The 144,179-nt window shown below is 35.4% G+C and overlaps 10 protein-coding genes and 1 long non-coding RNA gene across 20 annotated transcripts; 3 read left to right on the top strand and 8 right to left on the bottom strand.

The window, feature by feature from the left end:
• The first annotated feature begins 15,295 nt into the window (after positions 1-15,295).
• Positions 15,296-41,512, top strand: LOC132293702 (protein DETOXIFICATION 24-like). 3 transcript variants are annotated; one of them, XR_009477897.1, is made up of 10 exons: positions 15,296-15,413; positions 17,646-17,865; positions 18,166-18,707; positions 19,439-19,525; positions 19,615-19,671; positions 19,823-20,061; positions 20,147-20,265; positions 20,795-20,881; positions 21,019-22,056; positions 22,196-22,429. XR_009477897.1 is itself a non-coding variant. In XM_059791284.1 (9 exons), the coding sequence occupies exons 1-9, from the start codon at positions 15,403-15,405 to the stop codon at positions 41,240-41,242; spliced, it is 1,443 nt and encodes a 480-aa protein (XP_059647267.1). In that variant the 5' UTR covers positions 15,298-15,402; the 3' UTR covers positions 41,243-41,512. The 3 variants fall into 3 exon arrangements, 2 of the variants coding, with proteins under 2 accessions (XP_059647267.1, XP_059647266.1); XM_059791284.1 differs by lacking the exons at positions 21,019-22,056; positions 22,196-22,429 and adding an exon at positions 41,162-41,512 and having other exon boundaries at positions 15,298-15,413; XM_059791283.1 differs by lacking the exons at positions 15,296-15,413; positions 17,646-17,865; positions 18,166-18,707; ... (5 more) ...; positions 21,019-22,056; positions 22,196-22,429 and adding exons at positions 34,891-36,592; positions 37,791-38,026; positions 38,322-38,863; ... (4 more) ...; positions 40,938-41,024; positions 41,162-41,468.
• LOC132293701 (uncharacterized) lies at positions 26,666-28,707 on the bottom strand. Its single transcript, XR_009477896.1, has 2 exons — positions 28,091-28,707; positions 26,666-27,015 (listed from the first exon to the last, which is right to left on the bottom strand). It is a non-coding gene; the product is annotated as an uncharacterized LOC132293701 (long non-coding RNA).
• A 484-nt stretch (positions 41,513-41,996) lies between the features above and the next one.
• Positions 41,997-58,878, bottom strand: LOC132293703 (uncharacterized). 3 transcript variants are annotated; one of them, XM_059791285.1, is made up of 10 exons: positions 58,753-58,878; positions 55,106-55,268; positions 54,886-54,982; positions 54,139-54,251; positions 53,882-53,950; positions 51,663-51,778; positions 51,526-51,580; positions 48,299-48,419; positions 42,517-42,659; positions 41,997-42,390 (listed from the first exon to the last, which is right to left on the bottom strand). In XM_059791285.1, exons 2-10 carry the CDS (start codon positions 55,244-55,246, stop codon positions 42,289-42,291), a joined length of 957 nt encoding a protein of 318 aa, XP_059647268.1. In that variant the 5' UTR covers positions 55,247-55,268; positions 58,753-58,878; the 3' UTR covers positions 41,997-42,288. The 3 variants fall into 3 exon arrangements, with proteins under 3 accessions (XP_059647268.1, XP_059647270.1, XP_059647269.1); XM_059791287.1 differs by having other exon boundaries at positions 55,106-55,226; positions 58,753-58,864; XM_059791286.1 differs by having other exon boundaries at positions 58,631-58,755.
• Positions 58,879-60,537: 1,659 nt separating this feature from the next.
• On the bottom strand, positions 60,538-83,080 carry LOC132293704 (uncharacterized). The gene is made up of 8 exons (XM_059791288.1): positions 82,844-83,080; positions 78,097-78,210; positions 75,085-75,332; positions 71,024-71,179; positions 70,744-70,900; positions 66,763-66,902; positions 66,631-66,666; positions 60,538-61,830 (listed from the first exon to the last, which is right to left on the bottom strand). The coding sequence occupies exons 2-8, from the start codon at positions 78,173-78,175 to the stop codon at positions 60,958-60,960; spliced, it is 1,689 nt and encodes a 562-aa protein (XP_059647271.1). The 5' UTR covers positions 78,176-78,210; positions 82,844-83,080; the 3' UTR covers positions 60,538-60,957.
• A 2,442-nt stretch (positions 83,081-85,522) lies between these two features.
• Positions 85,523-94,179, bottom strand: LOC132293705 (F-box/kelch-repeat protein At4g39590-like). The gene is made up of 5 exons (XM_059791289.1): positions 94,018-94,179; positions 92,812-92,910; positions 92,456-92,701; positions 91,485-92,320; positions 85,523-86,190 (listed from the first exon to the last, which is right to left on the bottom strand). Exons 3-4 carry the CDS (start codon positions 92,535-92,537, stop codon positions 91,671-91,673), a joined length of 732 nt encoding a protein of 243 aa, XP_059647272.1. The 5' UTR covers positions 92,538-92,701; positions 92,812-92,910; positions 94,018-94,179; the 3' UTR covers positions 85,523-86,190; positions 91,485-91,670.
• A 1,210-nt stretch (positions 94,180-95,389) lies between these two features.
• LOC132293707 (uncharacterized) lies at positions 95,390-101,886 on the bottom strand. Of its 2 annotated transcripts, XM_059791291.1 has the most exons (4): positions 101,710-101,886; positions 98,948-101,588; positions 98,178-98,845; positions 95,390-97,023 (listed from the first exon to the last, which is right to left on the bottom strand). In XM_059791291.1, the coding sequence occupies exons 2-4, from the start codon at positions 101,376-101,378 to the stop codon at positions 95,701-95,703; spliced, it is 4,422 nt and encodes a 1,473-aa protein (XP_059647274.1). In that variant the 5' UTR covers positions 101,379-101,588; positions 101,710-101,886; the 3' UTR covers positions 95,390-95,700. The 2 variants fall into 2 exon arrangements, with proteins under 2 accessions (XP_059647274.1, XP_059647273.1); XM_059791290.1 differs by having other exon boundaries at positions 98,178-101,588.
• A 1,143-nt stretch (positions 101,887-103,029) lies between these two features.
• Positions 103,030-111,145, bottom strand: LOC132293708 (uncharacterized). Of its 3 annotated transcripts, XM_059791294.1 has the most exons (7): positions 110,932-111,145; positions 108,893-109,061; positions 107,881-108,016; positions 106,426-106,602; positions 104,573-104,671; positions 104,172-104,414; positions 103,030-103,548 (listed from the first exon to the last, which is right to left on the bottom strand). In XM_059791294.1, the coding sequence occupies exons 3-7, from the start codon at positions 107,947-107,949 to the stop codon at positions 103,138-103,140; spliced, it is 999 nt and encodes a 332-aa protein (XP_059647277.1). In that variant the 5' UTR covers positions 107,950-108,016; positions 108,893-109,061; positions 110,932-111,145; the 3' UTR covers positions 103,030-103,137. The 3 variants fall into 3 exon arrangements, with proteins under 3 accessions (XP_059647277.1, XP_059647275.1, XP_059647278.1); XM_059791292.1 differs by lacking the exon at positions 108,893-109,061; XM_059791295.1 differs by lacking the exons at positions 107,881-108,016; positions 108,893-109,061.
• A 5,054-nt stretch (positions 111,146-116,199) lies between these two features.
• Positions 116,200-119,505, bottom strand: LOC132295660 (protein FAR1-RELATED SEQUENCE 5-like). Its single transcript, XM_059793963.1, has 7 exons — positions 118,818-119,505; positions 117,961-118,700; positions 117,279-117,356; positions 117,075-117,206; positions 116,930-117,004; positions 116,520-116,577; positions 116,200-116,372 (listed from the first exon to the last, which is right to left on the bottom strand). Exons 1-7 carry the CDS (start codon positions 119,503-119,505, stop codon positions 116,200-116,202), a joined length of 1,944 nt encoding a protein of 647 aa, XP_059649946.1.
• A 2,399-nt stretch (positions 119,506-121,904) lies between these two features.
• LOC132293709 (heavy metal-associated isoprenylated plant protein 45) lies at positions 121,905-124,754 on the bottom strand. Its single transcript, XM_059791296.1, has 3 exons — positions 124,483-124,754; positions 124,232-124,307; positions 121,905-123,166 (listed from the first exon to the last, which is right to left on the bottom strand). The coding sequence occupies exons 1-3, from the start codon at positions 124,534-124,536 to the stop codon at positions 122,844-122,846; spliced, it is 453 nt and encodes a 150-aa protein (XP_059647279.1). The 5' UTR covers positions 124,537-124,754; the 3' UTR covers positions 121,905-122,843.
• A 6,134-nt stretch (positions 124,755-130,888) lies between these two features.
• LOC132293711 (apyrase 2-like) lies at positions 130,889-137,353 on the top strand. The gene is made up of 9 exons (XM_059791300.1): positions 130,889-131,619; positions 132,968-133,096; positions 133,202-133,258; positions 133,355-133,447; positions 135,293-135,498; positions 135,794-135,885; positions 136,286-136,503; positions 136,585-136,774; positions 136,865-137,353. The coding sequence occupies exons 1-9, from the start codon at positions 131,305-131,307 to the stop codon at positions 136,978-136,980; spliced, it is 1,416 nt and encodes a 471-aa protein (XP_059647283.1). The 5' UTR covers positions 130,889-131,304; the 3' UTR covers positions 136,981-137,353.
• A 123-nt stretch (positions 137,354-137,476) lies between these two features.
• LOC132293710 (pentatricopeptide repeat-containing protein At5g15010, mitochondrial-like) lies at positions 137,477-143,796 on the top strand. 3 transcript variants are annotated; one of them, XM_059791297.1, is made up of 2 exons: positions 137,477-140,293; positions 143,391-143,796. In XM_059791297.1, exon 1 carries the CDS (start codon positions 138,408-138,410, stop codon positions 140,190-140,192), a length of 1,785 nt encoding a protein of 594 aa, XP_059647280.1. In that variant the 5' UTR covers positions 137,477-138,407; the 3' UTR covers positions 140,193-140,293; positions 143,391-143,796. The 3 variants fall into 3 exon arrangements, with proteins under 3 accessions (XP_059647280.1, XP_059647281.1, XP_059647282.1); XM_059791298.1 differs by having other exon boundaries at positions 143,412-143,796; XM_059791299.1 differs by having other exon boundaries at positions 143,468-143,796.
• Positions 143,797-144,179: the final 383 nt, after the last annotated feature.

Below are 144,179 nucleotides of genomic sequence, written 5' to 3' on the forward strand. Positions count from 1 at the left end.
GATCTTTATTTTGAGAACTAATTTGCGTAGGTAAAGGAGTGCTGCGAAGAGGATGGATGTCTTCTTCCTCAGTCTATGTGCTAACATTGTCCTGGTAAACTGGGTTAGCAACTTCTTTGTTTTTGACACCAATGAGGTTTGGATACCTTGTAGGCATTCCTGAAAATGATTTTCGAGAAGGGGCTTTTGAATAGTTTGAGGAAGTAGCATGAGAAAAAGAGGATCTAGAACTTTCTATTTCTTGGATAGAAGGTCTAGATCTTTCTATTTCTTGGATAGTAAGTCTATTGGGCCTGTTAGAATTAAATCTAACCTTTACTGTGCCATCAGAAAATTGAGATATTTGTTCCAACCTTTTATGCTCGATCTTTGAAGGAGGAACTGCATGCTCAAGAGTCCACTCTGTCGGGAAGGTGACTTCATTCCAAGTGATGGTCCTCGGAACATAAGTTTGTGAATTTTCGTCATTAGCATGAAGAAAAAGGGTTTCTCCTTTGGGAGACTCACGAAGAGCATGGGGGCTAACTTGGGTTGTATAGACTTTGTAGTGGATTCTATAGACAACATTGAAGGGTATGGCTCCATCCATCATTTTGTAACCACTACTTGAAACATTGAGGGTTAAAGTATGGAGGATTATTGGATCATCAAGAGCTACTGAATAATTTGGAAAACAATTGGAGTATTGTGGGCCATTAAAAAGACTAGTTTGGCAAACTCTTAACAAAGAGGTTTCAAAATCGAGATGCCTACAATCCCTTAGAGTAAGCATGATAGCAGTGTTAAGTCCGCTTGATGTAAGAGGTTTAACTGCAACTTGGACAAGCCCTATATGTAGGAAAATAGTACTTCTTTTTGTATTCTACTATGGCTCTTTTTTGCAAAAGTTGGATAACTTCAAAAGGGTTTTGAGAGAAATAGTTTGTTCAACAGTTTTGATGGAGTATCCTATTTTGAGATTGAAAGTCGAAGATTTGTAAATATCCCTAATGGGAACCTTGGGTATATTCCAAGTATCCCACTGATCATTCTGACCACTATCAATATGATGTTCTTCTTGGTTAACTATCACTCTCCCTCCAAGAGGAGCTGACGATGTCGAAGACATGCTATGGTTGAAAAAACTCATTAAACGACAAGCCATTCTTAACTCTGTCAAAACAACTCCTGAAGGAACAATTATCAAAACAGAAAAAGGTGCAGATATAGAAGATGCAGTTGCTACTCTCATTTTCTCTATCACCAAACATTTCCTCAGTAACCTCTCAATTGTTAAAGACAAGACCTCAGAAATTCTAGCCAACCTTCGATGTCGCAAACTTCAGGATTTCAGATGGTACAAGGATGTCTTCCTCTCAAAGGTCCTCACCAGGACTGATTGTAACCAAGCCTTTTGGAAAGAAAAGTTCATTGTTGGACTCCCTAATCTTTTTGCTGAGAGAATTCGCAAGCATTTCAGATCAAAACACAATGGCCATATTCCTTATGACTCCCTCACCTATGGTGACATCATTAGTACCATCACAGCTGAAGGAATTGCTCTTTGCACTGATTTCAAACTCCAACAGCAAATCAAGCATGAGATTGCCACTAGCCGAAAAGAATTAGAAACTTTCTGCCAACAATTCGGTTTCAAAAACCTAACCCCTCCTTCCAAACAAAAAAGTCACACCCGCTACCGCAAGCCTTTTCCCAAGAGATACCAAAACAGGTCACGGTATAACAAGAGTAAACCCTCATTTGCAGATAAATATCTCTCCTCTGAGAAAAATAGACAGAAAAATGCCCCTCCTCCAAAACATTTTCAAAAGAAACCTGACACCTCAAAAGCAGATATAAAATGCTTCAAGTGTGGCAAGATGGGTCACTACAAACGCGATTGTAGAGCTAAACAGAAGATCAATGAGCTCGATCTCCCTGAAACCGTTAGGAGCCAACTGATGCAAATTCTTTTAAACTCTTCAGATGAAGAATCCGAACATGATATCAATGGTATTCAAGAAGATGACTATCATGCTGATACAGATTATGATTCTGATTCTTCTAACCCATCTATGGATGACCAACCTATCAAAACCAAATGCATCTGTATGATTACTAAGGACCAAGAATTCATGTTGGAACTCATTGACAAAATAGAAGATCTTGATCAACGCAAGGAATGCTTGATTAAATTCACCAACAGCATTGGCCAAAGAAATGACAAAGCTCTCGTTGTTATACCAAATACTTACAAACTTACTGATATCTTTGAAAGATTTGGTACACAACCCCAGATGCCAATTACAATTCAAGATCTCCATAAAAAAATCAAACAAACCAAGTAAGAGATTTCACTTCTAAAGCAAGAAGGTAAGGCTTTGAAAGATTCCACTGCTCATGATATTCTTACCCTCAGAAGCCAAATCCTTTTTCAACAATCCCAGATAGATGCCTTACTACCTAAGTCCTCTGCAAAACTTGAACAACAAGTTTATGAAAATCCCACCAAGGACAATGAGACTTACATCAACCTTCTGACCCAGATAACATTTCAGAAATGGCATGTTAATCTAAAAACTGTCATCAACAAAGACTATACCATTCATACAGTGGCTCTCATTGACTCCGATGCTGATCTCAATTGTATCAATGAAGGACTTGTCTCTACGAAATACTTTGAGAAAACCAAATAACGGCTTCAAGGTACTAATGGTTCACGACTCACTGTTCCGTACAAGTTAACCAAAGCCCATGTTTGTAATCAGGGTCTTTGTATTAAAACACCTTTCATCCTTGTCAAAGACCTCAATAACCCTGTCATTTTAGGAACTCCATTTATTTTTCTTCTTTACCCATTCAAAGTTGATAGCCAAGGCATTTCGACAAGTCTAGTTGGACAAGAAATTTGCTTTCCTTTTGCTCATCCTATAGACACCAAGGATCTCAATTCCATTAAGGATTCCTATGTTACTCAAGCCCCTGCTGTTAACAGGATTGAAAGCAAAACAAAGCATTTAGACTTTCTCAAATAAGAACTAATCTTCAAACAGATTAATGAACGACTTAGTCAAAAAAGTCTCCAAGACTCTATTCAAAGGTTCAAATTAAGACTTGAAAGTCAGGTTTGCTCTGATCTCCCAAACGCTTTTTGGCAGAAAAGACAACACATTGTTGAATTACCTTATGAAAAATCTTTCAATGAAAAGGATATCCCTACCAAAGCCCATCCTAGCCAAATGAGTCAAGAACTTCTTGATTACTGTATGAAGGAAGTACAGGAATTATTAAACAAATCCCTCATCCGAAAAAGCCGTTCCCCGTGGAGCTGTGTTGCTTTTTATGTCCAAAAGAATGCTGAAATAGAAAGAGGTGTTCCCAGATTAGTTATCAATTACAAGCCCCTCAATGAAGTTCTTCAATGGATCAGGTATCCCCTGCCCAATAAAAGGACCTAATCCAACGTCTCATTCATGCAACCGTTTTTTCAAAGCTTGATCTCAAGTCAGGATTTTGGCAAATCCAAATTACTGAAAAAGATAGATACAAAACAGCATTCACGGTTCCTTTTGGCCATTACGAATGGAATGTGATGCCTTTCGGATTAAAAAATGCCCCTTCAGAATTCCAAAAAATTATGAATGATATTTTTATTCATCTTACGAATTTTTCAATTGTTTATATTGATGATATACTAATATTTTCCTCTTCTATAGATGCTTATTGGAAACATCTCAATGTTTTTGCTCAAACCATTAAGCATAATGGATTAGTCCTTTCTTTATCAAAGTTAACTTTGTTTCAGACCAAGATTAGGTTCTTAGGTTTCCAGATCCACCAAGGAACTGTCATCCCAATCAACAGATCCATCCAATTTGCTGATAAATTCCCTGATGAAATTAAAGACAAAACCCAGTTTCAAAGATTTTTAGGGTGCCTAAATTATCTCTCTGAGTTTTTCAAGGATCTTTCCCTTCTTTGTGCTCCACTACGCCAAAGATTAAAAAAGTCCCTTCCCCCATGGTCCGATGAGCATACAAAAATAGTCAGAATCCTTAAAAGCAAAGCAAAAAACCTTCATTGCCTATCTATTGCTAATCCAGAAGCCTTCAAAATTGTGGAAACTAATGCATCTGAATTAGGATATGGAGGTATCCTAAAACAAAAAACAGGTGACAAGGAACAACTAGTTCAGTTCGCCTCTGGCACATGGAACCAAGCACAACAAAATTACTCTACAGTCAAAAAGGAAATTTTATCTATAGTTTTATGCATTTCAAAATTTGAAAGTGACTTACTAAATCAAAAAATTTTAGTTCGTGTTGATTGCCAATCTGCAAAAACTGTTTTAAAGAAAGATGTTCATAACATAGCCTCAAAACAAATTTTTGCCAGATGGCAAGCTATTCTTTCTGTATTTGACTTTGATATTGAATATATAAAAGGAGAAAATAATTATCTTCCTAATTTTCTCACTAGGGAATTTTTGCAGGGAAAAGTAGGAGCTTAAAGGCGGTTACTATGCCTCCCAAGACAGGTAGAGGAGCCTCAGTTGCAAGCACAAAACCCCACAAAACAAAAGATGCATATGCACAATCATCCTCTTCTCAGAACCCTTCCAAAAAAACCTGGTATGATAAAGTCAAGGAAGATGAAGAAGCTATGTGTGCTAGTCCATCTCCATTAATTACAAACCAGTTTTCAGCCCTAACCACAATTCCCCAACATGTCATAGACATGTCCCCAATCCAGTATGACCCCATCCAAGCATACTTACAATCCCAACAACCAGTTTTTCCTCCCCTTCAAAAAACTTATGCTGCAATTTCTTCAGCATCAGATAAACAAATTTCCTTAAGATCTGTTTCACAGCAAGTGGTGGTCAACAATCCCACTCTTAAAAAATCTCGTTATTTTCAAAAACCAAATTCATCAACCATTTGTGTGGTTGAAAAAGAACTTTTTAACCAAAACCCAGTTTTACTTTCTCAAAATCATTTTGTCAAAGGTTTTCATTATCCAACATCAGATTTTCGGAAAACACAAAATATTTATGAGTTTATTTTAGTGGACACTGATCCATCAAAATTTGAACTCATTCAAAACCAGGTGATGAGTCTTTCATTTCTCACACCATATGTACCATTCAAAAAGTCCTTACTCCGGCAACCTGGGGTAAAAACATCAATGCTCCGAGGCAATTTTCTCAGCCTCGCAACCCTCAAACTTTCAATTACTGGGAGTATCAGGATGCCTGGTACAATACCTTTTATTTTCAAAATCAGGATTATAGTCATTCCTGACTTATCCTTTTCCAAAAGAATTTCAATCTAAATGTCCCCAGATGGTTCATTGACTAGTGGCATATGTTTGGTCCCTGCCAAGAAATCATCCCTGAAACGGTGTCCAAGGGATTTTCAATTTTCAATGAAAAATTCCAAGCTCCTCCTGAGCTTTCCGAATTTCCTAAATCATTCTTATTTTTTGCAAATTTCGTATTGTCATGGATAGTTCTATGGCAATTCCAAATTCTCAAAACCCCTTCTAATTTTCCTCTTCTAGGAAGGATTTTCAAAGTCAAATGGTGGGACCAATTCTCTATCAATGGTGTTACTCCAGAAGCAATTTCTGAATGGTTGTCAAAGCACCCTGCAATATCATGTTCTGGCTTAGGAGAGTCTTCGGCTTTCTTCCTATCCAAAAGCCAGGCCCAAACAAAGCTTTCTTCAGCAAAATCCCAAGATGAGTATGAAGCCTTCCTCATGGAAGCTTTAGCCCAAGTCAATCCCATAGCCTTCTCAAAATTAGGCTCCAACAGAAGTGAAGGCTCAGGTTCTTTCCATGGTTCCCAAACAGATCTGGCCCAACCCAATAAAGATGACTGTTTTGGTATTTTTACCCAACAGCTCTAGTAAACAATATTCTAAAAAATCATCATTTCATTTCAAAAAAGCTGCCGACCTTGGTCATTCAATGCCGCTGCATAGCGACAAAAAAAAAAAAAAAAAAAAAGGCAAAAACTACAATTTAAAGTTTTATTCAACAGTTCTCAATTTTCAGGCTTTTAGCACCTTTCGGTGTTCATGACAGACAAGCTTTTCAAAAAAAAGGAATCCAAGGCAAGTCAGTGGCCATCACCTCAATTCAGGCTTTGCACATGACCTCCAGCATCATTCAGAAGACATCACCTCAAATCTGCCTTTCAGGCTTTACATATGGCCTCCTACTGCATCCTTATCTCCAAGGAATCCAAAACTCCCTAAGGCTCCTTCGAGGCCCTATAAATAACAGCTCCTCAAGACATTGGAGGCAGGCTCATTTTTTCAAGTTTAGATTTTAGTTTCCATTTCAAAAGTTCTCAGTTCAAATTGTAATTTTTAAGTTTGAGTTTTTAGTTTTACTTCATCCAAGGAGCTCGGCTCAGAACAAAAGTGTTGTATTCAAAGATCAAAGTTGTAAGTTCCATGTTTTAATCAAAAGTTCTTCAAACTTATTCATGTTCTGTTGTTTAATGTTAACTTGGATAGTTTAAAGTTTTATCCAACAATCCTCGTGTGCGTTTTGCATGTTGCCTTCAAATATAATATATATATATATATATATATATATATAGTCACACTAAAGGACTCTCACTGGACTACAGGCCGGTCTCAATCTGAATAAAGGCAACATGCAAAACGCACACCAGGGTACACCTCCAACTATCATCGCCAGCTATGCATCCCAATGCATATACGCTCCCTAACCGTCAATCTTAAGACTCAAGCTCATATCGAGGTACCATAACAATATATTTAAAATCCATCCAGAATCTATAGTAATGCTGCTCAACGATGCGTTACCTTGACACTACAAATCAATAGGATTTAACTTTTAGTTAATCCATTCCTTAATCGTAGAGTAGGTAGGACTTAGCGTTTTTAAGCTAATTCGCCCTAGTATGCCACCATCCCATACCGGTGCATACAATCCATCCATCCAGTTGTTGATAATACAGACCATGCATGTAAATATCAACTAATCCATAAATCCAACAATTGAGAATAAAAATATTAAATTTAAACATCAATTGTTCCATAATGAGCATACCAATGATATGTATCTTAATATGCTGATTGTACACTACACAACCAAAAATCCAGCAATTGACAATGCAATAGTATGTAAATATCAATTTAACCTTAGAATCCATATAATTGAGAGAACAAGAATAAATGTCTACATCAATTAATTCCATAGCAAGCATATTAAACATTGGCCAATTATCATGCTCATATTACCAGTCCAACAATTGATGCGATAAATGCTAAAATTTAAACATCAATTATTCTTTCACAAGCATAGTAAAAATATAGAGATTTTAACAATGCTTATTTTATGCCACTAATACATGATTAGAATTTGATAATCATTCACAGAAAATGGCTAAACCAAGGTTCAGTAATATAAAATCCTCCGCACCCAAACACTAGACCACTTTATTTAAAAATTGTCTACCGGTCAAGCTATAAACATCTATTGATTTACTATGTATTAAACTGCCATCAAATGTTTTAATATTGCTTTAGACATTACTGGACACCCCTAAAATACCTTCTACCTGCATCCGAAAACTCCAAAATCCAACCCTCGTAACCAAATATCTCACTGGAAAACAAAAAAAAATAATAATAATAAACGGAAGAAAAATGATGGAGCCGGGTCAAAAAAATATGGAGCCGCCTCCAATAAAATTTGGAGACCCCTCTAACTCCCTTGGAGCCTCTTCCAATAAAATTTAGAGTCCCCTCTAACTCCCTTGGAGCCTCCTCTAATAAAATTTGGAGCCCCCTTTAACTCCCTTGGAGCCCAGTTAACTCGTTTTCCTTCACCGGTTTCATCTCCGGCGATTCCCCTCACTTCCGTCCTCCATAGTCAAGGTTCCTACCAATTTAAAATTAAGTTCCAGTGTTCCAGAGAATTTAAAAATCATTCATCAATAATCAACTTCAATTAACACAAGAAAAACGCAAGGAAGAATTAAAACAAGCAATTTACAGTTCATAAAAACATACTGCTTAGAACAATTTAAACATACGAACCAGTTTAATTTTAACGTTCCTCTACCCCTAGAATTAAGTTAGGCATGTAAAGAACATGAGTCAAAGAGAGAGAGTTAGGAATAGAACTTGCCTGTAAAACTTTGGTTCAAAATCTTAAAGCCGTCTTCCTAAGGTTTCAGGCAATCCTTACTGAAATCCTCCTCTGTTCTCCCTCTGCCTCCATAGTTGTGAGTAAGGTTCTAAAACCCTTGCCAGAACCTTGTACGTATATTTATAGGCCAAACTAATTCTAGGTTCAATTAAACCCTAAACTGACCTACTCGGCCCATAGAACAACCTATGTTATATACACGTCGGCTACATATACTTGAGTTTTCTTGTAAAGCTATAACCGTAACCGAATTTATTACAAGTTAAACTTATAATTAGTTTTCTTGTAAAGCTATAACCATAACCTAATTTAATACAAGTTAAACTTATAATTATTACCTTAATTTAATCCCATTAAAACCTTTAATCAAACCAATTTACACATAAAAAGGAAAATACTAAATTACTAAATTAAACCAAATAAAGAAAAATAATCAATATAAAAATTAAATACACAATTCAATTAAAGAAACAAGAAATCAATTAATGCAATATTTAAATTCATAATTAACAATTAAATCACACATAAATCAACTAAATAATGGAAACAATTAAACACTTAAACAAATAACCAAATAGTCACACAAAAATGTAATAAAACAATAATTAAAATGCCGAGACTATCCTTTTTAAAATTATGGGTATTACAGTGGCCCCGCAATCTTTGAGAACCCCCCGAATGAACCTACGATAATATCCTGCCAATCCGAGAAAACTCCGGATCTCGGTAGGTGAAGTAGGTTGTCCCTACTCTACCATTGCTGATACCTTGGCTGGATCTACCGATATTCCCCTTTCTGACACCATGTGACCCAGAAACTTCACTTCCCCCTGCCAAAATTCACACTACTTAAACTTGGCAAATAACTGGTGTTCACGAAGCGTCTGCAACACTGTGCAAAGATGTCTGGTATGATTGTCGTCCAACGTAGAATAAATCAAAATATCATCAATAAAGACGATGACAAATTGATCTAAGTAAGCCCTGAATAAACTGTTCATTAAATCCATGAAGACTTCTGGAGCGTTAGTCAACCCGAACGGCATGACACGAAACTTATAAGAACCATATCTAATGAGAAACGTTGTCCTCAGAACATCTTGCTCCCGAACCCGAAGTTGATGATATCCAGAACGCAGATCAATCTTAGAGAAGTATATAGCTCCCTTCAATTGATCAAAAAGATTATCAATTCTGGGCAAAGGATACTTATTATAAATAATAACCTTGTTCAATTTCCTATAATCTATACATAGGCGAAGTGAACCATCCTTCTTCTTCACAAACAGAACTGGTGCTCCCTAGGGTGAAGTACTCTTATGACTAAAACTCTGGCTGAGTAATTGCTGAATCTGATCCTCCAGCTCTCACATCTCCACTGGTGTCATCCTGTATGGTGCCCTAACACTAAGCGTAGTGCCTGGAGCCAAGTTAATCACAAAGTCTATCTCGCGACTATATGGCAACCCTGGAATCTCCTGAAAAACATTGGAAAAGTCCTATACAATTGATATACTATCCAATGACACAGAAATCTCCTCCTCTGTTTCCTCTTCCATAGAAAATAAAGAAGTGCTAGTATCCCCGTTAGAACGTGGCATAGTGACAATGTACATATCCTGACTAGGTATAGTGGACAAAATAGACCTATCAAAACAATTAACTTGGGCATGACAGTGAGATAACCAATCCATCCCAAATAGCACAGCAAAAGTGTGCATGTCTAGGACCACTAGATTAATTAGAAATCTAAGTCTACCATTATCTAATATCACAGGCCCATCACTCTTATGTAAAATGGCAGTATCACCTAAAGGTGTAGATATACCCTGAGGTCTATTGCATACCTGTGCCACCAACTTAACCATAAAAACCCAAAATTCCTGAATACTCTGTAGAGCAAAACACGTAAAGTAATACAAAATGCTCCGAAATCTACTCACGTTTAAATTATCGCTTTACCTTGGGAATTCTTCCCTCGAAATCAACTCACCATATTGATTTACACAAGCACTTTTATAAATTCCCTGGTAATCATCCCGTCTTAACACAACGTCCTTACAAGCAAATATTTGTTTGCTTGTCCAAAACCCAATCATTCCACTGTGATAATCATTTATTATCATGACGATCACATTCCAAAATAGTTTGATAAAATCATTAATGTAACTATCACTAAAATGCTCTCATGAAACATAAGAGAAAAACCAAAACCACCAGTTCACTTTATTAAGAACTTCTTTAAACCATATATTTCCAAAGGAATAATAGTCGCATATTCTTTTTAAAAAAATAATACTAGTGTACTTGATTTAACAAGTACTACATTTCTAATGATATCACCATCACTACTAGTAATAAAAAACACTCTTAAAAGAGCCATCCTCCTTGTGATTCGGTACCCTCCTACTTAGATGGCCCGATATCTCCTCGTTTAGGACACTGCCTAGAAGTGTGACCAGCCTCTCCACAAGAATAACAAGTACCCCTAAAAGTACTAAACAACCTATTTCGCTTGTTAGACTGTGGCTGATCCCATCTTACCTGTGGTCCCCTATTCTGCTGTCTCTGAGCTAACCCAGGACATTGGTTGGATGTATGCCTAAAATCTCCACAGGCAAAACATTGACCTTGAAACACATTCCGCACCATTGGTACTGCTTCGAGTGTCTGCTGAACGTATGGCTAATTCTAAAATGCAGTTGCTACGCCTGCTACTACAGCCTGAGCTATGATGTAAACTAACTGAGGAGAATACTCTAGATTCCTGCCCTGATTATAGGCCCGATCCTGAGACTCCTAAGTATGTTGAAATTCTTCATGCTTTATGTGCAACTGACCATCTTCCTCATGCTCCTCCTGAAACCTAGGCAATTGTTGTTCTTCCTCCATTTGCTGACGCCACAGGAAATCCTGCTGCCTATGTGCCGCTTCTATTTGTTGCCTATTGTTTCATCTGGTTCTAGCGTTAACCATTCTGTTAACACCGAAAGACAGACATCAGCATGATTTAAACGGACCGTACAAGAATACAACGAATCCTAAACTTAAACTCTAATCAAGAGAATACGCTACGCGGAAGTCTTAATATGAAATACCTTAGAGACACTAAACCTGGAGTGCTCTGATACCAACTGTGATACCCATCGATTCTAGAGTCACGAATGATCAAGTCCGAGCACATATCCAAGAGATATCAAACAATTAATATGTAATTGAACATGGAATATAAAAATAAATTAATAAATAAAATAATAAAAGCTAAAAAGAGTTCTAAATATTAAAATCCTCCAAATGATAAAGATTAATATAATCCAACATTTCCAAAACCTCTAAGAGTACAACTCGGGAATCCATCTAGTGGACCCCTAAATAAAATCCCAATTGAAAATAAACAAATGAAGATAAAATCCAAAACTAAAACATGGAATGAAATCCTACGTCGTCGGTAGAGTGAATGACCGTCTCTGCTCAGCCCAAACAAGCCTTAAGACTAGAACCGTCTGATACCTGAAAAATGAAAGTGGGTCAGGCTCACAAACAAGTTCTATTCTAACTACAATCCAAACAGAGACTCGATACGTAGATACATCCTAGATATCTCAACAATAGCTATCTAGTTCATACATATATATATCCACACTAAGAAACAATCACTGGACTACAAAGGGGGTCTCAACCTGAATAAAAGGCAACATGCAAAACCTACCAGAGGTGGATATGAGTACCTAGACCTAACAGGGTACACCTTAACTTATCATAGCCAGCTACGCATCCAATGCATATATGCGCCCTAACAATCGACTCTGAGACTCAAGCTCATATTGCGGTACCATAAATATATATATAAATCATTCCTAATCCAGAAATATAAAATAAACATCCAGTATGTCATTTAACTTTTTTAGTTGACAAAACATGAACCTATGTAGAATTTAACTGTTTTAGTTAATCCATTTCGTATGTATGAATAGGTAGGAATTAGCGTTTTGATCTAATCCATCCCTAATGTGCCACCGTCCTATACCATTACATATAGTGCATATAATCCATGTAATTGACAGAATTTAATATAATAATTCAGCAATTAAAGTCCAGCACATAAATCCATGTAATTGACAAAACATAATTTAATAGTTCAGCAATTAGTAACCAAAACAATAATCCATGTAATTAAAGAACAGAGTTTATTATTTTAGCAATTAGAATCCAGAGTACGCATAGATCAAGTCTGATAAATAAATGACCCTACTATGCATCCAAAACAAGATTTTTAATCATGTTACAGTCCATTAAATTGCTAAATTGAAATTAAGCAATTAAATCCCTCCCATCCGTTAACAGCATGCAAAGTTGTTTACTTTCTTACTGTTCATTCCATTAGCATAATGGTGTAAATTATGCAATATGAAATTTTAGAATTCCATGAAATTACATTTAGAACCCTCAATACACTTCCCAAAACAATCCAGAATACCAAACTCGTCCAAACAGTGCCCAGAAAAGTCCAGATTGCATGTATATAAGATAGCCTGCTCTCAAAAGTTGAGAGCCGGCTCTAACCAAGCATGGAGCCGGCTTTAGAGGGGTGGGAGCCGGTTCTCTAACCCCTAGAGTCGGCTCTGCACTTGAGGGAGCCGGCTCCCTTTTCCATGGAGCCAACTCTCTCCCTCTATGATAGCCCTGAACCTTTTGCCTTCGTCTGCTTCGTCTCCGGCCGCTCCCAACCCTTCTGTTCCTTAATATTATTGAACTTAAGAGTCTAAATTACATCCAATATCATCCGAGTCCTTTATTTAAAACGGTTTGCATTAAAAAGAACAACAAAAACAATTACCGATTCAACATGCTTTAAGAGCAAACAATGAAATTCAAGTTCGGCGATTACTATTCCAGATCAAATTAAAACCATATAGATGATTAATTTAACACATACTAAGCATGCAAGATCCATTTAATATCTGATTAAAATCCTAAAGATCATCTAGGCATGCATAGAACACAAGTTAAGGGGAGAGAGACAAAATAAAACTTGCCTGTGAGATTTTGAATCAAAACATCGTCGCTGTCTTTCTAAGTTTTCCGACGACGTCCGTTCACTATCAACCTTTCCTTCTCCTAGGTTTGTCCTTTAATCCTCAGCCAAAACCCTAACTGAAATCTTTCTGTTTTTCCTTACAATTCTCTCTCTATATCTCTGTACGTGAATAGGGTTCTACAACCCCTTTACAGACTTATAACAGTATATTTATAGGCAAATATAAAACCTAAGTCCACAACGTGATTTTATAAAAGGATAAAACCCTAATCTATACACTACGTTAAATGCATTTAAATAAATCAAATAAATTAAATAAAACTATTTACCAATTAATCAAACAATACAATTAAATACACAATTAAATCAAATAAATTAAATAAAACAATTTATCAATTAATCAAACAATACAATTAACTACATAATTAAACAATTAAATCAAATAAAGAATAAAATAATTAAACAATTAAGCAAATAATCAAACAAAATGCAATAAAACAATAATTAAAATGCCTAGACTACCCTTTTAAAATTAGGGGTATTACATTTGCCCTTCTCCAAATTATATATATATATATATATATATATATATATAGTTGGTTGTGCACTATTTTAAAACCTTATATTCTGTAATTGCCCCTAACAATATTCTCCATATATATATATATATACATATATTAGTATATATTTATCTCTCGTCCCAATATCGTCCCATTTTCGTATCTTTCTTCCTCTCTTTCTTATATACCTTCCTAATCTGGCTGTAGAGGACTTGTACATTGTTGAACTTATGTATGTATTTATTTGTGAGCAAAGTAGAATTCGCCTGTCTATTTTTATCAACAATAGGGCATTTATAATGTGGTTTCAACTTCCTAAACACGAATGCCTTGGTAACTTTATTAAGGGAAACATGAATCCTCTAACCACTTTTGTTAGCACATACAACTGTCACCCTTTTTCTTTCATTCTTTTTGAATCTAAAGTCTTTCTTTAAGGCATGGTCCCTTATAGTCATCTGCACAAGTGAACTTCATTCCAACCATCAAGGGTTTAATACCCAAATCTCTCTGAACAATAAATTCATCCCTGAACTTATTACTTTGAACACAATCTTCATCAGATGAGTTGTGCACACTCCACAACTCATCACTTAGTACATAAACCGAACCCCAGACTAGTCCTATAAAGCACCCCAAGCATCAATACCTTTGTTGCCTTTAATATCACCGTTATGATCAATATTTGCAAATTGAAATTCAGCAGTTACATCTCCAACTTCAAAATCAGAATCTTCAAAAACTATTGTCCATATAGTGCATAAACAAATGACACATTTATGGTATTATTATATTCATTGATCTATCACTTCAGTTACACCACCATAAGATATGAATTAATTAAACTCTTGTTAAACTAATGAATGACCAACAGGCTAGTGGCCTAGTAGTACCAGGCTCATATTTCCCAAAAAAAAGGTTAGGGATTCGAGTCTTAGTAAAAATATTTGTATGTGACTACCAATTAGGAAAAAAAAAAAAATGAATGCACATTAATCTTTAGACTAATGAATGCAAAAAATAAAAAATAAAAATTACAATAATGAATAAAATTCTAGAAATACTAGTTACATTAATGAATGTACAAAAAAAATTAGAATAATGAATAAATTTTGAATCTCATTATTTATGAAAAACATGTCGTGGCAACACGAATCTTGACTTTACAAGGCCACTAAAAAAAAATTACAGGTTATTTACAATAGCATGGGCACATGATTCAAGAATTTAAAGTTGCATGAATAGAAAATTGAAGAAACTGTTTGGATACGGTGTTTTGTTTTTTTCAAAAAAATCCTCACCTATCAAACTAACCACAACAAACATGGTTATAGACTTACAATGGTCGTTACGTGCGTAGAGGTTTTCAACTCTCTCTCGTGTTAGGTGGTCAGATCAAAAAAAAAATGCTCTCACCTGTCAAACCAACCACAACAACATGGTTATAAACTTAGAATGGTCGTTACGTGCGTGCAGGTGGTCAAGTCTGTCTCTTGTGTGTGTATATAGGTGGTCAGATCTCTCTCTCATCATAGCGATCAAGTGCAGTTTCCTATGTGTGTGTGTTTGGAGTTATAAGTCTGCAGTAATTACACAACCCTTCAAGGGTAAATTTTTCTAAAAGGAACTCCAATGTCTATCAAGTAAATTTCTCTCTCTCCTTCATGTTTATGGATTCTTCAATGTTCCTGTTTTCTGATGGATTTGAACAGTATTAGTCAGCCCAAATTTAAAGTAGTCGCATTAATAATTTTAAATTGCAGGTCGCATAATTGATTTACAATCATTGTTTTTTTGATTTAAGCGCACAGAACGACACAAAACAAACTGATTCAGTTCTTTTAGGTCTAAATTCTAGTACTTTATGCATAGCTAAAGTTTATATATAATCTTTAGTTGTTGGTCCAATAGATAGAGTATGTGGTTTCATGTTAAACAGAGGAGTCACATTTCAATTTTACTGGAATTTTGGATATATGGCCTCCACATGCAGCTTCAAATGGTGGTCTAAAACCAGAATTAACTTAATATCAAAGAGCACTCTTGCTGTCATAATACTCATTTTTCATGCACAAGAAGGGTATGAATTTTGACCCCTAATTATACCACCAATGCTTAGTAAATATATCTCTCTTTTACTGAGACAAATAAAACTAGAGTAATGCTAAGCCACTGTGAATTAACAGCCGCTCTTCTCATTGGTCCTAATATTTATAATTAATGCATTTATCAGTTGTATGTTTTCTATTTTTATGAAACACTAAAAATAAATATTTTTTGACAATATTACCCATTTAGTCTCTCTCCTCACTTAAACCATATCAAAAGTGTCATTAATACATTACATGTTTCCTACTTTTAATAGGACATTTAACACAAAACTACCTTATTTCTTTTATTTGCCTCTACTTTTCACCCCTTTGTCGGTGTGTTTGCATACACACATATATATATACACACACATATAATAATGGATCCTTTTATTTTCTTTTAGTTATTGTTTAACAGTGATAGTTGAGGGATAATATATATATATATATATATTTTCTTATTGAGAGATAAGAATTCATTCTCTATATAAGAGATAAAGATGATTTAATTAGTAAAGGATAAAATTACATGATAGCAATTGATACATACATACATACATACATACATATATATATATATATATATATATATATATAATTAAATTTTATAGAGAATGAATTCTTATCTCTCAATAAGAAAAATAAAAAATAAAAAATTTTATCCCTCAACTATCACTGTTAAACAATAACTAAAAGAAAAAAAGAAAAAAAGAAAAAAAAAAACGAGTCAATTATTATATATGTGGGTGTATATATATGTGTGTGTAAACACACGAACGAAGGGGTGGGAAGTCTTGGAAGTAGAGACAAATCAAATAAATAAGGTAGTTTTGTATTAAAATTAATTATTTAATGTCCTATTAAAAGTAGAAAACATGTAATGTTTTAACGACATCTTTGATATGGTTTAAGTGAGGAGAGAGACTAAAAGGGTAGTATTGTCAAAAAAGACATATTTTTAGGGTTTCATAAAAATAGGAAACATACCATTAATAAAGACATTAATTACAAATATTAGGACTAATGAGAAGAGCGACTGTCCTTAGCATTGCTCATAAAACTATTAGCAGTCACAATAGACATTAAGGCTTCCAAATCTCTATCTCATATGCAATTAACTCAAACACTACAAATTTGGCCTATACTATAGTTTTTTTTGCTTAATATATACCCCCTCCGTCCTATATTAATTGTACACCTTTTTCATTTTTAACTGTCCCAATTGAAAAGCCAATGTACAATTTTTTGCTTAAACATTACCAATATAACCTTCTTGCATTGAACTTATAAAAACAACATTGTGAACCCTATGTAATTCAATCACTACCAATATAAAGAAAAAGAAATACTAAAAAGATACTGTCATAAAAAGTTTGATTCTCAAAAAGGGACAATTAAAATGGGACGGAGGGAGTATAAAAGAACAATCCACGTATGTAGTTTTGTTCCAATAAACTTATTCCATGCATTGTAAATACTTATCTATTGTTTCTACCATAATATTGCTTGGTCGAGTATAAGAACAACCACTTTATGCAAAATAATGCCATATCTTTGTTCTATCTCCATTTCCCCCCTCCCAGCATCCCATCCCACGATGGCAAGACATGCACTTAATTAATGCATTAATTTCCTAACAAAGATTTTCCCAATTTTTGTTCCAATAAAGATTTTCATAAATTTTGGTTAGTATCCATGAATGGGTAGTAGAAAAAGTCTGGCCAAATTCCTGTCTTTATCCTAATTTTCTTTTCTTATCTTCCTATCTGGGATTATGCATAACAGGATGGAAGAGGGGCACTTGGTATCAGAAACCTTGAAAGTCAGAGTTTGGGTGGAATCAAAGAAAATGTGGAGAGTTGCATTTCCTTCTATACTAACAAGAGTGAGCGCATATGGGATTTTGGTAGTGACACAGGCATTTATGGGACATATTGGTGAAACACAGCTTGCTGCATATGCGCTTATACAAATAATTGGAATCCGGTTTGCAAACGGAATATTGGTAAGCTCTTATCATTTCTTTCCCATATGTAGCACCTGTAAGTTATATGGTGAAAGGTCTGGTTATGCTCTAAATTGCGGCCTATATTCATCCCAGTATTATTACTACCTTTAAACTATATAATTGCCTGATAAGTCTCATGTTTGTAAGGGTGAATAACTTGGAACTATACAAGAGAAACAACACACAAGTAGTATGTGTCCGGTTATATATAGGTCTATTATCAAGACCTGTTAGAGTGGAAAACACATAATTTGTTCATACAATTACCTTGTTTAACATTTTCTTTGTTCGCTATAGTTTGGCATGTCAAGTGCAACAGAGACTTTGTGTGGGCAAGCATTTGGGGCAGGGCAATACCACATGCTGGGTATCTACCTGCAAAGATCCTGGATTATTGGTCTCACTGCAGCCACAATTTTGGTTCCCTTCTTTGTCTTTGCGGGACCTATTTTCCGGCTTCTTGGCCAGGACGAAGATATAGTAGAAGACATAGGGAACATTTCTTTATGGTTCATTCCCATTCTCTACTACTTTGTGTTTAGCTCAACCATCCAACAGTACTTACAAGGACAGCTCAAGAACACGATTGTTGGGTGGCTTAGCGCTGCTTCATTCGTAATTCATGTCTTTCTGTCCTGGCTCTTTGTGATCAAATGGAACTGGGGTGTCCCTGGTGCAATGAGTGCCATGAACATATCATGTTGGTTGATGGTTGTTGGACTGTTTGTATACATTTTCGGAGGTTGGTGTTCGGAGACTTGGAGAGGATTCGCTAAAGCTGCCTTTATGGACCTCTTACCTGTAATAAAGCTATCAATATCATCTGGAGTGATGATTTGGTTAGTGAATTTCTCCTTGGTCAACAAAAGTTTGTGTATATTTATTTGCTAAGCTGTAATATCTGGCATGTCTTTTGAGTTGGTAACCCATTCTTTTTAGTTGGTGCATGTAGCGAATTAAATCAACCTCCCACTGGATTAAAATGTGTTTTGAATGGAAGAACGATGATTATAATTTTTTCCCCCTTCCTGGTGGCTTATAACTCACACACCCGTTGTGCCTTTAAGGAACTTGAATCCTCAACCTTCCACTTTGGAAGGTAAGGAGATACCCCTGGGCTACACGGTTGGTGGTAAGAGTAATGAATACTTGATAGGACTGTTTTGTATATTTGATAAGAGACTACTTGAATTCACTGTCTAGTTTGTAGTTGTTTGGAGTAAGCATTGCAGGATTTTAATCAGCTGTAAGCAAAGAAACAATCAAGAGGCAAAAGTCTTGTAAGATTAATAATTACTTTGCATCAAGATTGATCGGAAACTGTTTAAGAAAAGAAACAATCTAGTGATCCAAGTCTTCTAATATTAATAATAATTACTTTCTATAAAGATTGATCAGAAAATATTTCCATGTCAAAACTTTTGTCTAGTGCACTGCTATAATTAGTTGGGAATATCCAGAGAACTCATCAGTTCAAAACCATTTTGATTCCTGCTGGAACTAATATAAATTCTCTCACTTTTAAAAGTTTCTTCAGTGACTCTATGATTCTTGTTATTTCCATTGGCAGCTTGGAGTTTTGGTACAACGCTATTTTGATCTTAGTCGCGTCATATATGACAAATGCAACGATAGCCATATCCGCCTTCTCCATATGGTATATTCATTTGAACTCACTTGTTTTGTTTCTTTTAGGCACTCAACATTGCCAAACAATTTGTTTTAATTTTGCATGACATTTTGCAGCCTAAATATTATTGCATGGGAATTAATGATATCCATAGGCTTCCTAATTGCTGCAAGGTATTGCCTTCGTTTCTGAAAACTCTGCCTCTTCTTTCTCTAATAGTAGAACCACTTATTGCAGTTAAAAAAAAAAAGAGTGTATATATATATATATATATATATATATATATTGTATATATGTATTCCTTTAATGTTTTCATTTGTACAGTGTGCGGGTTTCAAATGAATTGGGAAGAGGAAATGCAGAAGCTGCAAGATTTTCTGTCAAAGTCATCTCAATTACTTCACTTTGCATTGGATTGTTCTTTGCAGTTTTATGTTTAATTTTTGGTCACAGTATGTCCTACTTGTTTACAAGTAACGAAGAAGTTGCAGAATCTGTGTCAAGCCTCTCTGTTCTACTTGCTTTGTCAATCTTGCTCAATAGTCTTCAGCCAGTATTCTCAGGCAAGGATTTTGTTTCTTATAGAAATGATTTAAGTAATTTCAAATCTCGACCACAACTTTAAACTTTTTTATTTTTTTTAAGCAGGAGTATCTGTAGGTGCTGGTTGGCAAAGTGTGGTTGCTTTCGTTACTATTGGTTGCTACTATATCATTGGAATCCCACTAGGACTTTTGCTTGGTTATGTTGCTCATTTGCAAATTACGGTAAGAAGCCACACACACACACACACACACCTTACTTTGTATTCCATTGCAAATTTTTTTTTTTTTTGGTTAGTCGCAATGTAATGCTCTTTGTGTTTGACGACTGAGGTGCTAGGAGAAGAAGATTGGAGACAAACCTAACCCCTTTGGTGTAATTTTTCAATCATATCCGCGAGACTTTAAAATACTTAATGTGCTAGGATGCTCGAATATAAGATAAATGATTTATCACATATTCATGAAAGATAAAACGCATTATCTAGGGGATATGGACTTATTAGTCAGTCACATGCAAGAGGAAAAGATTAGAGGTGTGATTGCTCTAAGTTCCGAACTTGCATATTCACGCTTGTTAATCCAAACTTTTACTGATGCTTACCCTTGTTTTAGCATATTCTTGATGATATGATCATATGATTTTTCGTTTTGCCTGAATTTCATGACAATATTACGTGAGTACTAAAATTTTGACCTTGGATCTGTATTCTGCATTCGATTCGTTGTGTAAATTATATCTTTTGTTTCGTAGGGGATATGGATCGGAATGATATGTGGAGTGGCAACGCAAACACTTGTGCTATTCTACATTATTTGGAGAACTAACTGGGATGATCAGGTAAATAATGAAGAAAAAGGATATATATTGTAAAGTTAATATTTTAATTTCTAAATCGCTTCACTAAGATCTTAGTTTTCTGTGGTTTTGATAAAATGTGAATGCATTTCAGTTTTGTGATAATCTTTTTCTTACAGGTGAATAATGCAACAAATCGTCTCAATAAGTGGTTATTGAAACCCTCAGAGGACACCAATGAAAGCCCAACTCATGCTTGATGGGATGGGACCAATATCATATCATTTATTATTATTATTATTTATTTTTGACCTTGTTAGTGTATTCTATTTTTTCTTTTTGGTAAAGATTGTTAGTGAATTCATTGAAACATATTGAATTCTATTTTGACCTCGGTGGATTCATTGAAACAAAGTGAATTCTAACGAAGATCATCTACGCATGCTTTCAGGGACCAATACCATATCATTTTTTCAAAAATAAAATTTATAGCAGTATCATTTGGTGTTTAATTAATAGGTCATCGAGCGGCATGCGCTCAGCACTTGTTCCTTCATCATTCTTCAGCAACTGATGATGATCTAATTATTCTTTCTGGAGTTTGGCCTAAACATTGGATCTTTTGTTGGGTGTTTGGCTTAACCCCTAAATCTACTTGTTGCGTCTAGGGTTTTGGAGAGTGTGAAGTTTGCAAAGTTCGTCTAGGATTTTGTACAGTTCAGTTTGCAAAAAGGAGTGATAGCAACTGGGCTACACGGTTGGTGGTAAGAGTAATGAATACTTGATAGGACTGTTTTGTATATTTGATAAGAGACTACTTGAATTCACTGTCTAGTTTGTAATTGTTTGGAGTAAGCATTGCAGGATTTTAATCAGCTGTAAGCAAAGAAACAATCAAGAGGCCAAAGTCTTGTAAGATTAATAATTACTTTGCATCAAGATTGATCAGAAACTGTTTAAGAAAAGAAACAATCTAGTGATCCAAGTCTTCTAATATTAATAATAATTAGATCATCACTAGTCGCGTCATATATGACAAATGCAACGATAGCCATATCCGCCTTCTCCATATGGTATATTCATTTGAACTCATTTGTTTTATTTCTTTTAGGCACTCAACATTGGCAAACAATTTGTTTTAATTTTGCATGACATTTTGCAGCCTAAATATTTGCATGGGACTTAATGATATCCATAGTCTTCCTAGTTGCTGCAAGGTATTGCCTTCGTTTCTGGAAACTCTGCCTCTTCTTTCTCTAATAGTAGAACCACTTATTGCGGTTAAAAAAAAAAAGTGTGTAGATATATATATATATATTGTATATATGTATTCCTTTAATGTTTTCATTTGTACAGTGTGCGCGTTGCAAATGAAATGGGAAGAGGAAATGCAGAAGCTGCAAGATTTTCGGTCAAAGTCATCTCAATTAATTCACTTTGCATTGGATTGTTCTTTGCAGTTTTATGTTTAATTTTTGGTCACAGTATTTCCAACTTGTTTACAAGTAACGAAGAGGTTGCAGAATCTGTGTCAAGCCTCTCTGTTCTACTTGCTTTCTCAATCTTGCTCAATAGTCTTCAGCCGGTATTCTCAGGCAAGAATTTTGTTTCTTATAGAAATGATTAAGTAATTTCAAAACTCGACCACATCTTTAAACTTTTTTATTTTTTTCAAGCAGGAGTGTCTGTAGGTGCTGGTTGCCAAAGTGTGGTTGCTTTCGTTACTATTGGTTGCTACTATATCATTGGAGTTCCACTAGGACTTTTGCTTGGTTATGTTGCTCATTTGCAAATTACGGTAAGAAGCACCGCACACACACAGTGACGAACCCAGAAAATTTGGTGATGGGGGGGGGGCCAATTTTTAATTTGTGGGTACAAAATTATACGATGGGTTCATTTTTGTAATTTTAATAGGGTTTTTCTTCATAAATTTTTAAAAAATTTATGTATAAAATGAAAAAAAAAATCAGTGGGACAAATTATAATTATAGTGGGGGCATCTTCATAAATTATCAAAATTTGAAGTATAAAATGCTAAAAAAAAGAATCCAGTGGGGGCGAATTGTAATTTTAGGGGGGCATTTTCATAAATTTTAAAAACATTAGTGTATAAAATGAAAATATTAAAAATTCAGGGGGGGCATCTGCCCCCCCTAGTCCCCTGCTGGGTCCGTCCCTGCACACACACACCTTACTTTGTATTCCATTGCAAATTTTTTTTTTTTTTTTTTTTTTTTTTTTTTTTTTGGTTAGTCGCAATGTAATGCTCTTTGTGTTTTGACGACTGAGGTGCTAGGAGAAGAAGATTTGAGACAAACCTAACCCCTTCAGCGTAACTTTTCAATCATATCTGCAAGACTTTAAAATACTTAATGTGCTAGGATGCTCGAATATAAGATAAATGATTTATCACGTTTTCATGAAAGATAAAACGCATTATCTATGGGATATGGACTTATTAGTGTGTCACATGCAAGAGGAGAAGATTAGAGGTGTGATTGCTCTAAGTTCCGAACTAGCATATTCACGCTTGTTAATCCAAGCTTTTACCGATACTTACCCTAGTTTTAGCATATTCTTGATGATATATATGATCATATGATTTTACGTTTTGCCTGAATTTCATGACAATTTTACGTGAGTATTGAAACTTTGACCATGGATCTGTATTCTGCATTTGATTCATTGTGTTAATTATATCTTTTGTTTCGTAGGGGATATGGACCGGAATAATATGTGGAGTGGCAATGCAAACACTTGTGCTATCCTACATTATCTGGAGAACTAATTGGGATAACCAGGTAAATAATGAAGAAAAAATATATATATTGTAAAGTTAATATTTTAATTTCTAAATCGGTTAACCAAGATCTTAGTTTTACGTGGTTTTGATAAAATGTGAATGCATTTCAGTTTTGTGATAATCTTTTTCTTACAGGTGGCAAATCATCTCAATAGGTGGTCATTGAAACCCTAAGAGGAAACCAATGAAAGCCCAACTCATGCTTGATGGGATGGGATCACTATCATATTATTATTTTTATTTATTTTTGACCTTGTCAGTGTATTCAATTTTTTTTGTTTGGATAATTTCATTGACACTTCTTGAGGTTTGGCCAAATATCAGTTTCAAACATGTTTCAAAAATAACTATCACTCACATTATAAACGTTTGCTCCGTTTTTCACTCACACTACAAAAATTAGTTGACAGGTGTGTCAGACCACTTTTTACATGTAAAAAGACATCTTACCATTTGACTTTGGTTTGTCCCACTAAATTGTTTCTTTAATAATTAAAATTACATGTTTACCCTCATTTGACTTTAGTTTGACTATTCAAATGACATGTTTACCCTTCCTTTTTCATATACAAGAATAAATAAAGTAGGTGATCAATATTATACAGTTTGGTATCGAGGGCTATTATACGCCATACAAGTGTTCGGTTCTATATTTTTTTAAGGAAATTAATGAAATTTTAAGTAATAAATTTTTTTTTTGTAAGGAAATTAATGAAATTTAAAAAGAGGAAAAGAAAAATAAGAAAAATTTTAAAAACTAAAATAGAAAAATAAAATATGAAAAATCACCCATTCATATATTTTTTTAAGTAAATTAATGAAATTTTAAGTAAGAAAATTTTATTTTTTTAAGGAAATTAATGAAATTTAAAAAGAGAGAGAGAAAAATAAGAAAAATTTTAAAAACTAAAATAGAAAAATAAAATAAGAAAAATCACCCATTAATATATTTTTTTAAGGAATTAATGAAATTTTAAGTAAGAAAATTTTCATTATAAGAACAAAATAAACAAATTTTCCTAATATTATTGTTTCTTTTACATATACAAGAATAAATAAAGTAGGTGATCAACATCATACAGTTTGGTATTGAGGGCTATTATATGTCATACAAGTGTTCGGTTCTATATTTTTTTAAGAAAATTAATGAAATTTTAAGTAAGAATTTTTTTTTTTTTTTAAGGAAATTAATAAAATTTAAAAAGAGGAAGAGAAAAATAAGAAAAATTTTAAAAACTAAAATAGAAAAATAAAATATGAAAAATCACCCATTTATATATTTTTTTAAGGAAATTAATGAAATTATAAGTAAGAAAATTTAATTTTTTTGAGGAAATTAATGAAATTTAAAAAGAGAGAGAGAAAAATAAGAAAAATTTTAAAAACTAAAATAGAAAAATAAAGTAAGAAAAATCACCCATTAATATATTTTTTTAAGGAAATTAAAGAAATTTTAAGTAGGAAAATTTTCATTATAAGAACAAAATAAACAAATTTTCCTAATATTATTGTTTCTTTTACATATTTAACTTGGGTGTTATTTTTAAATCGGAGTGTATAATTGAAAGGGTTTTCATTACTTATTCTTTTGATGCAGTGAATAAGATCCACTTATGGGCCTATTCACAACATCAAAAGAATAAAAATCTCATCAAAAGGCATGTTTAATTCCTTACATGCATATATAATTACTTATATAAATTCATTATATAACATTTTTTTATTTTTTTCACTGAACAGTGGTAACGAATGGAACGAACCAAAGGCAACTTGTGTGGGACAAACCCAACCACTAACTGGTTCAGTATATCCCGGTGGTTCAGTAACCGCGGCGGAGGTGGTGAAGAATGTGATGAGGAATATGGTGATGCCGGCCAAATTGCTGGACGTGACAACACTTTTGGAGCTACGAAAAGATGAGCCATTGGTGTATTGCTGGTGTCCCGGATACTTGGAATCAACTCTTATATGCAATGTTCATATATTAATGGTTCTGTACGCAAAGAAGATAAATTTAATTATCAGCTATAAATAAATAAATAAATAAATAAATTAATTAATTAATTTGTAGCATGTAAACTTTAATGGCTGAGAAAATACAAGTGTCACATTGGTAAAGGTGAAGCTATTGAGATTTATTAGTTGTTGACATTCTTAGCTCGAGATGTGGTAATTATTTGACTTTATTTTCTGTGTATATGGTTAATGGGGAAAATTTATGATATGTCATATATTTTTTTTTCATTATCAGTAGTACATCCCTTCGTATAGAGATAAGAGGAGAGAGAAATAGTGTGCAGGGGGATAGAAGTTATTTAAATTATTTAATATTTTGGAATAAATGTGATTAAAAAATATTTAATATTTTGGAATAAATGTGATTAAAAATTTAGGAAAAAGTGAAAATATCGAAAGATATTTAAAACTGATATTTGACCAAATTTTGAGGAATGTCAGTAAAATTATTTCCTTTTTTTTTTTTTTTTTTTTTTTTTTAAGTAAAGATTGTTAGTGAATTCGTTGAAACATATTGAATTCTATTTTGATCATCTATGCATGCTTTCAGGGACCAATACCATATCATTTTTTTCAAAAATAAAATTTATAGCAGTATCGATCACTTGGAGTTTAATTAATAGGTCATCGAGAGGCATGCGCTCAACACGTGTTCCTTCAGCCTATTTATTTTTCTACTTGCTGACCTCACTATTTATCATCCTTTTTGGCGCGAGCAATCCCTTGCAAAAATTGCATATCATTTTTGTGCGAGTAATAACACTTGTGTCACGCCCCGAATTCCACAACTCAGGTCGCGAATAAAAAAAAATAATAATAATAGATAATTAAATAAATAATTAATTAATTATATTCACTTGAGTAAATAAATAATTAATTAGAGAAAATCGGTGTCATTTACCACGTAAATAATAATAATAATAATAATAATAATAGTTTCATAAAATAAATAATAACATGATTAATTAACCATTTATATTTGACTATCCAAATGAACCCACATGTACACAACTTAAACAATAATTGTTCAATCCCACTATATAAGTCATGGCCACCATAGCCTCATTACAATCCGAGAAATAATGTTAAGGGGTTACATGAGTAAAGATATGAAAGGACATTTCATAAGAACTCTAAAAGATAGATGGGTGAGTTCCTACGTCATTTCTCTCCTCCAAAAAAATATTACAAACATGTTATCAAATATAATATCCAAAATACACCATGTGTCAAAATACAAGTCGAAAAGTAAGTTACACAATGGATGTCACAATTATCACAAGTAGCTCAAAAATGTTGTCAAGATCCCAATCAAGATAGGGATGAGGAATCTCCTCTTGGGCAATGCCCTTTCCTGAAAAATATAAGAATCAACGAGGTAAGTAACGAATTGCTCCGTAGGAATGTCTCATGAATATAAATTAGGTTTCTCAAAATTCTACAAATATTGCATGGTCATACAATACAAGGAACATACTCCCTAACGTCTAATCTTAAGGGGAACCTAAATAGGATCATCATAGTCTAGTATAAATAATATTAATTCATTCATCAAGACAAACATAAATAATATAGTGTAATGTACATAAATTTACAAGTTGCAATTACACATAAATGCCAACTTGAAAATAAAAGTTGAAATAAATTAATGAGATAACTCGGAACACACCCACACTCCCGGTCACATAACCATGTTATGCGCTTAAATAAAAATAGTCGTTTTTGGATTACTAGTCCGCCGGAATCTAACCGATTGGCCAATATAAAATGAGAAAACTCATGTTTCACCCGCGAGGGCCGAGCCCTCGCATTCTCAAAGTAATAACCCCCGAGTATCTCCCAAAATCAACAAACAAGTCTACAAAATAATCCATATTCCATGATATGCCCAAATTGCACTTCACATGGGCACATAAATTATACTAATCACACAATCCATGTCCTATGATCCAAATCACTATAATGGCATACTCTTTGATACAATGTCAACAAATTGGGTATTTTAAAGTCATTTAAATTTATGTTATCATTATATCAAATTTCAAGTGAGTAAAAGTTTAACATCATCATAGATATATACATCTCCAAAATTAACCTTCACAAAATAACAAATACATGATAATTTCATGAATAAACACAACATATAAGGCACTTTAATTACAAGAAATTGTACACATTAAGATTTAAGACTTTAATTAACATCCATAATATCAACAATGGAACAAATAACATATTACACATGAAAATTGATATAAAAACTCAATAAAACATTATGTACATGCAATTAAATCATTATATAAGGTCTCTAATTAAACCCACACACACAAGTGTATGCATAATTAAACCCACACACACAAGTGTATGCATAACTCACACAATGGTCATAAAATTCCAAGAACTCCTAGGTTATCAGCATAATACACCCCTACCTCAAGTTAGGAGCAAACCCTAGCTACTCCAAAAGAAAAATGTGCTCCAAATCCAAAATTGATTTAGGGGTTTTGTTCCTCTCGTAGTCCTCGTCAACTTCCCTTCTATGCAGGCTCAAAATCTCAAAGGTTGGAGGTGAAATGGTGGAGAAATGGAAGTAAAATGAAAAATAAAAGAATGGGAGAGAAAAGAGAGAGTGTCGGTGGAGTGAGAGAAATGAGAGGATTTTTGGTCTATCTTACACTTTATCTCTCTATACACACACATATACATGTCACACACATTCTCATCCACACATATTTCACCCACTAGTCAACCTAGGCAACATAACAAAATGCAATTAAAAAAAAATATAAAAAGAAAATAAAAATAAAAATAAACTTGGTCATCACAACTTGGGCCTATTAACCTAATTAATTGCTACCATCAAATATCTTAAACGTAAATCCTTGTGAGTGAGGAAGCTATATACCACCAGAAAAAGAAATTTGGTGAAAATTTTGTTTTCCTAGATGGACAAAATTCAAAATGCTATTGAAAAAGTGAATGAAAACCATCAATTACAAAGCTCAAAATGAACAATGAATAGTAAGTGTTCAAGGAATAAAACTTGAAACCTCACCGAGCATCATATTACAGTCAAATCAAAATAACAAAGAATGAAATATCGACAAATGAGAAGCTTAATTTGGCAGGACACTTTCAACCCAAAACTAGTTTTAAAGAAAATGTTTTAGCGACGAACAACATACCACTAATTGAGAATAAATCTGAATCAGAATTGGTTTGCCACTTGATTGCAAGTGCGAAATTGCGAGTATCAGGTTTACAGGTATTTGACAGCCATTTTAGGTCCTGGTTCAACTTACTTTTTAGGGCTCAAGCTTTATTATTACAGCAGCTATACGTAATTTTTATATAAAATAAATTTACAATGTGATATAGCAGATTGTTTTTTTTGGCAAGTAATGTGATATAGCATATGTTTTTTATTGTACAAATACAAAAAAGAAAATTAAATTTTGAGAGAAGCTGAAGCCATGTCATCTTTTCAACAGGTATGCTGGTAAATCTTTCACACTGAAAATATCTTCAAGTTCAAGTTCACGCTCTAACTGTTTTCTTGTAGACTTCAAAACGTCCTGAGAAACAACACAAAATTTTGATTTATAACCAACAAGATCAGTAACAAAGCTTCTTATAATTTCCAATTACTAATTTACGTAAAAAAAATCAATAAGACAAACATGGTCATTGGACATTTCTTACATTAAATTCCATATACGAAGCACGCTTCGCAAGCCATTGAGCATCCATCATTTGAAAGGCAACACAGAAAAGATTGTCGAGTGCCATTTCATCTTCACTCAGTAATTTTAAGAATTGGATTCCAGCTAAAGAAGTTGGCTTCCCCGCAAGAATAATATTACCCCATTATTTCAGTTGGACAATGCCGTTAAAACCAAAACAACAATCTCTCTCTCTCTCTCTCTCTCTCTATATATATATAATACGAATATTCTGAATGTCACTCTTTGATAATTTATCAGCTAAAAATACTTGCCATCATGGTTTAAACAATCAAATACAGGAGTCGCGAGTTAGCTGGCTATGAGGCATGTGAACTTCTGAAGAGGAGCTGTGCCTGTTGGGCATATTGTGGATGTGTAAAATTAAAATAAAAAATAAATAAATTCTTAGTTTTGGACACACACAATACTTCTGAGACACTTGTCAAAATGTGACTCATAAACCTAATACATTAGATAAGACTTTATTTTAGACTCTGTTTATTTCCACCTAATAATGTTTACCGGAAAATACTTCCCTATTTTCTAAGTTTTGATTGTATAAAATAAAGGGTAAATTTTTTCCACGTAAACCGTTTTACACCTTTTTAATAAAAATGACTTCCCGATTTAAAGTTAGTAAACCAATCGAATCTTAGGGCGATCACTCCTTTTTGCAAACTGAACTCTACAAAATCCTAGACGAACTTTGCAAACTTCACACTCCAAAACCCTAGACGCAACAAGTAGATTTAGGGGTTAAGCCAAACACCCAACAACAGATCCAAGGTTTAAGCCAAACACCAGAAAGAATAATTAGATCATTGCAATGTAAAGATCAAGTTGTTTGAGCTTAGAAGTGGGAAGAGATATGGTCTGTTTTAGATCCAGTATTGGTGATTGTTTTGACAGAGAATCATTGGCATTTGAAAATAAATTGAAGAGCGAGAGAAAGGGTAAAATTGGGTTGGGGGGACCATTCTTCAGCAACTGATGATAAAACTAAAGAAGAGAGAGGGTAATGGTTAGAGAGAGAATGGATTAATCAGGGGCGGAACTTCTGAAATATACAAATATACATAGGAGGGGTTGATGCATGTAGCGAGTTGGGGTGCAAGTTGGGCCGGGGTTCAGCACCCAACATTTTCTGGCTCTAGTTGGTTATTTCAATGTTCCAGTTTGGGCTAGGGTTGGCTTTTCTCAATCCGAGACCATTCTTCAGCAGCTGATGATAAAACTAAAGAAGAGCGGGTAATCGTTAGCGAGAGAGAGTGAATTTATGAGCGGCGTAACTTATCAAATATACATATGGCTACCATCAGCTCTCATATATCTATCTCTTTGCAAAGCCCCAAACGCTACCTTCGAAACGGAGCTTCGAGCAGGCAGGCCCGACACCGCCACACTCCTCACCATGGTCTACATCCTCGCCATCAACGCCATCATTCTCTCTGACTCAGTCTCTGGTAGATCGAGCATCAGTTCTAATTTGGGTCTTCATCGGAAAATAAAATACACATGTAAATTGAAGCAAAAATTTTCATAATATGTATGTAAAGACAATTAAGAGTGATTAAATTGATAGTTCTAATATCCAGATGAACATGATCCATCACATAACAATCTCAAGAAATCATCTGCTTGATGAGAAACTAGAGAAATTCAAGCTCTCGTTGTCAAACTGCGTCCTCGCAACTTTTATTCACCGTCAAGAGAGGCATAGCTCATATCCAATCCCTATGGAATGACATGGATTGGTTATTCAAGGTGAATGTGTATACACAGCAAGTGGTGGCAATGGTGATATGCATGTATGTATGTATGCATGTATATGAACTTGATGTAATACATATTATGTGAATATATATGATAATTTTGAAAATCATATGCATGTTTGTAAGTTTATAAATTTACAATTTACAAATTAATATGAAAAATTAAATTAACGGTTTAGAATTTCAAATGGGTAAATTCTAGATAACACCCTCATAGTTTTGCTTTTGTGCGCTTACACCCCTCTAGTTTATTTTGTACAAGTCCAAACTAGATTAAACAAGGGGTAAGTGCAGAAAATATCCTAGTATACTTTTCGTAGCACTTTTACTCCCTATTTGAAAAAGTGTATAATAAACACTCATAATCTTTTGATATTGTGCAAAATTACCATTCTGTTACAAATCTGACATAAATTCATGTTATAAAAGCCATTTTGCCCTTTTATTCTTCCCAAAATGCCCATGCAATAATCCTCTGCCAGTCTCCACCGCTGATCCAAACATGTGAGTGAATAATGTTAACTTATTCTTTATTATTGCTTCGATAAATCAAAATTCAAACAATATAAAGAATGTATCAATCCCACTACCGAGGTTCTTTCTCTTCTCTCACTCAACGTGAACGGCCGTTCCTCCTCCTTACGCTTTATAGAAATGGGTTTGGTTTGGGGGTCGTACATCAGCACTCCCGGATTGGTCCGATTGCAGACATGTTGGATGAGGACTGACCCTCTTGGTTTGAATCTTGCGTCTTCAATTCGTGCTTATTCAACATTGCGAGAGAAACCCATATATATTGAGAGAGTTTGGCCCTACTATTACTACCAGAACATGAATACTTGGGATGAGGAAGACTATCCCACACCTCCTATCTAATTAAAGATGAGTTATTTTTTGAAAAAACTTCCTCAGTTTCCCTAATCAGTGATTAGACTAGTCATCCATCTTTGATAGGAACCCTGGCATCATATAGTATGCAATTTACTTGATTTATGCATATGTCTGACCTTCAACCAGAGAGAGATAAGCAAGGGCAATCATTGCCGCTCGAACTATAGTACTTATCCTAGAGCAGCATCCTAAACCTATGCGCTTTAATGTGAATTAGATTATGAACTATTATTGCTTGTTCAGGTGACAATAAACCATGCTCCATCAGCCGAGGATGGTAGGGTTGTGGTGATTATTGACTAATTTTTGGGTTGTGGCATTAATTGATTCTAGTGTTGGATTGTGGAGAGAAGGTGGGGGTAGTTGTTGAAGATGAATTATAGAGACAAATGATAGAATCATTAAAAAAAACAAAAAATAAATTTCACAGTGGGTCTTTGTGGTTGGGTGAGGATGCTAATTAGTTGTGGCAGACTCCCACCCAAGTCAAAGACAAGAAGAAAGGCAAAGAAAAACCAGGTCTTGTGTGAGGGGAGCAGGAAGAGGAGGTGGAAGCAGAGTCGAAGAGATAAGAAAGGAAAAACAGTGTCCTTTCTAGTCTTTTTACAAAAAAAATTAATTTTTATATTTTATAATATTATTCAATAAGGGTAATTTGGTTAATTTAGATTTTAAATGTGTCAAGGCTTAATTGCACCAAATTGAAACTGGATGGGTGTTTTTTGCATGTGAGGAGTATGATATGCACTGTAAGCATACTTCAGGTATATTTTCTGCACTTGACCTATTAAACAATGTTGTAACTAACCTCCTCCGGTCAAACTTCTGGCAGAGAATGGCCATTAGTTGCACATGACTATTTTAAAATTTTAAATTCCAAAAATGCCCTTTTTATATTCCATAATTGCCATTCTCCAAATTATATATATATATATATATATATATATATATATATAGGTTATGCACTATTTTAAAACCTTATATTCCGTAATTGCCCCTAACAATATTCTCCATATATATATATACATATATTAATATATATGGATATACATGGCCCTGATCTATCTTTCATCCCAATATCGTCCCATTTTCGTATCTTTCTTCCTCTCTTTCTTATATACCTTCCTGATCTGGCTGTAGAGGACTTGTACATTGTTGAACTTATGTATGTATTTATTGGCGAGCAAAGTAGAATTCGTCTGTCTATTTTTATCAACTATAGGGCATTTATAATGTGGTTTCAACTTCCAAAACACGAATGTCTTGGTAACTTTATTAAGGGAAGCATGAATCCTCCAACCACTTTTATTAACACATACAACTGTCACCATTTTTCTTTCATTCTTTTTGAATCTAAAGTCATTCTTTAAGGCATCGTCCTTTAAAGTAACTCTAAGGTCATCTGCACAAGTGAACTTTATTACAACCATCAAGGGTTTAATATGCAAATCTCTAAACCTATTGCTTTGAACACAATCTTCATCAGATGAGCTGTGCAGACTCCACAACTTATCACTTGGTGCATAAACAGAACCCAGACTAGTCCTCTAAAGCACCCCAAGCATCAATACCTCTGTTGCCTTCAATATCACTGTCATTATCAGTATCTGCAAATTGAAATTCAGCAGTTACATCTCCAACTTCAAAATCAGAATCTTCAAAAACTATTGTCCATGTACTGCATAAACAAATGACACATTTATGATATTATTATATTCATTGATCTATCACTTCAGTTACACCACCATAAGATATGAATTAATTAAACTCCAGTTGTTAAACTAATGAATGACCAACAGGCTAGTGGCCTAGCGGTACCAAGCTCCTACTTCCTAAAGGAAGGTTAGGGGTTCCAGGTGCTCAAATCGGGGTTCGGACCCCTTTTTCCAAAGAACTCAGAAGAGAAGTTTAGCTTTAGTAGTTTAGGAAATGATACAACCCTTCCTTCATGAGACTAAAGAATTTACAGTGCTTCACTGAATAAGACGGGAAGTAATGGGTTCAACGCCTTGCTTGTATGCTGTAAGTTTCGTTATCAGTAGAAGCATGTGTGTGTGAGTACATTAGAGAGAGAGAGAGAAATAAAAATAAAAAATAAAAAATAAAAAATAAAACCTAATGAATGCACATTAATCATTAGACTAATGAATGCACAAAAAAAATAATAATAAAATAAAATTTACAATAATGAATAAAATATATTCTAGAAATACTAGTTACATTAATGAATGTACAAAAAAATTTTGAATAATGAATAAATTTTGAATCTCATTATTTATACTTTGCCTTAAAGAAAAAATATTTAAGACATTTAGAAATGAAAAAAACAGAGGCATTTTTTTTACTTATTGAAAGAAAACCCTGATTGTGTTAATATTTAGCACATAAATAACCAACAAAATTAAAGTTTTAAAAAACCATAATCATGTTAAAAAACAGTAAATCGAATATAAAACTTAATTAAAAACCACTTAATCTACATTAATCACAAAAACCAATTTATTGGGTTAAAACTGATTGTTTATAGGGTAAAATGAATTAAATCCCCCTAAACTATCAACAAAATGCACAAAACCCTCCTAAATTAAGTAATGCTCCTAAACTATGTAAAAGGTACAATTTAAAGACAAAATTAAAACTTCCAATTATTGGGATTGCCGAAAATGTTAGATTACCATATTGTCCTTTAATAAAATGACATTATTTGATTGTTTGAGTAAATGTTGTTGCTGATGTGTCAAGTGCAATCTCAACAGCCAATACCATTGCACCACCGCATCACCTTATCACAATTTCACCCAGCCTTTAGGGTAAACACCTCCTTATTTTAGCGCTGATCACCACCTCTGCTTCCTACCCCAAACAACTCAGATCACCACCTCCATCGGCCATGGCTACCACCTCCTCTCTTTTTTCTTTTAACTTGTTGAAACACTAGCCCTAGCTTATTCCATCGCTACATAGCAACTGTAAGGTCGAAATCTACTCCTCTAATCCTGACTCTCATCCACCTACAGTGCGAAGCGACTTGGGCTCTCTGGCAACATTTGCGTATAGGTGTGTGTGTGTATATACATATTTGGAGGTGAGAATATTATCCCCTGAACTCCATTAAATTCAGTGAGCAAACACCAAACACCACCCAAAAATCCGGCCACCAATCACCACTGTTGCTTGTTTAGCTAGTTTTCAGCCATTAAATCCGGCCAACAAACACACCCAAAAAAAAAAAAAAACATATATTTAAGAATCAAAATTAAAGCATGGAGACAAACCAAAAGAATATTTAATTGTGAGTACTTTAGTTGTCTGGGGAGAAGATTTTGGATGTCGAGTCCACAGAGGATATATACTGTTCTCTTCCCACCACCGTCTCTGCCGCCATCCCGCCCCACCACCACCATCTCTGCCGCCATCTCACCCTACCACCACCATCTTTAGCTTTGTTATAATTTGTAATGCGTTCCAATAACGACTCTGCCGGATTGCCAACTGGAGCAAGAGAGAGAAATAGACGATGACGATGGTTAGATTTCACGACCAAGAGAGAGAAGATTGGGTTCCAGAAACCGAATCGCATTAGTGGTTTTGTAACACATGGCTTTCTGTGTATGACTCAGATTTGTGATTGGGTTTGCAGAAGTCAGGTCTGTGATTGTTGACAGAGTTGCAAAGAATGAGATCAGAGAGATGCACTTTGGTAGAGATGAAAGCCAATGAGAGTTAGGGTTTGTTAATAAAATTGGGGTTTGATTGATTTAATTCTAAAATTTTAATAGGGGCAATATTGTCATTTTAAAATTATAGTGCATGTTTCACCGGAAAAAATCAATCTGAATAGTGACGAACAGTGACATAGTGTGTTTTTTTCCAAAAATAAAATAGTTTAGGGAGTTTATTGTAAAAAAAATAAAAATTCAGGAAGATTTTTTTGATAAAGAGTAAAGATGAGGGAGTTTATTGCACTTTACCCTTGTTTAAAGCAAAAGCCCAAATTTTTCATGGTGTTTCAAGGGTCCACAGAGCATAAATAAAAGAAGTTGTCCACTCCATTGTTAAAGAAACGAAACCGTTTATGAAAAACATGTTGTGGCAACAAGAATCTTGACTTTACAGGGCCACTAAAAAAAAATTACAGGTTATTTACAATAGCATAGGCACATGATTCAAGAATTGAAAGTTGCATGAATAGAAAATTGAAGAAACTGTTTGGATACGGTGTTTGTTTTTTTAAAAAAAAAAAATCCTCACCTATCAAACTAACCACAACGACATGGTTTTAGACTTTGAAAGGTCGTTACGTGCGTTCAGGTGGTCAACTCTCTCTCTTGTGTGTGTATATAGGTGGTCAATTCTCTCTCTTGTGTGTGTGTATATAGGTGGTCAACTCTCTCTCTTGTGTGTGTGTATAGGTGGTCAGATCTCTCTCTCATCATAGTGATCAAGTGCAGTTTCCTATATGTGTGTGTTTGTAGATATAAGTCCGCAGTAATTACACAACCCTTCAAGGCTCAATTTTTCTAAAAGGAACTCCAATGTCTATCAAGTAAGTTTCTCTCTCTCCTTCATGTTTATGGAGTCTTCAATGTTCCTGTTTTCTGATGGATTTGAACAGTATTTGTAAGCCCTAATTTAAAGTAGTTGCATTAATAATTTTAAATTGCACGTGCATTATTGATTTATAATCATTGCTTTGTTGATTTAAGCGCACAGAACGACACAAAACAAACTGATTCATTTCTTTTAGGTCTAAATTCTAGTACTTCATGCATAGCTAAAGTTTATATATAATCTTTAGTTGTTAGTCCAGTAGATAGAGTATGTGGTTTCATGTTAAACAGAGGAATCACATTTCAATTTTACTGGAATTTTGGATATATGGCCTCCACACATGCAGCTTCAAATGGTGGTCTAAAACCACTATTAACTTAATGTCAAAGAGCACTCTTGCTGTCATAATACTCATTTTTCATGCACAAGAAGGGTATGAATTTTGACCCTTAATTATACCACCAATGCTTAGTAAATATCTCTCTTTTACTGATACAAATAAAACTATTAGCAGTCACAACAGATTTGGCCTAGACTACGCAATTAACTCATACACTACAAATTTGGCCTATAGTATAGTTTTTTTTGCTTAATATATACCCCCTCCCTCCTATATTAATTGTACACCTTTTCATTTTTAACTGTCCCAATCGAAAAGCAATATAACCTTCTTGCATTGAACTTATAAAAACAACATTGTGAACCCACTATGTAATCCAATCACTGCCAATACAAAAAAAAAAAAAAAAAAAAAAAAAAAAAAAAAAAAAAAAAAAAAGAGGACTATCATAAAAAGTTTGTTTCTCAAAAAGGGACAATTAAAATGGGACGGAGGAAGTATAAAAGAACAATCCACGTATGCAGTTTTGTTCCAATAAACTTATTCCATGCATTGTAAATACATATCTATTGTTTCTACCATAACATTGCTTGGTCGAGTATAAGAACAACCACTTTATGCAAAATAATGCCATATCTTTGTTCTATCTCCATTTCCCCCCTCCCAGCATCCCATCCCACGACGGCAATACATGCACTCAATTAAAGCATTAATTTCCTTACAAAGATTTTCCCAATTTTTGTTCCAATAAAGATTTTCATAAATTTTGGTTAGCATCCATGAATGGGTAGTAGAAAAAGTCTGGCCAAATTCCTTTCTTTATCCTAATTTTCTTTTCTTATCTTCCTATCAGGGATTATGCATAACAGGATGGAAGAGGGGCTCTTGGTATCAGAAACCTTGAAAGTCAGAGTATGGGTGGAATCAAAGAAAATCTGGAGAGTTGCATTTCCTTCTATACTAACAAGAGTGAGCGCATATGGGATTTTGGTGGTGACACAGGCATTTATGGGACATATTGGTGAAACACAGCTTGCTGCATATGCGCTTATACAAATAATTGGAATCCGGTTTGCAAACGGAATATTGGTAAGCTCTTAATCATTTCTTTCCCATATGTAGCACATGTAAGTTATATGGTGAAAGGTCCGGTTATGCTCTAAATTGCGGCCTATATTCATCCCAGTATTATTACTACCTTTAAACTATATAATTGCCTTATAAGTCTCATGTTTGTAAGGGTGAATAACTTGGAATTATACAAGAGAAACAACACACAAGTAGTATGTGTTCTGTTATAGCTATTATCAAGACCTGTTTGAGGGGAAAACACATAATTTGTTCATATAATTACCTTGTTTAAAATTTTATTTGTTTGCTATAGTTTGGCATGTCAAGTGCAACAGAGACTTTGTGTGGGCAAGCATTTGGGGCAGGGCAATACCACATGCTGGGTATCTACCTGCAAAGGTCCTGGATTATTGATCTCACTGCAGCCACACTTTTGGTCCCCTTCTTTGTCTTTTCGGGGCCTATTTTCCGGCTTCTTGGCCAGGACGAAGATATAGCAGAAGACATAGAGAACATTTCTTTATGGTTCATTCCCATTCTCTACTACTTCGTGTTTAGCTTAACCATCCAAAAGTACTTACAAGGACAGCTCAAGAACAGGATTGTTGGGTGGCTTGGCGCTGCTTCATTCGTAATTCATGTCTTTCTGTCCTGGCTCTTTGTGATCAAATGGAACTGGGGTGTCCCTGGTGCAATGAGTGCCATGAACATATCATGTTGGTTAATGGTTGTTGGAGAGTTTGCATACGTTTTCGGAGGTTGGTGTTCGGAGACTTGGAGAGGATTCACTAAAGCTGCCTTTATAGACCTCTTACCTGTAATAAAGCTATCAATATCCTCTGGAGTGATGATTTGGTTAGTGAATTTCTCCTTGGTCAACAAAAGTTTGTGTTTATTTATTTGCTAAGCTGTAATATCTGGCATGTCTAACCCATTCTTTTTAGTTGGTGCATGTAGCGAATTAAATCAACCTCCCACTGGATTAAAATGTGTTTTGAATAGAAGAATGATGACTATAATTTTTTTCTCCTTCCTGGTGGCTTATAACTCACACACCCATTGTGCCTTTAAGGAACTTGAATCCTCAACCTTTCGCTTTGGAAGGTGAGGAGATACCCCTGGGCTACACGGTTGGTGGTAAGAGTAATGAATACTTGATAGGACTGTTTTGTATATTTGATAAGAGACTACTTGAATTCACCGTCTAGTTTCTAATTGTTTGGAGTAAGCATTGCAGGATTTTAATCAGCTGTAAGCAAAGAAACAATCAAGAGGCCAAAGTCTTGTAAGACTAATAATTACTTTGCATCAAGATTGATCAGAAACTGTTTAACAAATGAAACAATCTAGTGATCCAAGTCTTCTAATATTAATAATAATTACTTTCTATAAAGATTGATCAGAAAATATTTCCATGTCAAAACTTTTGTCTAGTGCACTGCTATAATTAGTTGGGAATATCCAGAGAACTCATCAGTTCAAAACCATTTTGATTCCTGCTGGAACTAATATAAATTCTCTCACTTTTAAAAGTTTTTTCAGTGACTCTATGATTCTTGTTATTTCCATTGGCAGCTTGGAGTTTTGGTACAACGGTGTTTTGATCTTAGTCGCGTCATATATGACAAATGCAACGATAGCCATATCCGCCTTCTCCATATGGTATATTCATTTGAACTCATTTGTTTTGTTTCTTTTAGGCACTCAACATTGCCAAACAATTTGTTTTAATTTTGCATGACATTTTGCAGCATAAATATTATTGCATGGGAATTAATGATATCCATAGGCTTCCTAGTTGCTGCAAGGTATTGCCTTCGTTTCTGGAAACTCTGCCTCTTCTTTCTCTAATAGTAGAACCACTTATTGCAATTTTAAATAAAATAAAATAAATAAAAAATGTGTATATATATATATATATATATATGTATTCCTTTAATGTTTTCATTTGTACAGTGTGCGGGTTGCAAATGAATTGGGAAGAGGAAATGCAGAAGCTGCAAGATTTTCTGTCAAAGTCATCTCAATTACTTCACTTTGCATTGGATTGTTCTTTGCAGTTTTATGTTTAATTTTTGGTCACAGTATGTCCTACTTGTTTACAAGTAACGAAGAAGTTGCAGAATCTGTGTCAAGCCTCTCTGTTCTACTAGCTTTGTCAATCTTGCTCAATAGTCTTCAGCCAGTATTCTCAGGCAAGAATTTTGTTTCTTATAGAAATGATTAAGTAATTTCAAAACTCGACCACATCTTTAAACTTTTTTATTTCTTTTTAAGCAGGAGTGGCTGTAGGTGCTGGTTGGCAAAGTGTGGTTGCTTTCATTACTATTGGTTGCTACTATATCATTGGAGTTCCACTAGGACTTTTGCTTGGTTATGTTGCTCATTTGCAAATTACGGTAAGAAGCCACACACACACACACACACACCTTACTTTGTATTCCATTGCAAATTTTTTTTTTTTTTTGGTTAGTCACAATGTAATGCTCTTTGTGTTTGACGACTGAGGTGCTAGGAGAAGAAGATTGGAGACAAACCTAACCCCTTTGGCGTAATTTTTCAATCATATCCGCAAGACTTTAAAATACTTAATGTGCTAGGATGGTCAAATATAAGATAAATGATTTATCACATATTCATGAAAGATAAAACGCATTATCTAGGGGATATGGACTTATTAGTGTGTCACATGCAAGAGGAAAAGATTAGAGATGTGATTGCTCTAAGTTCCGAACTTGCATATTCACATTTTTTTATCCAAGCTTTTACCGATGCTTACCCTAGTTTTAGCATATTCTTAATGATATCATCATATGATTTTACGTTTTGCGTGAATTTCATGACAATTTTACGTGAATACTGAAACTTTGACCATGGATCTGTATTCTGCATTCGATTCGTTGTGTAAATTATATCTTTTGTTTCGCAGGGGATATGGACCGGAATGATATGTGGAGTGGTAACGCAAACACTTGTGCTATCCTACATTATCTGGAGAACTAACTGGGATGATCAGGTAAATAATGAAGAAAAAGGATATATATTGTAAAGTTAATATTTTAATTTCTAAATTGGTTCACCAAGATCTTAGTTTTCTGTGGTTTTGATAAGATGTGAATGCATTTCAGTTTTGTTATAATCTTTTTCTTACAGGTGAATAATGCAGCAAATCATCTCAATAGGTGGTTATTGAAACCCTCAGAGGAAACCAATGAAAGCCCAACTCATGCTTGATGGGATGGGACCAAAATCGTATCATTTATTTATTATTTATTATTATTATTATTTATTTTTGACCTTGTTTGTGTGTTCTTTTTTTTCTTTTCTTTTTTTGGGTAAAGATTGTTAGTGAATTGTTGAAACATATTGAATTCTATTTTGACCTCGTTGGATTCATTGAAACAGAGTGAATTCTAACGAAGATCATCTATGCATGCTTTCAGGGACCAATACCATATCATTTTTCCAAAAATAAAATTTATAGCAGTTTCATTTGGTATTTAATTAATAGGTCATCGAGAGGCATGCGCTCAGCACGTGTTCCTTCAGCCTATTTATTTTTCTACTTGCTGACCTCATTATTTATCATCCTTTTTGGCTCAGGCAATCCCTTGCAAAAATTGCCTATCATTTTTGCGTGAGTAAAAATACTTGGGCCTATTTCTCAGGCTATTAACCTAAATAATTGCTACCATCAAATACTTATATCGTTGTGAGTGAGGCTGCTATATACTACAAGAAAAAGAAATTTGATGAAAATTTTGTTGTCCTAGGCGGACAAAATTCAAAATGCTATTGAAAAAGTGAGTGGAAACCATCAATTACAAATCTCAAAATGAACAATGAATAATAAGCGTTCAAGGAATAAAACTTGAAACCTCACTCAGCACCATATTACATTCAAATCAAAATAACAAAGAATGAAATATCGACGAATGAAAAGCTTTGGCAGGACACTTATAACCCAAAACTAGTTTTAAAGATAAGGTTTAAGCGGCGAACAACATACCACTAATTGAGAATAAATCTGAATCAGAATTGGTTTGCCACTTGGTTGCAAGTGCGAATATTAGGTTTACAGCCATTTTAGGTCCTGGTTCAGCTTACTTTTTAGGGCTCAAGCTTTATTATTACAGCAGCTATACGTAATTTTTATATAAAATAAATTTACAATGTGATTTAGCAGATTGTTTTTTTTGGCAAGTAATGTGATATAGCATATTTTTTTATTGTACAGATACAAAAAAGAAAATTAAATTTTGAGAGAAACTAAAGCCATGTTATCTTTTCAACATGTTGTATGCTGGTAAATCTTTCACATTGAAAGTATCTTCAAGTGCAAGTTCACGCTCTAACTGTGTTCTTGTAGACTTCAAAACGTCCTGAGAAACAACATAAAATTTTGATTTAAAACCAACAAGATCAGTAACAAAGCTTCTTATAATTTCCAATTACTAATTTACGTAAAAAAATCAATAAGACAAACATGATCATTGGACATTTCTTACATTAAATTCCATATACGAAGCACGCTTCGCAAGCCATTGAGCATCCATCATTTGAAAGGCAACACAGAAAAGATTGTCGAATGCCATTTCATCTTCACTCAGTAATTTTAAGAATTGGATTCCAGCTAAAGAAGTTGGCTTCCCTGCAAGTATAATATTACCCCATTATTTCAGCTGGACAATGCCGTTAAAACCAAAACAACGATCTCTCTCTCTCTCTCTCTCTCTCTCTCTCTCTCTCTCTATATATATATATATATATATATATATATAATATACGAATATTCTGAATCTCTTTGATAATTTATCAGCTAAAAATACTTGCCATCATGGTTTAAACTATCAAATACAGGAGTCGCGAGTTAGCTGGCTATGAGGCATGTAAACTTCTGAAGAGGAGCTGTGCCTGTTGGACACATTGTGGATGTGTAAAATTAAAATAAAAAATAAATAAATTCTTAGTTTTGGACACATACAAAATACTTCTTAGACACTCGCCAAAATGTGACTCACAAACCTAATACATTGGATAAGACTTTATTTTAGGCTACGTTTGTTTCGACCTAATAATGTTTACCGGAAAATACTTCCCTATTTTCTAAGTTTTGATTGTATAAAATAAAGGGCAAATTTTTTCCAAGTAAAACGTTTTACACCTTTTTAATAAAAATGACTTCCCGATTTAAAGTTAGTAAATCATTTTACACCCAATTTTTCACTCATGCAACTATGTAAACCAATCGAATCTTAGGGCTATCACTCCTTTTTGCAAACTGAACTCTACAAAATCCTAGACGAACTTTGCAAACTTCACACTCTCCAAAAACCTAGACGCAAAAAGTAGATTTAGGGGTTAAGCCAAACACCCAACAACAGATCCAAGGTTTAAGCCAAACACCAGAAAGAATAATTAGATCATTGCAATGAAAAGATCAAGTTGTTTGAGCTTAGAAGTGGGAAGAGATATGGTCTGTTTTAGATCCAGTATTGGTGATTGTTTTGACAGAGAATCAATGGCATTTGAGAATAAATTGAAGAGCAAGAGAAAGGGTAAAATTGGGTTGGGGGGGGAGGGGGAACAGCAACTGATGATAAAACTAAAGAAGAGAGAGGGTAATGGTTAGAGAGAGAATGGATTAATCAGGGGCGTAACTTCTGAAATATACATATAGGAGGGGTTGATGCATGTAGTGACTAGCTAGGGGTGCAAGTTGGGCAGGGATTTCAGCCCGACCTGATCCGAACCCACCCGACATTTTCAGGCTCAGGTTGGTTATTTCAATGTTCCAGTTTGGGCTAGGGTTGGCTTTTCTCAATCCGAGGCCATTCTTCAGCAGCTGATGATAAAACTAAAGAAGAGAGGGTAATCGTTAGAGAGAGAGAATGAATTTATGAGGGGCGTAACTTATGAAATATACATATAGGAGAGGTTGATGCATGTAGTGAGTAGGGGTGCAAGTTGGCCAGGGAGTTCAGCCCGACCCGATCTGTAATACCCCTAATTTTAAAAGGATAGTCTCGGTATTTATTTATTTGTTTTAATTGTATTTTTAATTATTTAATTGATTATTTGACTAATTGCTTATGTGTTTAATTGAATTAGGTATTACTTAATTATTTGATTATGTGTCTATATATTATTTGAATTTGTCTATGTGTTAATTGTTTAATTAGATTATGTGCTTAAATGGTATTTGATTAATTGTAAATTAAAAGTTTTCTTTTCTTTTATTATTTTATTTTATTTTTCTTTTATGATTATGGTTAGTAGTAATGGGCCAACCAATTGGGTCCCATGGACTACTTGGATAGGAGGTTGAATGCGTATGGATTATTACTTATGGATAGTTGTGTATGTTTATATATAGATATATATTATATACATATATAAAAAAGAAAGTAATTTATTAATTACTTTTATGGTAACTTAGGTAGTAATATTTAATCTGATGTATATGTTTTACATTTAAATAATAAAAATATACATAGATTTGATACGTGTTATGTTTTAAGTTACTTTATAATATTATGGTAACTCAAGTATTATTGGATAATCCATTAATAAATAATGGGATGTGTATAATTTATTTATTTAATAAAGATATACATAAATTATATACATTACATATTTTACTTACCTTTTTAATATTTTAATATTTATTTTTTTTAAGTTGACTCGGATTGGGAAAAGAGTTAGGGTTATTTTATTTAGCCTATAAATATATAGCTATAGATTGTAAAAGGGGGTTAGAAATATTCACGTGATATATTCTAGAGAGAGAGAGAGTTAGAGAGGGAAGGAGGAAAAAAAACCCTGTAGAGAGAAGATCAAGGAAGAAGAAGTTTAACTTTCGATCCGAAAGTTTAAGGCAAGTTCTTCTTCTATCTCTTTCCCTTTGATTCGTGTTTTTGTACATGCCTAGGAAATTTCAGGATTTATTAAACACATAAAATTAAATAATTATGCATGTTTAATTGGATTAGAACATAGGTTTTATGAATTTGGTTCATATCTGTTCTTGTGTTATGAATTGATAAATGCATGATTTTGATTTGATTTCCGGTGTGAATTTTTACAGATTTAAATTATGTATTTTTCATATCTGTCGAATGATGGAACGTAGAAACATGCCTAGGATTCCTGAACATTAAATAGGAACTAGGTTTGGGTTTAAATAAATTTAAATAGACTCAATCAGAATGATACTTGCTATTTGAATGTTTTAAACATACGAATGGATTTAATCTTTTAAAATGTTTTAGCAATTGAGATTAAATGTGTAGGATGAATTGGATACGGAGAATACTTATTTGACGATATAATAAAATATCATCATGTATAAGATTCAGTTTGTGTAGGACATATGATATAGGAAGCTTAAATAAATAATAAGTCATTCCTATTTTGTGACAACTTGATATCATATTATCATAGTTATTTCTGGATTGTTTGATGTATTTCCTTAATCGTTACATCAATTGTTAGATTGTGTGGTTTAATGCACCGGTATGGGACAGTAGCATTCTAGGGACGGATTAACTTATCAGTTAAGTCCTACCTATTTTATATAAGGGAATGGATTAACTAAAATGTTAAGTCCTACTTATATTCAAGTCAGGTCAGCTGAACAAGTTGAATGACTTATGGAGGATTAATTTATACTGGATAAGATGGTTACTAAATTTTATATATATAAGTATGGTGCCATGATATGAGCTTGAGTCTCAGGATCAGTGGTTAGGGCGCGTATATCGCCAGGGATGTGTAGCTAGATATAGTGTAGTTGTGTACCCTGGTAGGTATAGGTACTCATGCCCACTATACGTGCGTTTTGCATGTTGCCTACTATTCAGGTTGAGACAACCCTATAGTCTAGTGAGGTTCCTTTAGTGTGTATATATATATATACGGACTACTAGTTACTGTTGGATTGACTAGGATGTATACGTGTATCGGATCTCTGCTTGGACTGTAGTAGAGTAGAACTTGTTTGTGGGCCTGACCCACCATTATTTTTTAGGTGTTCGTCAGGAATAGAGATTATTCGTGCTGAGCAGGGATCAGTCTACTTCATTCTTCCGATGCTACATAGGAGTTCCTTTATGATTCAGTTTCCTGATTTAGACAGTTATTGTTGTCATTTGTTTAGTTTGAATTTTCTAGGGGTCTACACAGTATGGATTCCCGAGTTGTATTTTGGAGGATCAGTTGTATCAGAAGAGTTTATTAATTAATGAAAATATATTCTGAGGTTTATTACTAGATTATCATTTTAGTTTCTTGTCAGCATTTTATTTATTCTTCTTTATTCTTTTGTACTCTATGTTCGTTTATTGCCGATTTGTTTTTGATATCCTCGGGTATTCGGACGTGAGCCTAGCCAACTCGCATTCGGAAATCCAGGGGTATCACACGATCCAAACCCCACCCGACATTTTCGGGCTCAGGTTGGTTATTTCAATGTTTCTGTTTGGGCTAGGATTGGCTTTTCTAACCTGAGCCCGATTTATATTTATATATTATAAATATTTATTATTTTATTATATTAAAATATTCAATTCAATCTTAGCTATCTATTTTGATCCAATGGCTGGTATCACCCCTATACACTACTCTTCAAAAAAACAAAAATCCTACTAGTGCCATTCCAAGAGAGAGGAGAAGCCCTAGCCGCCGCCGCCGCCGCAATCGTCTTCATCTCTTTGTCATCGTCGTTCTCGAAGCAACAAGCATTGACTGGTACCTCCTAGAAGAAGATGATGAATAGGAAGAAGAGGTGGCCGAGGCCAAAGTTGTTGGAGTCAAATCCAAATCTGAATTTCTTTTGATCTCACTTTCAAACCAAAATCCGTATTTCTTCTGACCTTTTTTTTTTTTTTTTTTGGTTTATTTATAGAGAGAAAAAGTGTGAATCCCAACTGGGTTTGTAAAACATTGCTCTACTTCTATTGATCTCCCAACTTCCACTGCTATCCTCTCTCTCTGACCATCTTTTTCTTTGTAGATGAAGTCTTAGACACTATTTTTCTGAAACTTTGTACCTGTAAATTGATGGAGTAACGATGTAGAGAGAGAGAGTGTGTGTGTTTGTGTGGTTGTTTGGCTTTGATTGTTTTGTGGGTGGGTGCTGAAAAAAATTTGCGGGCCAACCCAATTGTTGCAAGCAATTTGATAAGATGTCCAATCAGGCAAAACATCACACGTGAGAGAGAGAGGGGGGGGGGGGGGGGGGGGGGGTGGTTGGAGGGTTAACCTGGAAGACACGAGTAACCCGCCCGACCTGGATATTTTCAGGCACAGGCTGGCCCAAAGTGACCCGAGGTCTGTTCAGTTTGGGCCTGCCCAACTTGCACCCCTTGTAGTGGGTGATTGTAATGCGTCGGGCCTGGGGTGTGACCCCTGGAAGTTGGATTCAGAAGTAATCAGATATAACAATTTTTTGCAGAAAAATATTTTGAATGGTTTATGTTGAAACAAAAGAACTTGACTTGGGAAAAGAAGAATAACTGTAAGAAAAAACAAACTAGAGGTTTTTATAAAAATTCAACTATATATTCAAAACCAAAAAATGTAAGAATATTACATCAAAGGGATAGACACGAGTACAAAGCATAAAGGAATCATCAAATTGTTTCTACATATACGCATACACAAACTTATCCATACAGGTATATATTGTGTTTTTTGTTACGACTCTTCATGACCCAGGTGATTGTGGTTATGGTTTCCAAGTTACAAAATTTATGTAGTCATAATATAATAGATTTACTTGTCACGAAGTCAAGTTTGTCATATTTATCTTATTCCTGTGTCCAAGGTTTTTGAGATTTGACATGTCGATACATCCATGTCTTTTTCTAGCTATTTATAATGCTTTTGACAAGTGTGCAGTACCTTGGAAATAAATTCCATAATTCCAAAACAGATGGGAGCACTTTCAGTGTAAGTGGACATACACTTGTGCAGGAAGAATTCTATCTTCCAAGCTGGATGCAAGTAGAATAATTGCATCTTTTCAGGTTCATATATGGTAGGAGCCTTGCAGAGTCACAATGCAAAAGCAAATGATAGAAGCTTGTAAGGTTTAGTATCCAGTAGTTGCAATAAGCATTTGTCAGATTAGTAGTACAACCGGTTCTTATTTTTGTCAGAGAAATATTAGGAATTTTGTTCTCATGTTGCATTTCTCAGCAAATGGTCAGTATTAACTACAGATAATTATAAAAAAATAATAATAATAATAAATAAATAAATAAAACCTCAATCCAGATTTTCTATTACCTGATTGAAGATCCAACATTTGTACCAACATGAAAGAAATATTGATGCCAGCTACAGCAAAGGGATACTCCCATTCTGCTCTGTTTCCATCTCTTTTGTGAAGTAAGTTCTGGAATGCATCCTGTCAAATGAACAAAAAATTATGAAAAAACTTTCCATTTCTAATTCTATTATTCCATGTTGAATGATAAATAACACCCACAAATGATTTAATAAGAGTCCTAATATATTAGCATACTCTTCTATGATTTTAGTAGCCTAAATATACGCAAGCAAAGAATTACAAACTTGAAAACACACAGCACCGGGAAGCTAACAATATTTTGCAACGGGACTGTGCTAAAGAATGACATGCAGAAACAACTACAAAGAATGGCACGAAATCCCAAAAGAGAAGTGAATGTTTGACAGCTTCGCTACAGTGTCAAGTAATCAGGTACCATTATAGTACTACGAGTTGGCATGCAATCAAAAATAGAATATTCAAATTATAGCTGAATTGAAGACAATCCACCAAACGTCCAAAAGAGCATCTAATTTACCCAAAGCCCCTATTTACGGAATCTGAGTGAGAAATTATGGAGTTTAAACAAAGCAGTATGCCAACGATTTTATCAAAATTACCAAAAAAATCTACAGGCATCTAATTTACCCAAAGCCCCCCATTTACGGAATCTGAGTGTGAATAATTATGGATTTTAAACAAAGCAGTATGCCAGCGATTTTATTATAATTACCAAAAAATCTACATCATCTTATTTTCGAAGTCGCTAACAATACTTTCAGTAAAAATGTTGTGTTCATTAAGAGAAAGAAATTGAACATTAACAAAGTGAGCTCCCAACATATGGAATATAATAAACACCAGTGAATTTCACTTGATACTCGGGTATGGGTGTCGGATATGGGTGCGTATCTAGAGGTCGGATTTGTCAATCTATCACATCATAGGATACAGGGACATGGCTAAAAAGTGTCCAATATTTAGACACAAGTACTTGGACACTTATAAAAAATATATATTGTACAATTGTTTTGAAATGAATATAAAATAAGTCAGTTGTACCTTTTGAAGGGAAAAAAATAAAAAATCATGCAACTTATATTATCGTATTATTTGATTTCTATTCTTATTTAATAAAATGAGAATTAGTTGCAATATCATATTACTTGATTACTATTCTTATTTAATAAAATGAGAATTAGTTAGAATATCATATTATTTTATTACTATTCTTATTTAATAAAATGAGAATTAGTTGCAATATCATAGTATTTTACATACGTGGTATCTAAGACTAATTAATGGTTTACCGCTGTAAACCATTTACTCTTCTCGAGAGGCTAGAAGTTTACATATTGGAAACGTGGCATCATCTTGACCATTAAAAACAGGGCATTAAAAACATATCGGTCAGTAGTCAAGCAGCTCGGCGAGGCATCTCAACCTTTTGCTATTTCAAACTAGACCACCATTTGAGCTTCCTAACACCGTGAATGGCAGCCGTGTCTGGTAGAGAAGATGACTAGTCTGACCCATATCCTGTGTCTGTGTCGTGTCATGGACACACTTGCCGGCACTGGAGAGTCCAAGTAACATAGCTTAATACTGCCACAGTAAGACAAATTAATTTTAAAAGGAAAAATAAAAAAATAAAACCTCTATTCAAAGTAAGTTCATCGATGGCGTTGGCAAGTATCCATGAATCCCCCACAAACTCCCTCCCAGCCTCCACCCACCCCACTTCTTTATTATTATTATTTTTTTTTTTGGTGAGTAAATCCACTTCAACCTCTTTGGCTCTTGTAATTAGTTTATCCATATTTTTCTCCAACTTTGAAGTAAGAGCATAGGATTTCTCATTGCTACCACTAAAAAATATAACCAATTCTACTCCCCATTACTCATCAAGGACCCACAGTTAAAGCTCAATTTCTAAATGTTTCCTAATTACACCAGATATAAACTCAATTTAACACAATAGAGACTTTTTCCCAACTACTTGGGGTCGACTAGAACCCTATTTTTCATTCCACTCTATTCAAGGCCATAGTCTCAAACAAACTACAATTTACCATATTTTCCCATACTAACTCTATCCACGTTAACTTCGATCTCCTTTCCTAACATTATCCTCAATGTGGACCATGTCACCCTTCCTAACTAGCGCATTTAGTGGCCTTCTTTGTGTGTGTCCAAACCATCTAAATCATGATTAACATCATCTTTTATTTCTTCTTCATTGTGAATAATTGAATCTAAATAAATAAAAAATGGTTAAAAAAATATATGGACTTAATGCTGACTCTTGATATAAGTTTATAGTAATTAGAAAGTCACTTGTTCCACTAACAGTCATTCTAACTATAATCACTTCCATCATATATGTCCTTTATTGTATAAATATATCCCTCAGTGATTCCTTTATTTTTTAAAATCCTCCATATTAGATCTCTGATACCCTACCTTAGGCTTTTAGATTTATTCATTAGACTGCAACTGAAAAAGATTCAAGTTCCAAGTCAACAATACAAGTTATCAGGGGTGCAAAAAAAGATGTCCAAAAAAAATTCAGATACTGTATTGAATGCATATAGATACTTCCATGCAATATACAAAATTAGATTACAATAAAAATTAAAATGTTTAATTTGTTCCTTGACACCCCAAAAAAGCATAAGATGGCGCATTTTATTCAATTAACTCCAATTGAATTTGGCCATTTTAGCATTTGATTTAAGGTGTTGTTGTAAGAGGAAGTGGGAATAAGATAGCCTTTATGTAAAAAAGTGAGACAAATTGAAGGCATGTTGGGCTTGGGTTAAGGAACCTAGGTTAAAAGGTTGGGTTAAGTTGGGCTTGAAATGAAGGTCTTGTTATACCTTTTAGGTTGAGCCCTCAACCTTCGAGTTGCGACTCCAATTGCATGTGATCATGGGGCAGATAAAATGTAAATGTACATATATGGAAAAATATTACTTTAAAAAAAATGGCAGATGATGGAAAGATTCGCAGAGTTCGAGTCAAATAATCCATTGTGCAGAAACAAATCCTTAAAAGGATCATACAATCCAATTAAAAATGTGCTTCAATGTACAATTTGAAATGAGAATGGGATTCATGTTGTAATACCATATAGTTGGTCCAAGGCACTAATGATTCATCAATAAGTTCAAACTGAGATAATTAAATGCAGTCCATGCAAATGAAAGAAATGGAAACAAACCGGGTACATCTTGGCAAAGAAGATAAGATTCTCCAATGATATATAACCTCCACCCCTAAAAATAGTATTCACAAAATTAAAAATAATGTCAGTTTACAGGAGAAATCTCAGAACAAACCAGCTTCCAGTCCACATACCTAAAGTCAGTTGAAGGATCAGATCCTTGCCAACCCATCTCCTTCCAAAGCTCCGTTTTGAGAGATGGGAGTTCCCTGTCAGGATAAGCTAACTGCCATAATAGTCTAAGTGAATCCTGATAACCAAAAAAATTCACTCCTTACCACAATTTGACAAGGAAAAAAAGTTCTGGTTTCCTGCTAGTTAGTCTACTCATACTTCACATTGAGCATTAGTAGCACACCATATATAAGCTATAGCTTCTGTCCATCAAAAACAAGAGACTAGGATAAGCGTCTGTCATGCCTCTAGCATAAGTGCATACTGATTTATTATTGACCATATGTATCATTATTTGGTATGAAGAATTACAAGTTTTTAGCTGATTAAGGATTTTATCATAGAGAGCTCACGATAACCAGCATTAGTTACAAACTTAAAACACGTAAAGTATGTAATGTGTCTCAAGGATGACCTTGAAAATTGATAATTGAGTAGCTTGTTGTAAATCATGTATCATTATTTGGTATGAAAATCATGTAAAATGTCTTAAGGATTGTTGCATACTGATTTATTATTGACCATATGTATCATTATTTGGTATGAAGAATGACAAGTTTTTAGATGATTAAGGATTTTATCATAGAGAGCTCTTACGATAACCAGCATTAGTTACAAACTTAAAACGTGTGAAGTATGTAAAGTGTCACAAGGATGACCTTGAAAATTGATAATTGAGTAGCCTGTTGTAAATCATGTTATAGATGTTCTGATTGTAGACATTTGTCAATTGGGATATCAATAAAGAAATTTGAAATTTAAAATTTCTCTTCAATTATCATCAGTGCTATTGTCATAATTGTTGAACTTCACATTCTCATCACAATCCAAATGCTCGGGGTTAGGGGTATTCCCAAATCTGGTCCTGCACAGCAGACTCCTAGGGAGTAGGGAGTGAAGACTCAAGATGGACCTAATATTCGATATTTCATAAGGTGGACGCTCTAAGGCTCGAACCTATACTAGCATCACCAATACTCGAGTATTTTACTGCTGAGCCAGACAATAGACCTATTCTTCCCACAAGTGAACACGATACTTTTTAATTATTCGTTGCAAAGCTGTCTTTCCTTTTTTACTTTTACATGAATTGCCATTTAATTTGTGGTGTTAGCATGTGTTTATTGTAAGTTGTTACTGTAACATTGCATTTTTAATCCAACAAAAGTTGTTATTAGGTCATATATATATTTTTGGCCAGGAAAGTTAATAGAATTGAGAATAGTTTTAGAAGACAAATGTAGGTTGGCAAGATTATGGAAGTTGATTTTTTTATTTTTTATTTTAAAAATAGAAGTTGATTGTTTTGTGGACTTCTAGAACAAAGTTCAGTTGTTAAAACTTTACGAACTCATGAAAATGGGACAAAAGTAATATTGTCCTTATTTTATGCCACTGGGAATTTTTTGTGAACCTTACTTGAGAAACTAAGTTATTAGTGAAAGGGAAACTACTTCAGGCTGTATTTTGCAGGGCAAGGCTTGCTGGATGTTACTGATCTCTTTCAGTGTGTTTTGCTGTAATTTGCTAAATTGTGCTTGCTGGAAAAGTGATTAACAAACTTAATAAGATTTTAAAGGCACGATAAAAGGAATGGAGCAGAAGCACTATAATATCAACTTGTAAAAGTAAGGGAGATATACAAACTGTAGCAACCATGGAGGAATAAAATTGTTGATGAACACTACAGAACTATTGCAAAGGATAATAAGTCAAAGAATAAGAAAAGACCCAATAGTGTAAGATAGCCAACTTGAACTTATGCCACGTTGATCCATTAACTGATACTAAGACAACTAATGGATACTCAGATAAGGCATATGATAAGAGTACGAAGACATAACTTGGTGGGCCCTACAATGAAAAGGAATTGCTGTAGTACATAACTGAAAAACACGATAACTTTTCATTGATGTAGCAGTGTGGCACATAATGAAAATTACAATGATGTTTACCAACTGAAAATTTTCTGAACCTTCTTGATGGTTGAAAATTACCTGCTCTGGTGTTGTAGATTATAGTAATTTTCTTTCATTTTAAAAAAGTTACTGACAACTACTATTCTAAAGCAACTTTTGAACTTAAATAAGTGAAAGAAATACAACAAGGGGATGTTCATAAAGTAAAAAGAACACTTGTCGTAAGATAAATAAAAAGCATATAGGATATAAAGGAATACTTGATGCTCCACGCAAGAACCATCAAAGGGAACTTGCAACCTTTGCTGGAGGTTTCTGAGTCTTGCTTCCTGAAAGCATACCAATTCACAGCATTAAGACAATATAAAGTAAAACTAATATGAATAACAGAAAGAATATAATTAGGCACATGTTTTAGGAAGAGAAAGCAAATGAAGGAAGCAAAGAAAACATTTCCACACTAGATTATAAAGCTCAAAATGTGTAACTGATCCCTACTTGCCACGTGCCAACATACCTGTAAAGGACTAAGCAAAGGGGGAAGAAAATTCTTGGTTTGTCCATTTTGAGTGGCAAAAGGAAAGGGCAAAAGCCGTCCAATAAGTGATCCAGATCCAAGGACAATATTTGCTACAGGGACCAAAATAAAATTACCAATTAACACATCTGCAAGGATTTTATAAATCTCCGCCATCTATAATAATAGTTAAATAAATAAATAAAAAGGAAAACAAGATCTGACATGTCATACAGCATGATTTTTTATCTTTTGGTAGTCGTTTAATGAAAGAGATCAATGATGACAAAGAACTGGATCTTTGTCTAGCGTCTAATCTAATGCTCTAGACATGCAATATAGTCTCTCTGATCATTAGAAACTCAACCATGATATGGTGGGGTTAGTCTGCCAACCCTTTATCGACAAACAAAAGTTAAAAATGGACTCTTCCTTAATTCTCCCACATCCAACAATTATCAAAGAGAATAATATCTTGTATAACACTACACAAGTAGCTTTGGTGCTGAGAACTCAACAGCGTCAAACTACACGTTAATATCTTTTCATAAAATAACATAGATATTATTCTTCATTGTACCATATAAATGTGTGTTTGTGTCAGAATATATTATAGAAAATGATAAAGTTGTCAATCAGGTTACCAAAAAGATGCATGGTGGCAAACTGGATCATTGATCTACTAATAAAACTCTACAAATGAAATTGACTACCTATCCATTGTGCTATGAAGGAAAAAAAAAAAACCTATCCATTGTGCCCACTGTGCTATTACGTGAGAAAAAAGAAGTGTCCAATGGATGTGTTCCTTCCTTCTTTCATCATCCCAAAGAGCTGCACGCACCTGTAATAGAAAGATATTGATCCAGTAATAAAAGAACAATTTTTATCTACTAAACTTCCATGAGCATTCAGCAAAAAGCATGTATACCTACAGAAGAAAAGATAGAGAGGAACAAAAACGAACCTCTGAGAGACTATCATCATATTCTTTGTTCCCAAGTAAGGGCTCACTCAGAACATCCAGCCCCGACGTCTCAAACTGTTCATGCCTTTTCCCATCAACATCACCATGGTGGAGTCGTCTCCTCAAAGTACGGGATGTCATGAATGAAGATTGTTAGGTTAGCCTGTAAAGTTAACAAATCATCCATAAAGAGCATCAATGTCGGGGGCATTAGAGATTTTATTGACTACAGCGGTGAGAAAATATATATATGTGAATCAGCTTTGAGTATCTTTCAACTATATATATATTTTTTATTTTTGATACATATATAAATATCAGCACTAAGGATGTGAACCCATTGACAGCAAAAGAATTCAAGATAAAGACAAAAAGGCTCCTTATAAACTCATGCTTAGCTGAACTCAACTCAACAAAGCCATTTTCCCAACTATTTGAGCTTGGTTACTTCAATCCTGTTTTGCCATTCCACTCTATCTAACGCCATAATCTCAATCAAACTGAATGTTATTACATTCTCCTTAGTATCTCAAGCCATTATAATTTTGGCACTTGCCCCCTCCCCCAAGGCATTACCCTCAAAGGGGACCACATCATTCTGCCTTATTAAAGCAATTATTGGTCTTCACTAACATGGCCAAACTATATTAATTGATTTTCTCTCATTTTCTAATTCAACCACCTCACTAAAATATTTATTCCTAATTTTATCATTTATTGTCTTGCCATAAGTTCATCTTAACACTCACATCTGGCCACATTCATGTCATGACTATATTGTTTCTTAACAGTTACAGTATTGTTTTATCATTTGTAATACCATACAATATTATTGCTCCAGTAACCAATTTTTGGTGCCCGTATTTAACTTTATGAAGAAAAAAAAATCACTTTTCCCTCCAATTTTGAAATTTGAGATCACCTCCAAATTAGGTAACCAGACAAAGAAAAAGACCTTAGAGTGCGTCTTCACAATCCAAACACACCTCCAATGGAATCTGCAATAACCTACCCTTTCCCCGCAGCACCATAAAGTTTGAACCAACTCCAAATTTCCCCTTCCTATCCACCTTCACCTCCCCTAGCCTCCATCCCAAAAAGAAATTCAAGAATCCATTCACCCCCTCTAACTCCCAATTCTCCACTCCCCTAGCAAAGTGTGGTTCCCAAAGCCAGAAAACTTAACATAATCAAGTATTATTGCCTCCATATTTTGGGCAATGCCAAAAAGAAATGGAATAAATTAGTAGTCGGAAACTATAAAATAAAAAAATTTACTCATCATAACTTCTAAACTAATATTATAAGTTAGTGGGCATACATATTAAATAGGGTAAAGTGCAATAAACCCCCTTCAACTATACCCCAAATGCAACTAACCCCCCTCAACTATGAAATTGCCTAAGTTTTAGGACAGAGAACCTTTTTCAGATCATCTCCCACTACCGGAAATTGGTAAAGTCTATTTTACCCCTTTCACAAAAGGGTGCCGCATCACAATGTTGAAAAGACTAGAGGACACGTGCCAACAGCCTATTGGCTGAATAGGCTGCCGACTTTAGTTTTTCTTTTTCTTTTTCTTCAACTGGGTATCTTCTCACTCTCCCCTCTCTCTCTCTAACCTCTCTTGCTGTCCAAGCCGCCAACGATGTACAATGGTGAGATCAGGTAGTGTAGGGACAACATGACGACAGTGAAGCAAGACCAACAAACAAACGACCAAGCCCCGACCAACAACCAACAACCAAAAAATCAAACGGCGATGCCCCGACTAGTCACTCGGTGAATGTGGTATACCGACAAGCACAACCATCCACCAACAGAATTGAAACAGTGACAGCGAAGCTTGCACACAGCCATCGCAAATGATTTGGTGTTAGGATTTCTTTCTCTGTGTTCTGCCAACGTGAAGCTGACAATTGGGTACAAAACCAGTTTAATCACCGCGCGCGCACACGCACACGCACACCAAGAGAACGCTACCTCTCTGCGCTCTTGTTCTCCAGCAGCCGACGATATCGCCGACTAATCAAACCTCTGGCTGGTGATAAAGGGGGAAAAGTAGTGAATTGCAGATGTGCGTGTGTGCAAGCGTGTGAGAAAGAGAGAGATTTGACTGTTGAGATGGTGTTACGTTGTTGCAGGTGGTGGTCATGGAGATTTGTATGTGTTCTTGCTTGATTGGGTTGAATTGCATGCACTAAAAATTGCAGGTGATAGTCATCAAAATTTTGTCCCAATTCGTGATTTTGGGTCTCAAGGTGTAAGTGGTGTTAGGGTTTCTCTTTGATTCGGCGTGGTGGTGGAGAGGAAATCGACGTCCTCATCAGATTGATGAGTGAAGATGGAGAATGAGTGATTTTACCATTGTTACAGATGATAGGGCTTGTTTGGTGGGTATTGGGTCCAACCATCAGCCAAGGGCATTATGGTCTTTTAAATTTCATAAGGGCTGTATGGTCCTTTACATAAATATTTCCTCTCACATGCAAGGCATGCGTTTAAAAATGATCAGCCGGTCGCCGGAATGGGTGTTGCAACCAAACACCTAAGTTTAAGGGGGTTTTTTGCTAATTGGGGTATAGTTGAAGGGGGTTGATTATACTTTACCCTGTTAAATATGCATTAGCAATGTTATAACATATATTCCCAAGTTTAGCACATTATGCAAATTGTTACTCTCCATTCATATCAACATATTAAAACACACCATCCACAGGTATAAAGCGCTATCATATAAGTTACCATATCAAAATATTTGTTAAATTATTTGAGTACAGAGAGTAATTAATTCAAAATCAGATCAATCCATAAGTAGTTACTATATCAATCTACTATATCAATCTACTAAAACTATTGATTTCTTATATATCTTTTTTTCACATTTTACCCTGAATATGACAAAGAGAAGCCATAACAATCAACTCATTTTCTTTTCCAATGAGGCTTTGAATATAGGTGTCGTCAAAAATGAAAAAATTAGGGAGCCAGATACGTGAAACTGTCTAAATTCAATATATAATATAAACAACATTCAAAATGAGTACATCTATTGACTAAATTTCATTAAGGGTGGGTCTTGGCACAATGGTAAGGTTGCCTCTGTATGGGCAGAGAGGTAAGACGAGATCGAATCAAAGAAACAGCCTCTCTATATGCAGATTCAAGACTGATTACATCTAACCGTTACCAGGCATCTGGTGAACTGGACTAACCCTTTTTTTACAGCTGTTAGCACCAAAAAATAAAGAAAAAAAAAATATACAAGCTACCATGTAAGAGAATCTAAATTACAGCACCGAAACCAAAATAATTCAAAACCATATGAACAAAAACATTTTGAGTTACAGGTGATCATTCAGGGCTGCTGACACACATTTTATCTTATATTCTTGAATATAACACCAAAATTAAGGAACGATGAACTCTATGATCTATATTCTATGTAAAAGAAAAAAAGATAATACATATACATATATGTGTGTGTGTGTGTATGAAGAGAGAGAAAGAGGATTCCGATCCTACCAGTATGAGGAAGAAAGAAGATGACCAGATCAAAGAGAAGATGAAAGAGTTTCTTTTGATATACGATTTCAGAGAGATAGAATAGGAAGATGACAGGAAATTTCAGGAGCGATAAACCCTACCTGCACGGCATTCTTCAATCTCTTTCCGTATGGCACCGACTACCGACACTCGCCAATCAAACGGTCCAAGCCTGTCCAGACCTAGGACAGGACTCCGTTCAAACCCAGCCCCAACCAACCTTTATATATATGGGTAGTTTTCCCAATATATTGTTTTATAATATATATTTCAAAAATAAAAATTATATATATTATTTGAATATGGGTGACAATAATATTAATCTGATTTTTTCACATTTTACTGGCTTGATGCCCCAGCATACCTATATAAAAGAAGGGACATTACACAATTTTGGTCCAGGCAAATATATATATATGGGTTATCATTTTTTTTTTTTTTTTAAAAAAAAAAAATTGAAAATGAAAAGTTATGAATTAAATATTGAATTTGCATTTTGCAATGTATTTTTAAAAATGTTTTGTGATGAAAATAGATATATTTTAAAGATTTCTTATAAAAATGTTTTTTATAATGTTTGATAAAATTGAAAATTAAACACGCAATTTTTTAAAGTTTAATTATAAGTGCTAACTATATTTTGAATATATATATATATGAATTTTAATTTTTAACAATATGCAAAGCCTCTTTCACTTAGAATTGTATACCATTTTAATTAAATTTTATATTATGTTACTACATCAAATACACTTAATTCAGTAAGTGTAAATTGACTTATTAAACATCATCTTAAAATATATATCTATTTTTAAAACTAGCATTAATTAGGAATTAGAAACTTTAAAATATACAAATTGAATCTTTTTTTTAATTATATAAATAACCTTATGTTAGAACATAGAAGTTGGTTTTTTCAAAAATTTAGTGGATTGGCCTATATATGAAGCATGACAACGAGGGAACAAAATTCTCTCGTGTGTGATCTTATTCCGTCCCGTTACAAAAAATATTGACGGGACGGAAACAAATAAAGGGACGAATGGCAGATTATTGTTTCTACGTCGCCTTCATGCATGATTTCTGTCTGGACTCTCTCTTTCAGTTTTAGCTGGCTTTGGCATTCTGTTCCTTTCGTGCTCTAATATATTTGATGGCACTGCCCTTTTTCCAAAGTAGAGATATATATATATATATATATATGTATCAATTCCTTATAAACGCATCGAGGAAACTCACTCTCTTGTCTAGATTCAGAAGATTCATATCCTAATGTGATTCCCGATTTCTTCATTTCTTGCCTGGTGAAGTGAGAAGAGGCAGCTCCAGATGATTTTCTCTTTCTGAAATCGATGATAGATTGAAGACTTGGGAAAAAGAGTAGCCGCACTACATGATAGAGAAGACAGAAGGATTAGACTTGGTCACTTCCCACGGGAGTCAAACAATTCCTGTATGGCACTTAACTTGCTTTGAAAGGCACGAGTCCAAGAAGCAAAACCGAAGATTCACCCCGAAATAGAGAAGAACACGGGAGAGGGATCTAAAGTGGCTTAAAGATACATATATATATTTGTACAGAGACTTATTTGTACATTTAACTCATGTATTATATATTATATACATATCTACTTATAATCTGTCATGGTATTTTTATTTATCTTTTTCACAAGCAAGAATCAAGGGAAAGGTACCAATTATATAATTCATGTGTGTTTCTTTTCACATTAAAAAAAAAAAATTTCCTAAAAAAATTTCCTAAAATCAGCTTCCAGAGGCCTACTTGAATCTATAAAAACATCCATTTGAAAGGCAAACATTCTAAAAAGGATATGACTTCAAATGAGAGAGTTCATATGAAAATGCAGCACTACAAGTACAACAGCTACCATTAAAGTCTCTAATTAAAATGAGTGAATATTCTAAACAGATTATTATCAAAAATCCTATGACGTTCACAAATATAATATAATCAGGCTACATCTGAAAAGGAGATACAAGTAGAGTTGTAACGTGCAACCAGGTTGTGAACAGAGACATGCATTAGGGTTCTTGTTGTCATAGTACACAGCTCGCTGTAGACACAGCTATTATATCTACAATTGATTCTTGTACATGTAAGTCAAGATTTAGTTGCCAAAGTACTTTGTTATCATTGTAAAGCACCTGGGAAGGGTATAGGAGGTGTCCCACACAAAGGACCGTGGATTGGATTAGAAAACAGAAGAATTCCTGCCTAAGCACAAGTACCACCTATTAATATACAAAATGACACAGGTCTATTTCAAGTACTTCCAAAGAGGACCTCACTGCCGGGGTAATGGCGGTGGTACTGGCTGATGGCTATGCCCATAAATTCTATTACTTGGAGCCTGATAAAACCCTCCATTGGTGGGAGGCTGCAGCTGCTGCGATGGCGGTTGTGGTTGCTGCAGTGGCTGATGGGCTAGTCTTGCTCCCATTGCATTATGTGAAGGTGGACCTAGAGGTAGCAGGCTGTTAGCACCATATCCATAAGGAAAAACCCCAACCATCAGACCAGCAGATTGGACGAATTGATTTGCTGCAGAATTTGGAGGCGGCATAGGTGGTAGAGGTGGTGGTGGTGGTGGTTGAGGTGGAAACGAAGCTTTTATCTGGTTGTCTTGAGAAACAGATTGCATATTTGTGGGTTGTGGAAGCGAAAGACCAGTCATTGGTTGCTGTTGTAGAGAATTAAAATATACTGTGTTACTCATTTCAGAATTATTAACATCAGAAACTGCCGATGTCTCCAGTTTGGGGCGTTTTTTTGGAGAGAACATGGGTAACCCAGACGCAAATCCAGCTGATTTTAAGCCGCCATTCAAGAAGGCAGCCTCTTCTGCAACGAGTGATGAGAGAACAGAAGTAAGCATCTGTGCAGAGGATGTAGAAGCAGCAAGCTTAGCAGCAACCGCAGCAGCTGCTGCTTTCTTGTTCTCTTCTTCGGCAGTTGTTGAAGATGCAAAAGATATCACAGGTTGGGCCAGTGGAGGCAGCAGAGGGGAGCTGGTCGGTTGAATTGAAGGCAGGTTTGGCTCCACTACCATTGCGGTTTCCATTGGTGGGTTAGTACTGGTTGACAGGGGCCCGGAAAGAGAGGGTGATGTAAGCTTATGCCTCATACTGTTAACTTGCTCAACCTGACCTCGAGCAACCTGCAGAGCCATTTGACAGACACTGTTTCATTCCAACAAAGAATAGTCGTTTCCAATGTATCAAATCAAACCACAATAAATAAAACACAAGCATATTAGGTATACTAATATATATTTATCTGTGATATAAGTGAAACAAAGTGTGACAAACTCCTAAAAGAGAAAAGGATAAATTAAAGAAAAACAATCAAATTCACAATTTGTCATGTCAAAGAACCACCTTCTTGTAATCATGCATATTGCTTGCACAACATTTCTAGTGGAACATCATGTGAGCATGCATGCATCTTTTATCAAAGGGAGTTGTCTTTAATAAAGAAGGCAAAATTTATCAATAGTAAAAAATCAACTATATTATCTGTCATTTATTGCCTCCTTGTCATAAATCACAACCTAGGAAGCATGGACACTCCAAAATGGGCAAGAATCCGTGTCCGACACGTGTTGGACACGGACAAGCGTCGGACACGCCCCGACACGTGTCGAACACGTCAAAAAACGTGTCTAGAATTTTTATTTTTTTTTGAATTTTCGGACACGGCACGGACACTCCGCGGACACTTCTGGAAATTTTTTTTTTTTTTTTTTTTGAATGCTGATATGTTCTTCTTCTTTTTTTGTTTTGTACTACCCTTTTGGTATTGTAAATGGTAAAAGTCCTAGGTCAAATGATGGATGGGAATAGATGATAGTACACTGACTTGTTTTTGTATCTTTTTTGGGGACTAGCCTTTAGGTTTTTGTGAATGTTAAGTGCTAACAGTAAAGTCCTGAATATTAAACAGTTATGAATGTTAATAGTCCATTCTGCCTATGCTTTTGTATTTGGAGTAAAGTTGCAATGATGATTAAATGATACTAGTTATTATTCTAATGTCTTGTTTTTTATTTGGTTTTATAACTCTGCAACATTGTTCTTTTATAGTTTATTAGTTATGAGTTATGATTTGTGTTTTTTTTTCATTGTGAGGTTGATTAAAAATAGCAACACTCAGTAATTTTTAAATTACTACATCTATATATATACTATTTGCCGTGTCCCCGCCGTGTCTGTGTCCTAATTTTTTTGGATTTGCCGTGTCGCCGTGTCGGTGTCGTGTCGTATCCATGTCCGTGCTTCTTAGATCACAACATAATGAATAGAGCCATAACCTAAACAGGTCAATTAAAGGAAGACATTGTATTCTTCTGCACATTTTAAGATTAACAAAGACTGACATTATCTTTAAGTAAATAGAATTATAAGTCAACATACGCAGGGATTAGGAGAGGGTGGGCCTTGACGCAACGGTAAGGTTGTTCCATCGTGACCTAGAGATCACGGGTGCACATGGTTCGGTTCCTTACGGTACCGGTCGGAACCGGAACCGGAACCGTTCACAACGGTTCCTAAAAAGCGGAACCGGAACCGTATAGATTAAAACCGAACCGTAGAATCGGTTCGGTTCCATGAGAACCGTTAACCATGAGTTGAGAGACAGCGGCTGAAGCTTGCGAACCAGAACTGGAACAACGGGCGATGGAAACTGAAAGATATGGGTTTTGATTTTTTGAACAATCTGAAATGATATGCCGAATTGCCGATATGGGTTTTGAACTTTAGATTCTTGCAGGCAGATTTGAAATATATGGGTTTTGAACTTCTGATTCTTGTAGATTTTGTAGTTTATAGTTGCAGAGAGAGAGAGGGCAAGTTCAGAGTCGAGAGGATAAAGATGGAGGCGATTGGGGAGGCTGAGCCGCTGAAAATTTCAGGAGACGAGGACTGAGAGAGAGAGAGATCTGAGAGGAGGCGAGGACTGAGAGAGTGAGAGATCTGAGATTTAGGGCAAAAAACTAAAAAAATAGGTTTTTCACGCTTTTTTTCACCTCTCTAAGGTCCAGCCGAGTTTACTCTTTAGTATAAAATTAAATATAATATATATATATATATATATATATATATATATATATATACGGTTCCGGTTCTTACCGGTTCCCACGAGCTGGAACAAGAACCGGAATCGTATGCACACGGTTCCTAAATTCGGAACCGGGACTGGAACCGGAACCGTGAGAACCGGAACCGAAGCTTCGGTTCTGGTTTGGTTCCACGGTTGTTTTGTGCACCACTAGATAAAATTACATACATGTGATTGACCCAAAAAAAAAAAAAAAAGTTACGTTCATCTGACCCTCCCCAAACCCCGCAGTGGAGGGAGCCGGGCTAGCCCTCTTTTTTTATACGCACGAATTAGGAGACAGCATATGATATGACACCACTAAAACAGTGAAGCTTCAAAATATCACTGATTAAAATAGTTGGACAACAGCAGTACTGTAGATGTTAATCAAGAGAGAATTTTCAACAGTCATTGTTGGATGTCGGAACAATAAAGCATTTCCCGGAAGTAGACCCAAGTGACTTACACGCAAGAGGTCAAAGAGTTGAAGCCACCATGCACTTTGTTAGGTAGGGCCAAGGTCATAAAATATCAGATGGCAGAGAAGATATAAGGAGACTTACCACGGGTGGGGCGGGGAAAGAAGAATGACAAAAACAGAGATACCATAAATTAAATAAATGAATGATTTTTTTTTTTCCACGCGTCAAGTAGATATTAATATTAGAAACTCCGTAAGCTTTATTCTTTATAGCCGCCTGTCAAGTCCATATTAATATTAGGAGGTTTGTAAGTTATAAAATTTCAGAGTGGCTTCTGGGAAAATCAGCAATGAGGTGGGCTATGGAGCTGGATGCTGTCACAGGGTTTAAGGTACGCTGCTTCTACAATTTATAGTGCCTTGACTCTTGAGAGGGGAAAACCATTCCGATTTCCCATGGGCCATGGCAGGTACTATTGTGTACCAAATCCCCTCCCACATCTCAACGTGGGTTTTTTTGGTGAGCAGAAGTGTTGTGCAAGTTCCTCACTCTTAATAACCTGTCTAAGATGCAAAATATAGTTATGAAGTATAAATAAATGAATATTTGTTTTTTCCACGCGTCAAGTAGATATTAATATTAGAAACTCCGTAAGCTTTATTCTTTATAGCTACCTGTCAAGTCCATATTAATATTAGGAGGTTTGTAAGTTGTAAAATTTCAGAGTGTAAAATCAGCAATGAGGTGGGCTATGGAGCTGGATGCTGTCACAGGGTTTAAGGTACACTCCTTCTACAGTTCATAGTGCCTTGAGAGGGGAAACCATTCCGATTTCCCATGGCAGGGACTATTGCGTACCAAAGCCCCTCCCACGTCTCAACGTGGGTTTTTTTGGTGAGCAGAAGTGGTGTGCAAGTTCCTCACTCTTAAAAACCTGTCTAAGAGGTAAAAGATAATTATGAAGTATAATTGCACGTGTAGGAGCACTGGAGAGTCGGTGAACCGCATGTTGATGCATTGGCCAGTGGCTACGGATATTTACTATTTAGTTCTCTCTCTTTTGGGGTGCAGGGTTATGCCTAAATTGTTGAGAATATGGTTAGCAATATAGTTAGAGCGGTCTGGCGGCAATTATCTGTGGCGGCAATTATTTGTTTGAGGGGGTTGAGATGCATATTTGGAAGTAGGGGGTCATAAAGAGGACCATGGCCTGATGGCCAGACTGATATATTAGTTTTTCCTAAATCAATGAGATCAGCTAAAATTTGCACAAATGATATATGCTTCTTACCAATGAATATGTCTCAAAATTAAAATAACTAAATGACCTAAAACTATCATGGACACTTTCACAGAAGCAGAACTTCTTAATCAGATTGGAGGCCAAAACATTAATTTCTAGATTCTAAAGAGGGTAGGACTTCTACAAGCAAGCAATTGCTATCTTATGAGCTTCCAATTTCCGCCAATCTTATAAATATGCACTCTAAGAAGTATCAATTGGTAAGAAGCAAAATCGGTTTCCTTGGTAAACCACTAATATTTGATTTCCTGTAGGCTATCAATTACTTTATATTAATAGATAGACGTGATGAAGGTGGTGATTATTGTATTGGTGCCCAAAGGAGGCTGATAGTTTGCTGACAATTAATGGAAATTGGGATGGTCCCAAAGATTGTGATGATGAATCCATGGAGGTATTGATTGTATTATGTTGTTCGGTTGTTACGGTTGTGGTAGTCGAATAACTGGGGGTGATGGGTGTTGGTTGTCGGATATAAGTTACATATTAAAATTGTAGGAGGTGGAGATGGGGGTGATCGTGGCAATCATACTCTTAGAAGTCATCTGATTTAACTGACTTCTAATACAACTGATTTTCAATTGGAACCTTAAACTTGGATATCCAACAACCAAATTTTCTTTTTTGACATGTTAATGTGACAAAAGAGTGACAATATGCCATATGGAGAGCAGATGATACGTGGGTGCGATGATATAAGTCAGTTATACAATAATTAGGAAATGACGCTTATCTTTGAACGGCGCATAAATATTGAGTATTTGAGTGTCTAAAATTCTCAGACATGTCCCATGGCTGGTCAGAGCGCAAGAGAAACAAAAAAAAAAACAAAAAAAAAGTATATATTTTGGGCACCAATAACATAATTAAACACCACCATAATTAAACAGCAATAACTTTTGAGGCATGAAAAATAAAAATTAAAGGCGGCCATTACGCAATGTTTGCCCCCGTTAATCAAGAGTCCTAGAAGGGACAGAATGAGTACAACCTATCTTTGGCATTACTCAAACAAAGTGGCTGCCATCAGACTTGAACCCACATTCTCATGGTTGCATCAAGTACTTTTACCACTGCACCAAGCAATGGCCACTATGTAGAAAAATAAAAAAAGAAACATAATCATTCGTACCTGCAACAGAGTGCGGATATGTTCCAGCTTTGGTACCTGAAAAACTATAGTTTAGTAAGCAGTCATCAAAGCTTAAAGGTGTTGAAAAATACAATTGCAGCAAAAGAACAGAGGATTGCAACAAAACCATACTTGATCCTGAAGTGCTTCTTTAAGCTGGGAAACCAAGACAATCCTAGTTGCTTCAGCACTTTCAAGTTGCCTAACACATTGCTGAAGTAAATTTTCCTGCTCCTGTATTTCATCCAAAAATGCAGATCCCTGCTGATTTCCTGATCAGCATAAGAAGAAACAAAGACAAAATAAACTATAAACAGCAAAAGACCATTTGATGTCTAAAAAGTAAAAACCAAGGGAAAGACAGTTTAGACTTCTCATAGGGGTTCAACACAGACAAGTAGCAAGGAAGGAAATGGTACTAGGGCAAGAAGAACACTTAAATTGACACAAGTTAAAAGTAATAAGGAAATATGTGCTAGCATATGACTTAGCTGAATAGCTTAGATGGAGTGAAATGGCTACAAAAAGATTCATATAGCCAACCCCAAATAGTTGGGGACTAGGCTTGGTTAAGTTGTGTTGTTCCCGTGACCTGCCAACTAGGTCCAGCCAAAATACAACACCAAAGGCTTTCATACTCATAACATGATGTCCGATGACATTTCAGAAGGGTTATTAATTATTATTCAAAGAACGACCAAGAGAATTGCTGTAACATGAACTTTTATACGATTTACAAAGAAAAGTTACATTGAAGATGATATATGAGTTCCATGACCACTTTTCTCACAGGGAGAAAACTCCAAACCTATCATTCACTCTAAACGTCTTCCAGCTACACAGTTCTAAAAAGTATTTTAAAGATCTTACCAACCTCAAGCAGTTGGAAAAGATTTAACTATAGATGGTGATACCTTTGACTATATAGTACTTGAAATGACATATTTAACAGTAAACTGTTTGGTCTAGATAAAAAATAGCAGAGCCTAGATGGTAGAATGGGCAAGACGGAGTTGGTCAGGCATCCTGGCATTATTTTAGTGCCTCCTAGGGTGGACTTTACGAAGTCATACCTGTGCATTTGGTGATAGAAGTTCTGAATTCAACGTAGGCAAGATGTATATGAGTTGCATCAGTGTAGAGTTACACCAAATAAACTAAGCAAGAAAAGCTGCCTCCAAACACCCATCATTGTTCTTCAGCAATGTATGCTCAAGAAGAGGCATACGTGCATTTCAGGGAAAGATAAGAAGAGAGAAGACATTACCCCTAAGATTTTGTTTAAAATGCATCATTATGAATTAGATGATATTTGAAAGACAATGAAGTCAATAAAACAGTAACCTAATCATTTCGCTCATTTGTAAGAAATGATGCACCAATGAAGCAGCCTCCTACAGGGAAGTGAATAGTCAAAGATGCAAACTTTAAGTTGGTGGCATTTGATAGTGAGTTAAAGCATTCTAAAGTTATGCCACCTGTAAAAAAAATTAAAGATGATTCATAGCTAACGGACAATGAAATATCCAGAATTTTGATAATTGTATTGTGTGATTTTTTGTTGGTGGATACTTTGTGTAAAGGCTAAATAGATTTCATAACTAACACCATTTTAGGACTAGGGATCAATTACATTAAACTCAAAAAATTTAACCACTAACAATCATTACTCTGGATCAAAAGAGGAATTATCCTCATTTGAAAGTGATTCCCTTCAATTAACAACAAAACTAAATCTTGCTCTAATACAAAAACAATGTTTTTTATTACTCTACTAGTGTTTCTAAAAAGAGTATCAGAAGATGAATAGATTTGGCATACTTTTTTCTTGGTACACGAAATTAGTTTAACCAGATATGTTGCACATGCATGATTCTAAACATAGAATATTTTTTTGCACAAGATGCTTCATGTAGCAATGGGCCAATAACTTCAATCAGCAAATCATTGGTATCTTTTACAAGCCAATAAGTTATCACAACAATGTTATCCTGTGTAAGAGGAAGCCAAGCAACATCCTATCTGTAAGACCCAACCCAACAGCCAACAACAACATCCCAACACCAGATGACAACTACACCAAGCTCCAGAAAACAACTACAGGCAAATACAACTGAAAAGAAAAAATTCAAATCACCAACTACAAGAAAGAAGCAAATAACAACATTCAAAATCAAACTCCCCTGATTTTCAGTTATTGATTATTTGGTGAAACCTAGTGAATTTTGGTATAACTATTTGGCAGATCTCTTGAACTTGATATTTGGCTTCTCAACAAACTTGACATATTTGTTGTTGATATTTTTGACTTAAATAACAGATTTGTTTATTTTATATTAAATTTTGAAAATGATGACGCCATAGATTTTATTTTGTTAAAGGTTTATATAACATGTATACGGAAGTTAGCATTTTTTCTACTGTGAGGTTGGACGCATTCTTGCTATAATTGTACTTTGGATTATATTGTGGAAGTCTAGTAAGGAATTTTATATTCAACCATTAAAATTAGTTTATTGTAACACTTGACAATAGATTTTTGCTGTGTTTGGTCATAATTATTATGTCATTACTTATCAAAAAATAAAAAATTATGTCAAAAGGAAAATTTGTTTTATTTTATAGTTCAAGAAACAAAGTTAGTAATTATTGTCATGGGCTGGGCCCTAGCTTCCCTCAGGTTTGGATCTTGGGACCTCAGTGTATCTGGGTTTGGGGTGTGACATACTCTTGGAATACAAAAAGTACAAAAAGCCAAAATTATTAATGATTACCACATATCAACAAAATCAGGACCATAGCAGGAGTTTTCAAGAAAAGGATAGAGAGCTTAAAAAAGTGTGTATAACATTTACACAAGTATTGGTACCACCGCTGCACCCTAAAAAAATCTTTGATTCCAAATCACATATACAGGTTATCACAGTGCAAGGAAAGATGTCCAATAAAAAGAAACAAAAAACTCAGATACTAAATTTAATGCATATTATACTTATTAAAATATACAAAATTGGAATTTTTTGAGAATAAAATCTAAATGGGAAACATGTATCAAATACCCCTTAGAACATGTATCCTTTATGCCTAAAAAATTGAGTTGTGGCCTTGTTTTAGGGTGTTGCTGTAAGAGGAAGGGGGAATAACATAGCCTTTCTCTAAAGAAGTGAGACAAACTGAAAGTAAATCATATCGAATCAGGTCTGGAGCCCCCCATCAACGAAAAATAACATTCAAATTTTTCATGTGATTTTCAATATTATAAATTAAAATCTTAGAATATTCACAGAGAAAAAATGAAAATTATTTTCACAGTATATACATACATACATATATATATGTACTTATTGTCGTGTCCTCACCATACCAATATCATATCTTTCAAATTTTGTAAATTAATGCATTTATAAAGTTTCATATCCACATCCCATACATATCCATACTGACATCAGCACACCAACAATTGTCCCTTATAGGGACTTGAACCCACAACCTTCCATTTGAAAAATAGAGAGACCATTAGGGCAAAACTCTTGTCTAGTATCAGGAAATTCTGGTTCAATATGCTCTAAGTTTTGGTAAATCCGGATTCAAACATGATGTTAAAATCATCAGCATAATTGAAAGACTGTCCTCCCCAAGTCACTGAACCTCGGCAATTCAAAAAAACTATGTCATATTGCACTCCTTTGAAATAATGAGCTTCAATTTGTGTTTCCCTGATAACTACGACAAAAACACTAGCATTCCAGTCAATATTTGTAACCTGGATATCCCCTTGGCACTTGGCAGTGAGAGGAAATACCACTCAAGCTAACAACTAAAAATAGATATATCACCTTCCGAGGGGGAATTAAAAAAAAAAAAAAAAAAAAAGTATATATATTGTTCATTTTTTAAAGACAAAAAGAAGGAAATAAATGAAAAACCACCACCTAACGATTTCCCACGAGAAAAAAAAAAAAAAAAAAAAAATGTAATTCGACTCTTGAGTGCCTATTTAAAATTTTGTCTCTTGAGTGCCTAATTAAAATTTTGTCAATCTCATATATATCACATCAATGTTAATCGATCCATGCCACTATAATCTTCATTCTGAAAGATTATAACTCTTACCTTGTGTGGAGATACTTTCAATGCTTTTCTCCATATTAACCACCTGATTGACAGCAGCTTTACACTTGCTTAAAGCAGCTTCTTCATTGATATTTTCATCGTCTACCGACTGAAATGCAGTTACTATTTTTTGTGGCATACCCCCGACAACCAATCTCTGAAGTCATGATGACCAAGAACAGATATAATCCAAGTTCACAGCACACAATATCTGAACCAAAATGCAATAAACCAAAGGCATGTAACCAAAATAAGCATTAATTAGAAAGTAGTAACTTACAATTTTTAATGAGTGAGCATCCTTCTTCATTATCTTTATAGGATTTGAACTCTTTCTGTTGCTGACTGACAAAGACGGAGGACCTTTACCAAGCATTTCATTTTTAAGATTCTCACCCCTTGATCCAAAAACCTTCCTCTCTACCCAAATGTCAACCTGATATATGATGCACCAATCCCACCCATCCCACAAAAAAAAAAAAAAATGAAGGTTAAAAATTCAAAATGCAAAATAATTGCCATTTTGCTAAACCATTAAAAGTCACGTCAAGAATGAATTAAATGCGCAAAAAATTGCTCATAGAACACCCTAGTAGAGTGAAAGATGCTGATTGAAAATTACTTCTGATGCTTCTCTCCATAAAATAGACCCGCTATCCTAGGATGGGATCATATTGTAGTTTGAGAGGCAGCAGAGAAAAAGGAGCTTCCAGCAAGTAATATGGTCTTAGGTTTGGGCCTTCATATGAAATTATCATCATGTACCCATGGAGAGATATAGAGAGAGTAATCCTGCTAGTAGTTAATAACTCCAAAAGCTCCAGCCAACCACCGTGTGCTAAATCATTTCTCACATATATTCTTTTTACCCCTATAGGTGGTAACCGCGCCTGAAAAAGAGAGCACTTGAGGATTCCTCAGAGAAACCAAATATTTATACATTCGACAGATGAGGAACTACAAGTAGTTGGCATTGGTCACAATTTTACACTTAAAAGGGCTGGTAGTTAAGTTGCTTACAGCAATCAAATCGGCACAACAGGAAATTGAAAAGAGAGAAGGTTACAATGAAGACAACCATTATTTGGAGTATCAATGGCGATTTAAAGTTGATGAGAAAAACAATTAATATAGGAGGAAATGAAGCGTAGTTGGTCATAAAATAATTAAGAAACTGTTTTATGGTATCTAAATGACCCATGACATCCAGACTAGACTGTAAGAGTCATTATTAATGGAAGGCTGATACTTATTAACAAAAAAAAATGATTCAAATTATTAAATTGGACACTGAGAAGGTCTGCGATCATGTTTATTGGGGCTTTCTTTTGTATATCTTGGAAGGATGAGCTTTAGGCCAAAGTGGAGGAGGAAGAAGAAGTGGATTCATATCAACTGAACTCCTGGCTTAGAGGGCTTAAACAGGTATATCTGATTTCCCCATTCCTGCTTATAATCGAGAAGGCCTTTATTTGTGTGATGGAGAGAGATGTGGGATGATAGTTCACTGAGAGGGTTCCAACTTCTGGTGGTGCAGGGGATCCTTTTGGTGATATATCATCTTTTTGTTGATGAGACAACAATATTCTGTGAGCCAAAGGAAGTATCTGAGGTGCATCCTTCTTGGGTTTCAAGGTTCAAAGATTAACTTGGTCTGATAGGTTGGAAGTCATTCAAGGGTGCAGGATGAAATTTATTCCAACTTCTTACATGGGCCTTAACTTGGGTGCGTCATTTAAGGAGATTATAGTTTAAATGATCCGATTGAGCAGCTTGAGAGGAGGTTGGTGAGGTGGAACCATGGAAGAGAAGATGAGATAAATTGAAAGAAATTTCTTGTTAGCTGGAACTAAGGATGAGTTAATAAATCACATTCTTGATCAAAAAACAGCTTCCTACACAGTGCAGAGAGGAGAATTGGGGATTAGTAACCACTGCTTGTTTAACCCAGACCTTTCAGAAAAATGGTTGTGTAGGTGGGTTAAGAGGAAAAGCTTGTCAAGAAAGTCATGGAAGGGAAGAATCCGAGTGAGCATTGTTCGATAGACAGGGAAGTTCAGATCTCTTATGGGGTGGGAGTATGGAAGAGAACTAGGAAGAAACATGATGAATTCACAAAGCAGACCTAGCAGATTGTTATGTGTGGGCAAAGAGTTAGATTTTGTCTTAATCACTGGTGCAGTGTTTGCCCCTCATAGGACCTTCATTAATCTATTCAAGATTGGGGTTAAAATGGTAGCAAACTGCCCGATATTTAGGAAGAATGGGATGGTGTGGGATATTCTATTTTACAGTACTGTGCAACATTGGAAGATGGATGATATGATGCCTTTTTATGGGATCCTGTATGACCAGGTGGTGATTTTGGTAGACGTTTTTTTTTTTTATTATTATTTTTTTTATATATGTAATTTTGGTAGAGGTTGAGTTTAGATGGAACAGTGGAATGGTTAAGGAGAGGGCATTTCAAGGTGCGGTCCTACTATAAGGTTCTCCAGGGATAGTTCATGAGGGCTTCCCAGGGAAGCTATTTAGGAAGCTAAATCCCCTCCCAAAAATAGCTGTCTTTGGAAGGACGGTAGTTTCTGAGAAAATTTTGACTATAAATAACTTATTAAAAAGAAAGTCATAGTTAACTGGTGCTACATGTAAAGAAATCTTATAGAAATTATGGATTTCTGGAGTTTTTTTTTTTGGATGATTGGATGATAGCTAGGGTGATGAGGGACGCTATTACTAGCTAGAAAAGGTGTACAGTGGAAAGGAAAGGTAGAGTAGTTCAGAAGGCGGGCCAATTAAATGGTAGAGCCTTTGGGGAGAGAGGAACTGGGTCCTTTGAACGGGTAAATCAACTATCCTAGCTCTTAATCATAGTCATTTGAGCTCCATTTCCTTTTGGATCACTACAAATACTTCTGTATTGATGGATACTTTTGCAGAATTTTTGGAAGAGAGGATTCATTAATTAACAGATCTTTTTTTATTTTTTTTCCATTTTAACTCATTTCAATAATTCTTCTAGTTGCTTTAATGGGTACAATTGTTGTAGCCCATCATTAATAAATCTTTAGAACAATGTATCCAAATCAAAATGGAAATTCATTTCTGGCCAAAAGCCACAGCAGTGGTGGGCCCCATAGCCCCATGTGTCTGGTTTGGGGATTCGGCTTTCGGCCAGAATATCAGTGCTCGATCACAATTTGTTCTAGGTTATGACATTCATTTTCCTTCAATTCTATTGGAGTTCGTGTATAAAATAAGTATGATTTTACTTTGATCTATTAACAAGTATAGAACAAACTGATTCTCTTTGTTCCTACGAACAGAGTTGTTCCATTATTACACCAACTAAATAGAACAAATACTAACCCTTGCTTTAAGATAATCCACTGAACAAGGGAGGTCCTTCACTAAAAGACTCCTAGAGAGGAATAAGGCTAACCTGAGCATAAAGGAATTTCCATGAGGTGGGAAACGAACACTAATAGCCCCACATGAGTTTTTTGAATATCTGATAATGACCAATATTCATCAGGAAAAATCAAGTTAAAGTGATTCTCGTTTTCGTTCTTGGTTTGCTGCATTTGTCGTAACAAAAAGTGATCATATATTTGAAGACATAAACTCCCTTTTTTCATCCAATAAATACAAATAAAAGAATCACCTTTAATCTAAGTTAAATGGACATACGTATGTGTTTTGGGTGTGAATATATGTTCAAGTGTCCAATTTATCAAATCCAAGGGCACGAGAACATGCGTCAATAAAATTATATTTTATAGGGTATTTTTTTGTAATTTAGAGTGTTCAACGCACTCGTTTAAAATAATAATAATACAAAAGGGATCATAATAAGAGAGTTTCATGTACAAGTATACACTAAGCTTGAATTATTGAATATGCCTGCTAGATATATGTCTAATCAGACATGTTAGACACGTAATCACATACCCAATACCCAAGTGTCGTGTCTGACATGGGTACAACACGTACTTGTAAGAGTCAACATAGCCTTTAATCCTACATAACTAGCTTCGTGTGGTGAGACAAAATCTTAACCTCAATTTTGGAGACTGAACCTGCTGGCTTGCAATAAGCAAAATGCCTCAAAATGGGGAGGGTGACGGAAAAGTGGGTCACTGCAAAACTAGACAAAGGATGACTACTGAAAAATTTTAATTGTCATTTTAGGACCAAGATTGTATGTAAATCTTTATGCATGTGCATATCCTATAGTTCACGTGTCTCCTTATGTATGCATGTATTTATGGAACTTCAGTTTTATAAAAATGTGGTGGAACGCAATATATGAATCTCTATATCAATAAATAAAGGAGTTACCAGTCTGGAGGCTGCTTTCTTTCCATGTTCATCACCATTTCCATAAACATGCTTAAGAGCTCCAGGAAGGACTTTCCAAAATTCATTCACAAACTCACTGCCCTTTCGCCTACTATTTTGCAAAATGTCATTAGCCAAATATAGGAAAGAAACACGCTGCTCTCTCTGTGCAGAATTGAACAATTTATCCCATGTTTCGATAATCTGCTTAGCTTTCTTCCGGTGAGAAATGCACCAACGTGATAACGCTGATAAAATGTTAAAAGAAATGTATCCCACAGTATTACTATTTCCAAAATCATAAATGAGAAACTCAGATAAACAAAAGAAAAGATAAAAGTAGAAGCATCCAGCTATGAGCTATATATTATTATCTAAACATGTTGTGAAGGATTTACACCCTACTCCAAAAAAGAAGGGTAAGAAAAATGTTTTGATGAGAGTATATTTCAAAACCACTAAGCATACCTCTCTCCATTGCCCTCTTGAGCAGCCTACTCAAAGCTTCCATCACAAAGACATTATAAACAAAGAAAGGGGGTCCCCTAGCCTAATTCCCATGTGGGGACTATCAAAGAAACCAGCCATGGAGCCATTTATGAAGATGAAAAAACTAAAAAAGGAACAAAGAATTCAATCCGTTCCATCCTACATGCTATCATTATTTCTAGTCAATAAGTCCATCCTCTCAAACAGAATACAGAAACTATCCCAGTGAATATGGTCATCATTGAGAAGACTCATCCCCTCTTTCATAGGCCTCAAGCTGGACTACTGAATGTTGACTATGGGATCTTAACAACTCCTTATACTATAGGCTGCTGCGTCCATGAATGACAACCTGTCATCGTCGTTAATGTAACCCAAGGTACAATTGAATATAACAGCTCGGGGCTTCTAATTCTGGAGTCTATGCACTCATTTGCCACCAAAATTGCATCCAAATTTTGATCCCTCCAACAAAGGCATTCCAAGAATCAGAAATAACTCCATCCACTACTCTCAAAAGACTCAATGGAAAAACTCGACCCCATCCAAACTAATAGACCTGAAATCCTTCAAACTCAATGTCATACCTTTCTTTGTAATCAAGGTGATAAATAAAGCTTTCAAGGTTCTTCGAACTCGCCAGAGTAATGGAAACATAGCAAGAACTTCCTCCCTTATCATTTCTTAGCACTTCAAGAAGAATGCCATTGTCATCTTGAGGCATGGTACCAAATCAACATTTAAACATCTTCGATCTTGCTAACCTTTAAACCGTTATTTTCATGACTTGTAAAATGCAATCATTAACGAGCTCCTATCTTTAACCTCCACCGCATCCATAATGACCTTGCCTATCTGATTACTTCTTCATATGAGAGTTTGATTCCTCATGTAAGAAATTAGTAATAGCCACCTTTCTTGAGCCAAAGAGCCCTCAACTTCTCTCCAACTAATCTACTTCACTAAAGGACTCTCCAAAGCTTTACCTTCCTTTCCTCCCTTCTAGCTACTCCTACACGCTCAAATCCCTCCCCCTTCCAAATCTTTCAATTCCTTAATATCAACCGTGAAATTATATTTATCTCAGATTTTTTTCCTATTTATCTTGAATTATGAATTACCAAAGACTTTCATATTCCTTATTGTAAACTCTTAATTATATTCTTTAACATATTGAGCTTTCAAGCCAACACATAAGCTGAAATCCTGAAACCAATATAAGACCTTGCCTTCCATTTTGATCCTAGGTGTACCCCTCTTAACCTTGCTTCCATCATCAACCTTTGTTTCTCCGTTTGCAACTTTTGGCACCCATAATAGGACCTTGACACGATTTCTTGCCATATAAAATAATGCTGTTTTGTTTTGTCCTCATCAACTGCAATGTAGCCCCCACAATGATCACACATAAATACTAGATACCTGATACCTACAAGTGCAATGGACAGCCAAATGATTCGTATCTAAATTAATTGAGAATAGACCACTGATTAAAAACACCCTGCAAAAGCAACCCACCATCTAGAAGTAAAGGATTCCTTCAAACCTCCTATCTCTTTGATTTGACACCTTATCTGGCTATTTACCTTTGCCTAAAATTGAGAGAGGTAAGAAGACTGTCATATATAACAAAAAAAAAAAACCCAATAACATCTCAGGAATCTCCTTGAAGGAACCCCCTTGGAGATCTCATTCAAGCAGTCACAGAACCAGCATAGCTCTGCTATATCAAACTTAAAAATACCACATATCCACTTACCCTCCTAGTCAACCAGACAGCTTCCCTCTCCCCATCATCATCCACCAAATCATATACTCTCCATCCTAGCTGAATAATCACCCTTCCATCTTGCAGAACACTTAGCTTGTTGACTTTTATGACTATGAGTCAAAACTAGGACGAGTCTTATATTTTCATCTGAATTTTATGTGTCATTTTTTGATAACCCTGACAGAATGAGGAATAACTAAATGAAAATGATCTACTATTACATTTTTCCCTTTATCTTTAAAGCTTGGAGAAGTGAGGTAGGATATCATAGCACATCAAGTGTACAAGCAATCAACCAGTTTGAGGTAGTCAAAGACTCAAAATGTAAAGGTAATTAAGAAGAAAGATATGTCATATCTTGACTAAAATAACTAAACAAACCATTCTCCAAATCGCAAGCAGTAGAAGGATACAGACAGAAGGAATAAATAAGTGCCTGTGTGCGTTTACGCGAATCATGTTCAAAAGTCAATATGATGCATGCATCCCACATATGCCAATTGTTACACATCAAGAAATATATATCCTAGTTCTAATTCCAAATCTGCAACTAAATGGAGGTCAAAATTCATAGCAGCTACAGATTTAGAAATTGAAAAAAGATTATTATTTCTCACATTATTTCAGAAATGTGAAAATTCATTGTAGTTGTACTCCTACAGTTTTAAAATGGCCATTCAAAGGAGCACTGAACCATCAGAACTTTACACTTATCAAATATGAGCTCTTATTTTCCTGCATGAAAAGGATACATTCTATACTTTGTTGCGAACTGTTGAGTTTAGACAACTTGTCAGCTAACATCTGTCTGTCAAAAACTTCGCCACTCATCTTGCTGTTTAAGAAGTTCTAATGTTTAAAGATCCCTGCAATCAGTAAAAACAAATCAGTATATCTTAATATCTACCATTCAGACATTTTTTGTTTAGTAACAAATATAGAAAGCAACAGAAGTAACCAAAGTCATCTTTATGCAATGCAATTTTAGTGATAGGAGTGACGAATCTTGAACACGGTTCTTATTGTAAATGATTGAGTGGTTGTGTTGATAAGGAGCAGGCTTATGGTCACAGCCATTGGAATTTAATTCCCTATATGTTGAAGGGAGTATGTGTAATGGGCCGGGCACTTGCCATTTGACCCAAAAGCTTAAGCAATTAGGTGATACTGCCTACCCGCCCTTATAAGCCCAAGACCCTCCCCAAGCTTAAGTCAATGTGGGATGGATCCCCTATTACATTCTCCCCCACCCAAACCCGCAACGCCCTCACCATGGTCAGGCCACCCCACCTTACCTGTCCACCCTACCGGCGGGGGACCCAGTAACAACTCGGCCACCTCCGCGGGGGCTCTTAGCAAATATATGTGTGTGTGTCTGTGTGTGTGTGTTTTTATATACAACTCAAAAATTATATATACAATCATGGGAAGCCCAATAAACAATGGGATACTCAAGGAAGCATACACTGTGATCAGCACCTTGGCCAATCAAAGGCTTACAGGGATGCAACTCGTACTGATTTGTCACCTAAAAAGCTATTTGAAGGCTGGTATACCACAACGTGCTGTCCTAAAGATTCTTTCAGATTGATTGGAGTTTTGAGACAGTGGGTCCTTTTTTTGCAAAATTTAGGGGAGGCTATGGTTGTATTTGTTTTAAACTATCTTTTCGCAAAACCAAATTTTTTTTTTTTTTTGGGGAGGGGGGACATGTCCCTGAATAGTTCGGCCCCTGAAAAGGCGCATGTCTGGGGATTTTAGAATAAGGTAGGATTGCACTTTGACAACTTTAGAGCTTTTCTAGGCCTAGGCATGCCCTTTACAACTATGGAAATATTTGGTGACTATCTGCAACTATGCCTCAGCAACCTATGGTTTCTAGTGAGGTTAAGGGTTCACTCATATGGAAGATGTCTAAACGTGAAATTTTCAATGTTTAATTGCTTTATGAGGCTGACTAAGGAATAAAGTCTAAATTTCCAATGGAAGAGTGTATGATGAATGGAGGCCCCTCTTACGGTGGCTATTTTTGCTTACTCAGCTATCCGGCATGCTATTCTTAACATAGACAATCCAAAGAATTTTGTTATTCAATTCATTAAACAGTCACTACAAACTACAAAGCTTTCTCATATAATAGCAAAGCTAACAAAAAATAAATAAAACAAACTAGAAACTCCTCCTAGTGAACAAACAATTCCTGAACCAATAGTCACCACCCAATTCCATAGAGTATAGGATTAAGTTATCTTAACAGCAACAATATTAAACCAAATTATGTACTTAAAAAGTTTCAATTGAAAATTTAAAGTCCATATATTTACAATTATCCATTTTTTAATACTAGTCCCAGTAAAAAAAGTATTACCAAAAGATACAATGATACGTACCATAATGCTATATATATCCAAAATACCCAAAAGATAAATCAAAGGACCCTCTCAAAACCCAGCTGAAATCTGTACTGGTCTAAGTGAACTAGGCATGAGAGTTGTCATCTGTACCAACCTAAATAACTGGAAGGTGATAAAAAGGTGAGCACAAATGCTGAGTAGGAAATAGTGAAATACAACTCTGACACACTTCCATATAGCTCATGTATTTTATAACACAAGTAATTGTCTCAAATAGTATTCAACCCATAAAGTTAAAAGCCATAATCAGAATTGTGAGACAGTTATACATATCTATAATAGCAGCCTCAGAATATGATAATATTAGCAACAAGCAAGATACAAGACAATGTAAAAATATCTGACAGCAGCCTCTGAAACATGATAACAAAGGTGATTCCATCAACTAAGCAATGTCAAAATTCATAGTTCAAGCATTAGAAGACCGTACAAGGAAACAGACAATGAATCATAAGATGTATGAACTCAACACTATTCCTCAACTCAACTCAAGTAGTCATGACACACTACATGGATCCACAATTGGTTCATAATAGCTGCTGACCATACAAGACCAGCGAGCATCGGTGTACGCATACAGGTCTACAAAAGGTCATCAAAATATGACGGGGTTACCCTCTTGGGACTCTCATTCAATGAAGTCACCAAACAAAATCAAAACCGGACCGTTCTGCAAAGTTTGTCTCTTGTAACTCTCCCATGATAGAGTCACCACACCAAATCAAAACCTTAAAATCCTCATGGGTTTACCTTTCTGGCACTCTCCCTAGACAGTGTCACCAACATTAAGTTATTCTCACCCCTAGCACCTAGTGCAAAGGATCTTCCTCAAACAGTGACCAAGATTATCTCTCCTTATTGACTGCAAGATCTGCCTCCCTAGTTACCCTGCATCACATACAAAAGATCTCCCATGGGTCACCGACAAAATCCTGGTACCAAACACGCAAGATCTTCCCAGAAAGTCACTCGTGACCAGTGTGCAAGATCTTCCTAGGAAGCAAATAACAAATTCCACAATCCCAACCAACACCATATGCAATACAATGTTAATTTCAAACTTGACCCATCTCAATTGCATATCCAGACTCACAATGTTATAATTACAAATCCAAATTTAAAACATCACAACTGAAATTCCAGACTAAAATGGCCACGGCCACGATCCATCCTCAGTCATCACATTCAAAACCATATCCATGAACCATTTCTGATAAATTTTCTAAGCAAAAATCGTTGTTTTAATTTGTCACCAATGTGTGCGTATATATGTACACCCTGTCCATTATCATATCATATCATATCCTATCATCCACCACAAGTTTATCCAAAATCAATAAATTTTTAAGTAAGCCATATACTTCCAAGAACACCCCAATAATACTCAAAGATCGTTTCTAAAATTCTAGTTAGTTCCACACAGGGGCGGAGCCAGTGTATGCCCAGGAAACACTTGCCCCCCTTGGCCTGGCCCCGCCCATTAAATATATATGGTAAAAAGAATATTTTACTCATAAAGATATGAAATTTTTAAGTTAACCCCCCCCCCCCCCCCCCCTTCCTCTCTTCCCTAAAATTTTTAATTTATAAAATTATTAGCAATTTTCTCTTTAAATTCCTTTAAAAAAGTTAAATTTTCCTTCTTAAAATAAACTCTAATTTTTTGCTTACTAAATTCTTTCATTTTTTCCCCTTCTACTTCTTTAAATTTTTCTCTTTTTCTGTTTTTTTTTTTTTTTTTTCTAATTTTTTTTCCCCTTAACATTGTGGCCCCCCTAAACCAAAATCCTGGCTCCGCCCCTATTCCACAATGCATACTATAACAAGATTTCCAAGTTAATTGATGTAATATTTACTTATTCTAACTTTCATAAAATGGTCCATTTCGTGTAAGGTTCATGCTAATCACTGTCCAAAATTTCAGGAAAAAAAAAAAAAACAAAAAAAAAAAACCTCCTTTTTTTTAATTTAATGGTCAAACTTAAATAGACAATCACCGTCCAATGTTTGAATGTTATAATTCAAATGAGACCATAGATTAAGTCTTTCTTTTAGTAGGCAGGGTCTTCAAACCTGGCATCCTTATTTTCTATTTTGCATAGAAAAAGTGACAGATTCCTAACAGAAACAACTAACCAATTCCTCAATCAACTTGATCATGATTTACAAAAATAAAAAATTATATAGTTCTTATTTAATTTGCCAAGTTATTGACCTAAGTATGCCCCATGATCCTTATCATAATCTGTGATAATCATTGATCAAGTACTGGCTTAGAACAACTCTTTAACCCTCCTCCATGTTACTAAATAATAGTAATGATCTTCACCAAAATGTCCCCTCAGTGAAGAGTCTCCGTCACTGACAATGCTACAGAGCATGCACAAAACATAACAATGTCCCTAAATTACAGTTAGGCTGCCCTCCATTCTTCCAAACAGTATTTACAAACTTATAGAGACTTAGCCCATTATTGGATAAACCATTTTGTACTACAGGGTATTGTAACAAAAGTCACACATGATTGATGATACCCCCATGGCCTTGTGGATATTGCAGGTGGCTCCAATAAACTAGCAAACCTTCATCTTCTTTGATTTGTTACAAATGATAGTTTCTTGAAATTTTAGCATAGTGTCTAGCATCATCCTTGTTTAAGGCCAATAATAGTATCTTTAATTGAAGCCTAGTTTCTCTTTAAAACTAAAAACCCATAAATATAAATTAAAAAAATAAAATCAAAATCAAGGCACTCTTAAAAAACCACCCTCCAAACAGAAACATACTTTAGGTAAAAGAACAACACTCTTTACTCAACAAGGGAAGAATAACATTAATTAGGGGGAAAATGAAAGAAAGGATACTGAAATTCTTCCTCTTGTTTATATAAGAGAGGAAAGAAAACTGATAGACCTTCCTCTTGTGCAGTAAATGTGGAGGGGGGCAAAAGAAAAAAAAAAGAAAGAAACTAAATCACAGACGGCCTTATACAACTATAGTTCTCAATTTGTTTGATCAATTACTTACGCAAGTAATATCAGTTATCAGAACACGAAAATATTATATATATATATATCGTTCTCACCAAGATGAAGTTCCGATCAATGACGATGGCAAACACTAGACATCAATCGATGTAATCCGATACGGTTCGGTGAATCCTGTGGACGAGCGCCAGCCGTATTGCAGAGAGAGGAGAGAAACCTGCGTTGGTCGAAGTGAAGAGTTCTTGTTTCTTGCAAAAAAAAAAAAAAAATTTCAAGAAATACACAGAGAGAGTGTGCGTGTGTTTTTTCTGCTACTTGGATTTTGCCTACTTTTGTGAAAGATAAGAGGCGTCTACTATTTACTACAAATTACAATTCGGTCGGCGGTGCATTAATTAGGAACAATTACTTCTCTACTAATTGTGCTGTTACAGAGTAAAAAAAAAAAAAAAAAAAAAAAAACAAAACAAAAGTGAAATGAAAAAATAATAATAAAATGGTGTTGCTTTTATTAATATTATTATTATTATTATTTTTATCTGTAAGAGTCTCTCACACAGATCACCTTTTACTTTGTGAAAACTTTGTAGGTGAGGGTTGCATCTGAGGTTACTTTTATATATAAAAAAAAAAACCAAAATATATATTCTTTTGGAATCCACTGTAAACGTAATTATACTAGTGAAATGCATGCCCTTTAAAATTGGTTGGAGAGAAAAACAACACTTGCATTAAAAAAAAATACTAAATAAATAAATAATAGGAGTGGCAATTCATGTTAGAAGGCCATAGTATCGTGTCGTGTCGATTTAAAAATATTATACTAAATAGATCAATATGAAAACGACCCCTTTAATAATTATGTCATAAACTCTCAATACTAATTCGACTTGTTTATTAAACGGGTTAGACGTGTAACCCGTGACCTATTTACAAAAATAAAATATTATATTATTTAAATTAGTAATAAACCTCAATCAAACAATTAATAATAGAGAAATATAGTTAAACGTGTATAAACAGGTTACACGAATTGAACCCCTCAACATAAACACGACACGATTAACTAAAAGAGTTTATCGTGTTAACCCATTTACGATCCCAAACCGATTAAGATTAACTCAAGCCCGCTTAACTCGTGATGTTTTTGAATCGTGTTGGCGGATCGTGTCAAATTTTGTCACTCCTAAAAAAAATTTAGAAAAAAAAAAAAAAAAAAGGATAAGCTTTGTTTGTCACTCAAAAAATAATTTTTAAAAACTCAAAAAATATGGGTCAGCTTGGTTTATAACATAAAACTAAAAATAAAAAATTGTACAAAAAATTTCAATTTTCTGAAAATTTATAAACTGTTTTTAGAGAATTATAAAATACAATTCCCAAAAAATAGGGGTCTATTTGGTTTGTCACTCAAAAAAAATTAGCTATTTTCACAGAATTGGAAATCAGAAAATTGTACACAAACTTTACCTAGGTTCAATTTTTCTTAAAACTATTTTTTTAAACTAAGTTATAAAAAAGCATATTTTAGATAATTGTTTTTAGGAAAATAATAAATATCATGAGTCTATTTTCATGATATTAATCTTGAATGACTGGCTTAAATTTTTATTTTTGATAAGTAAAATAGAAGTAACATGGCTTAATTTTAAAAGGACAGAGTTCTAATAACAATGAGTGTTAATGGGAATTCACGATTTGCAAAAGAAGAAAAAATTATAATCAAAATTAGGGTTTTCTTCATCTTTGCATCAATGAAGGTAAGACTGTAAAACACACAAAAGAATGAAAAATCAAAATTAGGGTTTTCTTCATTTTTACATCAATGAAGGTGAGACTGTAAAAAACACAATTGAAGAAAAAACTATAATCAAAATTAGGGTTTTATTTTCATCCTTGCATTGACGATTGTAAGACTTTAAACAAAAAATGATACCATAGTCACATACACTAATGGTGCCCATAACAAAAAAAATTCTAAAGCATTGATCCAGAATTTATCCACGAGGTAGATGATAATTTATTACAAAACTATCATAATCCCAACAAATTCTGAAAATGGTATCAAACAAAAAATCAAGAAAAATGAAATAAAGTCATATAAATAGTCACTGAAATTTCCAATTTTTGTTGGCAATTGTTGAGAGATAATTTAAACAAGACGGTTGGACTCTCGAGTAAGTTAGTAGTAACCCATGTATTTCCATCTTTGTTTGGTAACTCAAATTGCAAAGAAGGTAACAAAAAGGAAAAAGAAAAAGAAAAAAAGCAAGTTTAAAAGAGAAAATAAGTAGGTCAGGTAAAGCTTGAGAAATATGGAATCAAAATTAAGAGAAACGGTTACTCTTGCTTTTATAGTTTTTTGTTACCAATGCCCTCGTGCTATCGATCATGCACTACTTGAACTCGCAACACCCTTGTTACGGTTGGACTACCCTAACTATCCGCAACGGCAACTCGGATACACCCAAACGGAGCGTTTAGCACGACAACGGATTAAGAACGAAGTATGACTCTGATACCAATTGTAACAAGTGAACGTTTGTCCACTGACCTAAAAACTTAAATTATTAGGTAGTGCTACATGCCCACCTATTAATACTCACTTCACTTTCGATTCGGATCCGATATGGACACCTCTAACATATGCATCTACCTCATAAAATAGATTACGAGAGTTCGAGTTCTTAAAGAACAAAGTAAGTTTGTGAGTGACTTGTGTTTCTTGCCAAAATAATTGTTAAAAGCTATGTTCAAACATATTTAAGACAGTCCCATATTTAATATCTATGTTTTCAAAAAAGAAGTAACTTCTACATCCAAAAATATAATATTGTATGAAGGGGCCAGAATATCTATTTTTTTCCCGTCAGCCTCAAACAACCCACTCGCAGAAGGCATGAACTGAACAAGAAAATTCACACTTCAAGAAATCAAACCTAAACTCATTCTTGAAGGAGTCCAGTGTTCTCCATGTAACATAAACTAAACCAGCCTACCATTAGTTAAAACAACATTGGTAACCAAACTAGAAGACCAAAAAACCCACTATATTGGAGGAAAAGTCACACACAAGAAAATTCATCTACAAAAGCTTTCGCCTTTTTCTCTCTTTCTCGCGTTCCCATTCTCTATTTGGACAAGAACCGGAGCTCGATTTATGAGATTCCGCTTTCTTCCCTTCAGCATCAAACTTAAAGCTTCAGATGTTTGAACTCCATGGCCTGGCTTTTCAGCACTGCTTGTGCTAGTTTCTAGCACATCAGATTCTTTGATGCTTGATTCTATTTCATTGGGGGAACTCACTACATTTTTGCTGTCTCGTAGCTAGAACAGGAGGTCGATTTAGGGAGTGGTAGATATTTGATGAAACCCTGTTATTGGCCTCCTGAATTTCTGACACCTTCAAATCACTGGTAGTACTTACTTCCAGAGTAGTCTCCACCTGCAGATTAATGATGGTTAATATTTACTTACTTTAAAACAAAAATACAATAAATATCTTTAAATGAATGCCTAAAGTGTTCAATGTGATCATAACTAGACGAACCGAAACTTGCATTCCTAAGTGATCCTATCATGAATGTTAATTGATCAAACAATCAGAAATGTTCAATTAATAAAAGATACACTACCAAGTATGGTGAAGAAGACACTTGAGCCAATCTCAAAAACAAACATATTGAAAACAATTTTTCATCAATTTAAAGAGATAAAATAAGATAAACTACCCAATATATTGAGCAACACACATTGTTTGACAAGCTTATACACCACTGGAGTTTAGCATAAATACAATGAGAATTAAATATAAACATGATTAATAATTACTGAAACAGCCATTGTTTGACATAACTACGACATCTTGCCGTTTCAACTTGATACTGCACTCTTGATGATTTATCTGCTACTGAAACAGTTTTTGTATGAAACCATCAGTTCACTTCTAGACAAGGAAGTTCCATGGTATATTCTTCCCCAACCAGCCTCAAACAACCCACTCCCAGAAGACAAAACTAAACAAGAAAATTCACACTCCAATAAATCAAACCAAAACTCATTCTTGAAGGAGTCGTCCATGCAACAAAAACAAAACTGAACTACCATTAATTAAAACAACATTGATAACCAAACTAGAAGACCAAAAATCCCACTATCTTGTGGGGAAAAAAAAAAAAAAACAAAGAGGAAAAATCAACAGCAAAAGCCTTCGCCTTTTCTCTCTTTCTTGCATCCTCAATCTCTATTTGGAGCTAGAATTGTTTTAAATAATAATATCTATCTATACTACTATTAGATGTACGTATAATATCTAAACCTTTTTAATTATTAAAACAAGTTATTATTTAATTTAACCCAAAGATATATATTATTATATATATAATTATGCTGCATTTGACAGTAGTTTTGTCATTTTTTTTTTATAAATTTTCTTTAATTGGCTAAATGGTCAATTAACAAAGGTATTCGGAGTCAACCACACCTCAAGGGAGGTTGACCACCGTATTTTAAAAACTTTAAACTGGAGGAAATTAAGCCAAACCCAGGGGAGGCCAAGGTAATTTAATTTATATCTCAGATAAGATAACATCTTGAGGTTTACTTAATTGCAGGCAAATATTAGGGATAAATTACACTAACTTCCCTAAAAAAAGGCTAAATTACAGGGACCTCCCTTATGTTTTCACAAATAACATTGATAAGTAAAATCAAATTAAAGAGCTCAGAAGGAGAGCGGAACCCAAAGGAATACAAAAACCCACAAAGGGCAACTAAGTCTGCAAAGAGGCCAGGAAATCAAAAATCTCCTCTAAAGATCTATGATCTCTCCCTGAAACCCAACAAAAAAGAGTAGAAAGAACAGAAAACTTAAGCAAAGAAATCGACATCTCCTTTCCCTCAAAATATCTCTTATTCCTCTCAAGTCATAAACACCACCACACAGAGAGAGGTGTAGCCCTCCAAGCATCCCGAATATGGGCCCCCACTTGGCAACCTCTCCAAGCCTCAAGAAACCCTCCAACGGTTCCCGGCATAACCCATAGCATCCCAAACAGCCCAATCATTAAGTCCCAGCAATCACGAGCCATGGTACAATGAATAAGAAGGTGATCCACTGTTTCCTCATCACGAAGACACATATAGCAGCGATTGACCACCACCTGGTTCCTCCTTCTCAAGTTGTCCTGGGTTAAGATCCTTCACAGAACAGAGGTCCACGCAAAGAAAGCCACCTTGAGAGGAGCCTTAGAGTGCCAAACAGACTTCCAAGGAAAGCAAACTCTAGGATCATCTGAGAGACACCTAAAGAAAGATCTCACCTCAAACTGCCCCTGAGAGTTGGCAATCCAAGTCCAACTATCAGACTCCTCAACCACAATCTTCTAGCGATACAATAACTCCAAGAAACGAATGCTCCCACTTACATACTTTGATATGACCTAATCGACTCTCTCTCGTTCTATATTTGCCTAAAAATTTAAAAAATTTAAACGTACCCCCTAAATTTTTTTATTTCGTATATATAGAATTTTATAAATTCTAAAATTGTCTGTCCCATACTTCAATAATCATTAATGGTTCATCTGCTGGATATTTCCAACCCAAGAGAAGTTTGAGACAAGGTTGCCCTCTCTCTCCTTTATTGTTTAGTCTCATTACGGAGTACTTTTCTAATATGGTGCAGAAAGAGACTATTGAAGGTAGAATTAAACTGTTCAGCTGTGAAGAGGGTGGGGATGGATTTTTCTCCTTGCTTTTATGCTGATGATTTGATTCTTATCACCAAAGCCAGTTGTGGTGTTGATAGGAATATCCTTAAGGTCTGCAGAAGTTTAAAGATGCTTCTGGTTTGTGTGTGAATGTCAAGGGTTTCTATCTAAATCAATGAAAATAAGGAGAAGTATTATGAGAATTCTCAATATGAAGCATGGCAGCTTTCCAATTTCTAATTTGGGGTTGCCTATGACTGATAAAGGTTTAAAGAATAAAGACTGCAGACCTTCAACGAATAAGAATCATTGGTGTGGTGCTTTCAAGATCCCCTTGATGACAGCTGCTGAGATGGAGAAGAAGTTCAGAGCGTTTATTTGGGGCTGCAGGGAGAATTCCAGAATCTCCTTAAATGGAAGGTGTAGACTAGACCAAAATCAAAGGGAAGGTTTGGGATTAGAAAGGCTTTGGACATTGATAGAGCTGCTAAATGTAAGCTCTTCTGGGATCTTATTCAAGGAAAAAATAACATGTGGTGTAATTGGACTAGAGCTATTTACATTCAGTCTCCATCCGAGTGGGTTTGTAGGCCTGAAAATTATCACTCAGCTTTCTGGAAGCATTTGATTGAAGTTAGAGAAGTTTTGCTGAATAATGTCTATTTCAAAATTGGAAACGGGCTTTCTATTAAGTTGTTTTTAGACCATTCGTGGCATGGAACCTCTTTAATTCAAGCTTATGGGTAAAACACTGAGAGACAATTTGATTTACCAAAGGACTGCTCCTTTAATTATGTAATTCAAGATGGGAGGTGGATTTAACCTCTTTATCTGCTGATATATGGAATAGAATATCCTCAGTTTCTATTCAACAAGGGACTGATGAGATTATTTTTAAAGAGAGGGGCTCCAAATTTTAAAAGATTTTGGCAGCTATGTAGAGCACATTATCTCAAGAAAGATTGGTCAACATTTGTATGGAATGGGGGCAGACCAGCAGCCAGTTATACTGTTACTTTGATTTTGTTGAATAAAATCCCTTCCCTTGTTAATCGGCAGAAAAGAGGGATCGCTACTACTTCAATCTGTTAAAATTGCAGACAAGTATGTGATACTATTTAGCACTTGTTCTTCTTGTGTTCTTTTGCTCAACAGGCCTGGGGTTGGTTGGCTAATGTGCTGCAGTGGATTGGGCTTCAATTAACTCATTTGATCATTTAATTCACTCGCTCATATCCAACAGCAGGGGCAAAGGTATAAAGCTTGCTAAAATAGTTTTCACTCTTTGTATTTGGAGAATTTGGTGGAATAGGAATCAAGTTCTCCATTCTGAGGCAAGTTTGAGTTGTTCAAGTGGCTAAAAGTGCCTTGTTTGAAACCTTGGATATATTGAAGATTAATGTGTCTGATACTCAAAACTATGTGGGGGATTAATCAGTCTGGGCCTTTGTGTTCTCTGTTCTATCTGGCTTGGAATGGGATGCTGGTATGGTTTTGATAGGTGCTTGGAACTGTGGTCTGAGCTTTGTGAGGTTGGGATAGTAGATGTGGGCAGTAGTGTGCCGTTGGAGTGATTTCCCAGTGGCTTCTCTCCGTGGAACTGATTGTTGTCCTGTTTTTTTAGTCCTTCATGTTTGTGGTTTTTGGAAGTGGGTTTTTTTTTCAGTTGATGTTTGGTGTGAAAGCTGAGTTGTTTGCTTGAGATGTGGTTGTGCAGCCAGTCTTTGTTACTTGAGGGTTACTCCTCTTGTTTTGTTGCAGCTGCTGATTGATGAACAAAATTTTAATCTAGGAATTTTTTTTTTTTATATAAAAAAAGGTCCACGTAGCTTCACTAAAAATAAATAAATTACTTGACCACTTAAAAGACCATAGATATCAAATTTGCCAATAATAATATTAAATCATAATGCACCAAAAGACAAGAATTTTATGTTTTATCCGAAAGAAAATATAATGAGACTAAGGAACTAGTAGGAATAGTCAGGATACTAAAAATACAAAACTGCTAACAAAACCTCTACGTAGACAAAGACAAGAAGTAGACGGAGGAAACAAGTAGACAAAGACAGCAATCTTGTTAGAGAAACACTAACAAGCAGACACCTGACTTCACCCGGAATAGCACATGGCATGCAACAGCTCCCTATAAGGTGGCTTTCTTTGATTGGATTATAGCATTAGAGGCAATACTACTGGCAACCTAAAGCAAAGGAATTATCCAAGATGTAGAGACTAGACAATTTTCCATCTTCTAAAGCATCGCACATCATCATAAGGGAGTTCTGATTCATAAAGCCTTTGTGTTTTTCAGGATTGTTTGGATCATGCCTGGGATGGAGAGGATGCCGATTGAAGCATCGGGTGAGGAAGGCATGGAATGTGTACTCCCTCCGCCAAATGTGGTGTATTTGAGTCCTCTGCAGTATATTATTCTGTAATTTTTTCTCAAGCAACACGTGTTCCTTTTGACTTTTGGTGATTGTATAGTACATGGGTTGTGACATAGCTTTTGGCCCATACAGTGAGATTTGCTTATAGAAAAATCATAAAAAGTAAATGAAATAAAGCTAGATCATTACTTAACATATCAAAATCGCATCTCCAGTCAATATTTAAATAAACTGGAGAAAAAAAATGTAGAAGGAAGATGACCAGAGATAAATTGTTAAATGAAAAAAAAAAAAAAGAAGGGTGAGGGGGGTATCACAACCAATAGATTGACCAAAAGAATAAATACAAATACTGTGAAATATGATCATACCAAAATAACAAAGAGGCAAGTACATAAGAATAAATATAAGCCACAATCACTAGCAATAGATTTATTCGGGAAGAATATTTATATATTCTCCAACCATTGGTAAAATTACTTCTGACAAAACTTAATGCCAAAACCAACTACAGATTCCGGTTACACATGTCAGTCTCAGTCACACCCAAAAACAAAAACAGAGAGAGACAAAATAATGGCCAAAAGCATAGAAAAATAAATCAATCAGAAAGTTAAAGATCCAAAGACTTGTACCTATAGAGACGAGGCAATTCTTGCAATGGCCGCGGTAGCCATCGGCGTAATAAGGTGTCACAGACTTGAAATCAGCAACAAAATCAGGCTCTCCACAAGACAATGGGTCGTATCTCTGAACTGTGAATATAGTGCAAATGGCAGTCACGTGATCCATAGACCAGAACAAGCAAAGTTTACTGCCTCCTATATGAAACAAATAGGAAGGAAGAGGATATTCAAATTCCTGAGGCGGGAAACTATCCTTGCTGCTTTGAAATCCCTGACTGACTTGGTGAACCGTTTACGCTCTAACAACTCATACGCATAGACATTGGAGTGAACGCAGTAGTAAAGCACACCGTTCACGGCCACTGCCCTCTCAGACCAGTTATCAAAAAACCATTCGTCAAACACATCCCATGAGCCGGTGTCTATATTGTAAGAAAAGAAGGCCCTTGTATTACAGGGATGAATCAGAATGCGTCTGTTGTCACAACCATCAGAGAGAAGTGCGTGCACTGGTTCTACGATTTTTGGCAGGTAGTGCGGAGGTTCCGGCAACTCTTCCCATCTATTTAATGTGGGATTGAGAACCTCCGCGTACGGCAACTTATCAATGTCCATGCCCCCAAACACGTAAATCTTACCAAGGACCACGACAACTGAGGGCTCAGATTGGCCAGTGATCATTGAAGGTCCTTCCTTCCAACCCTGGTGAGGGTGAGCAGTATCAAAATAGAACACTTTAGCATGATAGATGGAACAACAGGAGCGGCCGCCAATGAGGTAGATTAGAGAGCCAAAGGCCACTGCAGTGAACAAATTGGGAACTCCAGGATGCATAATCTCGATAGCTGGAGACAAAGAGAAAGATGAAGAAGAAGAATTACATTTACCATGCTCCTCCTTGAAGTCCATGGTATACCATTTGAAGCCAAAAGATCTACTACTACTCTCATTTTCTCACACAAAAAAAAATAAAGACTTACTGATCTCATTTGATGATGAGGAATTCTCCCTCTGTGCCACCTCATCATCATCATCCAGGGGAATCCATGACCATCCAGACATTAAAGAAGACCGCAGCTTCTCTGCCTCTTCATCTAGCACATCCCCTCTCTTAGGTAAATGTCACCCAATAAACAAACACCTTTGTCTCCTCTTGCCATGTGCATCAATGTACCTCTGTCCACCAACGGGCAGATAAACAAACACCTTTGTCTCCTCTGCTTGCCCTAAAAATAATAACAATAATAAATATAAAAAAAGAACTGCAGCATTGGTATTTTGGATATACTAAAAAGAATAAAAATAAAATAAAAAAATCAACAAAAGAAACACTTACTCTCCTTATTTGCCTCTTCAGCATCTGACGCAGTTGCATAGATGACAGACATTTTTTCACTTCCCTGATAAACAAACGCCTTCGTCTCCTTTGTTTGCCCTAAACAAAGAGAAAAAAAAAAAGAAAAAAGAAAAAAGAAAAAAGCATTGGTATTTGAAATTTGCAGAACTACATATATGTGTTTCACGAATGTCTTCCTATTTTTCGGGGGAGAAAAAAAAGAAGCCCCAAATATGCTACAAATATATATATATATATAAAATCTCGGCGTTTAATTTTCCTAGGGTCCTATCATAGAAAGATAATCATGTATACAAGACAGAAGATGTTAATGGAAAAACGTAAGCATGTGTGTAAGTGAAAAAGCTCTTTCTGTCGGTATGTTTATTTGTATATATGTATGTATGCATCTGTAGAATCACCTCAACAAAAGTGACGGAGATGCTGAGATGTGAGATAGAAAATTTCCATTGAAAGTATAGGCTTGAAATGGAACTGGGACAATCATCACAAACTTAGACATTTAGCCCATAATTGGCAAAACCATTTTGTGCTACAGGGCATTGTGACGAATGTCACACATGATAATCCCTTGGCCTTGTGGATATTGCAGGTAGATCTAATAAACTATCAAACCTTAATCTTCTTGAATTTGTTACAAATGATAGTTTCTTGAAGTTTTACTAGCATCTTTAATTGAAGCCTAGGTTCTATGTAAAACTAAAAAAAACCATCCATAAAATATCAAGGCACTCTTAAAGGAACACCCTCCAAACAGAAACAAACTGTAGGTACAAAAACACAACTCTTCACTCAACTACGAAATAATAACATTAAATAGGGAAGAAAAGGAAAGAAAGGATAGTGAAATTCTTCCTCTTGTTTATATAACTATGCAAGAAAAAGAAAATTCAAGACTTCAGGATAAAACAAAGAAACAGACGGATAATCCATTTAGAATTCATCCACTTTAAGAATAATTGCAAAAATTGAACAAAATACAAATTAACAACAGCCTAAGATCATCATGCAAGCTTGCATCCCTTATCAAAGTTGTCAAGAAAATTGCAAAAAAATTTACTGCCATTTATTAGAAAACACCCAAGGCTTCAGGAAAATTATCTCGTTATTTTTCTCAGGAAACGAACAGGGGTTTAGTGAGCCTTAGAATCATGCATAAATGTAATGAAGACAATTTTGACTTACAATTTTCTCTCGATTCTTATGCTACAAACCCTAGAAGAAAACAGCGACTTCTGTTGATTGTTGATTTGTCGGTGATTGTCGTTGGAGATACATCGGCTTCCTCTACACCATTGGTGTGTATGGCACCTTGCAGGATGAGAGTGCGTGAGGAGGGAATGGAAAACAGACTGTGCCGTCTTTATATACTGTTTATGTTGAAAAATAAATAAATAATACTTGAAATTCTTTAATAAATTATTATTTTTATGGTGGGAAGAATTAGAAAAATGATAAATTTACATGTATTTAAGAAAGAGGTAGAGTGAATAGAGTAGAAAAAGTACATTTATATTATTAAAATTACATTTTAAATAAATAATTTTGTGTTGTAAAATAAATAAATTGTTTAGTAAAACTCTTTAATAAATCTAAAAAAATTATTATTATAATAAGAAAAGTTAGAAATATAATATAGTAATATACGGAGTAATTAGCTTTCCTAAATGTTTACTCCGTATTTAGGTAATAGTTAGAAATAGAACAGAAGGGTAAATTTATATTATTAAAAATACATGATAAAATGATATAATGTATTGAAACTCAATAATGTACTCTTTGTACTTTTAATAATAAAAGTTAGAATTAGAATAGAATTAAAGAAAATATAAGTTTATATTTACGAAAGAGTTAGAAAGAAAATAAAATAGAAAAGGTAATTTTATATTATTAAAAATATGTTATAAATAAATAATATATTGAGTTGAAAAATAAATAAATAATGTAGTGAAACTATTTAGGAAATAGTTAGAAAGAAAATAAAATAAAAAAGGTAAATTTAGATTATTAAAAAAGCATTACAAATAAATAATAAACTGAAGCTTTTGTACTTTATATATATATGTATATAGACAGAGATAAATTGTTTAGTTTATTTTTATTTAGGCAAGAGACTCTTACACAAGTGAGCTACTATGCAGATGCCTCAATTGACCAGTGGATTAGTGCCTTCAGTGAATTTTGGAGTGTTAGGTTTTGACTTTTTACATCTATTAATTCAACTTTTGACCTTTCTCGAATTGTAATATAATTTAATTAAAAAAAAAAAAAATAAGTAAGCTACATTTATTGTGCAACCTAGTTGTAAATGAATTCTCTCAAAATGGGATGGAAGACAATGTATATACTATGAATCCTCTATAAATGTAAGTGATACTAGTAAAATTCATGAAGAGAAAAATAAAAAATAAATGAAGTTTAAACATTACCATCAGATGACCATATTAGTAATGGAGAGAGATCTGAGATTGACAGTCGATTATTAGAAGTTATGTTCAAAAAGATTTAAGGCAGTCCCATATTTGAGATATATACTTGTTTTCAGAAAAGAGATTACTTCTACCTCAAAAAATATAATATACAATATGAAGGGGTAAAATCTTTTTTCCCCAATCAGCCTTAAACAACCCACTCTCAGAAGACAGTTCGACATGACAAATTCACACTTCAAGAAATCAAACCTAAACTCATTCTTGAAGGACTCCTCCATGCAACATAAACAAAACTGGCCTACCATTTTAGTTAAAACAACATTAGTAACCAAACTAGAAGACCAAAAATCCCACTATATTTGAGGAAAAATCTCACAGAGGAAAATTCAACAACAAAAGCTTTCGTCTTTTTCTCTCTTTCTTGCCTTCTCATTCTCTATTTGGAGCTAGAACCGGAGTTCGATTCATGAGATTCCGCTTTCTTCCCTTCAGCATTAGACAAACTTAAAGCTTCAAATGTTTGAACTCCATGGCCTGGCTTTTCAGCAGTGCTTGTGCTAGTTTCCACCGCATCAGATTCTTTGATGCTTGATTCAATCTCGTTGGAGGAACTCACTACATTTACCTCACTTTTTGCTGTTCCATCTTCAGAATTGGACCTCAGCAGCGTTTCCGGATTACCTCCCAAGGCTTGCTTGAGAGCCAAGGGATCTTCTAGAGAACTTGCTTTGACAACATGCCTGTCATCAACTACACTAGGAAGGACATGTTTCTCAACACTCATTCCTTCATGGGGCTGTTTAAAAGCCAAATCATTATCTTTGATTGATCTTGCTTCAGAACACCCAGGTTCAGATGCTTCTCGCATCAGCTCAGTATGGAGTGACGTGATAACAATGGGTTTTTTAGTTTCTTCTTCTCTGATTTGCTTAAAGGCTGAATTGATGTCCTCAAGAGATCGCGCTTCAAGAGCTAGCATTCCAGAATTTATCTCTACTTCAGTTTGACCCTGATAGGGTATCTCCAACTCTCCAAGCTCAACTTCAGTTTTCGTTGACACTGGTCCAATTTTTCTCAACATGGAATCAATCTCTTCAACTGACCGTGCTTCAAGAACAGGAATACCTGAATTGAACTCTTCTGCAATTGGATTTTGGTTTATCCTGGAATGTTCAAGCTCAACTTCACTATTTTTTTGCAGATCAGTCTCCTCCTCAGCCCTAGATGCCCCAAGGATCTCAGATGCCTCTTGATACGGATCAGTCTCCTCCTCAGCACTAGATGCCCCAAGTTTCTGTGTGCGAATACCTGCAACAGTTCCCACAGACTTGGTTTCAACAACAGGAACCAAGTGTTTTTCAATCTCATTCAAGTTTCTTCCAAATTCTTTGACACCAGAGTCACCAACTGTGTCCAATTCAAGCAATCCTTCGTCAATCTCTTTGATCTCATCCACCACTTCAGTGATATTTGGCACACTGACATGAGACCCACTTGCTTCCAACGGATGATTGAAGTGATCTAAGATCTGAATTTGTTTCTGATTTTTAATTCCATCAAAATTGTTGTCTTTTACTTCTGCTACACCTGTAGTTGATTTGGTTACAGAAACCTCAGGTGGAAAGGAGGCAGGGTCAGGAGTTATGGAGGAGTAGGTATTTGATGAAACCGTGTTATTGGCCTCCTGAATTTCTGACACCTTCAAATCACTGGTAGTACTTATTTCCTGAATAGTCTCCACCTGGGTAATCGATAACTCCTGCTTGATTATCAGATTAATGATGATTAATATTTAGTTACATTGATACAAAAATAAAATAAATATCTTTAAATGAATGCCTTAGAAGTTAGAAGTAATCTAATGTGATCATAACAGACCAACCAATACTTGCATTCTTGAATGATCCTATCATGAATGTTAATTGATGAAACAATCATAAATGTTCAATTAATAATGATACACTACCCAGTATAGTGAAAAAGACAACTGTGTCAATATATATATATATATATATATATATATATATATATTATAAAAACAGATAGTATATAATTTTTCATCAATTTTAAGAGATAACCCACATTGTTTGACAAGCTTATGCACCACGGGAGTTTAGCATAAATACAATGAGAATTAAATATACACATGATTAATTATTATTGAAAAAGTCATTGTTTGATATAACTATGATGTATTGCCTTTTCAACTTCATACTGCACTACTGATGGTTATTAGCTACTGAAACAGTTTTTGTACGAAGCCATCAGTTTACTTCTAGACAAGGAAAAGGGCGGAAGTTCCATGGTGTATTCTTGGCAAACCATAGGTATCTCTGAGTGACTCTCTCAAATTGAGGGACACCTATGTAACTTCTCCATCATTGCCTTTGTCCTGTATGAGCAGGATTGGCCACATGGATTCCCTTTTTCTATTCTTCTATCATAACTCATTTCTCCTATTAGATTTAACTTTTTAAAATCATTTCATATTACTCCACTTTATGCTAGTTTTGGTCGACCTCTTTGTCTCTTACTTTCTATAGAAACCAATCTACCTTTTCTCACCTGTGCATCTATAGGTCAATGTTGAATATGTTTATACCAACTAAGTTGACTTTCTCTTATTTTCTCACTAATAAGCATCACTCAAAATTTCTTCCTCACGTGTTGATTATTATCCTTATCTCTTCTCCTAGCATCCATCTCAGCATTTGACATTACAGAGACCATTTAAGCTATTTACCCACTATGTACTGTATGCATCAATGCAGACAGCTAACAGCAAATAGTGACAAATATTGGCAGAAATGAGGAAAAAATATTAGGGAAAGAAAAGGATGGACATAATGAATTTGAACATTTGAAAAATAAATCATTAGAGAAATAGATCAAGTTCTCAATTTTATGACTTACCTGCGGTTTTTCATGATTGTCAGAAGATATTTCGATCATAGATTTATTGGTCAAAGGCATCTGTTTCTCTAATTCCAGTGTGGACTTTTCGTCTGAAGGACAAGGATGTTGTGTAGAAATCAGATTCTCATCTGCCTCTTGGTGGGTGCCAGCATGGAAATTTGCATTGGAATTCGATGAGTGAACTTGATGGTCGTGCTCAAACTGAAGAGCTATTACCTTATCAACCGAGTGCTCCTGTATTGATTCTGTCCTAGAAGAATTATGATGAATATCCGAAACTTTTTCAACAACCAGGGAAGGTCTTTTCTCCTCAGGTGCAGTCAAATTTAAATCACCAGAAGATCTAGACTTGAAAGCCATAGAATCCACATTCTCACCAACATCTTGCTGGAACACAACATGTATATCTGCACCAAAGCTCGATGAGGGAACTTCATTTGAAGATGGTTCCGAATTAATTGAAGCACGCTCAACAACAGATTCAGGCACCATTGATGCATTTGCATTGTCAACACTTTGGTCAACTCGTGAAAACCCAACATCCAATACATCATGCTCATTTATCTCTGTAACTTCCCTCAATCCCAATACATTTTCATCTGCTGCATGTAACTGCGATGATCCTGCCAATATCTCTTCATTACTGGGAGTATCCTTTTCAATATCTGCAAAATAAATGGTTCTCTTAACCAATACTGGCAGCAAACCAGCTTCAGATATTCCTACTTGCATATCAGAAGAAATGGAGGAAGAAGAGAGGCTCTTACCAATTGCCGGTGGGCTTGAATCGTAAACAGGCTCCTTGTGTTGAATGTCATCCACCAACCCACTGGTAATGTGGATATCTGACTCTTCTTGCAAAGGTCGCATTGGAACGGCAGACTCCTCAATAAGATTGCCTTCTCTTAGCTCCAAATTTGATAATCTTTCAACTTCCTTTTCATAAAAGATCTTCTCATTTACTTCTATGAATGCTGTTGAGCTTGATTTACTACTGTTATCAACTGCTCCAGTATTCAGATAAACCTCACCTGTTTTATGTTCCAGAGGAGTAGCCACACCTCCTGCTTCTGATAAGCTTGATCCCATTTCATGATGATTTTCCAGATCCCCCAATTTAATGTCAACCTCATTGGGTTGTCTCTTCTCAGCTTGATCTAACTTCACAGAATTTGAAACTCCAGAGGATTGAGCACCATGTTCACCATGCTCAGAAGCATGTTTTGTGTTGGAGAGATTCAGAAAAACCTCACCTGTGTTATGTTCCAGAGTAGCGACACCTCCTGCTTCTGATACGCTTAATCCCATTTCATGATGATTTTCCGGATCCCCCAATTTAATTTCAACGTCATTGGGTTCAATTTCTCTCTTCTCAACTTGATCTAACTTCACAGAATCTAAAACTCCAGAGGATTGAGTACCATGTTCAACATGCTCAGAAGCACGCTTTGTGTTGGAGACCAGCACTTCTTGAGAAAGATCTTCATAAATGAGTTCCTCATCTTCATGATCACCAGCTTCACAAATTGATTCAGTTTCAAGAACAGAACTTGTCCTGGACTCACTAATTTCACTTAATTGTCTTTGGAAGGGAGTATATATTTGTCTTTGGAAAGGAGAATAGCTTGTTCCTTCTGAAGGCATCCGCTCTGGTATAAAATAAGGTCTAAACCTGATTTCTTGCTTCTCCTGCTTTGGGGACCGAACCCATGATGGTCCCATGTTAAAACTTTCATGCCTTCGGAAGATTGTGTCCTTGGGATGAAATGTCATGAACTCTTGTTGGAAACTGTTTCCCATGAGATCAGGTTTCTCTACGCTCGAGTAATAAGGAAGATCGAAAGGGTTCTGTCTTGGTACGAAAATAGATGGAGCGGACCCAGGAATTGGCGGTAACCCCATATTGTCATTGGAATCATCAGGAAGGTCGAATGGATTGCATCTTGTTGTAGAAATGGGTGCAATATTAAATGCAGGATCAGAACTTTCCAGGTCTATCAAGTTCTTCTCAGCCACCATCTTCGGGTCTTTCCTTGCCATTCTCCTTGCAATAAGAACCTCCAATCGCTGGTTCCTCTCCAGTTCAGAGGTCCCCAAATCCATGAGATTCTTTTGGTCATCCTCTGTCCATGTGATAGCAGATTTAGTTCTATCCATTTTGCCAAAGTGCATTTCTTCCTCCTCATCATCATCATTATCATCATCACCAAATTCTTCCTCTTGGTTTTCAGGATCCTCATCCGATTCATTAATGTCGTCACTGGATTTCAAAGACCGTTCAGAAGCGGCATCAGAGCCATCATGGGAAATATGAGCAGGTGGAGGAGCATCTATATCTAAAAGCGGGTGGAGCTCATCAAGCATTGGCAGGATGTCAGCTATGGAAGTGTCAGGAGAGAAACTCTCTGCTCGATCAGAACCAAAATATGAAGCCTCATCATCATCCTCGTATGCGTCCTCCGCCTCCTTGTCTACTTGTTTCCATGGTGAAACTGGAGAAGTCACCAAGTCATCTGCTATAGGGGAATGGAAAAATTCCACTGGTGACTTGTCATGTTCTGCATCAATATTTTCATCCGCTTCATTTGGAATCCGAGTGTACTTATGCTCGAGATCTATTCCAACACGCAGTTTCTCTTCATTCATTTCACCCTTCTTTCTAAATCTCAAATCATGTAATTTTCTCTCTGCAGCCCCATCCACCTGCTTCTCAAATTGAATCTCCCTGGAATTCCCCTTGATAGATGGTGCAATATCAACAAAACTACCATCACTATCACTGACATTACTCGCTGTGGAACTTGGTTTCTCAATGGACTTCTCTACTACATCCCTTCTCTTTCCGGGGTGCCTCTCTACAGAAAATTTGTCATCTCTCTCAACTACAATGGCATCTCTCGAAACTCCTGTTTTCAAAGACCGCAATTCGTAGGGTCTCTTTTCTTCCTTCCGGATTTCGGGTGCATTCAGCTGCCCCAAACTCAAAAGGGTTCCAAGCAAAGCAGCAGTACAAACAAAAACAGGGGAAGCAGATACCAAAAGGGAAAACAAAAAAGGAAATGATCTGTACAGAAAAATCAAGAATAACACCATACCCAAAAGGAATGGGTGATGGCAAACTGATCTGTAACATATTCTGGTCGTCACGATTACAACTCTCCTTGTTTTCACTCCAATCTCCATCAATTCAACACCCATTTCTCTCTCTCTCACCCTAAAAGTCCTTTTTTGATTCCAATATGTTTCGTATGAAAATTTGAAAAAAACCCAATGCCCATCACATCAATTCGAATCAACTCCCACAAAATACACAGATTAAATGAAATTGAAAAGCGAAAACGCACTTAAAAAAATAATTAAATGCCGATTAGAAGGATCATGTGATGCCGATCATGCCCAATTCAATATCTGAAGAGGATCAGGAGAGGAAAATTCAGATGAAGTGATGGGTTTGTTACACTTGAAATGTTCTAGCGAGAGAAAATGAACGTGAAACGAAAGAAGGAAAAAAGGGAGAGAAATGACTTACCAGCTTTGAGCAGAGATCAGCATTTTGGGAACCAAAAAGCACTTATTTTCTTCTGTAATCCAATCTTCTTTTTGCCTCAGCAACAGCTATATATACGCTTGTCTGTGTTTTCATATTGAATTGTAGAGAGAGAAAGAGAAATGGAAAGGAACATGCGAGAGATGGAAAGGAACATGCGAGAGGTAGGTCCCAAAAGATGAGAAAATAAGCATTGAGACAATTAAAAGCTGTTTCTCTGTCTACTTTTTTCCTGTTTGCGAAGGATGATTACCTGTCACACCCTCAAACTTATTTAATTTTGCACTCGGTAATAAAAATTTAGTATAATCAAATATTTAATTAACACAATAACAACTATATTGTTAAAATTTAAAATTCTCAAAAGAAATAAAGGGAAAAAAACAAAAAAGAAGCTAATATATAAAAATATATTTTATCAAGCTTTAGGGGTGTTATACCAATTCCGTCTCAATAAGGGCGAGACGGGCCGGGCTCCGAAGTGCATTTTCAGAGAAGATATTTAGTGCGCCAAGGATGTCATGTCATGTCATTGTTATACTCAGTCAATAAAAATGTATTTTTTTTTAATGAAATTGGTTCCATCTATTTTTGAAAAATTGCTCTCAACTATATTGATTTTCATTGACATGTCATACCAGTGGTGACATGATATGTCCGGTGCACTCAATATCTACTCCAACTTCAAGACTTGACATGTTTTAAACTATCTTTCTAAATTTGCCTCTAACCCTGGATGATGATCCTAACCCAATATAATAGGGGTGAGACGGATCAGGACCCTAACGAGACGGGTTAAAGTGACATGTCTCTAATATATATATAAATGGCATCCCTAATTATGTGTAGTTACCTAACATTTCATCAATAGTGTGAAAAATAGTGTGAAATTGGATCGTATGAATCATGTATGTGTTTTAAATTATCACAATTGTGAGGAATGTTTCATTTACTACATGCTTGTGCTATTATAGACTTTTAACTTTAGGTTTAATTGATTTTTTTTTTTTTGCTGGACTTTTATTTAATTAATTTTTAACCCAATTAGCTTGGGTTAAGGATCCATTGGTTTGATTGTAAAATATATATATTTTTATTTTTTTGGTGTTTGGCAACCTCAACTTAGCTGCATTACAAACTATTCTTCTTCATTAATGAGGTTAGTCAATAATAATAGTAATAAGTGTTCATAATTTAACTCTTATTTTAAGATGTTCAGCAGCAATTTGATTCTTCACCTGTGATCTAAGCATAATCACAAATTGATCTACTACTTTTAATAACAAACACGAGAGTAGTATCTTCATGGAAAAAATTGTGTTCAGCTAACAAGGTTAATAATTGTCATTCGTACAAAATTTGAAAATACAATAAAATAAAATGATTAACCAAGATCTATATATTCACAACTCATGCTGGTTCACCAATCTTCGTTTCTTTGGTGACAACACCCGCTACTTCTTTGCTTCCAGGGGGATGTTCTTCAGTCTTCTCATGAACACCCTCCAAGTTCGAAGCATTTTCGTCATTAGATGAAAATCCACCTTCCTCAGAAAGCTCAGAACCAAAGTCCGACATAATTGATGGTGAAGGAGACGGACATCCAGAAGTCGCTAGATTCTCAGACCTCATCTTGTCTGCTTCTATCATACGTTCCGCATAAGCTTTGTAGTCAAACCCGCTTGAGTTTTTCCCACCAAATGCAGATTCCAGCTTGTCCATATCAAAAAGATCTTCCATTAACTTTCGGCTTTGTGGGTCGTCGGAGTAGACAAACTTCACTTTTTTGTGTGTCTTGGGCTCAAGAAATGGTTTCACCATCTGCAAGAAACATTGCTCATAAAATTGGAAAAGAAGATGAACTGATATGATTTTTTCATATGGAACAAGTGGGCCTAATATGTTTAAGGAACAAAAGCAGGGAAGGTAAAGTTTTAGTATTTTACTTTTTCAAAGCTGTGCTACTGCTTTAAGCTACTAATGTGTTTTTCTTTCCTGCTCAGAACATTGCTGTGTTCCTTAATGAATAAAAAAAGGAGGAATTTAGAAAGAAAGTGATCCACAGTTTGAGCTCCTCGAGATGCGCAAATACAATATACTCCCTCCGTCCCATAAAAAGTGTCATGTTTGAGTCACGGAGGGACGGAGGGAGTATTTCTTTTTATGGAATTCAAATGACTATTTTGAATTTCATTTACAGTCATAAATTTCAACTCTGTGCAGTAGCTGAGATAATGGTATTCAGTATTCCCAGATTAATTAAAATTATGTCAGTATCAGAATAATATGTAGAGTACAACCCTTTAACCACTGTCATTTTATAGATGCATATGAAGCACTTAATCAATTGATTCATCGGGTATGGTAGATCTAAAAGCTCAAAACTATCCAGCATTAAATCTCAAGGTGAGAAAATCATAATAAATTGCGATATGATGACCTACCAACCAAAAGGACTCGAAGATTTTAGGTGGATTGTAGAGGATTCCAAGGCCCAGCCTCTCTGGGTAATGATCCTGCAACACATTAGCTGTTACTTTAGTCACCTTCACCGATATGCATGCCATGTTCCAACCTTGAAAATCAATTAGCCAGATCATCTGCTCTTGATCTGGATTTAAATCCATTATGGCATTCTCCATGCAATATACCAAGTATCTGATTTGTCCATCTATCGAGCTTGTATTCTGACAACACGCAGTAATGTCATAGCCAAAACAAAAATTAGACTAATAAGGTAGTAATGGTATTAATTGATGTAGTCTGAGATGTGCTTGTCATCCTATAACATATACGGCATATACCTTCTTTTTTTTTTTTGATAAGTAACATATACGGTATATACCTGGAAACCCGGTCTCATGATTAGAACAGGCCTTCCATGCTTGTCACAGTAGTTAGCTTTATAAATTTTTCCAGTCTCAGCTTCTTGAGCAATGTGTTCCTAGAACCAGGAAAAAAACTATAATCTAAGAAGCAGTAAATTATATGCATATGGAGCCCATTTCATAATCATCATTAGTAACCATGGTCATGGATACAAGGTCTTCACTGTAACGATCCAACACCAAATTAATTTTGTTAATTTACGTTGCTTGCATGGGAGAGACTTATTGACCAACAACTAAGGTGTGAAATTACAATATTTTACAAGCAACTGGGATTTGTCCAGGGGAGGATATGTTTTTTAAATATTTGTAGAAAACCTACAATATGGTCCCTGCAAATACTGTAAGAGTTCTATAAAAGAAAGGAATTACAAATACATATATTGGCATGCTAAAGGACAGATAAGATAAATCTGTAACCATGGTAAGAACAATTGTGTGATAAACGTGTGAGTTTCAAATTATTGTAGATTTACATCAAGGATCAACAGTAAGCTGATATTTTTTGGATTAATCAAAACACATTCAAGATGAGATCCCCTGGTGTGTGCTATATGTTGATGATATTGTTTTGATTGACGAGACTAAAAATAAGCGCTTAATAAGAAATTTGGATAGAAGCTCTAGAATCAAGAGGTTTTAAGATGAAAACGACTAAAACTGAATATATGGAATGTAACTTTAGTAAAACTAAAATAAAAGTAGAGAGGCAGGGAATGTCAAAAATACAATTATGATACAGGCTTGGAAATATATTTATGTGAACGTTTCAAGTATAACAATAACACAAACTACATTTACTATGTATTAAATATTAATATTTATAAACAATGTTGCCATAGAATTTATTTTCAGTAACATGTCTGATATAACATGCAGTAATTTTTCTGCTAGACTATCGAGCTCACTCTTCATTTTACTCATACTATATTTAAACTTAGGACATTGATGGAACTCTAATTGAAGACAATCATTACCTGGCACTAAGATTTGCAGTTTCAATTTATTTAAGGCTTTTATCCTAGATCTTCAATAATGTTATTTATCAGCTATAAGTATTGTATTTCAAATCATCATCTGATAAAATTTGTAAGGATTGTTGTATTGTATAATTAAGTCCTGCACGATTATAAGACGGCTATTTCTTGAGCTATATTTATTATGTCATGGAAAAGGTAGGTATTTTTTAATTAAATTAAGAGAATAATATTGATAATTGTCATCATACCCCAGTCCTATTCTTACCTCGGGATTTGAGTCTTGGTTTTGTGCCAGGCCTTAGGGCTTCTGGGTTTGAGGTGTGACATTTCCAAACTGAATAACTTCCTTCAGAAAAATGAAATATAAAATCTAATCCCAGCAGAACTAAAATAAAAGAAATAGGTCCAATGTTTAGCTACTTAATTACACTGTTCAAGCTCATGTATGAAATTGAACTTAATTTCATCCAGCAACTTTGTCTGACTGTATTGGGCTTCGTGTTGGGGGCAGTGGTAAATGCCCCATGTTTAGAGAGGCAGATGGCATTAGTGTGGACCATGGAGGACGTCGACGCCCACAGACCTTTGGAAGTGGTCGTGTTACTGTTCAGCTAATACCAATAGAATGGGAAAAGAGAGAAGCTATAGTTAAATTTCAGAGGCATTAACAATTATTAGTGTGCACAATAAATGCCAAAACTCTATAGCTCAATAGACTTTAAACACCTCTCAACAATGACCCCTCTTTGTCCATGTGGTGTTCAGGCTTGGTATATTTAAATCATGAATTTGATTACAAGAAAGAAAACCAATAAGCAATAAATGCATACCCATCTTATCTTCTCCGGCTTGTATTCCAGCCTCCATTTCAAGGTTTCTTTGAGCATCCTGCTTGCCTTCTTTGTGTTCCAGTTCCTTGCTCGGAGGTACCTTAATATTGATTCATCTGAACACAATATTGGAAACTTGTCGGCACGAGGACCGATCAGCTTTCTGATCTCGTTGATCTATACAGAAAGGCAACCCATCAATTCACCAATTATACATCCTCCCAAGCAAACATTTTATTTTGACGTTCCATAGGCCTCTAAATTACAATAAAGTTTCAAACGCACATAACAAATGAAAGAGAATCACTAACTGAATAAGATCATTTTTGTAACTAAGTGGCCTAATGAAGGATGTAATTAAGGTATTAAAAATCAATGTGGAATGCCATTGGACCAGAAAATTTTCCAGACACAATAGAGAACAGCACATACTTGTAAATGCATGAAAATGCTTGGATATATTTGTACAACAGATGCATACGCATGGCTGAGGCTACTAAATAATCACAAAAGAAAGAAAGACTTGTGTAAACCAAGAGTTCACATCTAGTGACATCTTAATATCTTGAAAAACAACTACAAAGAATAATTTAAGGAATACAAGTAAGGCATAATGATAACATATACCATTGTCACAAATGTGTAGCACCATAAACATGGTATACCACATAGCATAAGAATACCTGATCAGGCAACTTGCAAGTTATTGCAAGCTGATCTAGACATATAGATCAGTGCATTTGACTGTAAGCCTATATATTTGCAACATTTGCCTATATATTTGTAAGTTGCAACATACTATTGAATCTAGAAGCGTAATCAAAGAAGATATACAATTCAAAGATGAGGAGTGGTGCTTTTCTTTCAGTAACTAATAACTATAAATTTGAATCAGGCCAGTAGCCCTACATGTACGTGATTTAATTTGTAAAATTGGTAAATGACACAAAATCTATTAACTTGAAAATGTGATTAATATTTCAATATGTTTCTCAGTAAATTACACCGAAACAAAGCTGTTTAAAACATGTTTCCGTCGAATCTAGTGGAAATGATCGATAACATTGAGAGTCATGCATCCAGTTTCCAATTAAAGTTTGTCAGTTGAAATTAAAACCGAAAACCCTCACGCTTGTAGGTGACACATTTTTGTGCCTTAAATAGTTGGCCCTTGCATTAGTTACTATTGCACATGTAATAACTGTTTTTCCAGTACGCATGTGTAATATTGTCATCATTTCAAGGCTCATTTTTTTTTTTTTCTTTTTTTTTTTAAGCCATAAAATTATTACATGTGCATTCAGGGGGAAAAAACTATTAGATTTGCATTAATAATTAAGGGACGTGTAATAATTTTATGGGTTGAATATATATATTTATTTCCTTTATGAAGTTTATGATGATGTAATGAAGAAAAAACCAATACTAATAATACTTTAAGATATTGTTAAATACCTTAGCTTGCTGTTCCTCAAATGGCAGAGACTTCTCTGAACCACTACCATGCAATTTTTTGGAAGACATTCTTTCAAAATTTGATGAAGATAGGATAGGTCGAATTGGTTTTACAGAATCAATCACCAAGAAAAAACTGCACATTTTCAGACGTAAGATAAGGCATTTAACAGACTACCAAATTCCAAAACTATTCTATAATAGCAAAAGACAAGAAGAAATAAATCTGTAATTATGTTGGTTGGGTTAGAATTTGTTTGAATAGGCTCTAGGAAATTTAATGCTTTGTTTGGTTGGAGGGATGGAAAAATGGATGGAAGAGATAGGCGGAGGGATGGATGAAGAATCCCTAGGGAAGGGACTGTGTTTCCCCCATTTTTTGTTTGGTAGAATGGAATGGATAGTAGAAATGATGGATGGGGTGATACTTTTTTTTTTTTGGTTGGAAGGAAGGGAAAGAGAGTTTTTATATATATTTTTACCAATATACCCTCCCTGTATAAAATAATAAAAGGTAGATATCCATTTGATTTATTTTTTAAAGGTTAAAATTGAAAATTGTATATGCGTAGGTAGTTATTCATTTTCTCTATCCTCTCTTCCCCCCAAAATTGGGGGAATAGAAAAACAAGAAGAAAGGAGGGATGCTTCATGCCTCCTTGCTTCCTCCCTCTCTTCCCTTCCCTCCAACCAAACACGAAAAGCTTCATCCATCCCTCCTCTCATCCATCGATTCCATCCCTCCTCAATCCTTCCCTCCAACCAATCATAGCATAAAAGTTAAGCCTTCCTACAATGTTGTTTGGATGCCTTTTATGGTTTTGGGTAATATCAATGACATACTAATTTGCATTGCTAGTCCAAGGAAACCAGAATCGTTTTTGGAGATATCTATTTAGGGATGCCTATTGAATTCTAAATCATTTCATATGAAGAGTCCAACCATATTGGACATATAAAGTTGGTAGTGTAGTGCTTCGCATGATCCTTATCTGCTGCATAGATAGGTCACCTATAATAATTGGAGGTGCCAACAAGCTGAAGTAGACATCATTACACACATGCAATTTCTCTATATTTCTTTTCTTTCTTTTTCCCTCTTCTGCTGACTTATCCATCAAAGTGCCTTCATTGGCGCCACTGCAGATGGAAGGTTCTCACACTTGCAAGAACACCACTCTCTGCAGAAGGGAATGAATATTATGACAAGTGGGTAAGACTTTTACCACCACAGTAAGCAAGCTGTGTTAATTTTATTGGATACCAAATCCTAAGGGGTTGTTGTACTATAAATATTTCTCAGGAATAGAAAGTGTTTCCAATCTCCATACAAGAAAAGATATTAAAGCATAACAAGCAACAATCAATATAGAAAAAAAGATTAAAAAAAAAAAAAAAAGAAAAAGAAGAAGAAGAAGAAGAAGATGAGAAAGAACCCAAAAAAAAGAGGGTCAATTACCCTAACCTTCCCTGAGGTTTATTCTTTGCACCCACAGATTAAACTTTGGTAAAAAAATTGGTCAGAGAGTTGGCCAAAAATAAAATTAGCCCCTATTCATTAATTGTCCGTTAAGGCTGTCAAAGAATTTTTTTGTTTAATATGAAAGTTGCCCATTGTTGGAATAAAATTACACAATTACCTCTACTAATTATTTTAAATGTCAATTTTATATCTATGTGATATAACAAAAATACCACTTTCTTTCTAACTTCTATATGACTCTCACCCTAAAATTACCTCTTCCCTCTTTCCGCAACTCCTGCCATCATAAACCACTGTGTGTGTGTGGGGTGGGGGGGTACCCATTTGTTCATTTTTGCATATTCTCCCTGCTTCTTCAATATTCATTAAAATCCTCTGGCCCTTCAATATCTTGTCTGATGGAAACAGGGAAGAGACTGTGAGTTCTTCTTAGAGGGGTTTTTTGAGAGGGAAGAAGGCTCAAAAAGTTCACTGAATCAAATTCATCAATTTGAAACCACAATTTAATTCAACCAAATTTTGCGCCCTAAATTTAATTTTGGGAAAACAATATTTTGTGCCCTAAATTTGAAATTGAAATCCATTGTCGCTGAAAGTGGGTCAAATATTGGTGTACGGCCATGGAGGAATCAATGTTGGCATTGAATGGATTTCCACATCTGTATATGTATGGATCTCTATACATATAACCTTTTTATATGGATTTAGAAGTCTTTTTAATCCTATGTTAGTCTGTCTCTAATCTTTTCCTCCCAGCATCTAAATTTAGACAGGAGTAATATTGAATAGCCTTTACACTTTTACTCTGTATTAACGAAACCCTAAACAATAATTAACAGCTCAGACATCTACAAAAGCACTTTATTCTTTGTGTAATTATCATAGTTAGAGACCACAAAGTAGCAATTTAGCCTCCTTTCAAACAAACCAAATAGCTAAATTAAATTATTTAAAAATAAATAAAAATGAAGAGAACAGTTTACTAGTTTACGCATGTTTCTGAATCAGCAAATGAGATGATATGAAATTCGAAATCATAAGAGTTCCAAAAATTCAAGCTCCAATGAGGTTGCATGTGGCCAGCCACCAGTGTAGCCAAGAACTTTACCCTTTTTCCTTTCTTTCCAAACAAAAAGATGGTTACTGGTTCAAAAAAGATGGTTATCCATCCAACATTCTTGACATAACAAGCAACAGACACACTGATTATTATTTTAAATTTTTATTTTTTCTATTTTAGACACGCTGATTATTCTCAATTGACAAATTTTTTTAAAAAAATACTCAATAATAGAGGGAGTTGGTTCAAATCTGAATCGATTTATGATCACAATTAATACTTATCAAAAAAATTTATGATTACAACTAACATAAAACAGATGGAGAATTAAACAGAAACAATAATAACTAAGCATTGCCGATCATACAATAAATATAATAAAAAATTCTAAAATCAACCAGTTTGGTCGAACCAAAGTTAGAACAAATCAAATGATGAGATGAACGAAAGAAAGAAACATATATAAAAGATCGATTCATGCAAAAGGAGAGAGAGATGATGAACATACCTTGTGTAGAGAAGCGTGTGGAGAGCCCCATGTAAGAGAATGTCCGTGAACAATAAAAATGATGAGAGAATATACGGATAATACTTATATGAATATTCAGCGATATAACCGAAAGAAATCAATGGGGGTATTGACCGTATTGTGGATATATATGTGACTGTGTGTATGTATATGGTGTGGTTTTAATTATTTCCAGAAGAATTGTAGTCTGGCCAGTTGTTGGGCGGAAGATTGTCAGTTGGAGTGACCCATTATAAATGAGTCCTGCTATTCGGGTGGATTCGGCCCAGATAGAAGTGGGACCCATCAGGCGGAACTGCCTACGACACTGCTGGTTTTTTTTTTTTTTTTCCCCGACACTGCTGGTTAAAATGGTTAAAAATCTCCTTTTTGGTTTTTAAAAGAGTATTGGTGAAATGTTAGTTTTTTTTTTTTTCTTCTTCTTCTTCTTCATTTTTTATTTATTTATTTATTTTACTTTTTGCAACTTGAATGATGAGGAGAAATTTTTAGAAAGTCGGATGGTTCGGATCAATCATCTAATTTGTATCGTAAATTTATAAATTTTAGAGTGAATTGCAGAAAAACTCTCTTGACTTTTCATCATTTACAATAAACTTACCTTTCAAATATTTGCAAGCACAAAACACCCTCAACCAATCCGAGGGGGTGATAGTCTATCTTTTGAGACTAAAATGTCCTTACCTATGCAAAGTATCAATACTAGATTCAAAGGCAGTATAAATACTGTTATTATATTGCAGGTATAATAACATTACGTATGATCATGGTGAACCTAAAAAATCTGCATATCAATAGTGCAATTAAGTCTTGATAAATTCGATCTCATATGACAATAGCAAAGCCTTTTTCCTGCTAAGTGAACTTTTATGCAGTGTGTCGCAAAAGTTGTCCAAATTATTATTATTATTATTATTATTATTATTATTATTATTATTTATTTTATAGGAGAGAATAAGCTGGTAATAAACATTTCTATTACTTGATCACCGATTCACCGGGTTAAGGGGGGTTTAAAAGAGTTGTTTTTGTTTTTAATTTTTTTATTTTGGCAACACATCCCTTACCTGTTTATTGCCAATTAAATTATATACCAATGACAATAGCTATTCCTATTGCCAATTGCCAGTTGACTCTGTGTTGGCTCAAGGCTCAAGCCACCCTTTGCTACGCAGTACACGCTAAGAGAGCTTGCTGACCAATTTTTTTTGCATATACATCAGTCCTATGTGAATGTATATATAAATGCATATATCAAGTTCACGACTGGATATAAAATTATATGAGTAAAAAGAAATAGAAAAAATTGCTTGCTGCTTTGCATAATGAAACACTAAATATGTAAAGGGCGTTTTTGTCTTAAAATATAGTCTGTTACCCCATTCAATTAGTTGAGGGTGGGTTTTGTGCTAAAAAAACATTTAAAAGGGGGTTTATTGTTGGTGAAAAGTCAAGAAGGTTTTTTTGCAATTCACCCGAAGTTTTATGAAGTTATTTAAAGTATCTAATGGTCTGAGACCATCTCAAAATTTCTCAACTTCCAACAACAATTCAAGTCTTTCTCTCGATTCCCGATATCAGTTATCCTTTCAAGTCATATAATCTTTAACTTAATTGTGCCTGTTTGAGCTCTCTTTTCATACGAGTTTCTCCACTTGTTTGAGGTGTTGTTTGGGAGTTTTTTTGCTCCGTGCCACTTGTTTGTTTGGTCCAATCTTGTCCCTCCCTCTTTTATTTCATTGTTCTTAGATTGAGCTTTTTTCATCCACCGGTTTCGTTTAGGTATTAATTTGAGATCGTTTTAAGGTGGGTTTGTGGAGTCTAGTGCTCTGGTGGGTCGTGTGGGTTGTTTGGTCCGATCTCCTTTCATAGGAGTTTTCTCCACTTGTTGGAGGTGCTGTTTGGGAGTTTTTTGCTCCATGTCACTAGTTTGTTTAGTCCGATCTTGTCCCTCCCTCTTTTCTTTCATTGTTCTTAGATTGAGCTTTTTTTATCCACCGGTTTCGTTTAGGTGTTAATTTGAGATCGTTTTAAGGTGGGTTTGTGGAGTCTAGTGTTCTGGTGGGTAGTGTGGGCTATTGAGGGGGTATGGCATGGTGGATCTTTGGTGATGATCTGGTCTTTTGGGAATTCGATGGTCCTGATGTCGGTGGGCTATTTAATAGCGACATACATCTAGATCTCTTTTTGGGCATTTTTCTAGATCTCATTTTCAATTGCGTTTTTTCATTTTCGGTATGTCTCCTTTTGGTCGTTTTTCTAGATTTCAAATAGTTCTTGATACAGTAATTATCATTTGGGTATTTTGGTGGTGTAAGCTCCCCTTACTTCTTTTTTCTACCTCTGTCCTATTATGTTTCTTGTTCTATATTTTTGGTGGTGGTGGTATGGTTCAGCTTTGGATTTTGGAGGTACTTTATCATGATCTATGGAGTGAACTTTGTTGGAGCTGTGCTGGGATGTGGTTAGTCTTCTGCTTTCGGTGGATCCTGTCTTATCATCTATTATTGTGGGGTATGCACTGGGTGCAGAGGTGGACTTGTTGGTCCTTTAGGTGCTTCCACTGTTTCAGTTGGATTGATCGCCGGTGGGGTACATGGATTGCCGATTTTTTCCGTCGGATTGATGCTGGTGTGGGATTTTTGGATTGTCGGTCTATGAGGTCAGCGTTGGTGTTGTCGGTTAGACTGGAGTCGACGTCATGGGTAAGGTCAGGGAAGCTTCTAGTGGAAACCTTAGGATGGATGGTGGTACAACATAAGCACATGCTTATTTCAAAATATCTTTTGACGTCGCTGCCTCCTATTATGATGGGTATGTTTACTTTTCCTTTTTTGAGTAGTGTTCAGAATATGTGTGTGGATGGGATATATTACCTTCTGTTGTACGTTTCACTCTTTGATCTTAGGATGTGTTTGGATAGACAGGGGAGAAAAGAAAAAAAATGATAGTATTAGTTATGAGAGAAAAGAAAAGAAAAGAAAGGATAGTAATAATTTCTATTTGTGTTTGGATAGATAGGGGAGAAAAGAAAAGAAATGATAGTTATTCTTGTTTGGATAAGATAGAGGAGAGAAAAGAAAAGAAAGGATAGTAGATAAATTACTTTTTTACCCTTTCATAACCATGGGACTTGAATGGAATAATAAATCTGTATATTGATTTGTGGAGGCTAATTTTGGTATTATCAAAATACCACTTAAAATCACTATGCTTTCTCTCCCTATCTTTTCAAAATTGAAGAGAAAGCAAATAAGAGATAAAGAGGGATAGCTATCCCTCCCTATCTCTCCCTATCCCTCCCTATTCCTCCACTTAACTTGCCCAAACACAAACTTACACTATCCTCTAGTTTATTTTCTCTCCCTATCCCTCCAAATCAACCCTACCAAACACACCCTTAAAGTCTTTATCCGTCTTCGAGCTGTGCATGGTTGTTTTTTCCACCTGTGTCAGTTGTACTTAACTGACGTTGGGGCTATGGTGCTGATTCTCTTTTCTTGTGAAATGCGCTCTTCTATGGTTTTATATCATATGCTATTTCAATTCTCTCTATTTGCTTTTTATACACTTCTGTTCTTTTCTGAATCCGTGGTATTGTGTAATTGTGTTAATCCTTTTTCTGTTTCTGGGTACTTCGCCTGAGGGAGTGATGAAGCAAGGCGTTCTTGATCAGTTCAGGGGTTTGACGCTGTCTTCGGCCGAGAATGAATCCATTCATTCAACTGAGACCCCACTATTGAAGGGGTTCAGTTGTGGCTGAAGGCCAAGTATCAGCACCTCATCCATAATGACTTCAAGTGTTTAAAGTGGTGGCGAACTTATTCCAATTAATTGTTCCGGATGCTTGTGTTTGTCACCAAGTTCTTCATGGTTGTCCTCGGTTGATTGATGGTGACTTAGTGGTTTTAAAGGCGTGGGAGGAGGGGCTATCCTTGGTTGTTTGATGGTTGTTTATTGCTCCAGAAACTGTTTAAGCTTAGGTTATCATGACCAGTGTCATGTATTTGCTTAGCATTAGGTTTTTATGGAGTGGTTTTGCTTTAGATGTTATGTGGTTCTACGAGATTTATGATGCTTTCTTGTATTGGGCTATTCGTTTACCAGAGTAGTAAGATAAAATAAAAATAAAAAGGTCTTTCTCTCAAGGAGGGTTACCTTATGACTTATTGTCAAAAATACCCCTGCCAAGTCAGTTTTTATTTTTTTAATTCTTTTTTGTTTTATATAATTCACTCTAATGGGGCTAAAAGATTTTTTTTTATTGCATAATAATATTTAATCTTATATTTTTTTTGCTACATTTATCATTATACTTTTAATTTTTTAAAAAAACATAAAATGAAGGAAAAAAAATTTTCATAGGGAAAATTGCATGAAATCCCCCTTCAATTGGTGGGCGTAATTTAATAAAAGTAATAAGATTTTTTGAACAAAAAATAAATTTCAAAGGAGGGTTTATTACTAAGGATTCGGCTCCTCTCAGTTAAAAGCCCCCTCTGAGCATCTGTGAGTATTAGATCAACGGTAGGAAGACCTGCCACATCATCATCCTAAAACAATACCCAAAACACTATCGTTTTATTTAATTAACGATAACGCCATCTTCAAACGGAGGAGCCGAATCCTTGTTGCAGCTAAAGCCCATCCACCAAACAGAGGGGACAGACCACCACCACTATCGCCACCGATTTAAGAAGTCATTGCTAGAACGCCTCATCCGGGACTTGGAGCCCCGCACCCTTCCTCCAAAAGAAAATCCGACTACGATTATCACCTTGACCACCACCACACCCACCATCGTTCAGACTCTTTACTATCTAAACCTCCCTTGACACCCATAGATCCACCGCCTAGAACCGCCACCGCGGGTCCGCGCCCAAGGGACAACTCTTTTCCCCTGTTCTTTCTCCCTCCCTTTTCGAGGGAAATATATGTCAATCAATTCTGCTTCCACGGGTGAAGGCTTGGGGATGAGTTGAGCAAGGATGTTCAAGGAATCTTACAGTTCAAATTGTTCCCTCCATTTGATTCATTTGATTACCGTTTGTGCCCATGTGTAGTTGGAGGAAGATTGGTGCTAAATTACAATGTATTTTGGCATGTAATTAATAATTTTTGAACGTTAATGATGCTTTTAAAAGCTTTTTGTTCATATTTTTGGTATTAGATTCATGTAATTTTTTAATGTAAATGGTTGAGTGTTCTGATTGTTACATAGCCTACAAAAAAAACCCTTTTCAGTGCTTAGAATTTGGTTATGGGATCCCTTGGAGTTGGGGTTGTAAAGTGGAGTGATTGGCATTTACAGAATAGGAAAGGAGACTTGGCATCTGATATTGCATTCAACTCTACAACATTGACAGATACAATAACAAATTGAAAACCACACTTCACAATATCTAATACACATTTAGAAGCTGTCAAATTCATAAACAACGAAACAAAGTGATTCAGAAAAATTTATGTAACTACATGGTTGTCTCTAGTACATTGAAAACATTAAAATCTTCTACAACATTGCAAGATTGCAATTTAAACAATGGAAAAAATTTGTCCAGACCAACAGCCAAAAGCTAAGAACAGCAACTTTAAGACTTTTGTTGCATCAATGAAACATTGTTGCTACAGCAACCAAGATCTAGATAACAAATCAGCAACTTCAAACACTTTAGACCATCAATAATTTCCAAAAGCAAAAGAGGAGCAGCTTTACTACAAAAACACACGAGAAGAACAAAAAATCAGAAAAAGAAAAACTAAATAGCAATAACATTACATAATTACAATATTGGATTACCTTATCTTTCAACATGAATGTAACTGCCATCACAATTCACATTTTAGTTGATGGTCTACTCAAGCAAGGAAAAAACATAGTTAATTTGTTACTTTACCAGCCTAAACACATTGGTATATTTACACCTAAAATGCAAAAAAAAATTAATAATAATAATAATGAAATATTAAGACTCACCCCACCATCACCATATGATGTTGTTCTAGTAAAACCATTGTTAGTTATAACTCCAGTAAGTCCTGTATGATTCATCTATACAATATTCCAAATTTTCTCATTAGATCATTCACGAGTCTTTCCTTTAATATAAATTCACTATTACCTGAGGACACAGTAGACTGTTTGAAGCTTGGGAGTATTGATTACTGTTTGAAGCTTGGGAGTATTGATTTAATATTTGTGGTTGTGAATATTTAACATTCATCGATGCATAAGCATTAGGTAACTCCCAATCCTAAAAAATTAAGTACGTAAGTTAGTATATAATAACAAAAATTTCTTATAACAAAACTGAAAATGCACTTACATTAAACTTATAGCACATAACTGATGAGTTGCTAGTATTTTCATTCAAAGATGTTGATTTAGTAGGTATCTCAGCACCCTAAAAAGATTAAGCAATACATTTACATACGATTTACATTTTATAATGGATTAATAAGAAGTATATCACATGAAAATAGATAAAAATACCTAAGATGGTCGAGTGAGAGAATTCCTTTTTTTTTCGTAGAGCCTTTTCAATTGGTGATTGGAACCTTCGCCGTCCCCTAGAGGCCTCTCTTCCCTTCAAACCCTTCACATGTATACCGTTTGACACATTTAAGAGATAACCATCTTCATTTGCACCGCAAACAATGAAAGAGGAGTTTGGATCAATATTTTCTTTTTGTTTACCACTGAAATTTAGCTTCTGAATGTCATGAACTACCTTGCATAAATTGTGTGTATGTTAGAGAGTCACTTTGTATGATTCATCAGTTTCAGCTACCAAAGATGATATCTTAGTAAACATATAACATAAGTTCTTATATCGAGATGCCATTCCACTCTTGTATCTCTTATCCACCATTCAAAATATATGCACTCGGTATTTCTTTAATATGCATGATTTTCCTAAGAATCTTTGTTATGTGACTACACAACACACCCATCATCTCAAATTGTCCACAATTGCATGGTAGAAAATTATTAGGGAACCTTTTGACTTGACACTCTCTACCTTGGTTATTGTCAACTGTATACATATAAATTTCACCATCCTCCTTGCAACCCTTTATATCAGCCTCCATTGAAATTTCATATTGCCTCTGAAACTCCTCAAATATGGCATTAGTGCATATAGTACTAGCATGCACTAGCATCTTCAAGTGCATCTTTATTTTAGGCAATTTGTAACATAACCCATACTCAGCTTCTAACTCTTTGTAACGCTTATCATGAAGTATTCTCTCAAAATGCTTAAAAACTTCTGGCAAATCATGGTCAGATTTTAAGTAGTCCTTTATACTAGCATTTAGGCTTTCACTTAGTTGTATGCTCCTCATGCCCGCAGACCATTCCCTTTTCAGGTATGCCTTTGCCCATTTAGTTATTAATTCAAACAATTTATGCAACCAAGTATTCTCACAGACATTATACTTGGATAGCATGTTGTCCCATGTATTAGTAAACTCATTTTCTTTCTCGTAGTCATCCATTAACTTTGTCAACACAGCTTTAATTCCATTTGAAGTTTTAAAAAGGATACTTAAATCCTTCACAGCATTTTGCATGATATGCCATGTACAAAGTTGATGGCATGTTTCTGGCATCACAAATGTTAAAGCCTTTGCCATTGCTGCATCTTGATCTATAAAAATAGTTTTCGGCTTCTTGTTAGACATTGCCTCCAAGAATGTTTCGAACAACCAAATAAACGAGTCAATGGTCTCATCATGCATTAGTGCTGCTCCAAATATAATAGTTTCACGATGATGATTAAGCCCGACAAATGGTGCAAATGGTTGGTTGGCTTGATTTAGTTTATATGTCGTATCAAAACTCACGACATCTCCAAACTAACCATAATCAATAATCATTATCCCATCCGCCCAAAATATATTCGTTATTTGCTCATCTTTATTTAATTGCACCGCATAAAAGAATGAGGGATGTTCTAAACATTGTTTCTGGAAGTACTTTAACAAGCTTCCTGCTTCTCCATATGCCAAATCTCGTTGTCGTTTAGATCGTATATAGTTCTTTTGATCTCGTTTAGTGTACCCAAGACATTCCCTTCCACCAGCATGCCTTCCCAATAACTCATATGTAGATTGCAAAGGAATACCAGACTCATTTGCCAAGTCCACTTCAATTGTTTGAGTTGTAGAAAGTTTGCGTTGTGATGGCATCATATGAGCACATGCTTCCATACCCAATGAATGATTATGTTGTTCCACAAATTTATTAACCCAAAATTTTCCCTTACTTCTGTTTAGTTTAATGTTCATCAAAGCACCATAACCCATCCTAGTCTCGGCTCTAGGATTCTTTGTCAAATAGTCTCGTTTGTCTTTCCTTCGAAAACCTTCCTTACAACAAACATACAATCGCGACGTAACTTCTCCTATGACAGGACTTTTGTTGGCATGATCTTTTCTCACGCTGAATCCAACTCTACGCCCGTACTCGTTATAAAATTCAAAAGCCTTTTCTTCATAATCGAACTCCATTCCATACTTAGGTTTCCAATCAACTTCACTCTTATCCATTATGGTAGTATCAAATATGCAACTAAACTGTATAAAAAAAATTTGGAATAATTCTAAATGTGCAAGTATAATTTTTTTTTTTTTTTTTCTCTCGTACAAGTATAATATTAGACTTTTATTAAATTAACATGCTTGATATTAGACAATCAGAAAGGTTAGTAGGAAGGCAGTGTCTTCCATTACTTAAAATCTCAACTGAAGTTTTTTCTTTCTTTTTTTTTTTTTTTTTTTTTTTTTTTTTTTTAAGATCTCCTCTTTATTCAGTTACTTCAAACTATGATACAAAACATAGTTATATGATTTATTTACACATAGCATAATGTAACAAGAAATTGTTAAAATAATTTATCTCAGAAACATTAGGAGCAATGTAAAATTTAATCTATAAATCATAAAAAGAAAGGCTGAAACACATAAAATATTTTAGATTAAATTAGTGTAATTTCACATAAAACCCTAAAAATTAAATTTGCGTAATTTCACATAAAATATTTTAGATTTAAAATACTGAAACACAACCTCCATTATTTCACTCCTCCAAAAAAAAAAAAAAAAAATCATCTAAAATTTGGAAATAAATCTGAATTCCTTGTCCCATTTAAGAGTAAAGGGTTTTGAAAGAGAAAAATAAACATACCTTCAAAATAACAATGCTTTAGTGGAACTTTTGGGCTAATTCGCTCTCAACAAAGGTCAAACAATTGATCCACTACACAGAGAAAGGGCAAAGAGGTTCTAGATCTATGATAGGTATGAAATTCTCTGAAAGCTTGAGGAGGGTTTTGGAGACAAATATTAAGATCTTTGGACAGATAGAGATCGTGAGTTGGGGAGGAAATTCAAATGGAGGGAACAATTTGAGAGTACCGTAAGGAGGGAAAATTTGAAAGGAAAAAAAGAAGAGGAGGGAAAATTTGAAAGGAAAAAAAGAAGAGGAGGGAAATCGAGGGGAAATTGTGAATAACGTTTGAAGATGACGTTATCGTTAATTAAATAGAACGATGGCGTTTTGGGTATTGCTTCAGGATGATGATGTGGCAGCTTTTCCTATCGTTGGATCTAATACTCACAGATGCCCAGAGAGGGCTTTTAACTGAAAGGAGCCGACTCCTATTACTAAACGCTACAAGTCAATGAAGTTTTATGAAATTCACCCACAAATTATCATTACTAACTTTTTCAATAGTAGAGTATGATAAAAATATATATTAATATTAAAGAAAAATATTAGTAGGCGGGGTGGAGCAGTTTGAGCTCATTACCTTAAAGATCACAAGTTCAAATCCTATCCCGCGACAATTACTTGGAGCAAAATGTACTGTCTTAAAAACATGTATCTCTATAAAAATTAATTTAATTAATTATTTGTTTGTTTCATTTCCAACAAATCGGTTAGAATAATGCAAGTGTGCATTTTCTAATTGCAGGAAAAATACTCTTGCACACTTTTACCCACAGCCGAACTTCAACTCCTCCCCTCCCCTTCTATTTGAGGATGAAAAAATTATAAAATTTTTGGAGTAACCAATTTGAGGAATCTCATAAATGAGAGGGCATCTTACCTCTCTTCTACATGAAAATCCACACAAAAAAGTTTGTCGCAACAACTTGATTTCCATGAAAATTAATTGAAAGGGTTTGCTTGGTTCAATTTTTAGAGAACAATTTAATATAACTGAAAATAAAAAAATTGTACGAGAAACTTATTTGGTTGCAAGTAGTTTTCAAAAATTCAGTTAAAAAAATTATTTGTTTATAGATAACTATTTTTTTATTAGTTTATATATAATTATCTGAAAATTATTCTCTAAATTACACAGTTTTTAGAAAATAAAGCAAACTGACCCTTAATTTTAACTCTCACCTTTACCTCAATGCTAAATAGGATAATTTTTAGGACAATTGAAATGCTTGCACGTGGAGGATATTCAACACGATAAGAAATCATACACAAAGATTCAACACAATTTAACCTAATCAACAAATGATAAAATTATTAGTTTCCACTATAATTGTATATTTTTACCCCTCCATTCACAATTGCATGTGTTCATGGGAAAACAGTGCAAAAACAACATATTAATTACGAAAAACTTTCTAAATGACATAATTAAATGCATTCAATTGATGTTTGTTAAATTGAGAAAGTTTTCAGTGCATGTGTGATAATCATGTTATTTGATATCATCAATTAATTATGTGTTATCATACAAATAAAACACACTTAATTTACGTAGTCATTTGATATCTTCAACTAAGTAGTATATGTTATCATACAAAGGAAACACATCTATTTACGTATTAAATATGATATATGATTATAAAATGTTTGATCAATTGACAAGCACAATATTCAAAGTTCATTGACAAAGTCAGTTTAGCTAATGAAAAATTAAATAAAACTTAATGACACCCTGTTTATATATTCATATCGATCTATGTACATACTACCTAGTGTCATAAAAAAATTTCATGATGAGTAGAAGAACTAGTCTTGATGTTTTCTTTCTAGTTCTTACTTTAACAAATCATTGATTCAGCGTATCAGCCACATCCTAAATTCCTGTGAAGTCATCCACTTGATCAATTAATTACAAGCAAATACACGTTTGCAACCCTTTAAAGAAACCACAATCTTCCACTTACATCACAAGAATCAAACATATAAATTTATTTTAGTACTCTAGATTACTTAGATAGTTTAGCATATATTGTAGGTAAGTAATGGTTCTTGTATTAATTTGTTGCAGTGAATTACTTAATCGAGTATTTTTTATTGGTTATTTATGTATGATACAAGTAAATGGAGGTCCCACTTTCTTATTTACTGCATAGATGGACCAATTAAAAAAAGTAGGTTTGTCAATTCACTGCAACAAATCGATGCAAATATCATTTTCCATTATAGGCAGGCTACATACATGGACTGATCTAGACAATTATGTGGAGGTGAGGGGGAGAACAATAATAGTAAGGTTGGTTTATTTATTTATTTATTTTTATTTTTATTATTATTTTTTTTTAATGAGGGCAATATTAAAATTTTATAGATATATAATTTAAAAAAAAAAATTAAAATCACTATTATATGGTACTAAAAAAGAATTTAGAGGCAATTGCCCGAAAAGTTCATGCCTGGCATGCTGTCAATTTGAAGAGTTTATATGTATAATATTAATAATGATTCTTAGACCTAATAGTCTAATCGAAGAGTTTAATTAGCCGGGAGAGTCTTAGGCCAAAACAAACAATGAATAAGACTCTTGACTATACTCGTCGATTAGAGTACTATTAAGTTTGAATAGTATTGTTTATATATGTGCACATATATGCAGGTGTTACATGATGTTACATGCATGGACATTTTCTGTGCTGAAAATCTCAAGAACCTTATCATCGACGAGGGTATCGTAAGCTTGGGTGGGATAGTAGCCATGGACGCTTTCATTATAACCATGGTTGTAGTAGTTATAGGTGGTGGAGAATGTAGATTCATCCAAATACTGGGATGCATATGGATAGTACTCACTATCATATGGAAATGGCCAAAACTCTGCCCTCCTTCCTGTTCTTCTCACAACCTTTAGAACCCTTCTCTGATCCACATATCCAGTCACAGTTACCTTTTGCTTATCCATGTCTATTTCCAAGCTATCAACACCTGCATATATGTGCATCCTTTAATTAATATTTACACCGACTCTCCTCAGGTTTCGTTAATAGACAAACAACCTCACCTGTCAAAGTTGTGGGATGGACAATGTTATCATTTCGTGTGCAATTATGTTTTGGTCCTTGTAAATATTGCACTTCGGTACAATAAATTAACATATCTTCAAAGGGCAGAACTGGAATTTGAAAGTTACAAATTTGTTAACATCAATATTTTTTGTCATTGACTGTTAATGGAGGGAACGTATGTGTTATTCATATATAAATCTCAAGGAAGCTATAATAAGTATAATTTGGCAAATAATGAGGGCGATCAGTGTATTTTGATAAAATTTCAAGTGGGTCAATGTAATTTATCCTAAAATCAATTATACACATTTGTTTTTGCGTGTGTATTTCTATGCATAAAGCAAAAATCGAGTACAAGCACAATCTGGAAGGGAAAAAAAAAAAAAAATCTTGTCAATTTTTAATCTCCAGATCAATTGGAAAGTTGAGAATTCCTAGGACAAATTTTAAAAAATGATTGATTTCTTTCTTTCTTTCTTTTTTTATTTTTATTTTTATATTTGTGACAGATGTTTTGAACTAGCTTAAACAAGGTTCCAATCTTATTGAGAGTTTCACTCAAAATCAGAAATTGTTGAAAAAATAACAAAATTATTTATTTCAAAATCGTTACCCTACCAAAATTTCGGTGAAAAAACTGTCATGATTACTAAAAACTTCAAATTTTAATGGGACTCAAAATAGCTTTCAATCTCTCCCTTGGAGAGGAGGATCATATTATCTAGACGGACCAGGCTTACCTGCCATATTGTGTTAATATCATTGGTCCCTACAATGTTATGGTAGAAAATAAGTTAAAACATAAAAAGAGAAATTAGGCTATGTTCGAATTGGAGTCCTAAAATTAAAATTGGTGGAATTAAAAAACAACAATTTACAAAATTAAATTAATTTTTCTTTTTTTTAATTCTATCAATTTCAAAATTCCAATTACATATAACTAAACGCATCCTAATGATCGAAATTCAACAGATGAAACACTTGCCTTGTAATTTAGAAATGGCTCTTCGTACTCTTTTCTCGCATCCATCACAATCCATATGAACCAGAAGCTCCACAATCTATCTTACAAATTAAGAGAAATACAAAGATAAAAAGAAAAAATAAATAAAAGATCGAGAAGGATATCGAACTAGTTCATTAATTTGCAGAACTGATGTGTACCAAAGAATCAATATAGCTATATATATATAGCTTAATTGGAATTAAAAACTCCTAATAACACAGATTACTTACGGACATGGCATTGGATAGTCGTGTCGTCGTCTGCCCAAAACACCAACCGAACATGATGATGAATTATTGCTTAGATAGCTATTGCTGGTTTAGAGAGGCTGAATGCGATCATATACTTAGATATATATAACTTGTAATATCATATTAGCAGAGAATTGAGATGAAGTAGGATGAAAAGAATCAGCAAAAGTTGATCAACTTATATATGACTTTTGATCTCTTCATCCTCTTGCTCTATTATCTCCTGCAACTTTATAATAAAGCAACTTGGTTTCTTGACAGGGGGAGATATATACTTTTATATATGTTTGTGTGTGTGTATATGTAGATGTATATTTATATGTATAGAGTGTGCAACAAGCTTAAGGTTGCAAGCTAATGTCTCACTGTAACTTAATTGGATGCATGGTTTTTAATTCCAAGTATATTTTCTGTCAATTTTTTATTTTTTTTATATTGATCAGATTTTTGCACATAATTTAGATTACCTGTTGATTTTCAACCTTGATTTCAATATTGTATTCTCTGTTTAATCCAATTTCATGAAATACCCGTACGCAATCTTAATTTTTGACTTAATATACCTACTCAATTTTCATGGTATAAAAGAGTATATATATATAACTAAGATGAAATTTCAAAAGAAAAATGAAGTACCGTTCAAATCATTTCAATCCAAAAGTTACGGGGGTCATCATCATCATACTTATTTATTTATTTATATATATATTATAATATTTTTTTTCAAAATTATATTATATATTGTTGTTGTTGGAGGAACTGATCTTTTATTAATTCTCCATTTTATTTTCCATTTTTCATTAATTTTGACATTTTGTATACCATGCATTTGCCCTCATTTGTTATCTGATATTTGTATGTTGCAAGTTGAAGGGCCAAGTTTAGATGGGGAATAGGGGTTGAAAGCAACATTAGCATTTTATTTTGGCATAAAATTTGTGTGGTTTGTGTCATGATCATATGCTCAAATGTCACGTGTAGTGTAGCTTTCATCCTTCACAACCGTCACTCTCCGGTCTCCACCCGATCCATGCACCCTCTATCTAAATATATATTCATCTATATATATACGTATGTGTGTGTATATATATATATATTTAGTTTAGTCTCTGTCTCTCTATATATAAATAAATATACAAGTATATATATATATATATATATATATATATGCTTCTAGTGGTCAACTAGTGTCAATACCATAGCACCACATCTTTAAACTGTTGGTCTCGCACTCAAGAGAGAATCTACTTCAAGTTGGAACAGAGTTCCAATTAAACCCTGTAACAGCAATATGAAATTACAATTTTACACCTTCTCTTTTGGTGACAGAAGAGCTTCATTAACGAACAAACAAATATACATATCGTTATATATATATATATATATATATATATATATATATATATATATATATGCAACTACCTAGCAAAGTTTATTGACCTTGGGCCATGAAATCAGGGGCGGAGCCAATTAACGCCCAAAGAGGGCACGTTGTCACGCCCCGCCTATGGAGGTTGTGCCACGCAGGTGACACGCAGACGCTGAGGAGGACGCTGCATGGCAACTACATGGCAAGTGGAGTTTCTAGAGTCTTCCGGAGTAGTCTAGAGTTGTGTGGAAGATTCTAGATATGTGTAGTATATTCTAGAAGTGTGTGGAAGGTTCTAGAATTCTCCAGAATTGTGTAGAGTAGTATGGAGGGTTCTAGAATGTTGTAGATATGTATGGAGATGTGTAGAAGATGGAAGAAGATTCTAGAGAATCAATCTCCACCGTTGGTTAGAATGCATCCTAGCCATCCATTAGGGATGGGGATGCCTATAAATAGGAGTAGGACTTCATTTTGCAACCAACAAGTCCTAGAGTGAGTCTTGAAAGCCTTGTAGAGAGCTTGAGTGTTAGCCTTGTACAAAGCATTCTTTGAAGTAATAGAAGTGTTCTTTCCTTGCCAACTTAAGTGTCTTAGTGTGTGTGAGTGTGTAAGTCAAGTGAGGAGAGGGCGAGGGCAACTACAACACTAGTAAGCGCACGAGGGGAGTGTGTTGGCTAAGGTGTGCACGGGAGTTAGGCTGACCAAGTACTTGCGAGAGTGGAAGCAACGTCTTGGTGCCGCACGGGAGCAGCTAGAGTGGTGCTGAAACTCTAAGCCCGTGACAGTTGGTATCAGAGCCAGGTTCGTCAAGGGAGCTTTGTTGGAGTAGACATGGCTAGCGGAGGAGACCACCAAGTTCACATCTTGGAGCAGAGCTTGGAGGAGAAGCTTGCCACACACTTGGTCTACACGGAGACCAAGTTTAACAAGCTCGAGAGAAGGAAAGGGACTTGTATGATCAAGTAGACGACTTGCGCGTGGAGATTGCCAAGTGCAAGAAGGAGTTCTCCTAGGCGCGCGAGGTCGTGGTGAAGCCAAAGAAGAAGAAAGCGCCAGAGCCCAAGGAGTACGATGGGGCAAGGAATGCGCGCCAGATTGATAACTTCTTCTGGCACATGGAGCGGTACTTCGAGTGCATGGAGATCAAGGATGATGAGGAGAAGGTGCAGACAGGCACCATGTACCTTACGGACACTGCCGCTCTATGGTGGAGGCAGTGCTTCACCGGTAGAGGCGCAAGAGCAGTTGACACATGGGAGGTGTTCAAGAGGTAGCTCAAGAGGCAGTTCTATCCCGAGTGCGTTGAAGACCTCGCCATGATCAACCTAAGGCGCCTGAAGCAGAAGGGCAGCATAAGAGAGTATGTGAAGGAGTACTCCAACTTGATGCTGGAGATCCCAGAGATGCAGGAGCGGCAACGCGTGTGCTTGTTCATTGATGGGTTGCAGTCTTGGGTAGCCATAGAGCTGAGAAGGAGGGAGCCTAGAGACTTGGCATCCGCAATGGCTATAGCGGAGCGCCTTGAAGACTTTAGGCGCGATGATAAGAGGGCCACCTCTCCCAAGAGGGACCACGGCAAAGGTGGGGGAGACCATCGTTTCAAGAAAAGGGGCTCGCCCAAGTCAAGTGATGATGAGCACAGCGATGAGGAGAGACGCCCACGCCATGATAAGGGCAAGGACCATGGAGAGAGGTCTAAGGCTAGTGGCAAAGGGGAGCGCCGCGATAAGGGAAAGTGGGAGCCGAAGTGCTACTTGTGCGAAGGGCCGCACATATTGCGACACTACCCCAACAAGAAGACCATGAGCGCCCTTGTGAAGGATAAGGGCAAGGGCAAGGTGGACGATACGGGCAGCGATGAAGATAGGTGCATGGAGGCTATGCAGATGCTGAATAGCATAGCGCATGACACCAAGAAGAAGGGCAAGGCAAAGAAAGTAGCTGGGGTGCGCTATGTGGATGCGCAGGTTGGTGGCAAAGCCGTGCAAGCGTTGGTGGACACGGGCGCCACACACAACTTCATTACCCCAGAGGAGGCGCAACGACTTGGCTTGGAGATACGTAAGACAGAGGGATGGATCAAGGCCGTCAACTCCGAGGAGGCACGCGTGAGTAGAGTGTGCAAAGAGGTGAAGCTATGCATGCAAGGATAAAAGGGCAAGGCCGACTTCCAAGTTGCGGAGATGGACGACCATGACATGGTGCTGGGGCTGGAGTTCATGGACAGGAACAACGCCGCGCCACTACCATGCCTTGGTGCGTTGATGATACTTGGAGGTGAAGAAGGCAAGGCCGCATGCATGGTGCCGCTCGTGGGCAGGAAGGAGAGTCCAGAGGTGGCAGTCAACACGATGGAGCTCGTGAGGACCTCACATCTCCCGAAGGGCGCTTGTACGTTTGGGCCAAGGACATATGCGCAAGTGCTGATGACCTGCGAGAGGCTGGGTCAGCTGAAGAAACCGTGACGAGGGCGTCACGGAAATGGGTGGGGGAGAATGTCACGCCCCGCCTATGGAGGTTGTGCCACGCAGGCAACACGCAGACGCTGAGGAGGACGCTGCATGGCAACTACATAGCAAGTGGAGTTTCTAGAGTCTTCCGGAGTAGTCTAGAGTTGTGTGGAAGATTCTAGATATGTGTAATATATTCTAGAAGTGTGTGGAAGGTTCTAGAATTCTCCAGAATTGTGTGGAGTAGTATGGAAGGTTCTAGAATGTTGTAGATATGTATGGAGATGTGTAGAAGATGGAAGAAGATTCTAGAGAATCAATCTCCACCGTTGGTTAGAATGCATCCTAACTATCCATTAGGGATGGGGATGCCTATAAATAGGAGTAGGACTTCATTTTGCAACCAATAAGTCCTAGAGTGAGTCTTGAGAGCCTTGTAGAGAGCTTGAGTGTTAGCCTTGTACAAAGCATTCTTTGAAGTAATAGAAGTGTTCTTTCCTTGCCAACTTAAGTGTCTTAGTGTGTGTGAGTGTGCAAGCCAAATGAGGAGAGGGCGAGGGCAACTACAACACTAGTAAGCGCACGAGGGGAGTGTGTTGGCTAAGGTGTGCACGGGAGTTAGGCTGACCAAGTACTTGCGAGAGTGGAAGCAACGTCTTGGTGCCGCACGGGAGCAGCTAGAGTGGTGCTGAAACTCTAAGCCCGTGACAACGTGCCCCCCTCACTTTGCTCCAACCTACTATATATAGGTATATATTTTTGGTATATATATATACTTACATGGGTAATTTTAAATAGTGTCCCCCTCAAAATTTTAAATTCTTTTAATTTTCTTTTTTCTTTTTTTATAAAAAAATTACATATATCTCTTCTTCAAATATACAATATATTTTTCCTTTTCTAATTTTTGTTTCATTTTTCAAAAAATTTCTTTTTTCACTTTTGTATAATTATGTATTTTTCTATTTTTTAAAATTATTTCTTTTTATGGATGACATTTGTGATTGTATTTAATTAAAATATTATTAAATTATATTTTGATTCTTATATTTGTAACTATATTTTTTTTACGGTATTTATTTAGCATATTATTTTACAACTATTTTTTTTTTATTTGCCTCTTTGATTTAAAAAAATTATACTGTCATATTTATTATTATTATTATTTTTTTAACAAGTGCATTGTGCCCTCTCAGAAATTGTGTCCCTCTAAAGTAAAATCCTAGCTCTGCCCCTGCATGAAATTAAGCTTTAGTAGTGTCTGGATGTGTAAATTTCTAGACACCTTTGAAGTCAATAATAATATAATGAGAACAAGGTTTCTTACATCAGACAGCAATTTGAGATTCTGAATTTATTCCAAGTTGATGTTTGTTCATCCTCGTGATTTTGATGGCAGCAGGAATAATTTAGCATATCTTGTCACAAAAATCAATTAATATAACTCATACGCGGTGCCACTCAAGCAATATACATATCATAGATTATATTAGGAAAAATTCAAAATTTTGTGACATCCGACTACGAGTGCCTCAGAGAGATACTGACTGGCAGCCTCACCTGCTATGGCGGGAGGTCCATCACTATGTGAGATACCCACAATTAGTCGAGTCTTACAATATCTATAATTAATTCTCTATATTATAACATAGATAGTGATTTAAAAAAATAGCATTATAAATTTCCAATTCATAATATAACACAAAATCCATAATTAGAAGATGAAAATACCATAAATTGTCCAAATCAGCACAATACCTGACCAGCTGGACTCAACTCAACTGGACTTGTTGAGTAAATTCATAAATAGTTAAGTGAAATTAATCACACATATTGAATATTAATTGGAAGTTCCAATCCCCTTTAAACCACATTAAAAATATATATTAATTCATAATGCATATGAAACAAAGAAACTATATACATCCGATGATGTACTATGAGATGCGCGAATACGACAGTCATTTCTTCTCCTAGCTCGATCTTATACATGTTCTTTTTAGTGATAAATAAATGTAAATTGAGAATTTCTCTAATCTTTACTCGACTTTCAAGTTCATTTATTGAGTGAGAAAATGAGATCTATGTCCTTTAAAATTTAATTCTATTTTAAGTGAAATTTATTCTTTAAACTGATACATAATTAGTGTTACCAAACGTATTTAATATAATCAAAATTAAACATCAAAATGGGGTCTTCTTAGACTTAGACAGTAGGCCATCTTAATCTTGCATCAAAAAAAATCAGGGCTAAGCTTATTGACCTAAGCGGAGCCGAACATCAAGCGGTATGGCCCAATCCGAGACTTTTGTTGATCGGGCCCAAACAATCAGGGCTAAGGTTTGTGTTTTTACCTAACAGGGCTAAGGTTTGTGTTTTTACCTAACAGGCCTAAGGTTTGTGTTCCCACTTCGCTATTCGGCTAGTAACCCAACGGTTACATTCCGTGTGAATTATAAATTAATTTTTCAGATCTGTTAGTTCTCTTTCATTTGATTGAAAAGTCTTTCGGACGCTAGTGCTCATATACAAACACATATGTATATATATATATACATACATACATACTAGAGAGAGAGTGTGATTTAGAGAGAGAGAGGGGGAGGGGGAGCAGTTCATGCAGTGATTGCTTACTCAGTCCATCTTCTTCTTGTTCACCATTGTCTCATGTACAATGAATTTGTTTCAATTTTCTCGTGAATTGAGTCGTCATTGAAATTGTCTGATTGATCGATCTTTCTATATATCTGAAGAATCAATTTTCTCTATCTGACGGAAAAAGAAAGAGAGGAGAGAGAAATCATAGAGGAGAGCTGGAGTCCGTACAGGATACGCAGTCCTTGAAGGCTCCCCCAGCCGCCGCCGGAAACGGCCGGATCCGGTACAGATCTCCGTCGGCCGCCGAACTCCTGGAGGGACAGCAGTCGAGTTCTTCTTCTCTACCGATCGGAGATCAAGAAAATCATCAATTGGACAAGATGTTGAAGCGCACCAGGCAATACGAGCCTCTCTCCGACAAGATCCGCAGGTTCCGAGGCGTAATTCTGGTGATCTCGGTCCCTCTCCTCCTTGTCTCGCTTGTTCTCTGCCTCATGCCCTCTCGCTCTCCTTCCGATTCCATGGAGGTCCTTCCTCATCGCAAGTTCTCCCCCACCAAACTCCACGCCTCTTCGATTAAGGGCTATGCCGTTATCTTCGATGCCGGTAGTTCTGGTAGCCGGGTTCACGTCTTTTGCTTTGATCAACACTTGGATCTCCTTCCCATTGGCAAAGATCTTGAACTTTTCGAACAGGTAAATTGTCTTCTCAATTACTTATTATTGTGTTCTATTTGTATGTTTGGTTAGATGGAAAGTAATAGTGGGAATTGAAATTTAAAAAACTGATGGAAAGTTATAATGAAAAGTGAAAACAAAGAAATGACTATGGATGAAATATGACAGTGGAAAGTGAAATTAAAAGAAAAGTAAAGTGAATGAATAGAATAATTAATTTCCAACTTGATTTGATTAACACGATTTTTCTTGTAAAATCATAAAAAATTTAAAGAAATCAAAGTTTTCCTTTGTATGAATTTTTCATGAAAATTTTATGTGGTCATGAAAATTACTTACCCTTCATTTTCCTAGCATCCAAATTCATAAAATGTTTAGCAAATGTTCAATTATTTTCGTTTCTTGCTATTTCGATCTAATTAAAAGGAACCCATATATTTTTAGATAACTCAATTTGGTAGTTAATTTTGAATAAATTAAGCATGAATATAATTTAAAATAATGATTGCCACAAAAAAAGGGATAACATTTTAAGACGAAGGACCAATTCCAACTGTTTCAAAAAATTTAGGACTAAACCGAACCATTGGAACCTGCAGAACTGAACCAATGATTAGAAAAAAAGAAAATGAAGCTTTGAGAAAACGTTAAAAAGTGTGACTAAAAGGTTTTCAAAGAAAGAATCTTTAAATGCATAAAGAACAAAGATCTAAGTAAATGTCAAATCAGAATGAATATGACAAAATTATATATAATAAGAGAAACGGTTTCAAGAAGAGAATCTGGAAATGGTAAAGAACAAATATCTAAGTTTAATGTAAATTCAGAATGAATATAAAAAAAGCAAGAGAAGACGTGATGATTCTTGATAATAAAGTCCATTGGGTTTACACCTCTGATTCTTGATAATTAGTCCATCGGGTTTACACCGCTACAGATACCGACAGTCGGCAGTCTTGAGAGTTGAGATGTGAAAGAGTGGGAGAGAGTCTGAGAGATAAGGGGGCACTTGAACTGGAACCTGCACTAAATCATACGGTCCAGACTGGTCCGGTTTACTTTGTGCACCCCTACTAAAGACTGAAGACTCAATTAAATAGAAATATTAAAAAATTATAGTTTAATAACTTAGTACTTAACTTTTAGTTTTACTTTGCTACCTTTGATATAGCGGGCATGTAACCTTACACCAGTTTTATGACTATTTGTTGAACCAGTATTGATGTTGGTTTAGATTTGATTATTTTGATATAACCGTAACTGCTATCACTATCTATTTTATTTTTTATAATTGGTGTAAATGTTGTAGGTCCTGCTGTTTCGTGTTACTGTGTTAATTCTGTCTTATTTCACTATGGTATTATAGCTAACCCCAGGTTTGAGTGCATATGCCAAAGACCCCAAGGCTGCTGCAGATTCTTTGTCATCCCTTCTAGAGAAGTCCGAAAAAGTTATTCCAAAAGGGATGCATAGCAATACACCTGTCAGAGTTGGGGTTAGTAACTTGTGGCTACAGTAATATTATGTACCAGGATCTTGTTGCAAAGTGATCCCCCATGAATATTTATAGTACTAATTTCTTATGCTGATCCTTATGAAGGCAACAGCAGGTCTAAGGCAGTTGGAAGGTGATGCATCTGACAGAATTTTGCAAGCGGTACATCTTGCTTCATTCTAAATATTCTGCTCATAATAGCATTTCATTTATGCTTCTAATTTGCACTTACATAACCTTAAATTTTCCTTTCCAAAGGTCAGGGATTTTCTTAAAGATAAAAGCACCTTGAAATCTAAGGCCGATTGGGTCACTGTCTTGGATGGAACCCAGGAAGGTGCCTATCAATGGGTATGAAAGCTTAATTTACTATGTTATGTTTATGTGTCAATAGTTTCGCCTTCTGCTTGCATTCATTGGTTTCAATTGAGGAACTGCAAAGTACCATGCCTTGATGCTTTACAAACAAGTTCTTTATTGATTGGGAATTAAGTTTATTATATATGCTGAATACTTGAAGGTGATAAGTGTTGTTTATGTTCACAAATGGCGATTATATAAGACCTGGTGCTGGAAGTTTACTCCCATCAACATATGGAAGCATCCAATTAGACCATGTTGATAGTTTGCCTAGAAAGCCTTTCCGTTTAGATGTCACCTCTAAACATTGCATTGCCACCTTGGCCGCAATGCCATTCTTACTTGGTCTCAATTAGACATAGTGGCATCTTCTTAGGATGTGTGGTATGACCTGTCAAGACTGCCACGTTAGTGTGAGTGCTGCGTTGCCCACACCGACAATCTATTAACTGATTTATATGTTGAATACTTGAAGCATGACCCTTTGGCATACGTAATACTGTCTTGAAGAGTCTTGAGAACACTACATCAGATCTTGACTTCCGTAGGCTTCAACTAACCTTTGACAAGGCATTGATCTCAAGGAATCTCTTCATTATATCTTTTTCTTACAAGTCAGCCTTGACTTCCACCTAACTTAGTCTGCTTGGGACTGACATTATATTATGTGTGAATATTTCCAATTTTTAGTCGTTCAAAAGAACCGTAAGGAGAAATGAAAAGATTTGGAAGGAATTGAGGTAAGGGCATCTTCTTAAAAGAAGACATTAACTGACATAAAATATTTTGACTTAATTGAATTGCAGGGAATATTTGCAACTTGAAGGTTTTTCATGAAGTGTGGGAGAGTTTTTTGCTTTATCTCGCCTTCAGTGATATGGAGTAATGCTGTTGTAAAGATAGCCTGAATTTTGACGGGGGAGAACTGAAGAATGTAGAAAAAAACTCATGCCCTTTTCCAAGCTTCCAGAAGTGGAATTTATGCTAAACCCACCTCGTAATATATTTGCTTAGCTCTGCCTCTTAAGGGGTTGTGTTGTGCCATATGCCTCTTAAGGGGTTGTGTTGTGCCTCTTAAGGGTTTGTGTTGAGGTCATAGTCTCCTAATGGAAGAGGATGTGAATACACATAAAATACTTCATTATTATTCAAGTAGTCACAAGGTGGATGGTATTGGATTTGAGCATTCTATCTAATTTGACAGTGATTTCAAGTAAAAGGGGGTGCTTTCATTAGCTCAGGGGTGAACTTGAGAAACATTAGGAAGAGTTTGGGAAAATATTTAAAATACCACAATTCAAGGAATATATATAATAACACTAGAGTGCAAGCAAATGTTTAGGGGGGAAAGAAAAAAAGAAGCCATTTTTAGACCATACGGGGGACAACTCATAGTTAGGATGTTTCAACAATCCTAGTGAAGTTACAAAGTGTTGCTTTATGAAATCAGGTTGTATGGAGTTTAGACTGAGTTTTGAGAAAGATGAAGACAAGAAAGGCTTTAGTACTGCATGGTATATTAATGAACTCTTAGGAAGTTTTAGGAAGATTAAGGGAGATGATGGAGTTTTTTGGTTGACTAGGTTGTTTGACAATGTCAAAAAGGTTAAAAGAAATATTAGATGCGGGGAGGGAACTTGGTGCCTATATATTATAAATTATAGGTAATTTAGTTTGCAGCAATCATCATGGTGTATGGGTCTTATCAGGGAATTTAGTTGAATAATAAGGCATGAAGCATGTCAAGAAATAACACAGTTAATTTTTTACTATTTTAGATTACTTATGAGCTGACATAATTACAGAATTTATTCCAAATTTCTTCTTGTTTTGCAGGTGACCATAAACTATCTGTTGGGGAATTTGGGTAAGAAATACTCATATACAGTTGGAGTAGTTGACCTTGGAGGGGGATCTGTACAAATGGCATATGCTATCTCGCAGAAAGATGCTGCAAAGGCTCCAAGGATATCAGGTGGAGAGGATACATATGTGAAGGAAATGTATCTTAAGGGGGAGAAATATTATCTTTATGTTCACAGGTAGAACTCTTCATCTGTGATGAATTAATGACTTGATTTATAATGTTCTGGCCCTTCTGGGTGTATTTGCTCCTTGCACCAGTTTTTTGTTTTGTAGTCCTGTTGTTGTATATTTAGCCTATTATACATTGCTTCTGGTTCTTCTTTCTTGATAAACAATTGGCTACCTTGAGTTCTAGCCTTGACTTTGTGAATATATTTTTTACTTGTGGTGATCAATCATACTAGTGTTTTTAATTAGAATTGTCATAGCACTGTTTGTGTACTTAATATGGTTTATGAATGTTTTATACAGTTACTTGAAGTATGGTTTATTAGCAGCTCGAGCTGAGATTCTGAAAGTTGCTGAAGACTCTGGCAATCCATGCATCTTAGCTGGCTATCGTGGTATGCTCAAGTCTTCCAGTTTCATAAGGCCTGATTTGGTGTTGACACTAGTGTCACTCTCGGTCTTTCACATTACTCATTTTTTTATAATTGGAGTGCTTATAATATGGTGCTGCATACTGTTCTTTTTTATAGAACCTAAACATATCTATCAGAAAACATAGAATTTAAAATTGTTTGAGATAAATTTTTTTTTTTTTCAATTTTGCATGCACAGCGAATTTAAAATTTGCTAAAGAATGTAATGGTAATGGCATCTGAACTGGTGCCTTTTATGACCAATGTCATAAAGTAGTGTAACCAAATCATATTGGCTATAAAATGTTAAGGATTAAGTTAATTAAAAATTTTTGTTTTATTTTATAAAATGTGAAAAATTAATTCGTGCTTTCTTTATAAGGGACTTACAACTATGGAGGAAAGAAATATGAGGTGTCAGCTTCTTCATCTGGTTCAAGCGAGAGCAAATGCAGAAGAGTAGCAACTAAGGCTCTCAAAGCTAATGAATCAACATGTACGCACATGAAATGCACATTTGGTGGGATATGGAATGGGGGAGGTGGGGATGGACAGAAGAATTTATTTGTTGCTTCGTTTTTCTTCGACAGGGCTGCTGAGGTAATTAATATTTCTTAGATTTTAATAATTCTTGTTTCTTATGGCTCCAAAGTCATGCTGACTTTATCATTTCCACTATAGGCTGGTTTAGTTGATCCAAACGCGCATGTTGCCAAAGTTAGTCCTGCAGATTTTGAGGAGGCCGCTAAGCGTGCTTGCAAAACTAGTCTTGAGGATGCCAAATCTGCGTATCCAAGTGTGAAGGAGGATAACCTTCCGTACTTGTGCATGGATCTTGTGTATCAGTTCACATTGCTTGTAGATGGGTTTGGTAAGTTATATTTACAGTGATGTTGTCTAGTTTTGAAATTATATTGGAATTCAGATATTTGACATCTGCGTTATCGTGTTTCTTGGTCAGCCCTTGATCCTTGGCAAGAGATTACATTGGTGAAGAAAGTTAAGTACCAAAATTCCCTAGTTGAAGCAGCATGGCCTCTGGGTAGTGCCATTGAAGTTATGTCATCGTTGTCTTAACTGCAAATCACATTGTTACCGTAAATGCCCCATTGGAATTTTGGTGGCATGTGATTCTTAAGCATCAGAATTTTGCAAGCACAAGGATATATCCACAGTTAATAATTCTCTGAAGTTCTGACCGAAGAATTCTTTTGTTTCAGCTCCCCAGTCTGAAGCTGTATTGGAAATTGAATTTTGGGTTGATATGAGGAATAATGACGAGTTAAAAGTTACTTTTTTTTCTTCTTCATTATTTTTTTTACTCATTTGTAATTAGGTTTACAGAATGTGCTGATTTACGACTTTTGGAAGTATGATTCAACTCATTTTATTGATTTAGGTTCACCGCCTGAAGGATTAAATTAGTTAATTCTTTTTTCCTGTTCTTTTATACCTTTTGTTCCCCCATTTTATTTATTTATTATTCAGTATGTAAGTCTATCTTATTTAGGATAAATTACACTTACCTCCCCTCTCATCTTTCTTATTAATTTCTCTCTCCTCTTCACCATCGTTATCCCTCCAAAAAAAATATTGTAAATGAAAAAAAAAAATAGAGTGGAAGGGTAACTTGGTTATTTTAGGAATTTTTTTTTACAAGTTTTGATGGAGATGGGATTGTTGGGCATACACTAAACTTCAGGGAGGTCAAAACAATAAATCTGAAACATTCCACTTGTGTGACATTTGTCCATCTTTCAAGAAAGATCATTATAACTTACCCTAAAATTTAAAACAATGAGGCTTCATCTCTGCCCACGCTAGAAGTACAAAGCCTTTATCGATGAATTTCAATGATCTTGATCTCTTTTCAATTGGAACACGATCTAGGTTCATTTGGAAAAGAATCGTCTAAACTAGAAATATTTTTAATGCCTATATGTAAACAATTTGTAAAGTAGTGGGTTGTTGTTAATGTATCTCACATTGGCTAGGTTCATTTGGAAAAGACTCTTCAAAACTAGAAATATTTTTAGTGCCCATATGCGAACAATTTTTTAAGTAGTGGGTTGTTGTTAATGGTATCTCATTTTGGCTTTTGGGTTAAAGAGGAAGGGTTTAATTCGTTCAATTGGCTCAATCCTCTGCTATGGTTGGTATCAGACCTGATCTTTGATTCGGTGTCACGCGAGCACATGCCTGAACCTGAACCTGGGAGGTGATATAAAGAGCTTGCACAAATATTTGCACTTCTAGTAGCCGAAGAAGGGAAGACTTCTTCATATGTAAACGCATATGCATATGCGCGAGCTGGGACGGTTAAAAAGCTGGAAGGCAGAGGTACCTACCTGGTGATTGGACTCTTGTTGGTAACTCCAAAAAAACCCTGTGTGTTCGTTTAGTTATTCTCTCGAACAGGTTATGCTCGTCATATATAGTGTGTGTCATAGCCCTTTTTTTCATAACAATATTTATAAAATTCTGTCCTCTGGGTGATACGAGATATGAGAAGAAGGTTCACCCAATCCCTTTTCTCTCTCACCCAACTCAATTCAACACGTACACAGCCATCTCTATGTCAATCTGTTAATCCACTCACTCCCTCTGAGTTAAGCTCTTCCGGCACCTATATTCGTAGGAGCTCCTTAAGACCTTCTGATTTCCCATTCTTTTTCTCATCTTTTACCTTATCCGTAGACAAAAACCCAAGGCGTCTTCCAACGGTTGAATCGGATGGTAACAGTGACAATGACGATGACAACGATGGTGAAGGCGATGACAACGACCCAGATGGGCAATTGGATTCTAGAGACCCGATTATTGCCGGAGATGTAGGAACCATTCTGGGTATTTTACGGGAAAAGGGTAGCGGCGGTGCTCAGGTGAAAAGCAAGCTTGAGCAGTGTGGTGTCACTGCCTCGTCGGAGTTGGTGGACGAGGTTCTTTCGCGGGTACGCAACGATTGGGAAGCAGCATTCACCTTCTTTCTTTGGGCAGGTAAGCAGCCGGGTTATGCACATTCCCTGCGTGAGTACCATTCAATGATTGCCATTCTTGGGAAAATGAGGAAGTTTGACACTGCCTGGGCATTGATCGATGAAATGAGAGGTGGTAAGACTGGTCCATCTTTGGTGACTCCTCAGACACTCTTGATCATGATCAGGAGGTATTGTGCTGTACATGATGTTGGTAAAGCTGTGAATGCTTTTTATGCTCATAAAAAGTTTAAATTTGAAGTGGGTATGGAGGAATTCCAACAGTTTCTCTCTGCCCTTTGCCGGTACAAAAATGTTAAAGATGCCGAGCACCTTCTCTTCTGCAACAAAAATGTTTTCCCTTTTAATACCAAGAGCTTTAACATTATTCTCAATGGGTACTGCAACATTGTTGGTGATCAACGCGAGGCGAAGAGAATTTGGAGGGAGATGATCGAGAGAAGAATTCCACGTGATGTTATTTCATATTCTAGTATCATGTCCTGCTATTCAAAAGCCAGTAATCTCAATGCCGTGTTCAAGCTTTTCGACCAGATGAAGGCAATGGATATTACGCCGGATAGGAAAGTTTACAATGCAGTCATTCATGCTCTTGCTAAAGGCAGATTTGTGAAAGAGGCTCGAAATCTCATGAAAACAATGGAGGAGAAGGGTATTGCTCCAAATGCTGTTACCTATAACTCACTGATCAAGCCTCTCTGTAAGGCCCGTCGATTAGATGATGCCGGAGAGGTCTTCCATGAGATGTTGGAGCGGGACCTCTCCCCTACCATTCGGACTTATCATGCCTTCTTTCGTATTCTAAGGACAGGGGAACAAGTGTTTGAGCTCTTGGAAAAGATGTATAAGATGGGTTGCTGCCCAAATAATGATACTTACATCATGTTGATTAGAAAGTTCTGTCGTTGGCGCCAGCTTGACAATGTCATCAAGCTGTGGACTGAGATGAGCAAGAATGGACTTGACCCTGACCGGAGCTCTTACACTGTGCTGATACATGGGCTCTTTTTGAATGGAAAGTTGGAGGAAGCATACAAATATTATCAAGAGATGAAAGAAAAACAGTTTTTGCCAGAACCGAAGACAGATGAGATGCTTCAGGCTTGGGTGTCCAGCAAGGAAATTGCAGAGTGGCGCGTGGTAGATTCAGAAAAAAATCAAGTGGATTGTAGTCATTCAGGCAACAGAACTACGGTCAACTCTAAAAAGTTTAATGAAGAAAGAGATTTTCGCCGACAACCTGAAACTCGAAGAGTGGTAAGAGAGCGCGGCTTTTCATTTTGGGATCCGTAGATTCAAGTGTTGACAATCAATCGGACAGCTATCTCTTATAAACATGAATCTTGCTACTCAGCAATCGTCAGCATATTAGTGTCCCTGAGGACTCCATACAGGTGCATGACATTTTCCTTAATCTAATGTTCTCCAAAGCGTTCTAATTATCTTTCCCTACAATTTTGTTGTCACAAGTTATGGCATAAATTTTCATTTGTAAAATGTTTTATGAATTCCAAAAATAACAGATTATGTACCATTATGTGGTGATTGCTCTTATTTAATTTATTTCTCCTACTTTGTATGATGAATTTATATTGTCAGATACCATGTCAAACGTAGCCTGGCCATTCAATTTTATTGGATTTTCAATTGCACCTTGATTCAATAAGCTTGACCAAAATATAAGATAAAAAAGAAATTTTTGTTCCATCAAATGTGAGTGTTAGTGACACACAGTTACAAAGAATATATGCATATTGGGGTAAAACTTCCATCTATATCATTTTTTCATGTGTTTTAATGACATGATTTTTAGCTTTATTTTGATTGTTGTCAAAGTTGGATGTAAAAACAAGCAAGAGAAATGTCCCAAACAATACTGTTAGTTTAAAAAACTGCCTTCAGATTTTCACACTTTAGCATCGTTACCGTAAACTTGATCTGAATTCTCCGATGTGAGTGAATTCCCATTATATTTCTAGGTTAATATCTATATCACTTTATGGGTGAGTGTATGGAATGTGTATTTATATGGATTCATACTCAGGCATATGTATGTAAATGGTGATCTTAGATGTTCCTGGATCTTTTCATATAAGCCATTATGCGGCCATCTGCCTGCCCACGAAAGAATGTTGCTGAAGGTCGTGTAAACTATAAATTGTGAATATAACAAAATTTCTTTTTGGCTATATATTATTACCTTTCAAATGTATCAAAGAATTCTTTTTTTGTTACCAATTATTCTCTCTTTTTTGACATATTAGAGAAGAAAAGGACAATCCCTACACCTGTTTGGTATTGAACATCTATTGTTCAAGCTTGAACCGAATGGTAAGTTAGCGGGATGACTGGTGGATTGTGGATAACCCTTTGCTTTTGTTAAAATGTATGAATCCTGAAACTTTGGTTTGATTACATGTAGGATCTGATTCTTTGGCCATTACTCTGAATCTAAAGGAATAGCCCGTCTATGGGTGAGAGCTAGTCACTTAGCAGCTATAAAGTACTTCCTAACACTTTACGTAAGATCACTGCCAATACTCCAAAGAGTAAGGAATTAGATGAGTCCAGTTCTTTTAGTTCCTCCGAAACCAAAGCTTTACCACAAGGGCTTGTTAGTTTTGAAGAACCATCAAACCTGCTCTGAAAAATCAGTAAACTTTAATCACTGTACTCCTAGCATATTAAGGCTTAATTATTGTAAAACCTTTCCATGGTGAATGTTACAACAAACACCGCGAACCAAGAACAAATCAAGAATCACGACAGAAAAGTAACACGCCACACACAAAGAACACAAAGATTTACATGGTTCAGCAAAGCCTTCGTCCACAGTCAAGATTGGGAAACGATTTTACTATGCGAAAACCAGGAGTTTCAGCCCCCAACCCTAGCTCTCTCTCTCTCTCTCTCTCTCTCTCTCTTCTGCGATTTTCAGTGTTATCTCGTTACCCTCCCCAAACCCTAAACGCCTTTATATACTGAGCTACAAGAGAATTCTATATCCAGGTCCATGGCCCACAAGAAAAAAAGGGGTCCAAAAATCCCCATTTTTCAAGTCAAAACTAGGTCACAAGACTCACAACTCGACTGGGGCTGAAACAAAATTCAGGCCACAACAGCACAATGAACTTGTCCGATTAGGAGAACTATTAGGGAAGATGGAGGTATTCCTTAAGGATCAAGCAGACAGGACAGGATGGTAATTAGAGAGGAAAGAGAACAGTAACTCTTTTTACGGGAAGCTCTCTGGGAGGAAGACTTCGATAGGAAACAGAAAAGGAGTTATGATTGCACTTTGCCTCCTGACTAAATTTATCTGCGGTGACCATCTAGGGTTGCAGCCCAGTGGTACTTCTTCATCTTTCGAAGTAGGAAGGTCAAGGTTCTAGTTCCCATAGGCGCAATGCGGGTGTATGAGTTTCTTGCCAGGAAAAAATAAAAATAAAAATCTCCCGTGTGCTACAAATTAGGTTCCATGCATAAATAAGCTCTCAGCACTTTCTCTATTTCAATACATAATTATTGCTTTAATAATTGAGAAAAGTAATAGCCGCAACTGCACGACTATTGCTCCTCGACCAATGGCTTTGTGGGTCCTTTAGTGGGCCCCACACAATCCAGTGGCTGAGGACCCGCCGTCCCCACCTCTCTTAATAATTTGCGATCTCCCAGCATGTGAAAAGATCATTTCCTCAGCTCAAGCACATCCAACTATTCAACAGGAAGGTAGCCTTTAGGACATCCAAGTAATGTTATAGATCCTGTAATCAACATTTTTTCCCTTGTAGTCAACAAATTCACCTGATATATTTTTACTTTTTTCTAGATAAATGAATAGCAAGGAAATTTTATTTTATTATTTTTTTTTTTTATTTTATAAGAACAAGGAAATTGGAAACACTGATATAAGCATCCTAAAGCCTGGGGCCTGAAACTCGGCTGTTCCAGCCCGATAAGCTGATGAATTGAGCTTATAGTTGTGCAGTCGCAGCTGTTATTCAATTTATACACTTGAATAATTTAATTGCTGAATTGAGCTTGTAGTCTATTCCATTCCACACCAGTTCAGACCAGTACTTCCTTGGAGTACTGGTCTAAAAGGAAGTACCGGTGGCCTACACTGGTGTGGAATGGAGGTAGACCTGCTGCAAGTGGTGACTACCGGTTTGGTTATGCAAAATAAACTGCTAACTTTGTTTAACCTGCAACATAGAGGCATGTGTGTTACTCGTATTTGTCATCATAAATGTACGAGGAACTCCCATATGAGGGATCATTTGTTTTTCTTACTGTAAATTTGCTCAAGATATTTGAGGATGATTTACTGATCTGTTTAACAGAAATTGAAATTGTGTTCATAGCTTTGAAACATGCCTTACTCGTATTTGTCATAAATGTATGAGGAACTCTCATATGAGGGATCATTTATTTTTCCAACTGTAAATTTGCTCAAGGTATTTGGGGATGATTTACTGATCTGTTTAACAGGAATTGAAATTCTGTTGATAGCTTTGAACAGTGCGTGAAATGATTTTCTGCTGAGTCTTCCTTATACCACATTGCAGTAAGATGATGAATCTATTATTCACCTACATGGCATTTGTGGTGGATCAGAAACCAGAAATATCATGAGGATGCTACATTTATACCTTACCAAATTGCAAGGCAAATCATATGGAATGTGGTGGATTCTCTGGTATACATCTGTGCATTTGGCGGGAAAATTCTCATTTTAATTGGAGGAGCACTGTAAGTAGTGTTGGTTTGAAGGGGTTTATGTGGGAGAGGCTTATCTGGTGTTTGTATTCTGATATTTTTTTTGTTAAAAGTTTGTATTCTGAATTTCTGATATTCCTTTTGCTGATTTGTTTGTTTTGCTGTTTCTCTTGGCCAATTTTTGGAAATGGTTCTTTTAGTTGTGATGTTTTAGAGAGGTTTGACTCTCTCTCTTGTTAGTGTGTTTCTTTGTTAATAAAGTGATGCTTAGAGGAGAAAAAAAATGAGCTTATGGTTACCAAGTGATCTCAAAATAATACACCACTTGGCAGCAAGGTTTGTATTGTGTGCAAAAGTGGTAGGGCCTGCTTGGTTTAAGCTTTTTGAGAATAGTTTTCTGATTCTCAAAAACGAAAAATCAGAAAATTATACAAAACTTGTGTGGTTGCTAGTTTCTAAAAACTTGTTTATGAAAATTCAAGGTCTGTTTTCAGATACTTATTTCATAGTTCTCTATATGAAGTGTTTAAAAATTATTATTATTTTTTAAGTGACAATCAA

This window comes from Cornus florida, unplaced genomic scaffold (assembly GCF_030987335.1).
Source record: "Cornus florida cultivar Cherokee Brave unplaced genomic scaffold, ASM3098733v1 CherokeeBrave_3.0.0_Hap2_Chr02, whole genome shotgun sequence".
Classification (NCBI taxonomy): Eukaryota; Viridiplantae; Streptophyta; class Magnoliopsida; order Cornales; family Cornaceae; genus Cornus; species Cornus florida.

Excerpts from the sequence above, each read along its gene's own strand:
- LOC132293702 (XM_059791284.1), top strand. Across the intron at positions 18,708-19,438 it reads TCATCTGGAGTGATGATTTG|CTTGGAGTTTTGGTACAACG; the intron begins GTTAGTGAATTT and ends TTCCATTGGCAG. Across the intron at positions 20,266-20,794 it reads TTGCTCATTTGCAAATTACG|GGGATATGGATCGGAATGAT; the intron begins GTAAGAAGCCAC and ends TTTGTTTCGTAG.
- LOC132293703 (XM_059791285.1), bottom strand. The coding sequence starts at position 55,246 with ATGACATCCCGTACTTTGAGGAGACGACTCCACCATGGTGATGTTGAT. Across the intron at positions 54,983-55,105 it reads ATGATGATAGTCTCTCAGAG|GTGCGTGCAGCTCTTTGGGA; the intron begins GTTCGTTTTTGT and ends TTTCTATTACAG. Across the intron at positions 42,391-42,516 it reads CTTCGTATATGGAATTTAAT|GACGTTTTGAAGTCTACAAG; the intron begins GTAAGAAATGTC and ends GTTGTTTCTCAG.
- LOC132293704 (XM_059791288.1), bottom strand. The coding sequence starts at position 78,175 with ATGAGTGGCGAAGTTTTTGACAGACAGATGTTAGCTGACAAGTTGTCT. Across the intron at positions 75,333-78,096 it reads TTCGCAACAAAGTATAGAAT|CGTTATCACGTTGGTGCATT; the intron begins GTATCCTTTTCA and ends ACATTTTATCAG. Across the intron at positions 66,903-70,743 it reads TGAAAGTATCTCCACACAAG|GAAATCAGCAGGGATCTGCA; the intron begins GTAAGAGTTATA and ends TATGCTGATCAG.
- LOC132293705 (XM_059791289.1), bottom strand. The coding sequence starts at position 92,537 with ATGTCTGGATGGTCATGGATTCCCCTGGATGATGATGATGAGGTGGCA. Across the intron at positions 92,321-92,455 it reads CTCATCATCAAATGAGATCA|CTATCGAGATTATGCATCCT; the intron begins GTAAGTCTTTAT and ends CTTTGTCTCCAG.
- LOC132293707 (XM_059791290.1), bottom strand. The coding sequence starts at position 101,378 with ATGGGTGTTGAATTGATGGAGATTGGAGTGAAAACAAGGAGAGTTGTA. Across the intron at positions 97,024-98,177 it reads ACAATCATGAAAAACCGCAG|GAGTTATCGATTACCCAGGT; the intron begins GTAAGTCATAAA and ends ATAATCAAGCAG.
- LOC132293708 (XM_059791292.1), bottom strand. The coding sequence starts at position 107,949 with ATGTCTTCCAAAAAATTGCATGGTAGTGGTTCAGAGAAGTCTCTGCCA. Across the intron at positions 106,603-107,880 it reads TTGAGGAACAGCAAGCTAAG|ATCAACGAGATCAGAAAGCT; the intron begins GTATTTAACAAT and ends CTTTCTGTATAG. Across the intron at positions 104,672-106,425 it reads AGCCGGAGAAGATAAGATGG|GAACACATTGCTCAAGAAGC; the intron begins GTATGCATTTAT and ends TCCTGGTTCTAG.
- LOC132295660 (XM_059793963.1), bottom strand. The coding sequence starts at position 119,505 with ATGGATAAGAGTGAAGTTGATTGGAAACCTAAGTATGGAATGGAGTTC. Across the intron at positions 118,701-118,817 it reads GATAATGATTATTGATTATG|CACTAATGCATGATGAGACC; the intron begins GTTAGTTTGGAG and ends TATTTGGAGCAG. Across the intron at positions 116,373-116,519 it reads GCTGTTCTTAGCTTTTGGCT|CTTCTAAATGTGTATTAGAT; the intron begins GTTGGTCTGGAC and ends TGAATTTGACAG.
- LOC132293709 (XM_059791296.1), bottom strand. The coding sequence starts at position 124,536 with ATGTTCGGTTGGTGTTTTGGGCAGACGACGACACGACTATCCAATGCC. Across the intron at positions 124,308-124,482 it reads GACTATCCAATGCCATGTCC|ATTGTGGAGCTTCTGGTTCA; the intron begins GTAAGTAATCTG and ends TTTGTAAGATAG. Across the intron at positions 123,167-124,231 it reads AGCCATTTCTAAATTACAAG|GTGTTGATAGCTTGGAAATA; the intron begins GCAAGTGTTTCA and ends ACATATATGCAG.
- LOC132293711 (XM_059791300.1), top strand. The coding sequence starts at position 131,305 with ATGTTGAAGCGCACCAGGCAATACGAGCCTCTCTCCGACAAGATCCGC. Across the intron at positions 133,097-133,201 it reads ATACACCTGTCAGAGTTGGG|GCAACAGCAGGTCTAAGGCA; the intron begins GTTAGTAACTTG and ends ATCCTTATGAAG. Across the intron at positions 135,499-135,793 it reads TATTATCTTTATGTTCACAG|TTACTTGAAGTATGGTTTAT; the intron begins GTAGAACTCTTC and ends TGTTTTATACAG.
- LOC132293710 (XM_059791297.1), top strand. The coding sequence starts at position 138,408 with ATGAGAAGAAGGTTCACCCAATCCCTTTTCTCTCTCACCCAACTCAAT.